Genomic DNA, 143,163 nt, shown 5'->3' on the forward strand with positions numbered 1-143,163 from the left:
AACACTTCCACAGTATTCATTATCTGGATAATTTACATAGAAATAACCCTATCTGATGTGCCATAACAGTACTAAAGATGGTATAGTGTAGTAAAGATAGTACAGAGAGATTAAGGCTTAAGTATAAGACATTGCTTTGTTATGGAGGATAGTGCATTAGATTGATCTTAGACGCTCTGTGAAGCTTCTAATGATTTACTTATGTAAAATGCAGAGCTCTGCAAAAAAAGGGGGGAGGGGGGAGTAAAGAAGGCATCAAACCATGTTATCTACATTTATAACAAAAGAGAAGAAGAAGTTTTGTAAGTGCTGAAAAAGTAAGAGAAAAAAAACAGGTTGTCAAATCCTATTCAGTAATACAGAACACATGGGAAAAGGAGAACAAATAGGTACATCTCACGCTGAACATATATATTAACCTTTTCATTTTAAAGTTTAGATTTTGATAACACGATTCCCCTGCATATACCAGAAAAGAAATGCTGCAGTTCTGTGAGGAGTACGGTGATGGAAACCCAGATTGTGTGAGTTTCAAGTGGGTAGGCCAAAAACTTTCTTACACCAACCTTCCAAAAAGGATAGTAAATTACTTTCAAGTACAGGAAAAGTAAATTTTATTAACATTTAACATAGAAGAGTTAACATCATAAACAGAAAAATAAATAAATAAGTAAAAAGGGTTCATGATTCTTTCCATGCCCACTGTGCCCTTGCAGAAGGGATCCTAGTTTCCCGTTCAGGGTTTATTTCATCCAATTGAGTAACATTTTGAGTAGCAAAGAGTTGCCCTCTGGTACTTTCTAACACCCCTGGCAGCCAGCTCAGTATCTGCTCTCTGTTCCTTCCAGCAAACTCTCCTTAAAGAACCAACTCTTGTTTCTTTGCTATGACCTTGTGCCTGGCCTAGGCAGCTAATAGGAACACAGATTTGTCATGCTGAGAACCTTCTGTTGGTTAATTGTGTATTCCGGCACTTGTACGATCCAGTAGTCATTCACCAAACTCAGATTCCTTTCACTGATTGAAGTTGGATTTTGATTAATAATATAGAGAACACCATGTAAGCAAATGAAGTAAGGGCCTTTGTACATATGTATTTCTGAATCAGGCATCCCCGTTTAAAATAGGTAAGATGCCACATGGGATAGAAATGTCTAGTCATCAGAGTCTTTCCTTCCACTCTTCCATGGAAAGAAATAATATACCTAAATATACTGAACTCCAGAAGGTTGATCCATGTACAAAACACATACTTGGAAATGAATCCTAACACTACTAAAATGGGATCAAACCATCAATAAAGACCAGGAATCTTCATTGTGATGAAATTCAAGGGCTCAGAACCTACAGTAAAAGAAAACATACATATTCACACACACACTGGAGATTAAACCCATGCAGCATACAGGTGATCACCAGGTTCTCAATTCTTTATTTTTGAAAACCCTAATCTTAGACATTAGTCTACACTAATAGTAGCAGAAGGATCAAGCACAGTATTCCATACTACTGAATAAAACAATCCACCTTAGTGAGAGCAGTTTCCTTTTAACTATCCGCTTTTCAAAATCCTGAAGTCATCTAAGTTTTTAACTATTTTGATTTTCAAATCCTAAGCCAAAGCATAACCAAAGATTAATTAAAGCTAGAGGAGAAAGCCACACCTTCTAAAGAAACATGAGGTTTACAATACTGTAGACACCAGCTCAATCAAAATCTCTTTGAGGCCTACAGTACACTGAAGTCAATTCAGTTTCAGAGTTATATGCTATATATATATATATATATATATATATATTAATGCAAGAGGTTTATAAGCTGTGACTCTAAAACCAGTGATTATAAAAGGACAAGTGACCACAATAAAAGGGGAATAATGACTTAGTCCCTGTAGACACCTATGCTTTTCCTTCTTCTTTATGACTTGAAGAATTTTTAAGTCATTCAGAGTATTGAAGTCCAGCATTAATCATTCTAGACTAAATTAAAATTGAGCTACCAATCCATGAACACTAAGCAAGTTCATGGCTTATGCAACAATCAGCCTTATTCCTCACATTTATTAGTACCACAGGCACTGAGGCTCTCTGTTTTTCTCTATGTTTCTTCAAATCCTAATTCTAGTTTTAGGACCAGTTTTAGAACCAGAAGGACCAGTATTGCACTATAAAACAGAACATTGTACTTTGACATGTGCTGTTTTCAGCTGGGATAGAGTTTATTTTCTTCCTAGTAGCTGGTATGTTGCTGTGTTATGGATTTAGGATAAGAATAATGCTGGTAACACACAAACGTTTTAGTTGTTGCAGAGTGGTGCTTGTACAGAGCCAAGGACTTTCCAGCTCCTCTTGCTGCCCTGCCAGCAAGGGGGCTGGGGGTGCACCAGGGGCTGGGAGGGAACACAGCCAGGACAGCTGGCTCAGACTGGTCAAAGGAATGTCCCACAACATGTGGCTTCATGCTCAGCAATAAAACTGGGGGAGTTGACCAGGGGACTGCTGCTGCTTGGGGTCTGCTTGGGCATCAGTGGCTGGTGGTAAGAAATTGCATCGCACATCATTTGTTTTGTTTATTCTTTTTGTGTTATTGTTTGTTGTTGTTGTTGTTGTTGTTCTTTTCCCCTTTCTTATTGAACTGTCCTTATCTCAACCCAAGAGTTCTTGTACTTTTCAATTTTCTCCCCCTTCCCACTGCGGGGGCTGAGGAGTGCGCAAATAGCTGTGTGGTGCTTAGCTATCTGCCAGGTTAAACCACAACAAACAACAGCTCTTCTTTTACTTCAGTCAGCCCTGTGTAATACTGAAGCTCTTAATATTTTAATTTTCTGAACTTCCCCCAGCTCTGGAACAGAGCATAGAGGAATAATTCAGACTGCTCAAAACAGAGAAAGCTAAGTTCTCTATTTATAACAGTATTTTAGCACTATGATATACTAACATCAACTAGACTCCAACATTTTCAGTTTCAAAATCCCTAAGCTTCAACTTGCTTAATTTATGGCTCAGGAAGACCCAGCTCAAGGAAACAGAAGGTTTAAGACCCAGTGGAGAGCAGATTTTTTGTCCTGCAGAGAGACTCCCCATTGCTCTTATTTCTTTGGCCACTGAAAATTCAGCTCAGCTGGGCTCTAACTTCTTTCATTTTTCCCAGACCAGCCTTCTTCCTGTGCTTTTCCCTCCTAAAAAGTATGGACATGTCACATGGGCACTTGACCCTTTTATCTACTAGGCTCATTCCTAGTCTTGACTAGATTTGAAGTATCAGTGTCTAAAATATAGAAATGTACAGTGCTTTAGCTGAGCTTGAAGCCACCTCAATAACTTGCACTTCTGGGAACACCGAAGGTAAGTGGGATGCTGCAATTTGGTTTTGCATACACTAGCACAAACCATTATCCTAATATCTGTCCAGACCTTGAATAAAAATACCAGGGCTGTTCATAACTTTGTAGCTTGTTTCATTCCAGTTTACCAGTAAGACACAGAGAAGGATAAATGCCATGAAAGCAGACTTCACTTATGTGGTGGGTTTTGGTTAAACCAATCTATTTGGCTAGCTCTTAGCCTAAGACAGGTTGGTGAAAAAAAGTGCAATGTGGAAACTTGTCTCATTTCTGAAGTGAAGCAAAAATGCTTCTCAAAAGTTGAGATACACAGAGGCAATCTGTAGGATCAAAAATTTGTAAATATGAAGCTGCCTAGCCTACTTTTGGTTAGATAGCATATTTCTCATTCCTGTTATTTTTAATAACAACAACAACAGCAATAATAATAATAATAATAATAATAATAATAATAATAATAATAATATAAAATCATTCCTTTACAGATCCGATTGTTTGAAGGCTCAAATATTTGGGTGTCCTGCCCGGAGTCCCCACCAAAGAACTAGTTGTACCAAGAAACTGTAAATAACCTTTTAAGTGTTCTTTCCATTTTTTTTTTCCTATCTGGAATTGCTCCAGGCTTTCTTTACTATTGCATATGTGTGTATTTAATGAATATCCACAAATAGCTGTAGCTCACAGGTCCAATGATTGAGTTGCCTCAGTAAACTGCTCCTTAGGTTCACAGGGCATACGAGGGATTGTCAAGTAGCTGAGATTGTCTAGCATTTCATTATACTGACACTGATATATGACTATTATTTTGACAGTGCTGCTTTGAAAGTCTTGAAAAGCACAATGAAAGGGTACCTAATCAAATAGCCAATGTTATTTTACACTGTGAGAACTCTCTAGGGTAACAGAAAGTCAATAAAAATAATTAAACTATGAAAAGGCGAATATTCTTGCTCAAATTTAGCCAGGTACAGAAGTACAATCAAAAGCAATCCTAAAGATTTTAAGGAAGTTTGAAAAAGTTTTGGTAGAAAAAGCACAACATTGTCTCAGTTGTGTACCTTATACAAACTGCCCTTTTTTCCCCTTTAAAAAGGTGGGGGGGGGGGAAGTTGACCAGTCTGGTTCAGCTCAAGTTTGCAGAGAGTAGGAGAAAGAACAGCCAGAAAGAACAGGCTGAATTGGTTTTTATTCCCCATGTCTGCATTTACAAGAAAAAAAATAAAAATGTATATATCTATATATAGGATAGTAAAGGAATATACATCCTTTGCTGTAGCACAATGAAAGGATGATTACAAAGTTGTTTTTTTTATTATTTGATTTGATTTTTTTTTTCCTAAATACAGCAACTAATTGAAATGCTTGGAAGTTCTTCCCAGAGTTCTGTTATAAAAGACTGGGGCTAGATGAAGAAAAGAATGGCTGGAGCAGAGCTTCTACTAATCAGACTTCTCCCCTCTGTGTAAATAAGATTTAGATAGGGTACAGGTTTTAGCTAGCTTCTTGTACAGTAGAGAATTTTATTTTTACATTAAAACCATTGTCAGACCGGTTCCTATTTAACTGACTGAGAACTTGCTTGAAACTGCGCCTGACCCTATTACTAAGAAGATGTATTTGCCCTCTGCCACAGAGGCTCAATGTTTATTGGCCTTTGATTGCTCCTGAGTCACAGACTGCTATTGTGTTCAGAAGCAGTTTGGTTTGTTGGTTGCTTTTTTTTTTTTTTTTAGCTGCACTTGGTGTAGCAATTGCAACTGTTTCTGCCCCATAGAGACTGAGCCATATCCTTACCTTTGCCATCAGTTTGAGCCGGTACAATTCAAAGTACTGATATCAATCTTTAATGCTTTATGTAGCTTAAAGTCCCTACACATTGAGATTAACTTCTCTTCTCCAAAATGGGAGCTGGGAGATCAGTCCAAAGTACTCGAGATAGCATTCCCTGTGTGCATATGTGGGGCTGGAGGACACTTGACTTCAGTATTTACTTCCTAATTATTGACTTGCCCAGTTCATATATCAGCTCCTTTTTGTTAAATACATAGCAAATAAGAGCTGAGATCTACAATGTTAGGCTTTGAGGTGGATTAGTGAGAGTGTTAGTGCTACAATGTCTTACAGGGAGAGGATAATTAAGAGGGAATGCCATTTCTGATTTTCTTTTATGACAAAGGTTCTCTAACACAACTGTTCACTGGCAGTCTGATACCAGATTTCTATTCCAGTTCTTGGGAACTAAGTCTGAATTTGAAGTATCTATATGTCTCTTAAAATAAAACTATCTAATCCGAATAACTGTATTTATTTATTTTCCATTTACAAAATGAGCCAAAAATTGCTTCATCTTAGACAGTATCATAAGAACAAGGGTATGTTAATAGATCATAGCTAACACCAAGTCTAGAACATATTTTGCCACAATGGTTGTAAGACTGGAAGCTTTTTACAGCAGCGTATTGAGCCCTACGCACTGAAGTGTGATTTCAAGTATTCCCTTTTATAACAGCCCTATAGATTAGCACAATGCATACATTAGAATATACTAATATACCACAGAATATATTAATTTATTTAGCACATTATATTAAAAAAATACTATGGGAGGATTCATCCTTAAAAGCATAACAATGATTGTACTATCTTTATTAACACTATTTCTGAGGGGAAAAAAAAAAAAAAAAAAAAAAAAAAAAAAAAAAAAGAGAGAGAGAGAGCAGAGAAAACAGGAAAAGAAAATGGAATATCAAGCAACTATGTTATCAGAATGGCTTTGTCAATATTATTCACGATATTAGAAACCTGTTTCAGAAGTTAAAATTATATATATCGAGATGACTTATGTATGCACTTGCTTGGACATCTTGGCTCCAATGTTTATCTGAAGTGCTAAGCCACTGCCCACTGATAGAGAATGACAGCATATCCTTTTATTCTTCATCTTTATCTTTATCTGTCAGCACAGCATGAATATACCAGAAAATCCAAATCAAAAGCCCCTATATTTTGTCTAAATTTACCAGATACTTTTGAAAGATGCTTCTGCCCCACTTATAGGAGGTTATTTTAATTAACCACTAACCTTCATTACTCATCTCAGAAATCAGCTATAACATGGCTATAAATCTGAACAATAGCTAATTTTATACCCTGAAAATATGAAGTATTTGCAACTTTACTGAGTAGTTGTTTCTAGCCCTCAACTATGAAGTCTTTAAAATGTTCCCTTGTCTATCTCTTTTCAGGAATGTTATTTTCAGTGCAGTTTACTTTACGAAGATCCCTTTGAAGGAGTCCTCACAGAAGGAAAGATCATTTGGCCCAGTAGCACTTGGATAAGGACTTAGTATAATTCCATTTAGGATCTTCAGAAAGTACCTCTGAGATGCTCACTAAATCAATCAGCTGTGTCTGTTGTGGAAATCTACAAGGCCAGAGAATTTTGACATTAAACTTTCCAGACAGGTTCATTCAAAGTGATCGTTCCCAGGGTGAATTGGCTTGCGTGCACTATTTGGAAATGTACTTAGTATTTATGCACTGCAGTATGTATCTGCTCTTCCTAATACAGAATGTACTGCATGCTCATTTGGCTGGTAGATTTCACTGGTGTATCTTATAGGAAACAATGACCCAATGACTTCAGAAGTCAGTTTGAGTTTTGGAGGAAAGTCCAAACTTCTAGGTCCTTAGGGATAAACGGTGTCACAAAATAAGATTTTACTTTCTGAGAATCTCAGAGTGCTTTACAAATTTAACGTTACTCTCTCTCTCAGGTGAGCTGCTTTTAAAGCCATTTCTGTAGTTTTTCCAAAATCTGATAAACCCCACCATTCAGTATTGACTCAGCCCCTGCTTGCAGCTCACTTTGACTTCACAGTGCCACCTCTGCAGGTCTGTATCAAGAGTGACTGATCGGTGGTCACTCAAAATGAGGGGGCAGCATAATGTAAATATGATAACCATGCCTTGCTTGGTTGTGCTTTAGTGTTTTTTTTTTTTTTTTTTTTTTTTTTTTTTGAGAAGGAACTGCCTTTTTTAAATTGTTGTTCAAGGTGGGAGGTAGACAGGAAGCCGTTTGTGGAGAGGAGAGCTCAGTCAGAAGGGACCCACGAAAGACGGAGAGGGAGAAGGAGAGAGAGAGGGAGAGGGACAGGAGAGCTCCAGCCCTGGCGTGCCTCCGGGAGGCGATCCCCGTGCTCGGCCCCCCCGGCAGCCAGGCGTCCCTTCCAGCGGCAGTGCCCCGCCGTGGACCCGCTGTGCAGGAGGGGTCGCGCTGTCCGGCCGGCGCGGCGACGGCGGCGGGGTCGCCCCCGCGGCACGGTCCTGCGGGGGCAGGGGGACAGCGGAGGGGGCCGCCTCGCCCCGCCTCACCTGCGGCCGGCCGCGGCCCAGGTGCGCGGCAGCGGCCCCGCGCGGAGCCCTGTCGGAGCGGCCGACGGGAGCCCGGCGGGGTGCGCGCCGCCGCCGCGGTGAGGGGAAGGAGGGGGTGGCGCCGCCGGCAGCAGGGTCCGGGGGGCGGACGGAGCTCCAGAGAAGGGGGAGAGGGAGGGAAGGAGGCGGGGGAAGGAGGGAGGGAGGGAACCAGCGATCCGTCTCAGCTTCCCCACTCACTCTCCGCCGCTGCAACTCCGCAACTCTCCCGTTCTTTGCCTGGACATGTCTTGAGAAAGTTGGATCTCTCCTTTTCGCCTGCTTTTCTTCTTTTTTATTTTTATTTTTTTCCTTCTCCTTTTAATCTTTTCCCTCCCTCCCCATCTCTTCTCCCCCCTTCCCACCGCCGTTCGAGTAGCAGGCAGCCGATGGGGGGGAGCCGACATGCCGCGCTGTGGCGATGGGGACGGGCGCCGCGCTCGCTGAGCGCCGGGGCCGCGGCCGGCTGCCCGCTGTAGAGGTGCGCGGCCGCCCGGGCTGCTCCCGTTCCTTCGCCGAAGGCCAGGAAAAAATAAGAAAGAAAAAGAGGAAAAAAAGAAAAAGAAAAAGGAGGGGAGGGAAAAGGACGCGCGCGGAGATGAACTGAGCTGTGGAGCAGACTTTGAGAGGGGAGCGCCGAGTCCAGCTGGCCTGGTGAGTTCTTTGTTTGAGGAGTTTATTCGCAGCGGGGCGCCCGCAGAGGTGCTTCACGTGGGGCTCGCCGCGCTGCTCAGCGGCAGCGCTCGGGGGGCTTGCGCCTCAACCCCGGCTGCTGCAGTTTAAAGCTGCCGTGTGCGTATATCTTTGTATATATGCACTCACGTATATACGGGTACATATATATATAGGCACGGAGACTTGACCTAGACGCACCCGAGGCACCACTGCCGCCTTCCCGGACCGACCCGGGAGCCGGGCTGTGCTCCGCGGGGCTCCGCGCCGGGCTGGGGGCTGGCGGCCGGCAGCGTGCCCGGCCTGCGGTGCGCTGTGGCGCGGCGCCCCCTGGCCGGCCGCTGCGGAACTGCGGCGCCGCCGGCGGCTGCGAGGGGGCTCCGGGGGGCTGCCCCGAGAGGGGGCGAGGGCGGCCGAGGGGAGCGGAGCGGCGCCCCCCGAGGGAAGGAGGCGTCCCCCGAGGGAAGGAGCCGACCCCCGAGGGAAGGGACGGCTCCGGGAAGGGGCCGCTGTCTGAAGGCGCCGCTCTCTTCTGATCTCCAGCCCCGGGGCGCGCAGGGCTCCACTGAGGGAGGGTCCCCCCCCCTCACAGCTGGCTTTATTTATATACGGGGCTAATAAAGCGCCCCACTCGCGCCCCCGCCGGCTCCTCCCGCCCGCAGCCGAGCCGGGAGGGATTCCCCGGCGAACGTTTGATCGCTGCCGAGCGCGATCGCTTCTGAAGGAGCGGGGAGCGCTCCTGCGGGGCGTTCATCTGCAAAGCCGGGCCCCTTCAGCGAGCCCCGCGGGCGCCGGTCGCTGGAAGCAGAGGGCAGCAGCAGTTAAATGCCCGCTGCGCTGAGCGCCCTGAGCGGGGACTGCGCGTCCCAGCGGCGTCCCTCGAGCTCCCCTTCCCTCTGCAGGCGCCGCTGCCCGGGCGAACTTTCCCAGCCGCCTCCCCCAACCCCCCCCCTCCCCGTTCCGCACTTCACCGCCCGGGGGAGCGGCCGCCGGCCCCGCTCCCGCCTACCCCGCGCCTGGCCCGGCCCCGGGCGGGGCGGAGGGGCCGGGGTGCGGGGGCTGCTCCCGCGGAACGCCGGCACAAACGAGATCCGGAGCGGCCGGCGCGGCGGAGGAATACGGAGCTTGGGGTGGTGGAGACGGGGGGGGGGACACGGCCCGGCGCCGAGGGGCAGCGAGCGGCGGGACGGGCGGCTGGCGGCGGAGGAAGGCGAGCGGAGTGCGCTGTGCAGCCGCCCGGTGCGGGGTCGCCATGCGGGGCTGGTCCCCGCCCCGCGGGCACTGAGGTGGGGGCGGCTGGGAGAGTCGGGGGAAGTTTTGGGGGGTCTGCCGGCCGAGAGGGGAGGGGAGGGAGGGAGGCGAGGCGGCAGGTTGCTCCGAAGTTATGTCGAGGAAAAAAAAAAAAAAAAAAAAAAAGGGTGGTGATCGTATTTTCCCCCTGGAGGCAAGGTGTCTGCCGTGGGATGTGTGTAATGGGCCATTGTGAACTTAATTCCCGGGTAAGCCGCGGGGAGAGGCTGGCAGCGAAGAAGTGTCTCGGGGTGATTTTCTCCCTTTGTTCCCGCTGGAGCGCGGCGCCTCCCGGTGCTCCCCTCGCCGGATTCCTCGGCGAGATGAAGGCGAGGAGGCGGCTCTCGGGGACCCCGGCAGCTCGCCTCGCTCCGCCTGGCTTCTCTGGCAGCGCAGACAAAACCAAGCTTTGTTGGGAAGGTGTGCTTAGTTTCCTGGGGTCAGCAAGTGGCAGTGGAGCTTCCCATAGCCAATGCTTATGAACTTTTTTTTTGGGGGGGGGATGCATTAAGAATTTTTTTTAAAAAAAACCAACACTGGCTTCTAACAGCAGTTTTTCCTGCGGTTTGAGGTACTTACAAGTTGTTCCCAGGCGGCCGCATGGGAAATACTGCTCCTACTGTCTTGCTGTGAAAGAAAGGAATAGTGTGTAATGGCTGTGTCTCCTGCTCGCTGCATACTGCCTTTTTACCTGTCTAAGCATGTGGTTATATTATCCAGCTATTTAGTGTGTAAAATTCCCTGTTTTATCGCTGAATAAGACTATTTCAAAGCTTTTTGTTCTCTGTGAGATCCTGAAATCTCGCATTTAGGATACTGGAAGGTGAGCTTTAGTAGTTGCAGCAATACGATAGGCTACTGCTTTTATAACTTAGCACGAGAAAGAACCTTATATGGCCAAGTTATAACTGGTTTCAGTGAAAGCAAGGAAGCAAAAGAAAAAGCAAAGCTCTAAAACAGTGAAGATTTATATCTGTTATTTATTTTAGTTTAAAGCTGAGTGCAAGCTCAGTAAAACTATTTTTGGTCCTCGAAAAGTTGTCATCATATTGAATTTCAACCAAACTTCTTAATTCCCAAAGATTTGCTTTTCTGTGTACAATGGATGAGTTCAGTATTAGACACACGGCAGTTACTGGTATATGTAAATACCTAAAATTGCCGGTGTGAAACTTTGTTTTGCTCAAGCTTGAGAATCTTTCCATGCTGTTTGAATACAGCAGCTGCATTTCCTTTAACAGCAGAGATCTTGACTGCACAAATCAAAGTATCTCATGAGATTAAATCCTACCGTGGGGAATATAAACATAAACCTTGCTGGAGTTTAGTCACAAGATGGAACTGCTAAGTTAATCTCTACGGCAACGTACATTTTTTGAATAACTTACTAGCTTTACTTAAGTAACTTTACTGTATGCTTTCATCATGTGTTAATTTTCTGTCTACCAACACACAGATGCCTCCCACTGTTGTCCCTGTCCCTTCCCCCTATTCCCAAAATCAATGAAAGCCTCTTTCAGTGTTTATTTCAAAAGAAAATCAGATATTTATTAAGTTTTTGGTTGGAGTTCTGAGGATGTTGAAACGGTTAAACCTGATTGGTCTACATAAATGATTGCTTTTAAAAAAATGAAAGAGAAGGTGTAGCTGTACAGTTAGTACAGCCCACAAAGCCACATGATCTCCCTTAGACTTCTACAATAGGAACCCTGTCATGACAGTTTAGTTACTGCGGTAATAACTTTTCACAGTGAGTTTGTGTCAAATGGCATCATTTGTACGTGCTGATCAAAACTGACCTTTAAAGTAAATTGGCGATGTTTTGATCAGTAGAGACATTTTAGTGTTAATAATGTAAAGTTGCTATTCAGGGAAGTTGGTGTGCATGTGCCAAAAAAACATAGAGAACAAAGCAAAGTGCTACCTCATTTGTTACAAATTAGTAAAAGTTTTCAGAAGACAATCATTGCACAAACAGCACTAAAGGACTTATTTTAGTCCCCAAAATGCTCCCTGGTGTTTCCCAAGTGCAGTGTTCACAGGCTGTGTTCTGAGTCTGGTTTGGCTAACACAAGCAATGTAGCGTAGTGTTGCAGGAAGTCCTTCTGGGCTTAACTGGCAGATCTTGTGTGTAGAAAGGGGATAACAATGGCACTGAGGCTCGTAGTAACAGCCTGTCTGGCCCAGTTAAGGGGCTTTTTCTGCCCGTGATTTTTCTGTGATTGGTTGGGGAGTAACTCCCACAATGTTTGTTCACTCTTGATACATTTTGTGGAAGACAAAGCTTGTTTTGCCTGTTTGGCATTGAGGTTGCTACATACTGTGTTTGATGCTTAAAACAGTTAAACTTGCAAGTTTCAAACTACATGTATACAGGTTGAAGTCCATGTACTGCAAGCATTCCGCAAAGAGAAACTTGCATCTTAGCCAAATTATCAGCATTTGAAAGTTTTTAGTAAAAGGTCACCCAGCCCACCTGATTCTCTGATTCTGTTGCCTTTACTGTGAAGTTAGTTCATATTTTTAAGTTGTGTTAGTATTTTTTTCCCCATATGTGAGTGACACTGAGTTAAATCATTTTGTTAATGCAGTATCTAAGTAGTAAAACTGTCATTGGTATGAATATGCACATAATAATAACCATCCTTCCAAATAGGAAATCAGAGTTTGTTTGAGATCAGCCTTCCAGAATAAATATGATGTACTTCTTGTAAACCTAGGGCTATGATGTTTTATTAAGCAAACAGTTGTGTTATGTCTTGGAAATGGATGCAGAAAATCCTAAAGTGGTGATACTCCAAAGATTTATTAAAAAAAAAAAAAAAATAGTTCAAAGCGTAGCCCTTGGCTAAAATGTTTGTGAAATTTAGTCATTCTGGCTCCCTGTAATGAGCCATCTGAGCTTGCATCTAACACGCTATCATTTTATCTTAATGCTTTCATGCTTTCTCTTAGTCGATAACTTTTTACATTGTTTAATACTTTAGATATTTATCAAGATTATATTATATGTGGATAATAGTCTTGGTTCAACAATTTTTAATTTCTGGTAGCTCTCCAAATTATGGCACAAGATGGGGAAAATATAATGTAACAGAAATATCTAACTTCTTTTTATTTAGCGCAGTTAACTGTCCGGTTGAGGGATGCTCTTCAGTTGTAGGTTGTGACTCAGCAGACATTAGAGGTTGCTGCTACAGAATGGACTCTTACTGGTAGTTGCATAACTGTGTTCAGTAGCCTGCCTGTTGCCAGTTCTGAGCAGTTATTACAGAAAATAAGCAAAGAGTACTTAAGGTATTATGACACAGAAAAATATTTATGTAATAGTAAAACCTACACATATGTTCAACTTAGAATTTTAATGAGGAGCTTGGATATCTTAGTGTAGTCTAATGCATCATAGTCTAATGTGCCTGAGATATGAGGAACAAATGATAAAAGATGCAGACAGATAGTGTTTTACATAATAAACACACCAGTTCTGACAGCTTATTGCCAACTGCTAGTACGTAAGGGCTGTGAGTTACAGGATGCTATAGCTTCAGAAGACAAATGGGGTTTTGGATTTCAGCATAAATAAAAACAAACAAAAAATCCTGTTGCAACTGACGGAGGAAAAGAGGGAAACTATGCAGTATAAGACCTGATCAATAAGTAGCTTTGGGTAGTGAAGAGCTGCTAAAATTCCAACAAATGGAGTAAAAGAACTAATAGCAGCCCCATAAATACAGACTCAGAGTTGATGCTCTTTGCTACTGAATTTTAATAGATTATAGGCCTAAAATGTGTCCAGTTTTGACAAGAGTGCAAAATGACTGGTGAAAGCTTAAGGAATTGTATTGAAGTGACTTGTGAGGAGCTACCTTGGCTCTGAGAAGAATGCAAGAGGGTCACAGAGAAATGTTCTGATAGGTAGGAAAGACTAGACAGTAACTTCTGTTTCCCTGAGTGTATGGTTTTGGAAGTACCACAGTTTTTGGAAGGCTCTTGTGGAACAAGTCAGGTGGTGAGCATTTTCTCTTTAACAATTTAATTTATTTGATAAAGCAGAGCTCCTTTCACCTGTCAGAGTTGAAGGTCCCAAGACTTCCACAGGGAGAGTTGTTTCTGTTGATTACTTCAAAGGATGTAATCACTTTTGATGTGTGTCTTAGTGCAGTATAATGACTTCTTAAATTGCTTGAAATTTTAGAGGTATTGATATAGGTTATTTATTGCAGTAATTTTTGTGATGAAAATATTCATTTATTTAGTGGCATATTAAGAAAATGAAGCCCTGGAGTCCCAAGTGTCTGCTTATTCTAAGGATAAACCATAGCCTAGGGAAAACAGTAGAAAAGAGAGAAATGATATTGTTAACCCATTGAAATCGTGATTGTTGCAACCTCGTTCATTTGCCCTCCCAACCTTTCATTCTTCCAGCTTTAAGACCTTTTAAGTAGTGGTTCTAGCTAGTGACTTACCTTTTAATTTCTGCTATGGTTATAGCCTTAATCAAGTAAGTTAATTGCTAGATTTGGAAGACAGACCACAGATTTTTGCTTTTTTTCTTCCCCAGATGGATTTTTCTTATTCCTCTCTAATATTTCCTTTATCTTTGTGAATCTGAGTCCTAAGTCCTTAGAAGTCCTTAGGACTTAGGACTTCTCAAAAGCGCTGATTTAATAATGGCTGTGACAGAATCAGCTGCTTCTGAGGCTTTGGAGTGAACTGTTAACACAGGCAGGTTAATTTGCTCTAATATCTCCTAGTGAGCAGAGATGATCCGTGGAATTTCAGCCAATATCATATTTCAGGTATCTAATCAAGCAGGTAGGAATTAAGGGAGAGACAAACAGCAGTAAGAGAAAATGTGAGTGGTGGAAGACGACAACAGAATGAGATGCACTTGAAGCTGAGGTGAGCAGAACCAGTGTGAGGGTAGGCACAGAGGAAAGTCTGGCAGGCAGAGGTAGAGAGTGGGAGAATAGGGATAAAATGGGGAGAGAATAGGGATAACATGGGGGAGAAAAGGTTGGGAAGAATGAAAGGAGAGTATGGTTGGGAATTAGTATGCAAGTTGTATGAAAAAGACCAGCCAGGGAAGGAAAGACTAAAGAAGAGGCAAGGGAAAAATACTGAAGATAAATAGGGGAAGGTAAAAGAGAAGAATGTATGGTACTTAATCAAGTTAAAGATAAATGGCTTTCTACTTGCTGCAAATAAATCCACCCCCCCACGCTTTTTTTTTTGTTGTTGTTGTTGTTTTGAAAGCTTGGGTTTGTTGAGGAAGAATTTTAAAGCTTTGATTTATCATCCTGTGAGACATCCGGGAGTAACAACTCTTGCTGTAAACCCAGATGAAGAGGGTGGTCTTGAAGGGTCTTGTTCCTGAGGTTTCTACCTTTTGTTATGCTGCAGTCTTGCCTGGATTTAGACATTGGAAATTATATACTGACTTCTTCCTCAAAAGGTACAGCTGATGAGGCATGTCTCCATGTCTGTCTTGCTGTTTCAGACGTTTTCCCTGTCATTTCTGGAGTGTGTTTAAAAGAAACGCATCTCCATAGATCTTCCAGTTATTTTTGTAGATTCATGTTCCTGTAGCTCTTGATCCTCGTTTTTCAGATCTGTTCAGAGAGGGGAATAAAGGAATATGCCTCATTCTTTATTGATGGTCGTACAGCTTAGTGATGAGCTTGGCTTTAAAAAAAGAAAAAAAAAAAAAAAAGGCAATGCTATCAACTGTTCTTATCAGGGTACTGAGACAGGACAGAATAAAACAGGTATGGAATAATTCCCTGTTTATAATTGTTTTTTTTTGTTTGTTTGTTTTTGTTTTTTTACTTCTGCATCATTAGATATTAGTCATTTTACAATCTAAGTGAAATGAGTGAGAATAATTTACTATCAGAAAACTAGAACTAGAGGACTGGAGAGAGTACTCCAAATTCATGCAGATCAAGTTTGCTCACTTGCTTACTTCAGTACTGGCATATTTCTCCTAACAGTGTTGCTTTATGAAGTGTTTCAGATGAAGTTAACTGAATGCATTCTCCTTGTGTCTAATTCTTAGAATTTGGTCTTAAGGATTCTTGAGAATTTGGGGGGATTTTAATTTACCTGCTTTTTTGTTACTGGAAATCACACTGAAACTTTCAGCAAAAATGGTTATAACGTAGATGTATAACTAATAGTGTTTTTGCAAGTGTGTGTTCTAAACTAAGCATCAAGGTCATCTGAGTAGTATTTGAACAGTCATAGGTCTTAATTCTTCTTTCTCTTGTTTCAGGTTTTTTTTTGTAATTGCTGCCATGGGAAGATACTTGACTATGCTGTCGCTGCTGATGCTGCTGGTGCAGCATTTTGGAAACTGTGAAGGAAATCAAATCCCACATCATGCTCCACCAATGCAATTTACACAAGCACAGTATAATGCCACTGTGTATGAGAATTCTGCAGCAAAGACTTATGTTGGGCATCCAGTGAAAATGGGCATTTACATCACAAATCCGTTATGGGACATAAGATACAAAATTATTTCTGGAGACAATGAGAATTTGTTTAAAGCTGAGGAATATGTTCTTGGAAATTTCTGTTTTTTGAGAATACGGACCAAGGGAGGAAACACAGCTATCCTTAACAGAGAGGTAAAAGACCATTATATGCTGACTGTTAAAGCAGTTGAAAAAAATACAAATGCTGAAACACGCACGAAGGTCAGGGTACAGGTACTGGATACAAATGACTTGCGGCCTTTGTTTTCTCCAACATCTTACAGTGTTTCTTTGCCTGAAAACACAGCAATAAGGACAAGCATTGCCAGAGTCAGTGCAACAGATGCAGATATAGGAACCAATGGAGAGTTCTACTATAGCTTTAAAGAAAGAACAGATGTGTTTGCTATTCATCCAACTAGTGGTGTGATAGTGCTAACTGGTAGACTCGACTACTCGGACACTAAGCGTTATGAAATGGAAATTCTTGCAGTGGATCGTGGACTGAAGCTGTATGGTAGCAGTGGCATCAGCAGTATGGCAAAACTAACTGTGCATGTAGAGCAAGCAAATGAATATGCGCCCATTATTACAGCTGTTACACTGACTCCCTCAGAATCAGATAAGGATCCAACTTATGCAGTTGTAACTGTAGAGGACAATGATCAAGGTCCAAATGGAGAAATAGCATCATTAAATATTGTTGCAGGTGATCCACTTCAGCAGTTCAGAACAGTGAGGTCTGTTCCAGGAGGTAAAGAATACAGAATCAAAGCCATTGGTCCCATCGACTGGGAGAGCCACCCCTTTGGATACAACCTTACCCTTCAAGCTAAAGATAAAGGAAATCCTCCACAGTTTTCATCTGTAAAAGTTGTTCATGTGACATCACCACTGTTTAAGTCTGGTCCTGTCAGATTTGAAAAAGAGATATATAGAGCTGAAATAAGTGAATTTGCTCCTCCAAACACACCTGTGATAATGGTAAAAGCTCTGCCTAGTTACCCCCATTTAAAATATATATTTAAAAACACACCTGGCAAAGTAAAATTCAATTTAAACACTCACACTGGTCTCATTACCACTTCAGAACCCATAAAAGCACAATACTCATCCCATTTTGAACTTGAAGTTGTGACAAGTGACAGAAGAGCTTCTGCAAAAGTATTAATTAAGGTACTAGGCATGAACAGCAATCCTCCTGAATTTACTCAGACATCCTATAAAGCTTCTTTTGATGAGAATGTGCCAATAGGTACTAGTGTCATGAGAGTAAGTGCAAAAGATCCTGATGAAGGGGAAAATGGTTACGTGACTTACAGCATCGCAAACCTAAATCCTTTGCCCTTTGTGATAAACCATTTCAGTGGGGTTATTAGTACCTCAGAAGACTTAGATTATGAATTGATGCCAAGGCTTTACAATTTAAGGATTCGAGCTTCTGATTGGGGTATACCATATCGTCGAGAAGTTGAAGTTCCTGTTACTATTATTTTAAATAACCTGAATGACAATGTACCTCTGTTTGAGAAAATAAATTGTGAGGGAACAATCCCCAGGGATCTTGGTGTTGGAGAACAAATAACAACGGTATCTGCCATTGATGCTGATGAGCTTCAGTTGGTGAGATACCAAATTGAATCTGGAAATGAACTGGATTTATTCAGCCTAAATCCAAATTCTGGAGTACTTTCTCTCAAGCAGCCGCTAACAGATGGCCTAGGTGCTAAAATTTCTTTTCACAGTTTGAAAATTACAGCTACAGATGGAGAAAACTTTGCAAAACCATTGTATATCAACATAACTGTAGCTACTAGTCGCAAACCGGTCAACTTGCAATGTGAAGAAACTGGCGTTGCCAAAATGCTCGCAGAGAAGCTCTTGCAAGCAAATAAATTGCACAGCCGTGGAGAAGTTGAGGATGTTTTCTTTGACACTCACTCAGTGAATCTGCATGCACCTCAATTTAGAAGTACGCTCCCCAGTAGCATTGAGGTAAGAGAAGACCAACCTGTGGGCTCCAGCATAATAATTATGAATGCTACTGATCTTGATACTGGCTTCAATGGAAAGTTAGTGTATGTTATCTCTGGAGGTAATGAAGATAGTAGTTTCATTGTTGACATGGAAAGTGGAATGCTGAAAATCTTGTCTCCCCTTGACCGGGAAGTAAAAGATAAATATACACTGAACATTACTGTCTACGATCTTGGAATACCACAGAAGTCTGCCTGGCACCTTCTAGATGTAAGAATTTTGGATGCTAATGACAACCCACCAGTGTTCCTACAAGACAGCTATTTTGTCGAAGTGAGTGAAAACAAAGAGCTGAACAGTGAAATTATTCAAATTGAAGCTACAGATAAAGATTTGGGGGCTAATAGAGAAGTAAAATACTCTCTTCTTACAGATACAGACAAGTTTACTATTAACGCTGTGACAGGAGTTGTGAAAGTTGTGGGGGTTCTGGATCGTGAAGAACAGCATGTCTATTTCTTGAAAATAGAGGCTAGGGACCAACCTACTGAAGAACCTCAATTATTTTCAACGGTTATTTTGAAAGTATCTATAGAAGATGTTAACGATAATCCTCCTAAATTTATTCCTTCAAATTATCATGTGAAAATTCGAGAAGATCTTCCTGAGGGAACAATTATTACATGGCTAGAAGCCTATGATCCTGATTTAGGCCAGTCAGGTCAAGTACGGTACAGTCTTTTGGACAGTGGAGATGGCACGTTTGATGTTGATAAACTAAGCGGAGCACTACGTATTGTACAAAGACTGGATTATGAAAAGAAACAACTTTATAACCTGACTGTGCGGGCCAAGGACAAAGGAAAACCCATTTCATTGTCCTCTACGTGTTATGTTGAAGTGGAGGTAGTTGATGTGAATGAAAACTTGCACCCGCCACGGTTCTCTATATTTGCTGATAAAGGCTTTATAAAAGAAGATGCTCCTGTTGGCTCCTCAGTAATGACAGTATCTGCTTATGACGAAGACACAGGACGAGATGGGGAGATTCGATATTCTATCAGAGATGGGTCTGGTATAGGAGTCTTCCGCATAGATGAAGAAAAAGGTAAGGCATTTTTATGTTATCTTTATGCTCTAAGTAAAATGATATGCTGGCAAAGAGGTGATAAAAGCTGCATTGTCACTGTTGAGAGAGGTGTTTTTGTTAGGACCAAAAAATAAAAAGTCACCAATAATAAGTACAGTTCCATCTGCCACTAGTGAAATTGTAAGTGTATATTTGATAAGTACTTTTCCTCTGTCCTCATTTTCATCCAGCATACCTAAATGCATGGTAGATCTTAAAATATCTACCATGTGGCAAAAAGAAGAATGCTGTTGATATAAAATGAAGGTCTGTTTCAAGTAAACAGTTGTCCTGAGGACTGTGGGGCGTGTGAAATAGAGGGATTGAATTGATTTCTGTCCAAGGACTGAATTCTGACATTTTTATGCTTTGCATTCTTAAACTACAGCTCTGGTGCTTCATTTACTAGAAGTATTTATCAGTACCGGTATTTATACTGCCATACTTGCTGTTTTTGTATCTACCTTTTATGGTTATAGGTGCTCATGTTTATGTTAGTAATCAGTACTTTCTTCATGGAAAGGCTCTTGTAAAGAAAACATTGATGCAGCCTTTAAAAAGCTTGTATAAATCAAGCAGACTGAACTGTTGGCTTACCTCATTAGTGATGCATAAATTGAGGAGCAACTTTGAGTTATTCAAATGCCATGTATTCAGAAAAAAGCAGAAGGATGGTTTCTGAAGAAATCTAGTGCTGACTTCTAGTAGTGCGTCTCTGTAACTACCTGTTCTTTTACATATCTGATAAAGGTAGAGAACACTGATATTGTGTTACTCTTCGGTGGGTGTATGAAGAGGGGTTGCTTTTTTTTTTTTTTTTTTTAATCTTAGGGAACAAATTCCCTCTTAAACACTAGAGTGGGGAAGAATTCGTTTGCATTTGGTGGATGTGTTTGTCTTCAAACTTCGATCTAAACCAAGAACCTGGTGAAAGAATGTAGAGCATTTTAAAGCTTGACAATGTAGCTTAAAATGTCTTTTTTTTTTTTTTTTTTTTTTCTAAGAAATCACCAGCATTGTTACAGAAGGCACTCTTTGTGCTTAACTATCTGCATATTTTTCATTCTTTTCAAAATGAACTGTCCTTGATATAAGGTACAGACTGATAATTAGTCAAGAAAGCATATTAAAGAATTTGTGGAAAGATGAGATGTAGGAAGCAACTTGGTGACTTTTTCAGCTTGGTAAAAGGCTCTTCTGACTTCACCTTTTAAGTTTCCTGCTGTCTGAGAGAATTGTACTGCACTTCCAGTTCAAAATTTGATAAACTGGATTTTGGAAGTCTACTATTTTCAGTGGTTGAAAATTGTTTTATCCCCTGCTTCTAGGAATTGAGGACAACAGTCACATTTTCAGGAAAAAAAAATAGATTACTGATGGTGTTAGAAGCATCAATTAGAAACATCAAGTTCTAGACGTGGAGTTGTTGCTGGCTTTCAAGCTATTGTTTCTATGTTAGTAGTTTTTATTCTGTACTTCAGAAGGTATGAAATTGTATTAGTGTTTGGTATTTTGACCCTTAATTCTGAAATGTTCTGGCATTTTTCCAAAGATAACTTAATATAACTTTGCCACTTTTTTTTTTTTAAGACTTACCATTGACTTAGGCCAGCTGGTTTTCATAGGTTGTCTGTCTGCAGTTCTGTCCAAACCCTTAGAAGTGAATATCTTAATGGGGGCCCTAATGCGCCCATACTGCTAAACTCAGGAGTTGCTTTGATTACTTTGTTGTCTAATTGCTTCAATCTGTGATGCTTTTCAAGAAGACACAGAAAAAGTGCATTAGGAATGAATTGGTAGGTGGTCATATTATAGCTTTCAAATAAATATTTCTTAGCTCATAAATATGACAACAGTAGGGAAAGGTAGAGAGCAAGTTGATAGCCTATAAAATTGCAATAGTTTCTGTAGCACCTTCGCCATCTCACTTTCTATGTACTACAATGTAAGAAATGGTTGCATACAGTTAACATGCAGCCAACCTAAAAGGAAGTATTTTTCACATGCGGTGTAATAAAGTCAAGAAGCTCATTTCCCCAGGAAGTTATAGAGACCAAAAGTATGACTAAAGTAAATAAAAGATACTAATGAGTTTATTTTGAGGTTCAGCCTTATGTTATCTCCAGCTTATAAATTGTTAATTGGAAGCCAAGTGGGTGAGGAAGGAGATCATAATTTGCTACTTGACCTGTTCTTTTATCCTTGTACTAAGTATCAGTGGGTTGTTACTTCTAGGGAGGGCACTGAGCCAAAGGTAATGTTACAGAAGTTCTTAGGTGGTCATAAGGATGTCTGAAACACAGAGTGTTTCCTGTTTTCACTGCCACTTCAGAGATGAGGAAGATGGAAAATCCTTTCTGTTTTTGCTGTACACATCATCTTAGGGTGCTTTATGAGTCACTCGTACAGAGTGCATGCTGAGATAATTAAAGTGAAACTGTTGGTTATCACTGTAGTCGATGAGGGGTTTAGCAAACTCCATCTCCAGAGACCACTTAAAGTGGGAGGTCATACAGGGAGAGCATGTCAGGGAGGGTTGCTGACATTCACTCACAATGCTAGAAGTGAAAGCAAGTGTAGGATTTGAGAGATTGAGTCAGACAATTCAGTTTTACAACTAATGAGTGAATCTAACAAACGAGAGAAGAAATGCCTGGAGGAGAACCTAAAGCAGAAGTTATATGGTACTAAGGCAACATTGAGTCCTTTTTCTTTCTCCTCCCAGATACCATACCAGCAGGCAATAAGGTAAAATGTCTTCCTATTTGTTGTTGTTGTTACATATAAAGATGAGTGTTTTCATTAAGTATTTGCACTTCTCAAAGGTGAAATAAAAGATGGAAGCTCTAGTACATGAAAAAAGGTGTTGGAAAGAACTGCTAGTATTTCTTCCAGTTGTATAGGTTAGGTGAAGAAGGCCATTCAGTGTTACCACCGGGGTGTATGTGACACTACTGTAGGATCAGCAGCATCTGGTGAACTAGTTTCCACACAGATTTTCAGTTGTTAAATGAGAGGAACCATTACTAGTTTTGCGCAGTATCTGCTTGTCCTTCTCCAAGGAATTTGTGCCAAGCAGGCTGTTCTCTTCCTGAAGATAGCAGGACTTCTGGGTTATTACTGTGAGCTAGTTTTTATCTCGTATCAGAGCTTTCTTCTTTTGGTTTTGGTTTTCTTTCTAGTTCTCAAAATCTAGACAGCTGAGGGAATCAGCAGGCTCAGGAAGTATAGATGCCCTAGGACATTGCAGTGTTTGTGGAAAACAGGAGCCCATCTTGAAAGCTGTTCAGAAACGAAGGAAGTTTCAAACTGAATTCCTTTGTGTCCAGTTGTGTCTAACCTGATGTGTACTGGAGTGGCTGGACTCTGAGCACTTGTGCTTCCAGTAAAATTTCCCTAGTGATGATTTATTTGAACTATTTTAATAAACCATGGATAATTTTACAAACATCTTTATCAGAAAATTCCCATGTAGGTCAACTGGCAAGGCTACCACCAGCAGGTGTTTTCTCAGTTTCTGCAGTTCTGGATATTTCCCAGAAGGTAGCCTAGTTCCAGAAAGGTGTCAAGGGTGATGTGGCAGTCTGAAGTTTGTGCCTGATAACCTTTGTACTGCTCTTGAATCACGTAATTTAGTTACCTGTTACTAGGAATCTTAGATTTTTTTCGGTAACCTGTGTTTAAGTTGCTGTGTGTGAGGCTTACAGAATAATAATTCAATTCTAACAGTAACAAAAATTTCAGATGATAAAACTAATTTGCTGCTTGGAAAAGACACAAGTAATACTGTGTTTAATTAGAACAAGGGTCTGTTTAACCTGCTATACCATCTCTAGCAGTTTAAGTAAGAACTAGAACAGAGCAGACAGGTGGTACTTCTTTCTAATAGTTTCCCAAACTGGTTGCTTTCTCTTACGGAGTTCTTGAATTAAGTGGGGCTTGCAAATATTCAGTGGCCGTTAGTGGATTCTTTCCTGTGTTGTGCTCCCTTGGAGTCATGTAATTTTTGGGTGTAACCTTACTACCTTAATAAGGAAAGATTATTTGTTTTGGTAAAGAATGTTAAGGGAGCAAGTAAAAAAATATTAAGGGGGCGGGGGAATGTAGAGGAAAACTCATTTTACTGCACTATCTCTGTGCATAAAATACCATCAATAAAGCTTAATGGCTATGAGACACTTTTTAATATTACCAGAACTATTTCCAGCAGGGAAGACAGTAATTCATTAAGGAGAATGAATAGGATTTTAACTACATGGAGCAAAGTACTGAATTATGTTCTTAAAAGGTACAGAGTATTGCTAACACATAATAAGCATGTTAACATTTCTTTGTAGTGCTCTCAAAATTGCATTAATTAAAAGGCAGGGTATGGTTTACATTTGCACCTAAGGGACAACTTCAAATTCTGTATCTTCAGCACTCATTGGCTTTTGAGCTTTTTTTAATCATCCTACCGCTCGCTGGTTTTGAGTTTTAATGATGAAGACAGGCATTAGCAAATATTAGATACGTATCATCAGTGGAGCAGAACACGTAAGTACCTTTTGGATATCTACTAAACCAGCGGTGTTTTCTGGAACAGAAGCCAAATGGGCTGTGTCTGACCTAACAGCTATGGTACCTTCCAAACAGGGTGGCTGCACCCAGACTGTTGGGTATGGTCGCTGCTGCTCGTCGGTTCCTAGCTCCGTCCTGGCACTGTCTGGGAGAGCAGTGCCTGGCACAGGCCAAAAGCCGTTTAGCAATACAGAGAAGCAAGTTCCAATGCCTGGGAACATTTTCTAGGCTTGTTTTACTAATACAGTCTTAAACCACGTGAAGGTGGAAGTGGTGTTTTTAATAAAAGCTGAGAATGGTATGATTTTGGTTAAGTCGATTGTAGTTCAGCAACCTCATACTTGGAGTTCAGCAGCCTTACAAATATGGGCCTTTCTTTTCACTTTCAGTGACTGCCTCATGTGGAAGTTTTCCCTTCTGTTTACCTCTGTTTGTTACCTTGTTTATGTAAGTCATAAACACCAGTATATGTAACAACTTAATTTCATTCAGGTTAAATTTAAAACAAACAAAAACCCCAGGGGTTCCTAACAATCTCCGAATTTCTACTATGCATATTCCAGCCATGCTGCTGTCAAAGCTATGTGGTGACTATATGCTCTGTTTATTTGTAATTGTTACATTCTGTAATTCTGTGATCTATCAGATTAATAGTTTTCAGTGACCTATGACCTGAGAAAGTGTTGAACAAATCATGTTTTATAAGAAACAGTTAAACAAGAGATTTAAAAACTGCAATTGATGAAGTTGGTGTTGATAGCCAGGAAAGAATATTCCTGGTGGGTTTGATATGGCAGACTATGAGGATGTGTTTTAAAATTTCCTGATTGCTTCCATTTGTCAGTGACATTTCTAGCTTAGCTTCTGTCCACGAATAGTCTCATCAACACATAGGTTTTGACATTAAAACTTCTCATGTGAATATTTTGACTAGGTAAAAATGAGAAGTAAATGGGGAAAAAGACCTTCTCTGAGGGGATTCTCAGTGTTTTCAACTTGCAAAGTTCAATGCTTCTTTCCACTTTTTTTGAAGAGAGAGCTGGATTAGGAGGTGCTCTGTTTCTGAAGAATACTAAATGGTTGCAGCTTTTTGCACAGGAAATTCTTGCTCTAGCTAGTTCAGGTACTGAAGTCAATAAAACTCAGAGCACAGACTAATCTCCCAAGTATCTAATTAGCTTTGCAGAAGTTTTTTCAGCCTCCCACTGAATTCTGTACTGCCACATTACTTTGCTAGTGGTACTTATGGTAAATGATCTGCCCATGTAGCTATTGCAGCTAACCTCCTTCAGTGACTGAGGTCTAAATGTACCAGATTCAAAATTTTTAAGGTTATTCTGAAGCATTTTGTTCAAAACAAAGTCTTGTGGAACAATGCCTTGGTTCTACAAACTCTAATTTAAAATTAAATTCTTAGGACTATGGATGTTGATTTGGAAGGTTAATCTTTTCAGTAAGGGGCTGTGTCAGCACTACAGTTAAAATCTGAGAGCTGAAACCTGACTGTTGTGTGTACACTGGAGATTTCAGTGAAATTCAAATTTCACTCAGATGAGAGTATGAGGAGTTTCTTTTAATCACAGGATTTATGGAGGTTGTTCTTAGATTCTGGGATTGATCGGTCAGCTGCCTATGCTAGCATCTGAAACAGAATTTCAGGTCAAAACGTGGAACTCAAGAGCAACTTATTAAACTCATTCTTTGGAAAATTATACAAGAACTGACATCTTTTATTTGTTTGAAAAGGTTATGATTAAAGCTATTAAAGCTCTGAAATTCAAAGGACATTTTCTGAGTTTGTGATAGATGTCTTCTATGCCTTTTTAGAAGTGTCAGAGTTATTATTAAAAACAAACATAGGCAACTGTCCATGCTCTGGAAACAGGAGGCATTCAAAGAGAAAGACATTCTCTTTGTAAACTCTACTTTTATGGAAAGCTTAACAAAATTGTGTGTGTGTGTGTATATATATATATAGAGAGAGAGAGAGAATATTTCAAAAAGGTGAAGAGGGGCAAGCAAAGACAGATTTTGTAGCTGCCTGCTCTTGAAAGATGTTTTCATGCTGATGCATTCGGTGTTTTTTCCAGTGGCATGTTTATTTTATGCTGTAGCTGGGCATTCCCTAGCTTTGATATTGAATTGGGAAAGAACAACAGGATAAGATCAAGTTGAATTAATGTAACAGAAAGACAAGCTTTGCCCATTTCAACTCCTTCATTGGTAGTCTTTTGAGTCCGTACCAAACTTCTCCAGAGCCCAGCAGAAGAAAAGGGTGGTCGTGGCAATACCTATTGAAGGCAGTTAGCAAATTATAGCCACTCAAAGTCAATAATTTGTCTTCTAAAGCATTTATCGTGTATTTTAATGACTTATTTTCCATACCAGAATCTTCAATGATAGTCAAACATGCAATAAGTAGAGCAGAACTGAAAACCTAGTTTAGTCTGCATGACGAAAGAGACGATTGTGTCTGTTGTGTGCAGGACATTTAATTTGTGGAGGCATATTATAGTGGTTGATTACAGCTATCATAAAATCTCGTTGTGTAGGCTATTTTTAGAATGGGATATCTTCTGCTTTCTAGGTAATGATATGTGTTGGATTTGAGTGTGCTCAGCATCATCTCTGTATAATCTTCACTCTTATTTTCAAGGAAGATCTGCATGCCTTCACTCTTCTTACAGAATTTTTCTTCAGTGGCATTGAGCCAAACTGGGGCCATTCTGCAAGGCAAAAGTAGTTACGTTTAAAAAGAAAAAAACAAAAACACCCCACACATTTGTATACTTTGTGCCTAGATTGAGTAATAATTTGCATTCAAAAACATTTGTTTAAAATTTCATGCAACTAAAATATATTTTCCACCAATTTGTTATGGTTTTAAAAATGAAGCGTTTGGCACATAGATTTAATTTTACTAGACAGAACAAATAGCTGTAACAGAAGCTTACTAAGAGTAACTTTTATCTTTAAATCCTTTTTAGTATTGTGAGAAATTTCAAAACTTTTTTTGAAGATATATAAAACCACTTCAGCACAATTTGTGTCTGTTCAAAGAAGTAAAGGTTAGAGCCAGAGACCTGCTGTCAGCTAGACTGCAGACAACTCCTAAATTCACTGCTATCCAGAAAGCAATCCAGAAAGCTTTTCTTTAGGAAATAACTAACTTTGTGTGAGTGTTGTGTTGCATTATTGCTGGTACCTACAGCCTGGCTGGGTGCTCACGTTTAGTTGTGCTTGTAAATACTTGCGTTCGGAAGGAATTACCTCGTTAATTTTTCAGTCCAGTCGCAACTCCAGCCTGCAGTTATTTAAAGCCTAATTATGTTCATTCAGGCTAAGATCTGGCAGTGAAGGTGCAGCTGGGTTAATTTGGGGATAATTCTGTTATGTTTAGGTTACTGTTCAGATGGGTAGATGGTGCTAGGGTAGAGCATGGCATTTGGAGCTAATTTGGAGCTAAGTTTGTTTGGCAGTGATTAAGGAGCCCTGGATTATGCCCAGGTTTGCACAAGGGTAACCGAGGTCCTATCTGTCCTGGAGCTAGCTGATTACCTTGCCTTCCTAGGCTTGAAGGAAATCGTATGATTTGCATTTGTGATGGTGGTAAATCAGAGTGCTATTAGGTTGTTAATGTGGCTTTGACAAGGTGGCTTTGGAAGAAGCTAAATTAGTTTTAGACAAACATATTTATCTTGTGTTTTACTGTTGGCAGGGGTATCTTCCAAAGTAGTTTGAGAGTTGTTTTAGGTATCCTGCTGAGCAAAACATCACCTCAACTGCCAAATAGAGATTCTATACAAAAGCTTGGGTTCCCATCCTCTTCTGCTTCTGCTGAAAGTGAGGGATTGTTTTGTTGTGCAAGGTGTTGATTGGGCTGCAACTTGGTCTGATGAAAACAGAGCAGCCTAGGGGCTGCCTCTCTGTAGGAGATGAGCTGAAGCTGAGCCACATGTGGTTGCAAAGATTACCTTATAAGCAGCAATCAATTCAGCCAGTGGAGTACATATTAAGGGCCTATTAACTTGTTTAGGCCTCTCTTTGACTTGAAAAGCACTTGTGAGCAAAGGAATAATAAAAGGGAAGGCTTGCCAAAAGCTATGGAAGGTGCATCTTGCCATATTGCTGTTGGTACATCTGTTGAGTTGGGGGATTTATTTCCTACTAAGCATCTGCTTAGCTTTTGAAGTACATATTAAGGTCAAAAGAGAGGAGCTTGAAAATGGTTACGTAATGTTTATTCTTTTCTTTGAAGATTTTAAACTTTAATCATACAGCATTTGGACATATTTAACAAAGGACAAACCTACATGAGTACTTGGCAAACTTCCACAGTTCATAACACGCGGTATTGCAGCTTTAGATCTTGGACCTAAAAATACTTTTGGCCTTGCTGAAACTACAGTTTGCAGGTCCATTTTACAATCTCCATGTAATTCGTGTTTCATCTGTGATTTTATTGCACTAGTCATCCGAAAGTGACCAAGAATAAAGATCCAACCCAGCAGTCTCTGTGTGGCCCAACAAAAATAAAAAATCTCTAGCATTCCAGTGTCATCAAAAAGGAATTTGGGGAAAACCAAAAGTGGCCAAAGAATCTAGCCACAGGACTGTAACAGATAATTTCCTTACTCAGAAAGGAGGTTTCCCTGCTTTGTTTTATCCATGCTTCTACTAGCTGCTTCTGTTTAATTTTAAATTTTGTGAACAAGGATAAATGATACATTTGCAGGTTTTGTAAAGAGTTGCCTAATTTTAATAGACGTTAGGGCTAAAGAGCAAACTGCTGAGCTAGTGGGTATAAATTGTCTTGAGCTACCAGTAGAGATGAGCATTTGAGTTCTTTCTGCTTAGAGCTGTGTCCATGCAGACTTGTAGTTGTGGCATCACTGATGCCAGAAAAGAATCTCGCCTGCCTGACAGGCGACATTACACACAGAACATTTTGTAGTTGCATTGTTCTAAGGCCCAGTGTACTTTTTAGAGTAATCTTTGCTGGCATGGATTGGCTCCAAAATCTGCATGTTTCCTAAATCAAGCTTTAGCTTATTTATACAAAAGGCTATTTTTATTTTGCTGATGTAAAAAGCCTGAATCCACCTCTACGTGGTAAACTAAGAACAAACAACAACAAAAATATTCCTGGAATTAAATATATGTATAGAAATTATTATACAAAATTCATATTTTGTACAGGATTTAAGGATTAGGAGATTATGATATTAAAAGTTCTCAGAAGGCTATTCTGTTACCTATATGTTTTACACTGACTGTTGTGTTAATGTGTATGAGCACTACAGAACTGCTACAGTTGTGTGGGTAAAGAAATGAAGAATTTGGTAACCTAGTGTGCTAAAAATGAACACAATTCTCATGTGTCGCCTGTAGTCCCAGCTGTATTTATGCACAGAGGGAGTTCTTGGTAGTTCAGCTTGAAAGAGTTGCATTATAAAGAAGCTATGATGGAATGTATGAATGGAGCTATGTATGGGATCTTATATTTTTATACCTTGTCCCCTCTATTTCCCCAAAGTTGTGAGAGTGAGGTGCATAGCTTTTTCAGTGAGAATACATTTCCATTCTATAGATTTATTCCCCTGTCGTCCTGTCCTGTCCCCCCTCCCCTCCCTCCGATCCTTTGCCTGTAGATTTGCCATGACAGGGTATATCCTGTCTCTATGAAAATTAGAGATTGCTGTCTAATGATAAGGGTTTAATCTGCAACGAATCAGACATGTGGAAACTTCTGTCTATGGAATTTTCTGTTTGATCTGAGAGGAATGCCCTTGCTGTGCCCTTCCTGTAATGAAAGCAAGGTAGAGTGAATCAAAGTGATTCTAGATAAGGTTGGAATGTGTTCATTGGTTATGCCTCTATTATATTTGGTGTTAAAATTTTGGTTATATGTATTATTTTACTTCCCAAGAACATCATAGTTCATCTTTTTAAATATACCTTTTTTCTGTTTTACTTCAAGTGCTATTTTTATTGATTAAATTCCTGAGCTAATTACTCAGCTTTGAACCTTGGAAGTGTCAAAAAGACAGATATTCTTGTCAAACATTGAGCATGCTCTGATAATACAACAGATTTGTTGTTACTGTAAATAATTTTACACTATTAATTAAATTTTCTGTCTTAAAGATTTCTCTTTGTGTAATGTTGTGAAGAACAGCTAACAGTTTCTTTCCCTGTGCTTTTTTTTTTTTTTTTTTTTTTTACACAAACAGTTAATGATTAACAAATGTCCAGCTGCCTGTGCAAGGAATGTTAATTACTTCAGGTGGGGGAAAAAGATGACATGCCTTTGCATAAGGATGTTTGGTATCATAGTTCACTTTAAAGGTACTTTGAATAGTACAGAACCAATTTCAGCAAATTAATCAGAAATGGAAGAAAATGAAGTATGTCTCTCTTTAATGGCTGTTTGGATATGTACTTCCATACCTGTGCTACTAGCTAGGACAGGAATATTTCTGTGTTGCCTGGGTTTGTGTAGAACATTTTAAAGCAAAAAAGTGTGTAAGAAGAAATAACAGCTTGCTAAGAAGTCCTCAGAATTGTTTTGTGTATGCATTTAGGGAAAACATGGGAGGAGAGGAGGGGAAATAATAAAGACCTAACCAGTTCTTAGTCCCTACTACTTAATACCATTTCTGACTAGTTTTCCAAAGTTGGACTTGTGTGTCAAGTAAGGACGGAAGCCCAGAGATCAAGAACTGTGCTTGCAAATGCTAAAAAAATATCTTGGACCCTGCACTTTTCAATTTAGTTTCTTGCTTACATTAAAAAATATTCATGCTGAATGGTGACGTTTTGGACTGACTTAAATCTTCCAAAGGGTGGTAGCAAAAAGAAGTAATTAAAAGATCTGACATGGAAGAATGCCTTTGTTAAAATTAGTGTTAAAAATAAATACAGGTGCTACAGTATTAGGGGAAAAAAAGATGAGTTGTCAAGCTGACAAGTCAATTTTGAGGTGCACTGTTTCTTAATAAGAGAATGATGATTACAGTGAGAACAAAATTACTGCAGATTATGTGGATTAAATTTGAAGTGAATATTGACCTAGCATGTGATGATAGGAGCAAATGGAGTTAGCAATGTATGCCATGTAATGTCTGTAATTCCAGAGGTGATTAAAAATCCTTTTGAAACTGAGTAGCTCAGTCTAGTCAAACACGAGAATGGCCAGCATTTTTGAGAACAGTTGTGCACAAATAAAAAGACTTGAGGAGGTCACCTGATGCAATTCCATCTCTAGTTTCTGCATATTATTTGAATTACTTAAAACAAGAAAAAACCTTCAGTGGTCCAGGAGCAAAATACATTTTGTGCCTAAATAGTCTGCCAGTTACCTACAATATCATAGTACCCTTTCACTTGCATTAAGTGTTCTACTGTAGAAGGAGTTGATCAAGGTTTTATCATGATTTTATGACAGTTAAACTTAAACTTCTTGTTTGACCAAGAGTTTTTCAGTCACATAACTCATTCTCTTTGATGTTTTCACTAAAGGTGCAGAATCATCTTCATTGAAAAATGTTTCTGTGGAGAGTAATTAGTGGAGGTTTCCAGCAGAAATTCTAACAGAGATGCTCTGTGTTTATGCAAATGCTTGCAAGTTCTATTATTAAGCAATAAATATGGGACAAATGAAATCTATAGATTAAATAATTTTTAAACTGTTAACTTGCATTAGCTTCTACTACCTTTAGTTATTCTTTTTTTTTCCTTCCAGAAAAGTTCTAATAAAACTCTGCAGGCAGTTATACATTATTTATGTGAAGGAAAACAAGCAGAAAAAAATCACACCAGGAAACTTGCAATTAAGCAAGCTTGAGATCTAATAAGTCATTTATAGTTTTCTAGGTGTAACTGTACTTTTTACTTGTTAAGTATTGATTCTTCGGTGTATGTGTAATAATTTGTTTATATGTGGAGGATTTCTCATTTTCTTGTTATGATCATTGTAACCAAAGAAAATTAACTTTTTTCAAATCTCAAAGTTCTTTGTCTTCATGAATGATCTGTTCTCTCCTGTAGTCAGTGTTCACTCAGAAGCAAGTTCAGAAACACTTCTTTGACTGCATTTTGTTTATTTTGAATCATACACAAAGGCAAATAACATAAAATTAGTATGGCAATTACTGATTGGTACTAGATCCCCTCTAGATACACGAATAGAAATAAAGCCTGAATAAATAAATGGATACTTTGAAGGTTAATAAAACTGTGTCAGAACGAGGATGAATGTCTTTTGATGTCACTGGATCCCAGATGCTTTAATCTCATGACTTCATTGATTTGCTTTGTTCTCTAACACTCCCATACCCACAGATACACCAGCTCTTCTTTGTACACACTAAGCTGTTTAGGAACAGTGTTTCTTTTGGCAGTCATAAGGTGCTGTTGTGCATACAGCTACCTGGAGTAATAACATGAACAGCAATAGCAGCCTGGGTTGCAGTATTTCCACAGCATGCTTTTCTTGTCTTTTCATGTGTATCAGTATGCTTTCTAGCACAGACTTGCTCTGGCAACTGTCACTGTTCCCAATTAGTTTCTGCACCTGAAAATAGGCTGGAGACTGAAAGCTTGAACCACAATTGCAGTAGTTCAATACACAAATTAGTATAGCTACCACGCACGTGCTAAACTTCTGTTCCTGCATGTAATAAGTCATGAGCCAGTGGTGCTGTGAAACGTGGCTGTAATTGCTTCTTACTGCACAATGGGACTGCTCTGCATAACTTGTTAGGCTTTCAAATTATTTATATGGAGGTAGTATGAGGTAGACTGCAGTTGTTGAAATTGCAACCAAAAAGGGAATGTGAGAGAAATGTGCTGTATGCTGGAGAAAGATTTTTGGGTTGCTTAGGACAATTTTCCTTATTTAGGACAGTTGTTGAATTTTGAGATTTACAGACAAAAAGCAAATATACTTGTAGAACTGTCCAGGTATTTTAATAGTTTGCAGAGGCCTAAACAACTGCATCCTTCTGGATCAACAAAATCACTTTCTGTACAATTAAATATGTTTTTCCTGTGTGTAATTGGCTTCCCCGTGTGTCTCATTATTTTCCTTGTAGCCTCTTCTTCTGCCTAAGGGGGGACCTAGGTTAATCTGTCAACTCCAGTTAGTTTTGAAATTCCTGAGGCTGTTTGCAGAGGAATTTCCCCTTCAGAGGCTCCCCATTTCCCAGTTAAATTTATTGGAGTGGTAACACAACTATTCACATTGTCAACAATTCTTTAGTACTGGGAAGGCTGACAGCAAAGTTAAGATTCTTACTGGGTGAAGCTGCAGTTCTTAAGGATACCTGCTTATTTATATGTGAGTATACATACACATTCTTACAAACTTGCTGATACACAAGCAAGTACATACACACACACACGAAAAATTTGATGAAATAACATTTCGTTCTTGGGTAAACAAAGCCTAGGCCCATACAACCCTTTGTTTCTAAACTTCAGACAGCTTCAGTCAAACTTCTACAATTGCATGACCCGTGCAAGAGATCAGGATTTAAAGGTAACTGAATAGTGTAGCCAACATTATCCCAAAGTATTTTTGTTTAAATATATTGAATTATTCCAATTTTTATGATAATTGTGTAATTATATTTCTTGGGACACAGAAACCTGTTGTGTCTAACTGAAGACAAGCGTTCACCCTGAGTAAAGGGGTGGACAACTGGGACTATGATGTGCGTCACATTTCTGCAGTTTGCTCGTGCTAGAGGGTAAGATGAACTGCTTTTGTGGATACTGAGAACAGCGTTCGGCCCACAATCTGCTGGCCATTTCTGTGTTTGCTAATATTTCACAAACCTGCAGTAATGCTGGTTTCCAAAAGCTTCCATGGTGGAGTCATGTTTTGCAGCATGTTTTCTCTCAAGTAACATATGACTGATCCCATCAGAAACAAAGCTTGTTTTACATGCTCTCTTCAAAGAAATATAGTTTGTATGTAGTAGCATTACAATAATTTTTCTTAGTGTCATAGGAGTTGATGCTTTGTTTCCCTAATGTCATCGGGGGAGGTTGTCCCTCTACACTGAGCTTCGGCAATATGGAACTGTTCCTCCCCATATTAGAGTGCCTGTCTGAAAGCCTGATGTGCAAGTAGCCTAGCTGACAGAAATAAGCTGGAGCTATTAAAATAACCGTAAATGAAGCTGACAATAGGAGCTGTCTGCCATTGTCCCAAAAGATTTTTTGAACTGGAAGTAATCAGCCGAGTTCTAAGGCAACCCTGTCAGGGATCTTCTAATTGCAAAAATTCCCCCTCGCCACCCCCTGACTTCCTGAAAGCAAGTTCACAATCTTTGGGGGCCTTAGCACATTTATTACTTTTAGCCCAGACTACATTAGTATGGAGTCATAATTTCTGGGCATAATCTTTTATGTAGACAGTTTAAAGAACATATTTTTAGAACTTCTCTAGAACAGACTAAACACTGTTTTCAGTTCATTTGACTTGTTTTTGTACAAATGTGCTGAAAGCAATGTGGCAAGAACTGGAAGCCAAAACCTTGCTGGGTCTAATTATTTATAAATCTTTTTCTTGGACCCTAATGTGTTCTGCTTTGCCTCCTTAACTAAGATGTGCAAAATCTGTTTTCTTAATGTTTTAAAATAGAGTCCTGTGTTTGTTGCAGAGTTCTAACTGTGCGCATCTTTTCTCCTAGGTCTTCATACTACCTCTAGGTATTTGATTAAGTAATAGCTGCTCTCTAAGCTATTGAATGTTTTGTATTTCTTCTTAAAATATCTGTATCTATCTCATGTATAAGCTGCACATAGGGGAGATCAATAGTGACCCTTTCTCTCCAACACAATTCAAACTGCTGCCATCTGTTCGTAGTTCAGAAGCGATGCATAAACTGTTCTGTGTTTTAAGCTTTATGTCAAGGTCTGGGTTTGACCATATGCTGAGGCTCTCTGGATGCCAAGTTTTTGTCCCAAAATACTGTTTTATTATGAATGCATTGGGAATTTCTATGCATTTATGAAGGTGAGTCTGCCAGGTTTGACTGGACACTGCTAATTTTTGGCTGTTCCAACTAGTCTCACTGTCGTTACATTAGTGTCATAGACAGAAATTATTTCATTTTTCATACAGTAGATTATTTTATGTAATTTGGGAGTTTTTAAAACTTATATCAAATTTACTTAAAGTAATGGTAGAAAACTGGATTTGTCTGTATCCTTTGTTATATTTCACCTTTTCAGTGGTGAAACTTAATGTTCATAATTTCATGATAAAAATCATAATCATAAAACTGATTATGCTTGAGCCTTTAGTTCATTATTATTTTTTTTCTGTTAAAATCTCAGATCTGTTCTAATGGTGATAATACTACTTTTTACATGGTATTAAAAGTTGTGTGTGCTCTAGGGACCATGTATGCCCTACAGTGTTATTTTTCCCCTTTCACCTTTCTGAACTTGCAATAACTGGACCCTGGAAAGAGCACAAGCATTGGTGGACATGACATGTTTGAAGTTCCTGCAGCTCCACAGTGAAATGTCATCTACCGGTTAAAGAACTGGTGTGAATTCATTACAGTTACATCAGCTTGCTAATACTGCTAGTGAGAAGTTATTTGAAACTTTCTAAGCAGTGATTTATGCTAGAAAATGAGCCATTTGTCCTTGAAACCGTAACTAGAGTTGCTTTCCATTTAACAGTACTGTCTGAGCATGATTTTTCAGATGGTAGTACACAAGATGACACGAAACTTATCCAGCTTTCTCTGTCAAAGAGCTATACATGCAGAAGTTTCATTCAAATTTCTGGGTATCTGCTTTTATAAAGGGTGACAAAAGACTTGTGATTCCAGTATATTGATTTCAGCTTATTTTTAGTGTTTTTTTCCCTAGGTAGTCCTGAGAGAGATTTTTTGAGTTTGCTGAAGCAGAAATTATAAAATCTGATATTTTATTACTTATCTTCAATAACATATGCAAGAAATATGTTTTTTAAAAGAAAAAAAATAGGATACAACCACTGTATAGAAACATATTGAGTGTCTAAATAAATAATTACATAAAATCTAAACATGTGACAAGCTGTAAATGTTAAAAGAAATATTGATGACACGATAGATGACATTTAAAGCCTTTTGGGCTGCAAGTAATAATCCTAACTATAGCCTGTGAACATAACCTGCTGCAGAATTTCTCAAAGGTAGTTGTTTTTCTGGAGGGTTAAGGTTTTGTTTTTAATATTATTTTTGGAAAGCAGTTATCCAGGATACACACAAAAGGTAAAGGCACAAAGTTACTGAAAAAAGAAATCAGAATGTGTTAACTTAAGGTTCAACTATACTCAGGCAAAATCAAAGAATCACTGAATTGTTAAAAAGAAACAATGCAACTGTTTCAAACTAAATTGAATTCTTAGTGATGCATATTCATATTCCTTGGATGTTTGCAAACAAGTAATTTGAATTCTTCATGAGTTATGCAAAATGCAATATTGATGGCTTGTTGCTAGGCTGCAGTCTTCCTGCGTGTGCCTAATGAGATGCTCCTGGAGAAGAGGAGAGAGAAAAGTAGCGAACACCTCCCATTTATGTGTGATTCAAAGGCAAGCAATAGCTGCTGCAACTTCTTCCTCTCCTTCAGGGCTGTAACCAAGGATTATTTATATTCTGAAACAATACAGTTTAGTCTGTTGTGTGAATCAGACTTCTTGCATCTGATATGTGTGTAGCTTGCATTGTCAGTGATAAGTTTTTAAATTACTACAAGTTCAAACCATATTTCTCTGGGTGGCTCTTGCACTTTTTTCCATAGAAGCATAAACAGGTGATGCTTCCTGTTACAAGTGCACATGTGATACAGGTAAGCAAGGCTAGCACTTTTCCAGTTCAGTTTATTTATCAAAATACTACCACTCTTATAAGAGAGAGGTTGTATATCATTTGTAAAAGTTTGTGCTGCCAGCCGCAGGTCTTTAGTATTTCACAAGTTAGAGTGCAGAGCCTTTTTTGGCATACTGCCCTGTTTATACAGGGGACAAGCTGACATTTCACTTCTGCAAAAAGAATCTCATTCCATTCCTTCTTCAGCAGGAGATTGTTTCAAGTTCACAGGATGCAGATTTTGGTCTTTTCAACTGACATTTTAAGTGCTGAGTAGTTCCTTGTCTCTGTGACAGGACATACTCAAAATCTTCAGTACTTAAGGACAGTTGGTTTGTGTAGTATAAAGACCAATGTTTTATTGTGCTGCCTTGTTTGTTTTGGTTTTGTTAAGTGGTTATTATTTGGCTGATCAAATAATATTAAATTTTGTTGTCATTGGATGCTATTGTAAAGGAACTGTAGGCTTAAGGCTCAGTTGTTCCTCACAGGATGCTCTGTAGAGACCTAAGTTACAGTAGCACAGCAGCCACAGGGAAAGTAAGGTTTTCTTTTTCTTTTTTTATTTTTCCCCCTTGGAAATTCAGTATGTTCCATATGTCAAAGCTTTCTCTTTTCAGTGCACTCTATGGCACATAGGACTACTTGGCTGTACATATGGCCATACTTAGCTACTTCATGGCATTTTCAGTGTTGGACTGTAGTGGCGGTCAGAGGTTGTCTGGCCCATCAGAAATACAGATAAATTGGCTAGAGGATTTTTTTAAATTGTATTAAAAGTGCAAAGGATCTGAGATATTTCACTGGTGATAATTAGTTCTAGAATCACAATTTGTACCAGGTACTACAGACAGGTATAGTACTTGTAAGTAGTGTGCCCTGGTCTGCTGTAGTTTCTTTTATCTTGTGCACCATAACTGTTACTAAATTTTCATTCCCCCCACACCCCTTTGCTTCCCCCAAAACTACTTTGCATAAAGTGGAGGAAAAAACAACAACATACATAATACACAGGGTTGCATTTGCCTACTGTCCTGGTTTGACTGTGCCTCTAGAAATTACTTAAGGGGAAAAGGAGAACGAAAGAGTATGGATGTTATTTGACTCCTCTGGGGACTGCAGAGAAGCAGATAAGTACCATGTCTTCTATCCTGGATGCTTGGATGCTCTTTATTTTTATTTATTTTTTTTCCTCATCCTATCAGATCTGTTACAGCCTCTGTATTTATACAGCTCAGGGAAAAGATGGTATAAATTTCTTATCGTTAGAAGACAAAGCATGATAATGTTGTAATATTTAGTAAGATTTTACTTTAAAAAGAAATAAAAAAAAAAACAACAACCACACCAAACCACTAATCAAGGACTCTGATGTGATTATTTCGTTGTTCTAAATGCCTAAGTGAAGTTCCACAAAACTTAAAGCAGCAATTTGACCAGAAAAAAATGCAGACTTTTGAGATGGGGTTCTTTTGACCCGTGTCCACGTAAAAACTAATTTTATAAATATTGGTAACTTTATAGAAAACTATATGCAGCCTATGTAGTGGTAAGAGAGATTCAGGTAGTAAATGGCAGTGTGTACTAAGCTGAATACCACCCCTAATTCTAGTTTTAATTGAAAAGATTGTGTAGACTTTAGTGATGGCTTACAAGAGTAAGTGACTTACTCTTTGGTCAGAACTCGAGCCAAAGTTACAGTCTGTGTTGGTGTAAATGCAGCCTTGTGCCGCTGAGGGACAGCATGCCGTTGGTAATAACGTGCTTAATCTGCTCTTTTTTTTTTTTAAGTCTTTAATTGGGATTGGCTGTTCATTGACGGTCATATTTGATCAAAACCTGTGTTCCTGCAGTTCTTAAAATATTGCCTTTTCCCCTCAGAGATGGCATTTAGGCAGCTGAAGAAGCTTTTTGATTTGTCCAGCTTATTAGAATTTAGATTAATTAAGTTTGTAATCAGATTTCAAGAATCGTGTTCCAGGCCAGGGATTTCTCTTAGTGTGGTTCAAACGTTGCTCCCAGGGCAAGTTCTACTAAACTGTGTTTTCATGCTTTGCTGAGAAATGATTGCAGGTTTTGATTTCCATTACAGAATCATTAATATTGTTAATGAGAGTTCTCATGGATAAGTACACTTAAGGAGGATCATCCCTGGGAATTGGAGGTATTATAGTTTAGGCATTTGTTAATCAGATAGAATTGGCAAAGGTAAGACTGTGAGATTTGAGATGGATTTATATGTTTATTTTTGTTTTAAGAGTGACTGGTTTTAGTGATTTGGGTTATGGGATTAAAGTTGGAAGTGATGTTGGTTCTTGGCCTGAGTGGGGTTAATGTTCTAATTTTTCCCCATTTGCTGTATTCTTAAACCAGCATGTTCCTCCATACTGAATGCTGTCTTATTTCCGTAGTATAGTATTCACTTAGGACTTTTTCCTTCTTATAATAAAATCAACAGAAAAGTCCAGTTGCATCAAACAGTAGCAATATCTAGTCTAAAATTTCAGAGTCACGGAGATTATAAAACTCCACTGTCGTCTTGCAAATGACTGAGAAACATTTCATCAGAGCTCTTTTGTATTCCCCATTGGCAGTTAGCAACTGATGAATATTAATTTATTTTTATCCTAACCACCTGAAAAGCTTAAAGATTGCATGTCCAGCGAAGTGAAAATGTTTTTGGAATACTCATTTCAACATATTTTATGAAAAATAATATTTACAGGTCTTTGGGATTATCGTGCATGCTAAAGATTCTCTGGTGGAGCTCTGTGGAAGATTTATCTACTCGTCTTGCTACATAGAAAGCAAATGGCTTGTAAAAGTCAAATTTACTGATTTGCTCTCAGCATAGAGAATAGGAAATTTGCTGACTAAAAAAAATTTTTTTGGATGTGAGAAGAGTTGGAGATAGAGCCTTTAATACATTGAAAATATAATAGAAGCACTTAAACTGTACTCCCTAAATGCGATTTGCACCACTGGAAGAAAAAAGCAAAAGTACTTCTAAGAAGACGAAACTTACTGCTCAAATTGATGATACTGATTAACATCTTGCTGATACTTAATGGATCTAGCTGATTGTAAAATTAAAACAAATTAACTCTTACTTGGATTGGTTTATCACTTTTTTGACGTTTGATTTCTCATCATTATCTGCTGTAATGACTGGTGTGAGGTTAGATTGTGCAGTAATGTTAGAGGGGAAAAAAATCCAAGTTCTCTTGATTGTGTTTTCTGACACCAGAAGAATTCAGGTGTTGGTAGTCAGTGCTTCCCCCCCACCCCTCCCAATCTCCGCCCAGGCTTGTGTACCGGATCAGTATCTGCTCCATTTTATTGTTGGGTGGCAGCAAAGTGCAGAAAGTTGAGTCACGTTAATAGACCAGTCATGCCTTCTCTATCTGCTCGCCGAGCTCTGAGTAATGAAGAAGAACAAGGTGTGGTGAGCTCCCCCACCCCCTCAACATGCAAGCAATGAAAGGAAACTTTTGCTCTTATATCCTCTGGTCTTCTTTTACATGTTTTTTATACCGGAGGTATGTTATTTTGGGTCTTCATTTTAATATTGTCAAAGTAATCCACTTGTCATGCGTGATGTCCATCTAATACATTTTCCAACTTCCATACATGCCTGTCTATTCCATCTATTTTAAATTCTTTAAGTGGGAGGGGTGGAGTATTTTTTTTTTTTTTTATGTTTTTTAAGTAACCTTTGCCTCTAGGAAGTGTTTGATTAGGAATTAATCTGTTAATAACAGTAAAATGTAAACAGTTACGTAGGCTTTTTCGCATATCTGAATGCTCGTAATATGTTATTTCTAGCTACTTTATACTTCCATTTGTGGTTATAAACAGCAGAGCATAGAGAGAAAATGTTCATCCAGTGTCTGTTGGGTAAGAAACATGAGAAAAATGGAAGAGTAATTTTTAGTGAATAACATTTTGTGTTACTTTTGCTAATGCACACAGCCTATCGGTGACCCTGTAGAAAAATTGAGATATTCTGAAAACCAGAGCTACCCTGTTGGACAAAAATCTGTGTTATATGACTTGTTGAGTAGTCAGGTACTCAGACAGATTGCAGCCCTTTTCATTGGGCATTTCTGCAAAAGTCAGTGTCAAATACGCAGCAGTAATGCCAGATAGGCAGAACTAACTTGAAATGAAAAATGAACTGAAAATAAAGTTGTCCATTTTCTCTATTGTAAAATTAGTCACTATTCCTGTATCCCAGTAATGCTTCTACATATTTCTTTCTGAAATACTTACTGTTGTTGGTTTGGTGTGGTACTTTTTTCTTCCCTTTCCCCCTTTAGAATACGTGATATAAGAGAACAGAGACATGAGAAATGGCAGTTCACGAAAGCATAATTGGTTCAGTCTTCCTTTCCTTGAGGGAGGCTTTGATAATTAAGGTGGTAGAATCTGTTAATGCCAGGTGAGCAGATTGCGGGAGAGCTCCACTACTGTGAGAGTCTCTTTCTCTGTTTCTTTAATATCAGGCAAGGCTATCTTAAAATTAATCTGCCACTTCTGATGTAGTTACTGTTAGGAATGCAGGGCAGGTGTAAAATGATAATGGTTGCTCAGTTCAGCACGTAAGCATCACCACTGTGCTTTGCACAGACTGCAAGCAACAGAGCAGCATTGCTGGAGGCCCTGCAAAGAGGGAATTACAACAGGCTAGGCTTGTGTTTGGGAGGACATGAATGTTTTACAAAATTTTCTGAGGCATGCACGGAATCTACCCAGACTGAAGATGAAGTGCTTGCATGCCACATCCAGCATTTAGGTTTAGAAATGAGGCCACAAGAATTAACACATTTATTTACTCCCGGGCAAGTCTCCTGGCTGAAGCAGAGAAATGCAAAAGGTGTAACATAAGCAAGTTACAAAAACAGAATCCAGGTAACTGTGCTCAAGACTAGGTCTCCTTTTTTGAGAGAGCAAGTTCATGGTATCCTATTTAAAATCACTCTTTATATTAAATTGAGAAATTGTGCTATTAGCCACAGCACAAAGCAGCGTCTTTATAGGATTTTTTTTTATAACAAACTGAAATTAAACAATGCAAATAAATACTGAGCTAAAGAGATGAATTGTAAAATGTCAGCGTCCTTAAAGTGAACACCTTGACTTGGTTTCTGACGGTGTTCCTCTTCAAAGAAGGAATTTATAAAGCCACCAGTTAGCTTTCAAGAAAACTTGTATCTAATGCATATAGATTTTTTTTTTTTTTTTCAAAGTGCAGTGTGTTACTTGCCACTTTTCATCCCAGTGGTCTGAGACTGTATACAACCAATTTCCATACTGACACCTGGTGGTAGTTCTGGGATACTGTGTTGCTTAAAATGCTATATATGGGCATTTTGCAGGTTTAGGTATTAGACGCTGTTTCTTCCAGTCTTCCTAAGATCTTACTGACATCTTAAAATATAAGATGGTCACCATCAACCCTTCATACATTCTCGCAAAAAGCAAAGAAAGTAATGAGTAAATCAGTAATTCCTCAATATTTATCTAATTTTGTTTAGCCTGAATATTTAAAAAATAAAAATGTCTGGGATACGTGAAGGAAATCATATCTATAGTTAGTCATTTTTTGTAGGATTTATTGTGAAAGGATAGTGGCATAGTTCATCAGAGTGTTACTTAACTGACAGTATGCATGTTTTGTGAGTGGCTGGGCTGAGGACAAGGGCCACACCATATATTAGAGTATATAATAACATTTTTTCTTATCAGTATAAGAAAAAATAAGAGCCATGTCAGAGCCTTTCGAGATTGCCACAGGAGTGGCTGCAAGGTGTTGGTCTCTTCCTTCCTCTGGAATGTATTTAGCTTCATTTTAAGTTCTATATAGAAAATGATTGATTAAGACAGCCAGTAAGAGCAACTCGATTAAGAAAATAAAAGTGCAGTTTTATGGTGCAGTAACTCTGTGAATCTGTGTAATGTTCATCCCTTGACAAATAAGTTATGCCATGTCACAATTTTTTGATATACAACATATGCATTTTATGACTGTAGATTGTAGACTAAGGTGCTTGTAAAAAACAGGGCTGTATTTCCTTCACAGTGGATAAAAATTTGAGCCCCTCATTATTTATTTAGTTCTGGTTCAGACAAACTGCTGTATGAGGTTTGTCTAGGTGTTCCGTAAATGGTAATTCATTTTATGGGTGCTAAAATGAGCTAGGTGTTGCTTTCTATTATCAAAGTAATGGCAACCAGTGGTTGGTCATAATGCTACAAAGGTTGCCTTCAGGTCTAACTTTGTTTTCCTTTTCTGTGAGATTTCTGTGTGAGTCTAAATACTTATGCACATTAAGAAAATTCAGTTAAATAATTTATTTGGGCATGTAGATAAGAATGTTTTATATTTAAGTATATTAATATGCGTAACAGTAAACAGATCAAGAGTCTGGTATCCAAATCAGATAGTTTGGTATACTATAATATTCAGTATATTAATAAGAGAGTCATTCAAGCCCCCCAAAATTGTGTATTACCCATTATATTTAATCCTTCCAGCAAAATAGTTTTGTGGTTTTTTTTTTTTTCAATAGTGTTAATTGATCTGATAAATCTCAAAAGACAATGGAAAGGAAGTTAAGTAATATATTGCTTTAATATCTGGAACACGTAATCGTTGAAAACTGTTTTATTGATTTTGGTTTTGGTGTTTTCAGGTTAGCTTTAATGCTTGTGTGTGTATATTAACGCAGCTTGTAGAATCAATGTCAGCTATCCTGAACTTGTTGATTTTTTTCTCATTTTCTAAGCTTGTTGCTTGCTCTGTTTCTGCAAACTTCTGTATATTTATTGATCGTTCTCTGTTTATCTTTTGTCCTGTTAAACAGGTATTATTGAGACAGCTGATCGCCTGGATCGTGAGACTACTTCACATTACTGGTTGACTGTTTATGCAACAGACCAAGGTGTTGTGCCTTTATCATCTTTCATTGAAATCTACATAGAAGTTGGTGATGTTAACGACAATGCTCCTCAGACAACAGAACCAGTTTATTACCCAGAGGTCATGGAAAATTCACCTAAAGATGTATCTGTCATTCAGATTGAGGCATTTGATCCAGATTCTAGCTCAAGTGATAAGTTAACCTACAAGATTACAAGTGGAAATCCACAAGGATTCTTTTCGATAAACCCCAAAACTGGTAAGTACAACATAATGTTTTATTTTAAATATGAGTGAATCAATTTATTTGCATAAATACATAAAATGGACAAAATCAACATCTCTAATATTGTAACCATGCTTCACAGTAGTTATAAATGGGTATCTTGGTCTCTGTCAATACCAGTAATGTTTACAAACCTGTAGAAGACTATCTGAGAGTGAAACTGTTCAAAGTACTTGAAATCCGCACCCTGCACATTTAGGGAAGGCTTACTTCAGAGTAGGTTAGCTTTAGACTAGTCAGTGTCCATTTCCATTTGCAGTGCTGTAATTGTGTTCTTAGAATGCTTTAGCTTGGCTACATCCAAACTGTTTTTAGTGATCTCTCTCTTCAAATTTTCATTCATAGTTTATTAGCCCATGCCCGTCCACCAGCTAGTGTTAGCCAAGACAGTGCAACGGGATGTATGCATAACTGTTGCCGCTGTACAAGATACAAAATCTGGAAGGTAATCTCTATGTGTGGTTGATGTGTAGTGAAAAGGAAGTGTGAATTCAGTGCTTGATTGGAAAACTTCAGAAAAACTTACTGAGGGTTTAACAGGAAAGTACAAATACAAGAAACAGCTCACCTTTTAGTATCTGTGAATTACAAATACTGAAATCTATGTAGGGCAGAGAGACAGCAAACAAATAATCCATTTGAACTGAAGCTGCAGAGTGAGTTTAAAAACAACATAAATGTTGCTCTCCATCCCTTGTGAATGAATACTGAGAAAATAGGTATTCCAGATGTTTTTTACGCAAATCTTTCCTGATATTAAAAAAAGAGGTAGCTGGGTAGAGCATGGTTCAGCTTTTCATATGTTATGTTTAGGTGCCTTTCTATAGTACAAATTACAGGAGACTTTTCTGATTCACTCAAATTTCTCAGAATCCAGAGATTTTTATACTAGAGATGCTATAGGAATATAGATGGTGATTTTAATCTGTAACAAGACTAGTAAGTAGAAAGGCATGACAAAAACCTTGTTATTCATTTAGCTCTTTGTTCACTGATGGATGGAATTTCAAGGGGATTTAGAGGAGAGAGAGGAAAATAACCAACAAACTATGAGTGAAAAGTGTTTTGTAGGTTGTGTTAACACTATAGCCTTCATTCTGTTTCAGAGTTGTTTCAGCTTAGGGTATGAAAGACTTATATGCTGCATCAGCTGCAATTGCTGTGTCAGCAAAGCTCTGACTGCAAACAGAGGTATGTTATTTGGGTTATTTCTGACAAAAATTTCTTAGTGTGTAAGTCTACTTGTGAGACGCTGCCAACAGGCACATATGAAATAGCTATAGCAAGAGAATGTCTTTAGTATTGTTAAGGCCTATATTGACTATGTTTACAGAAATGCTGGTTTGCAACAAAGGCAGCCTACGAAATAAAACAAGAAATATTCAAAACCAGTCATCTAAACTGGGTGCAGTAACTGTGTTTCTTTTTCTTTCTCTGCTCACACACAATTCAAAAGGAAAACTTTTGTGGTCATTCTTTATACTGTTACTCCTCCCTTCTTTCTGTTTTTGGAATTTATCATTTGCCTGCTACTTTGATATTTATTTTTGTCTCAACCAGTGATACTGATTTAAAAAAAAAAAAAAAAAAAGGCAGAAAAAAGTACCTGTGAGTTACCTGGAAAGAATTTGACTGGCTTTGGTGCTCAAACTGCAAGTGAACATGAATTCTACCTACATTTACTCTTTACTGTATATAATTGGCTGATCTGCTTTTGTGTGCTATGTCCTTATATCTTCTATACTGCATTTTCTCTTCTTCTTTGTTCCGGTCCTTTCCAAGTCCTCTCTGCCTTCCCTTGTGTAGCATTTTCCAGACTTTGTGTAAAGGACAATTGCATGCCTGCCTCACATAAGTTTGGAGGTGAAGAAACATCTTTATTCTTATTTTACGGGTAGAAAAATCAGTGTAGGAAGGGACTGTGACTTATCTTCAGACAGAGTTTGTAGTTTTCCACATCAGTAGCTTACTGGTGATCTCATTTATGCTAGAAAGAGAGCTTGAAGGAGCCCACACACAAGATGTTGAGGTGATAAAGAACACTTAATAGAAAGCTAATAAAGATTTTCTGTCAAGAGAGTTTCTTACCTGCCTTTATTGTGGCATACATACTGTAGAAGTAAGTATTGCAGTCTGGAGTACTGCTCAGCTCTGCATTAAAGGGGAAAAACAAATGGAAATAATTAAGTCAATAGATTGTACAATACAAGCACTGCAAAGAAAAAATCTCCCTCTGATTTACATTCAGCAGAGGAGGAAATATTGCCTTTGAGGGTGGTTAGAATAGCAGAGATGGGTAAATTCCTTGGTGTCTACTACTGCTACAGTTAGACAAAGTTAATAAACGCAAGAGGAGGGAAAGAGAAGAGGTGGGCAGAGGAAAAAGCTCTCTTGCTGATTTCTGTTGTGTTCCCAGAGTTACATTCAAGTAAGTTCAATGAAAATTAAATAGTTAGACTTCATACAATGTCTCCCATGCTATACAGGACACTAGATTTCATGTCATCTAGTGGATGGTATTCTTGCTTTCTTCTACATGTTCAGTTTGAAACTAAATCTGCAGTAGATAGTAACATAGTGATCAAGGTGAGTTTTGAGGTTATCATATTTGTTACTTCTAAAGTCTTCTGTCTACTAACAATCAGATCTGTTTAACCTGGATAAGTCTTACTAGGGGTGAAAGCTCTTTCAATAGGACTGCAATGTTAAGGACCTTAAAGATCACTTTAAAAGATTTCAGTTATTGTTGTAACTGATAAAATACACAGTGTATTTTATCCCCCTCAGTTAATTAAAACAGGACTCAGCTGAAGAGTACATTTGACCACAATTAGTGAGATCAAATCCTGTTATGTTTGCTTCTGCAAATGTGTTACCCTTGTTGGACCTTGTCAGGCTGTCACACTGACTGTATTTGTCCAAGCAAGAGAAACCTTTGCAGGGCCCCAGGTTTCCCGTCCAGCTGAAAGGGAGATAGGTCTGGAATATGAATCAAGCTTTTAACTGTATGCCATTGTAACATTGAATGTGACAGAGTGAAAGTTAAGCATCTGTTACGTTTGTTACTTTGGTTGGCTCTGCAGCCAAGGACTGTGATGGCATTCAGTCCAAGTAAAGCAAAGACAAGTGTTTGGGTTCTTAAAATATGTGGTGAGTGCTAAAAATACATTTCAGCTGATACTATGTTATTGTCTCCTCTCTAGGTCAAGGATCCATCTTTTTCTGTCTTTTTATAGATTTAAACACTATTGTATCATGGTCTGTGGCTACAACTCCCACACATTATAGTAATATAGGTTATAAATAGCAATAACCTACATGCAAATTATGTCAAGTAAAGTACTGCTATCTGTTCTCATGCATGTAGCTAGTTTATTTCTAGAATTTATAGCCTCTAAAATAGGATGCATGTGTGTATTTGTGCAGTAAGCATGATTTTTTAGGTGGAGAAACTGACATGGACCTTTGTAGGGGATAGTGCTTCTGTCACAGAAAGAAGATTATTTTTATTACAAGAAGTATCGATTTAACTGATCTGCTGGAAAGAAAGCGCTACTAGCTGAAGTGCTATCTGCATGCTTCTTAAAGTGATCAGTTTCTGAGTTTCCAGTAGATCTTCATTGACACTTCAAAATATTTTTATTATTTTAAGTTATGAAATAACTTCCTTGAAAAGAAGCATTGCTAAGTTTCTCTTTGCATGCAGAAATGCTATTTCACTCTTTGGAACAGGATATACGATGCAGTATATTGCATGATATTTGTAATCTTTTCAGATACACTTAGCCTTTGGTTAAAGTAAATGAAATACATTTGTCTTTAGTTTGGGAGTTCCCATATTATGGAGGGAGAAAAAAAAAAAAAAGGAAAAGAAAAGCTGCTTTACATTTAAGCTAGCTAAGTGTAATAAAAATAGTTGCCGTAATATTATTTCCAGGAAAGAATTAGAGCAAAAACTAATTGCACAATTTTCATAGTCAACCTGAACAGAACTGTAGATGAATATGTCTACAAGAGCATAGATTTAGACTGGATATAAGGAGGAATTTTTTTCATGGTGAGGCACTGGAACAAATTGTGCAGAGAAGTTGTGGATGTCCCATCATTGGAAGTGTTCCAAGTCAGTTTGGATGGGGCTTTGAGAAACCTGTCCCTGCTCTTGTTGGGGAGTTGGGAGTAGACTTGATCTCAGAGTCACTTCCAACCCAGACTATTCTATGAAACTATATAAAGTCAGAGTAAGTACTTTATATCTAGTTAACTTCTTGCAAAATAGCTTATAATTAAATATGAAAGGTATTGTGAAGGAGTTGGAATTGGCAGAAATTGATAGCTATTCAGAACACATCCTGGGGACTACTGTGCTTTATCTTACCACTTAAAACTGGAGCTATTGTGCTCCAGGAAAGGTTTGTGCTTTTAACAACGTTCATGTGATTTTCTAAAGCAAAGGATTATGTTAAAGTAAACATTTTCTGTTTTTTGTGCTCCAAAACTCAGTCTGTGTTGTTTTTTTTTCTGGTATGTCTAATAGAAAACAGTGATTTTTTTACTTACTGTGGGTGTGGCTCACGTGCTTGTAGGGTTTTTTTCTTTTTCTTCCTCTTTTTCTTTTTCTTTTTACATTTTGTTATTGCCTTCTAAGAAGGTCAAAGATTTTGAAAATTAATTATTGAAATACTCTTTAGTTGCTAACTTTCATTTTTAGAGGTGATGGAGAGTTCTATAATAATATTGTTCTGCTTATATGGCAGTAAATATCTTATAAGGAACATAAGCTGCCAGAGTGCTCATCAGAAAACGTCTTTTTCCTAGGTGTTTTATTCACAATCTGCTGCTATAGGTAAATTACAGGTACTACACCATTTAAATGCCTTTTAAGAGTTCTTAGGCTTCTTGTGTACAGGTAGAGTTTGACAACTATCCATCCTAGCTACCTACAAGTACAGGTGGTATCTATTGGATACAATTGTGTACATTTTGTCTGAGAAAGCAACAAATTGGGCAAAAAATCTATGTGTTAGAATAAAGTATTTTACATCTCGGTGAAATCTGCCTCTCCTTTAACAAGATCTCTTACTTTAATAAACATGTCTGTTCATCTTCTACTTTTTTGAAGAACTGTACTCACCTACCTAAAGTAAGCAGAGGAAAATGTGTAGCATCCTTAATTTGAGTCTGTCAGCTCAGCGGGTGTTTTATTATCAATTTATTCATTAATATATGCAAATTCTGTCAGGGGTAGTATATTGACTTCAGACTCAGACTAAATGGAATGCTTATGTAGTATTTGTTTTACATCTGCATATATTTTTTTTAGATGTGGATGTTAAAAACTTGTTATTGGAAACTCTTTTCTTCAAAAAACTACTTAAAAATCTGTATTGGTTCCTTTGGGAAACCTTATTTCGTTTGTTTTGTAGACAAGTCTCTTACTGGTCTGGAAAACAGAGATCATACTTTATAGCATTCCAGCTATACACAGTGAATCACATCCATGGTTGTTTTTGTAAAATATTCAATGCAAACATTTAATATTTTTATTTTGACATGAGCACAATTGCACTGGACAAATTTATGCTTTTGTTCCATCTTTTATTCCTTCATATTATAATATCTTGATTTTCTTTATTGCTTTTGATGAGGAATGTTTGAAGCATGATGGTTAACATGCAGTAGTTCTTAGAAAGCAGAACAGGTATTTAGTATGGCATCTACAAATAATAGCTGATAATATTGTATACAAGTGTATATTTATAAGCTGTTTATGAATTATGTAGTTGCTAGTCTATATTGGATTAATCATTCAGAAATTGATCTGTTAGTGCCAATTCAAGAGAGTTATTGTATTCATTTTACTAAGAGCTTTCAATCGAAACATGTAATTTCATTTCTATCTGAGAAATGAGAGGAGCATGAATTAGATGATTTTTGCTGTTGTACCTGGCAGGAATTGTAAAGGTAGTAGCCAAGCCAGCTCCTCATTGTAACTGCAAAGAGGAACTTAGAGTTCCTCAGTGCGCCATTGTAGTGGACTGGAATGGAATTCTTGTTCTGTCCTTGCTTCTTGTGTTTTGTAGTTTTATTTTATTTTTATTCTTTCATGCGGGGCAATCCCAAGCACAAATACAGTCTGGGTGAAGAATGGATTGAGAGCAGCCCAGATGAGAAGTACCAGGGATATTGGTTGATGGGAAGCTCAACTTGAGCCAGCAATGTGTGCTTGCAGCCACAAAAGCCAACTGTATCCTGGGCTGCATCAAAAGCAGCGTGGCCAGCAGGGCAAGGGAGGGGATTCTGCCCCTCTGCTCTGCACCTATGAGACCAATATAAGAAGGACATAGACATATTTGAATGAGTCTAGAGGAGGGCAACAAGGATGGTAAAGGGGCTGGAGTGCCTCTTCTATGAAAACAGACTAGGAGAGAAGAGTCTGGTGAGACCTTATAGCAGCTTTCCAATACCTAAAAGGTGCTTACAGGAAAGCTGGGGAGGGACACTTTGTCTGGGAGAGTAGTGATGGACATGGGGCAATAGCTTTAAACTAAAAGAGGGGAGATTTAGATTAGATATTGGGAAGAAATTTGTAGGATTCTGTGATTGCAAACTTGAAGAAAGGTATTCAGCTTTAACTGACGAACAATAATGGTTCAACAAAGTCAAAGCATGGATATGTAAGAGCTAAGAACATCCTTAATTGCTGTAGAGCTAGAACCATTAAACTCAACTCTGCAAACAAAGACAACTAACTGAACTGTAGGCCTTACTCTGTGTCATTTTCACACAGATAGTATTGTTTTGCCATGTCATTATTTTAAAAGATAGCTACTCCTCAATGATACAGGCTTCATCTAAATAGTATGTCAAAGATTGCTGAGATGACGTATCTGAAAGAAGCCTGTACTGCTTTCTTTTAAGTGGCAGGATATACAATGGAATGGCAAAGACTCCATTTGCAAAGCTAAAAGAGTTCCAGCTCTCCTTAGTATTACTGAACAAAAGATTGGATCCTAATCAGATATATATAGGATAAACGAAGACCCTTTCACACTCTTTTTGATTACCTTGTCCATGTATTCAGCCCAGAAATAATTTCTTATCCTGTGAAATAAGGTTTGGATGTGTTTTTTCTTTTGTTGTTTTTTTGTTTTGCCAAATTGATTTGCTTACTTCCACTCCCCTGGGACTTCTGCTACATTTATTGTACTGACTAGATTTGGCTTGGGGAAAGAATTGGGTAGTAAATAACATTTTCTCCAGAAGCCATCCCTCAGTTCAGAAATTGAAAACAATAATAGCAAATGAGGCAGGGAGCTACCTGATGTTGCTTCATATAAGAATTTTGAGTCAGACATGCAGAAATGCTGAGTGCAAAAGCATAGCTTCACGCCTTGATATGAGAGTTGGTGCATAAATTCAAAAACTGGAGTGGTATTCATAACCTGGGTAGGAAATTAACAACATTATTTTTGAGTGCTCGCTACCCAGTACTTCAGTTTTGCAGGTATAAAATAGGAATAATTGCACTACCTAATTGCATTGGAGTGTTGTGAACGTGTTCATATTTATGAAGCACTTCAAGTAGTATTATGAGAATTCCACGGTCATTCCTTTGAAATTAGTAATCTGCTGGTGTAGGAGTTAGACCATTTAGATAAGGCCTCCCTTATCCAGAGAATTCCAACAGAAACACTGAGTAATTACCCATTTTGGAACACACTGTGTCCTGTGATCTGAACGAGGCCTGAGTCTGTGTATCTTAACACACACTTACCAGAAAGTCAACTTCAGATGACTTTGCAGCCTTGACTCTGGAATTTCCAAGCTGAGTGACTAAATCTCAAGATTAGTGTTTTGTATATGATTTAATATTATTTGATTCAACTTCTGATCATCATATTTTCTTTTTTTCTATGTTCTTTTTTAGTATCCAAAGTTTTGAAAGTACTTACACTAAAGTGATCCTGCAGTGGTTTAGGATTGTGGCAGTTTGTCTTCTAAATAATACATTCACCTCAAATATACATTATGAAGTTCACAACAACCTTCGAGCTGAGATAAAACTTTTCTGCATATACAATCCTACCATATAAAGTTTTTGTTTTTTTTTTTTTTATATAAAAAGTTTGTTCTATCAAATGGGGATAAAAGTTTTGATAGCACTTAGTCTATGGATCTTGCTCTCTGCTTATTAGTTAGTGTCTAGCAAACATTAGAGCTTTGAATGTATAAAATTATAGTAGCTCATGTTTGTACCTTTAAAGCAGTATCTCGTGTGTGTGTTTGATTTGGAGACTGAGTGAAGTGAAATAGGAAATGGGTACAGCTGCAAACAACTTCCATGGGTTTCCGATAATGCTGGAGAATTACTCAGTGAGGAAATGAAGGGGCAGTGACCACACAATAGTATACACTTCATTTTGACAAAGGAAATCTTTGTTGCTTAACTACGTGTGGTTTTTAATCCCAATTGAGCTAATAGTTTAGAACTCAAATAAAACAGGCACTACTACATTACACGCAAATGTGATTTACAGTTAAATAAAAACCCCAAACACTGAAATTATTTTTCTTGCTACTTTAGCTGACAACAAATGACATGCTCCATTATTGTTCATTCATGTCCCACAGCTCAAAGTGTATGTAACGAGTATGTGCCCAACTATTTGTCACGTGCAGAGAAAATAAAGCATTTCATTATATTGACTGTAGAAGAATTTTTTTTCCTTCACCTTTATTGAATATGTGAACAGAAGTAACCCAAAAGTTTGTTAAACTTCTTCTGCAACTAGAGAGGATTACATGAGTAGACAAAAGTTTGTATAGACTTTTTTTCTTGAGCCTGGGAAAACAAGTTTATATCTGTAAAATTATTAATAACATCTTCACAGTCACCGTACAATTTTTAAAGATTTAACATTTAAAAAGATGGAAAATATGCTGTGTTATAGATAGTTTTTTATTACTATTTGCAAGCACTTATGTAGAGATCACTTCTTTTAAATTTTTAGATGATGCTGTTAGAGCTTTTTAAATTAATATTCTGTTATATCTTTAGAAAACTGAGCTGGGAAGAGCAAAAGGGGGAACAAAGTAGCAGTGCAGCAGTCCTTTCCCCCTCCCTCTTTCTGTCCTGGAACCACATAAAACCTTCAGGTCATACTCTATGATTTATGTAATGAAGTGGGAATTTAAAAGAAATTAAGATTTTCTTTCCATTATTCACCCTTACCATACCGTGTCACAGAAATGGTGATGGAGACATAGTCACTGTATAACTAATTTTTATAGTAAGAGCTAAGAACTCCATTTTGAGATTGAATATATAATGTGGGAAATTACAATTCTGGCCAGGGAAGAGTTGTTGGTGAGATAGAATTATGAGCCTCTTGCATAATACCACTACGTATACCACAGTATAATGTCTTGCAGAGGTGTGAGCCTTTCAATGATAGGCTGTCTGAGTAGCATAACTGTAATGAAGTTTGTATATCTAAAAACACTACTACATTAGTATCGATTTCCTATTAAGAGATGTTTATTCAGTCAGAAGTAGTGCCCATATTAACAAACTTGGCTTGATTTTTTGAATGATGAAAATAAAAGATCAAAACCTGAGTGATTATAATTTGTTTTAGCTAAAAAATTCACAGGAGTCAGTCAAAATCTAAACGAGCTAAAGAATTTCTCTCCAAATCTTGAACCAAGACATTTGACAGGAGTTTGTAATCATCTCTGTCATGAGTGTTGCACGGAGGACTTTACATATGGTCTGGTTGCAAAATCAGTTTCTTCTAAATCTGTAGATCAAAGGCATTTCAGGCTTGTTATAGTTGTATTCTGTCTTGTAAATATAGAAAATAACACGCAATTAAAAGAAAAAGAAGAAAGAAAGAGCAACAGCATTGTGTAAATCAAACACTCACTCAGATATGTTGGGAGTTGGTTGTATAGACAAGTACTGCCCTCAAACAATTACCTGTAATGGTGTAATAACAGTAGTGTTCTTAGTGACATTTGAACAATTTCCTGAGTAATTTTGTAAATTCGTATATTATCCTTAACCCCTTCTTAACGTCAATGAGGAGGATAATGAGGAGGATTACATTGCACAGCATTGTTGCCTGAACTTTGCTTTCATTTGAAAGATTGAAATGAGTAGCCAAAGAAAATTCCAATAAGGTTATTTGTAGGCTGTCTAAAACCCTGAAATATCTCAACATGATAATTTGTGCCTCATTTATCCACATACTCACACTATTTGAATTGGAAGAAGGCACCTCAAAAAAAAATAAATAATAATTTTGACTGATTGATTATTGATAGTGTTAGAATATACGATGTTACTACCAGCATGCTACTCATAGTTCTTGCCTTGGTTCCTTCAGAGTATAAGCTTTTGCTTCCAGTGTTATTTCTGTGATAAATGATTGAAAAGCCTCTGCCAAATCTCATTTTCAAATCTTCCTTTGCATGTTGTCCAAAAGCTATCTTTATTTTACCAATAGAAAGATAGTTCTGTTTGTTCCTTTCTTAAGGAGACACATTCTTGAACTCGCCTACGTTTAAAAATGTAGAAGACTGTAATTTTAAAATTGGATTGCCGCTTCCACAGTTGACAAAGCAAGACCAGCCATCTTTTGCAGCTGAAGAGCTTTCTTAAGGAAATCCTTGTGATTTAATATAGCGAAAAACAAAAAATGAAACAAATAAGCCACATAGATAAAAATAATAAGTATCCATGGATGGGGGTTCAGAAGGTGAATTTTGCTCTTCCGTAACCTGTATTTTCAAAACTGTAAAGGACTGGATTTTGTCAATAACAGTCAGTTAGTTAGTGTTATATCCTTTCTGTGCAAATCATTTAAGTAAATATTATTTTTTCTTGTTTCTATGTTTTAAAATGTAAAATTAGTTGCATAAAACATTGTGACCTTCACAGATCAGTTTATATTTTATTAATTAATATTTTCATTTAATTACAGTTAACAAACTGTATTATGTGTGTCTTCTTACTCCCCTGTGTTTGTTGTTGTTGTTTGTGATGGTGTCAATTACCCACATGGTTTTGTCATGGAAATCTAAGCTACATCTAATCATCAAGAAGTTCTTGTTTGCACTGGCAATATTTTATGGTCTGTGCACATTCAGGTCCACTGGGTGGTCTCATTTGTATAAAAATAGTCTTAGATGCACTACAATAATTGAGATCAAAACCCACCCTTTAATGTTTTGTTTCCATGGTTGTTATAGTAAGAGAGACCACATAGGAAACTAGTACTTCTGTTCCATTTTCTGGCATCCCATAGGGTTATTTGGAAACTACTTTCCTGAAAGGCACTTCCTCATAGAATAAATGCTTTTAACTACAGATTTTAATTTCCTGTTTAATATGGAACATGCTGGTATAATTTTTCAGAAAATTTTAAACCACAGTACTCATGGTTTAAAACAAATCTAGCAGTACTAAACTTTACTCTTCCTTCTACTAATATACTTTACTGTTTGGAGAATTTATTAAATATCAAAAAGAGTTCAATAGTTTCAAGAGTTCAAATGTTACCTAGTTGTTCTTAACCAAAGCTGTCATGATGTACATGCTATAATTGCACCAAAACAGACGCTGGTATCTATCTTAGTAAAAATGGTTGAATTACACAAGAGCAAGTTTGACGTCAAGGCGATAGCCAGCACAGAAATCTGCTCCAGTATTTTCTTTGAGGTCATGTATTCTTAATTAGCTGTAATAACTTCTAAAATCTCTCCATTAAATTTTAGGTTTGTGTAGCAAGATGTAGTTGAAATGCATGAAGGCTCTGATTTTATGGTTGTTGATATGCACCTGTAACTCCAAATCTGTTTGTTGATTAATATGTTCAATTAACTCAATGCAAAAACGTCATGATTAAACTTTGTTTAATTTCAGAGACAGCATTTACCAACTGTTAATAGCAGTTAACAACAGACTGAAGTCCAAAGAGTATTTTTTTTTCTTTTTTTTTCTTTTTTTTTTTTTTTTATGAATTTGCTACTTCCTGGCAACATACATAATCCATATATATATGTTTCAGTGGTATTATGGGAGATTAATTATGGAATTGTAAAACTGTGACAGAGAAAGTGGCCACAAAACTCATCTTACTCCTTTAATAATTGTTTTCAAATATTTCTCTCAAATAATTATGACTTTTTAAAGCATAACTCAGCGATAGCCACAGTGAGATAAAAACTTCATTTCCTTGCTCAGGGGAAAAAAAAAAAAAAAAAAGCCAAGTTTGGAAAGGAGCATAGGGTTTCTTTATTCAAACACTACAAATGCAGCAAGATTATGTTAGGTTGGAAAAGGTTGTTCAAGGTGTTGTGAGATTTTATAGCAATAATCCTGCACTTTTTTATTGAAGATAGTAAGTCTCAAAATGAGGGAATAAAGGAGAGTGATGAAGATAAGGTTAGTAAGAGAGTTAATTACTCTAGGAATTTGGGCTTTGAATGGGTGTGACATCACTGTACCAGATAGGGCTGATGGCAAGAGTATTTTTGCAAGGTCAGCAAAGAGATAACAAACTTACAGTTTTCTGTTGATAATAAGATCAAAGTTAATTCTATGGGAAATTTGTCATCACTGTTACTAGCTTCCTTTTAATAATTAAATTTAGGTTTAAGGTTCTTTTTTCACACAAATTTATTTTAAACAATTTTTATAATTTATTAAGTTGGTTTGTGTGTGTGTGTTTGTGTATGTGTTTGTGTGATTTTACCTTATACTGCTTATGACTTCCAATTTTTTTTTTAATCTTCTCAAGTACAAGAGAAACAACCTAAAAAAAGTATATGATTGCCAGTAAAAGCAGCTACTTACTAAATGCTCTCAAGTATTCATCTTTCGAGGTCCCTTCCAACCCCTTCAATTCTGTGATTCCATGATTCAGAATGATGAATATTAGACTTAGGTTAGTTTTTCCAGTGTAGCTATTGTGCATGGGGAAGGGTGTATGGGGGAGGAGGAAGTGGTGTGATTATTTATATAATTATATTATTCTCCAAACAGTTTTACTAGTTAAAAATAAAAAATAAAAAAATGCAGTGGTAGTTATACCATTATCTTAATAAATAAAGGCTGAACATAAAGTACTCCATGACTGTAAAGCTACACAGTTAATGTTATAGGATACGTTTTGAACAGTTTCCTATAATTATATGGTTACTAAACACAGATTTTATACTTCAGCTGAAGTATAGCTCAAATTCCACAATATTTATTGGATTAAATGACTTGGTTATTTACGTAAATCGTTTTTTCCTCTGTATACCATATGTTAATAATCTTTGGTGGGTTGTTTGTCTTTGCTCTCTGCTTGCAGTCACTAAAATGATTAATGAGCACTCTGATCAGCAAATTCCAGGTCTTTGTATCTGGATGCTGTTAAAATAGTTGAGGGAAGTGATTCTTAATAAGTGCAAGGTGCACATAGGAAGTTATACTTTGTAGTTGTACCTTTGAGTACTTTGAGTAATTAAATTGCCTGGCTACTGATTAACTTGAAATGTTGCCAGAGATCTAAGTAACTTACTTTTTGACCCTATATACAAAGCTTGCAGTCCCTCCTAGTAACATGTAACAAACTTATAAACACTGATGTAGTTGTACCTCAATAAATGGCTAATGTGCTGACACAAGCAAGCCCCTATGGTCTAGGCTTGTTATCCCTTATTTAATGCAGTCTTGGGCTGGGTGGAACCAAGATCTCAGTTATTCATTATGTTTCTTTCATAGAGTACTGTTCAAAGGGCAAGACGTTTATTCAACTGGGATAAGTGTGACAAAAATGATTTTTGTGTATGAAATCTAGAGTATATGCATCAGCATCTGAAATAGGAAAGAAGTAACTGCCTAAATAAAAGAAGGTGATCTGCAAAGCCAATGATGTCTGGACTCCTGTGAAGCATTTTAGCCCTTTAAGTCTCAACTTGACCTTGCTGCATGTGCACTGGGAATGGCTGCTGGCTTTTGCCTCATCAGCTGCAGGTGGGAAATGAAGACAGAAAAGCAGCTAAATGCTGAAAGACTGTGCTGGTTGAGTGCAATCATGCTATACTTAACAGAAAAGGAAAACTGATTTCAGCACAGTATACTACAGTAGCATCTCTGTTTTAATTTTTCTAAAGCTAGCTCTTTATAAGTGGTGAAACCCTTTTCTGTAAAATAATCAAATCATGCATGAATCAGGTTCATACATGAAGTGGAAAACTATTCCTTAAGCCCCCAAAGTAGATTTAAACTGCCTAGAAAAGTCTACTAAGCACCAGAGTAGAAGGAGAAACCTGGGCTTTCAGTCTCAAATTTGTCTCATTTTTATACTTACCAGTCTTTTGTTAAAATAATAGAAATGATTACTTTTAAATGCTTCACTTGAGCAGAAAAGGTATTTCCAACCATTTAGCACTTTTAAGTGGTATAGCTAGTTTCTTTTGGGACTGTATGCTTATAATCATATTTTCAGCATTTGAAAATTATTGGTGATGGTTTTGTCAGTGGTTTTATTGAGAGCTGTTAAGGCACTTAGGTCAAGGAAGAGTTTGAAAAGCAAGTCAAATTGCTAAGGAACAATCTTCAGGGCCATGTAATAAAAGAAAAAAGTACCATTTCTTCATGGTATGCTCTCTCTAGTATGATAGTTGATTAAGTTGTTCATTTTTTTTTTTTTTTTTTTTCTGCTCAGCAGCCTGCATTCATAGTGATATGTTACAAAGTCTCACTGTCTAGCTTGAAATCATCTATATATGACTGGTGGGACATGGACTTTAAATTTTAGCAGCTGCAAAGCTGAAATCTGATCTAAAATCCCTCTTCTATTGCTTTCCATTGACTTATTTTTATTAACCTGTTTATTTACTTCACTTGTGAAGAAATGTCTGGCTTACGTAGAAGACAAGGTTTGACTGTAGTCTTGCCAAAAGTATATCTGAACATAGTATCAATAAAGAATTTATTTAGAAAGGAAGTCTGAACCTTTTTTGATGGTCACTGTAAAGTAAATTAAGTGCAAATCATAATTAATTTGAAATTGGTTGAAAGAAAGAAGACTGGGGGAGGGAGGGGGAAACACACTTGTTTTTCCATGGCCATGATGAAACAGTCATGGATTATTAATCATTTTATCCATTCTTTCAGAAAATGTTGAAATACCAAAAGCAGTTCCAAACATCCTAAGAGGTCTTCCTGACAGTGGGACTTGAAGTTCAGTGTATTCATTTATCAGAGAAGTCTAGGATGTGACTTGATCACATTGAGTACTTTAATGAGGAGGAAACTACTGATCCCATACCTAAGGGCACAACAGCCTTTTTTTTTCTTGAAGAGATGTAATTGGTTATCACTGTACAGAGAATGTATCCTGTAATTGACCCGGTATGTTAGGGTTGTGTTATGCAGTAGTCAAAACTAGGTTATCATTAGAGCCACATGTAAATTTAAAATCCATACTTAAATTCTTACACTGATCGATATTTTTAGACATTGTAAAGAAAATTCCAAGATAATAGTTTTTAATATTCATTAGTAATTCACCATTTTGGAACTCAAACTGGGGGAATGGAAGTGTAAATAATTAAACTGATCTAGAGCTTTAAATTGAGTTGTACTAAAACAGTCTAGAAAAAAAAAACATTTCTGCAGACTGGTTATGGTTTGCATTCAGCAGGGAAGACAAAAATCTCGTCAACAAAATGTAACTGTAAAATTATGACTACCCCTTATCAGATTTAATTCCAGTGTCTTGTGTCTGTTGTTGATAAAAATGTTATATCTGCTTTCCATTTCCTTAAACCTTCAGTGCCAATGCATTCAAAGATCAAAAAAGCTGTATTTATTTTTGTATACTACAGTTCAAATACCGTTACACTGCATTCAAACCAAACCAATCAGCTCCAACTCACTGGAAGCAACTAGCAGACTTGGCACCTGGTTTAGTCTTTTGGATTGTGGGGTTTAGGGTTTTGGCTATTAGCCAAACTCCCACCCAGCTGCTCACTCCAGTGGGATGCAGGAGAAACTAGGAAAACCGGAAACAAAGAAGGCTCATTCATCGTGATAAAGACAGGAGGATTGCTTACTGACTGCCATCGCTCCCAGGCTGACTCAACCTGAGGGAAATTAACTTCATTCATTCTCAATCAAAATAGATTCCAATAGAACCACTGAGATGATCCATGTGGCTAATAGAGTGGCGTTACTATTTTTATCATGGTGCCTACCTACTGTCCTAGAATTTTTTAAAAGAGTTTGCCATTTCAGTATTGATTGGAGTTGTTGTTGAGGTGTTATTTTTTCAGATATGGGACTGAGATGCAGAGGTAATGGGATGTAACTAGGCACTGAGATGAAAACATGTGGGATAGAATAAATCCCTACTAATGTCAGCTCCCTTGTGCTATTTTCTTGTAGCAGTTTTCTTAATATTTATGCAATTCAATGCTGTACTTGCATTTTTGTCTGCTTAATATTGTTTGAAGTGAACAACTGAAATAAATTGTATTTGGATACAGTTGTAACTGTTTTGATTTTGCAGTAGACCTCATAGTAGATATCCCCCGAATGTAAACTCTAAGGAGGAAGGAAGGAGGAACAATACAATTGTTTGTTACCTTGTGTGGGGTTTTTTGTTGTTGTTTTTCTCAAGGATGTTTACAATTAGTTTCAATTCATTACAGTACTTTTCCATCTAGTGAGGCATAACTGCTGTGGTTTTATCCAAAGACTCTAAATTATACAGCTGCTGTTATGAAAATGTTACTGGTGAGGTGAGTTTTAAAACATTACTGAATGCAAAGATTGAACTAATTTTCTAAAGGCACCATTTTCTCATCATTAGCTTAGAAATGTTTGTTATAAACTTGTGTTTTCCCAAGGATGGCTGACCTATCTTGACTTACTGTGCACTGATTCCCAGGTGGAATAACAGTGATGGAAATTACTGGAGCTGATAGTTCCTGTTGTGTTCTGGGGAGGACAAGAGGGGAGAAGTGTGCAATAAGAGGGCACAGAAGGAAAACAGGAAAATATGACTGCAAAACAATGCTCTGTGAGTCAGTTTTGCTTCAAAAAGGAATGCGTTGTCACAGTGCTCTTTCAAACACACTCTGTCATTTCTCTCATTCAGCAGTGAACAGATTCTCCACACCATGTAGTAAGGATCTCCAAAGTGATTATGTTACACACTTCTTCAGAAATTAATTAAAAATCATCTTTCATTGTCACTTCTGTGCTTTGCAGCATTGGTAGCTAGGTAGCCAGGGCTCATCACAACCCCAGACTAGCAGCAGAAGAGTAAAACATTTGCTCTAACACAATACACTGCTGTGAGTTTAAGGACAGTGGTTTGGCTTTCCTGTAATGGTGCCTTCTTTTATGTATTTAAGATGAATATCTAAAAATATTTTATTAGAACTGAGAAGCATCACCATGGATGGAAGATGCAGGAGTTGGCTTAGCTAGAGGTTTGCAGCAGTTTTGGCAATAGAGGCAGTTGATCAGACAATGATGAATATAGTCTAGTGAAAGTGAGGTGCAAGTTTCACAGGACTAGCATGATGGGGACAAGGATCACTTTGCTGAATGTTTGTTGGGCAGGAGAATAGGAACAGAGTTAGGCTGGAATTGAGGGCCATTTAATGGTCAGGTGGGGATTTAGTGTATGCAGAAGTGTGGATATTCATTTATGTGTGTAAAGGTAGGGCAATGAGATCTCCAAACTGTTACAGGAAAGAGGGGGAACTCGATCTAAAAACTTTGAGAATGTTAACTCAGTAGAAAGAGCAGACTGTTGGCTCCTGTCATGGGGAGCTGATTTACAGTAAGTCCAAAGATTCTCTCCAACCATCTTAATGAGCAGTCAGAAAAGCCATAGTGCTTGGATTAGGAATGCTGGACTTTACCATCCTGGCTGTAATTCTGAAATGCTCTAACAACAAATTAAATCTATCAGTGCAGCACTGGGTGTTTAGAATGTACAAAAGCTTGAGGGGAAAAAAAGAAAAAAAAAAAAGGGAAAATCTCAGTGTTTGCTATAATCAAACCCTTTATAATGTTAAACTGTTTTGAAACAAACCTCACTCAAGCTAATGTTTCACTTAGGAAAGTGGCTAGCAGTAAAGGGTTAAATGCAAAGAATGTCATGCATGTGTATGTGATTCTAAATCCAGAAGTGTTACATTTCCTTTGTTGGCACTAGTTTCTGCTGAATTTACAGGATATATATGGTGAAGACTAAGCCCTTCTGTTAATGGTCTGAAGTGTTTTAACAGCAGTGTGGCATGCTTGGTTGAAAAGGTTGGAAGATTTAACAGATCAAAGCATTATACATTTTGTTCATACTGTATACTTATCTATCTGCTTACCTTTTTGAGTTCTACTGAGCAGCTTCATTAAGAAAAAATATATATGGAACTAGCTTTTCTTTAACAAACTACTGTATGTAGAATAGCGGAACAAGATGGAATTCTTTTTTGGAGTGCTTGCAGCAAAGGGTTTGTGTTTGTTGTTTTTTTTTTCCCCCCCCCAAAGTATTAGCTGGCATTTATTAGCAGTGGTTCCAGTCTTCCAGTCCTTATGGCTCCACTGGGGAAAAAGTGGGTAGGAAACTGCTGAAAGATGCTGTCTTTCTACTCTCATGTGCGCAGTTCTCTACTTGCTGCTGCCATGAGAGATGGAATCTAATATTGTGCAGAGGGTGCAGAATGAATATGGGAAGTGTATTCAGAAAAACACAAGCATAATGAGTTGTTTCTACTGGAATTTCTTTATTCTTGGTCTTTTAGAGACACCCCCCCCCCCCCAACCCAGCTATTCAATAGCTAACTCATTGAGTGGCTGTGCTGAAACTTACCATTCTCCCTTGCAACTCCAATGAGCCTCAGGGGATTAATGCTTCATGGGAGGGCTTGTGATGGCTTTCTCCAGAGGTATTTGGTGGAAGGGAGTGGTTAGGAGAGCCTGTGTTTCTTCAAGTCTCCTACAAGTCCCTTTGCTCAATGGAAGTAGATGAGGCATCTGCTTGGCCATTTGTTCATTTCCAATTAACGGTTCTGTGCAGCTCCTCATAGAGCCTGTGAAAAAGAAGTGGTGTGGTTTGGCCAGCCTCACCAGGAAATAAGAAGAAAGCTTTGTTTAGAGTATGTGACAGTAAATATTTCCAGTTGTCATTGTTCACAGCTCTGTAATCTCTGTGGGAAGATGTTACCTCAAGGACATTAATACTTTGACACATACTTTCCTCCCTCCCTCCTAAATTCATAGTACTACCACAACAGTTCCCCCCCCCCCCCCCCCTTTTTTTTTCATTCACACTTTTCTTGGAATTAAGGGCAATTATTTCATAAAACTGAAAATAGATACCACAAGGATAGCATACAAATCTTCTGTGTTGCAAAAGTATAAAAAGGTGAAGTAGAAGATGATAGAAATTTGGTCAGAATACTAGGTGTATGATAGATTTGATAAAATGGCAAGTCAAATTGCTTGAAAAACAGGGGGCAGATATGGCCATAATTGAATGGTTGTTCTTTGAACTATTTTTTGAAGAACAGTTGAACCTTTGACAGCTGTAATATTGTGTTATATGTTTTGTTCATATTATTTAGTACAGGCTGTCTGTTTTGTTGGAATATGTAGACTACAATTCTGTTTTGACATAAGCATTGGATAGCTATGCACAGATGGTGTAAAATTCTGTTTCTGTTGGCCTTTCTCTTTTAAGTGAAATTGAAATATTTATTGATGTTGCTGTTCTTAATTATATGCTCAGTTTTTATCAGCTGTGAGACAACTGCTTGAGTCAGGCAGAACTAGTGCTGCACCTGAGCTAATGAGCATGTTTTTTCTGGGAACTGAACCCAAATACTGTTGTTAGCTCGGTTTCTTTGCCACACAAAAGCCATTAAACTGTTTGCAGGTACAAGTTGGCCCTACAAACTGCCATCAGTGTGTTCACTTGGCACTTAGCCTGAGCTAGTAAATCCCAGCTTGGCTTTACACAGAGTTCTGTCTTGTATATTTGAATGCCTGGCACATTTAACCCCCACCATGGGCAAGCCATTCAGCTATAACTGAAAGTTGACTGAGTTTACTTTTCATGAAACTCAGTAGCTAAAATTTTGAGCCTGCTATTAGGGAGCATTGTATAGCTTAGTTCCTTTTGTGTTTAGATCTTATTCATTTTTCACCCTGAATTCTTTGACTTTCCTCATTTAAAGCAAATATCATACCTTCCTAATATTGCATCAAATTTGTATCAAACTCTTGCAACAATATCTAACGTCTTGCACCAAAAACTCATCCTTCTTCTGTGTTACTGCCAGCAGCACTACTGTTTGAGTCTTCATCTCTGCTAAATCAAGCCATCAGGTGTGTCCACATGCACACATACTCAAATTGCTGTTTCACACTATTAGTGCATCTCTTCAGGTCATCCTTACTCTGTTATTGTTGGTAAAAATAAATACAAGCAGATGTTTCCACTGAAGTGATTATTCAAATTATTTATGTAGTATGTGTAATCATTCTTTGAATAAGGTATATGAACACCCTTTGAAAAAAGACTTATTGTGAGAGAAATACATAAATTCCTGCTGTCAGAAACAAGACATGGATGGGTCAGAAAGTAGAACTGCATCTGTTGTCTTAAGGACTACTACAGCTTAGCTTTCAAATAACAAAGAATATTTTCACAGACCTTAAGGACTGGAAACCCCTCAACCATTCCTTTAATGAAAGCTAAGTGCTGCAAAAATGGAAGGGACCACCAAAGAAGAAATTGAGATTGGATATATTGGTGACTACAGGTTTAACATAACCCCCATCCAGATTATTTTCTTAGAGGATCTGATGAATTATTCTTTTATGTTACAGGTCTAATTACAACCACATCTAGAAAACTAGATCGAGAGCAGCAGGGAGAACACATATTGGAGGTAAATAATTTCTTTCATTCTCTGAAAAACAGTGACTACAAGTTAATTATTCTTTTACGGAAAGTTAAGTATGCCATACTTGATTACCATATGAAGAACTTAGATAATTGGATTTCAGAAGTAATTTGTGTCTGTGTTATATTGCAATGCACAAAGCTATGCATTAAAACAGTGTGTTGGGACTTTTTATTAAGAATTAAGATACAAATAAAGGGTATTTTTTTGTTTTTATATCAGTAAGCCAAGATCTTATTTCAAACAGTACAAAGACATGATTGTTAGAAAGAGCACTGTGATTCTTTTTTCTCCTCTATTGAAACAGTCAGTGTTACCCTACTGAATATAGACCTCTGAAAGATACACAGATTTGTTTTCTTTTTTTTTCAACATTGAGAATACAAACAGATTAAGTAGACTTTATTTTTTTTATAACTTATTCATCAGTCACTTAAATAGATCTGTTGACAATGTGCATGACAGATTCTAAGAAGATGACATTTGTGACACAATTCTTTTATTTAGTTACTTTTGATTGATCATCTGGAATTTATGCAATAGATACTCTCCTTCTCTGTCAAAGAACTTGGAAGAAAATGTAGACAACTGTGAGTTTGCCAGTTTCCTGTTACTGTCATGTAATGTGATGGCATTGCCCTTCACCAGCAACTTAATATTCACAGTGATTTTAACATTGTACCTAAGATCTGGAACCATTATTACACACTCCATCTGGATGATAGGTAAAGGACTGCAATATGAGTCACCAAAACAAGCTTTAAAACTTATCTGGTTTTTCTCCAGAATTGTCGGAGCAAATCTGGACTTACTCAGTACTTGTATACCTGTAGGAAGGTTTTCTGATAGAAATATAAGCATAAAAACTGCATAGATTTGTTGGAGAATGTAAACCTCGTTAACATGAACTATTCTTTTGCAAAACTCTGGAGTACAGAGAGTCCTCTTGGGTCTTTTCAATCCCTTAGGCACATTGGAAGCTGGATTAATATGATTTCTTAACATGATTTTAACTTCTATACCAGAATTGGAATGAATTCTTTTCACTTAAGTAGCAATAGGGTGGGATTTCCTCTAAAGTGTGTAGTAGTAATAGAAGCTAAGTGAATTAACTGGCTAAGCTAGAAGTAATAGAAAAGTGAATTAACTGGCAAGTGCTGTTTAGTACTAGACATGTTATTCTTGTAAATTGTAAAACCACTATATTATTCTCTTTTAAATTGCCTCCTGAAATCTGCTTGTGTAAGTTTCCAAAAGCAATTCCTGTCACTTATATCTTATTTCTGTGACCCATTGCTATGTATATTGATTTTAAAATTGGTATCTAATGACTTTTGCTCCTATGCATATTGTATTGGCTTTTCTGTTGGACTTACACATTAAATAAAATGAGCTGTGAATCATTCTCTGACCCCAAAGCCACGTGGCACAGTATGGCTTTGAATGCATATAACTTATCCCTAGAATAGGCTGGCTATCTCCAAGTTGCCTGTTGAGAGTGGTGCCTGAATTCGGTGAATTCCTGACTGTACCTAGGCAATGTTTGCGAGAGTGCTATTTGATCTGGACAAAAGCTTGTCAGAGGTCGTACTAGCAGTGTAAAGGTATGGACAGTTGTCCACTAACATTCATGCTTGAATTTTGGATCCTGCTTGGTGTCATGCTGTGAACACAATAAGATCAAAGCCCTGCCTTTTGATATTGCAATACAAAAAATAATAAATAAATAGATAAATGAACTGAGCTAATTATTCCAAGATGACATGTACAGAACTCAGGCTGTTCTAAGGTTACAGTATCCCACAGTGGTACATAAATACTCATGCTTTCACCATTCTCTATAAAGATAGCAGATTAAGCTGCTTGTGCTCTAGTTTGGAATGTTGGTTATTGCCTGATGGTATTGTTTATAATTCTTCATTCTTTCTTCAGTTTGAATCCCAGCTGGTTAATAAAGTTGTAAATAAAAGTCTGCAAAATATCCAGTGCAAAAGTCCTGAACTATGGTGTGATAGTGACAGGCACTATGGCCCAAAGTAGCAGTTTTCCCATTTGTTAGTTTTATGTTGACACCTTTGAAAATAGATTGGAAAGAAACCCAGAAATGCACAGAATGGTGGGCAATGTTGTCAGCCACTCAAGCCAAGTGCTGTGCATCTGGCTAATTAATTGAGCATTGAAATGTTGACCAGATGGGTTGGTGAGTTTATTCCTTGTTTGCTATTAAAATTGATCTTGGATTGCACTCCTGCTTATATAGTAGTAATTACTATGCCCCATTCTTTTATTCCCAATTTGTAACTATTTTCTGAGTTCCAATTTGATGGATTATTTTTCATGCTATTATTTTAGATCAGCTTCATGCCATTCTCTCATATCTTAGCATTCTTTTTGTTTTATCGGTAATGTCTTCAAAACTCAGGTTGCCATTAAATCAAACTTCATTTTCTTTAAATTTGCCATTTTTCTTCTTGGCTCAAAATTAAGCAATAATGGAGCAATATTAATTTTATGTTAACAGACAAGTTATTCTGTACCCCATGATGCACATATTTAACTCCTTATTAGCCAATAATTATAGCAATTAATTATTAGCAATTATATTATTGGACAATAATATATTACTCAATAAGGGGTTAAATAGTAAAAGGTAAAGTAATAAGGTAAGATTGCTATATATGATATGTTTTCATATCAGTTTGGTCCATTTCCATCTTTTTCTATGTTTTCTGATTTCAAATTAACAGAATTCTTAATTTTGCTGTATTTTTGTTCAATATGCATATATCAATAACATCATATCAGTGCTTGCAGAAGATTCCTTATTCATTTCCTGGCATTTTTATTAGAAAATTTGACTATTGCTCGAAGAACAGATTTCATTTCATTTCCCAATTCAGTTAGGCTACAGTAATAGATTGTTATGTGTATTGCTTTAAAAGGCTATTTTTTAAGCTTCTTTCAAACAAGATAGTGATTTTATGTCTTAAAATATAGTTTTTTAATGCATAGGCCTGTCAAATTCTGAAAATTATAGTATTATAAATTGCATCTTGGAGATGTAAAATCAAATGATTAAATTGAAATGTTGTAAGGAAACACTAGGCTGAAATTACGTTAACATATTATTATTACAGTGAAACTGTTATTAAAGATACTATACTTGTGTGCTGTTCCTGAACTCAAAAATTTAATATTTCCTCCACAGTGCTGCAAAACAGTAGAATAGATTTAATATATATCTATGCTGCAAAATAGCAGAATGTATTTAATATATATCAACTCCTTCATGCCGTACATAAAGCATGATAATGTTAAGATAGTAGCTGAGTAACTCTTTGTAGTTCTTTTTCTAAGTATTTACCATTACAGCTTTATTCAACAGTCTTTATGTAACTGAAGTTAGAGAATTACTTTGCAGTCATAGGAAAATCTGATTTTAAAAGAGCGTTGTCAGAAAGACCATAGTTGAATTGAACACTAACTGTATCTTTTTTTAATAAAAAACAGGTAACAGTAACAGATAATGGTATTCCTGCAAAATCAACAGTTGCACGAGTGATTGTGAAGGTTTTAGATGAGAATGACAATAAGCCTCAATTTTTGCAAAAGTTCTACAAAATCAGGCTTCCAGAGCGCGGTAAGCCAGAACGAGAAAGAACTGCTAGGAGAGAGCCAATCTATCGAGTTATTGCTGCAGATAAAGATGAAGGCCCCAATGCGGAGATCTCTTACAGCATTGAAGATGGTGATGAACATGGCAAATTCTTCATTGAGCCTAAAACTGGAGTGGTTTCATCCAAAAAGTTTTCTGCAGCGAGGGAATATGATATCCTTTCCGTGAGTCAAAATCTCATATATCATGAATATGTGAAATATTCTTTTATCTGTATTCTCATCACATTTTATTCAGTAGCTGGCAGATGAGTTACTGCAGTATCTGGAGGAAGGAAAGCATCAACAAATCGAGAAGTATTGCTTTGTGGGTTGGTACTGTTTTTTAAAGGATGCTTTCAGATGCTTGTATTGAGCAAGTGAATCAAGAAGCTACAGTTCTTTTCCAGAACTTGACAGATAATGAACAGAATAAGGGAGCATAAACAATCACATTGACTCTCTTTCAGGAAGAAAGTGAAATAAAAGTGAATTTATGGTAACAGTTTATGCTACTGTCAGGTGCTACATTTTTTTTCTCCATTTGCTCCCCAACTAATGAGGGGCAAGTAGCACTCTGAGAGACACTTAGCCATTCTGGATAAATCTCACACAAACAAACATGCCTGGAGCTTATTATTACTTTTCCATTTATGTGACATAATGATTTATATGACTCTGTAGCTTAAAAGTTGTGTCTGTTTCACAGATTAAAGCTGTAGATAATGGTCGTCCACAAAAATCATCAACTACACGGCTTCACATAGAATGGATTCCAAAGCCTGTCCCACCCACAGAGCCCATTTATTTTGAGGAAGCATTTTTTTCTTTTACGGTGATGGAAAGCGACCCAGTTGCTCACATGATTGGCGTAATAGCTGTTGAACCTCTTGGAACACCACTTTGGTTTGACATAACGGGTAAGGATGCCTTAAGGGCTTTTATTATTAGAAACGAATGCATGGAGTCTGAGATACTGGAGGGCTCATTGCAGCTTGGTTTCTTAACCACTCTTCTAAGTAATGCAGTTTTGGCATTCTTCAGCAGTAGATATTTTTTCCTGTAGGATTTATTTTGTTGTAAATCAAAACGACTGTTTTTATCAATGCCACTATATATCAAAAAATAAAATTGCATTGCAAAATATTTGCTGTGTTGCAGTTTTGTAAATGACTTATGAATATTGTGTCAGTAAAATTAAAACAAATCAAATCAATCTTAAAAGTTATATGATAGGGAAAGAAATAAAATGCCACTTTTCTGCAAATAGGGATAGTACACCCAAAGAGAGATTACACTGTTCACACTGATTTCTTTTCCTCTGGGCTGCCCCTCAATCTGCTGCTGTCCTCTGATTCAGTACTAAAAGGAAAGCTCGTGTGCTACTAACCCCAGCAAACTTTTTCTTTACATATTCTTCCTGTTATAACATGCTTTAATCTCTGCCATTGGAAGTGGAATTCTAGTCAGTAATATGACTATACATAGATGCTCTGGTGACAAAATTAATAGTACTTTTTTAATTTTAGACTAACTCATTAAACCACTGAGTACCAGGAATACAGAGAGTGTTCACTGTATAACTGATACTAAAAACAAGTTCTGACCTGTGTTACATTTCAGGATCAAGTTGAACATCAGAGCCTTGTTTCAGGAGAGGTATCTGTAGTAAACTGTTTCTGGTCTTAAGATAGCCCTGTAAGATTCAGATTTTCCACCACATTCACGAGAGAGATAAGGGACCTTAGTTACAACTAAACATGTTATCCATGGTTATGGAGTGAAGTTGTCCTTAGCTGTTGGGGCGAACTTTTTAAAAAATCACTTCTTACAAATCTAATCAATTTAAAGATCTTTTCTATTGGTACTTTTGTTTTAGGGGATTCTGAGAACGGCAGCAGTTAAAGACAACGTTTGTAAAACTGATAAGTGTAGCATGAATATAGAAATGCCAAATATTTGAAGGTGTTCTCAGAAAACATTCAAGCACTCACTAGTACAGAGAACTATTTCCTGAATGCATGCTACATATGTGAACAGCATGTGACAGTACTGATAAAATTGCCAATGTATTAAATAGTTCCACAGAGTTTTTGTTCGATTCCTTTGAATCTATTCCAGGGGAAAAGAATAGTTTTTGTCCGAACAGATCAGAGTCAAATAAAAAGAGTTTGCTTTTAGACAAGTAGTGGGGAAAGAGATCTGTAAAACTTGGTAAAGGAAATAAAGGGTTCAAAGATGCCTCCTTGTATTCTTGTAGGGGCAAAGCTATTTTCATTAGAGGTATTTTGAAACTGAGACAGTTCTTTTACTGTTCTCCCAGACATGCATCCACATAGACATAGGAACAGAAAATCAGAAAATATAAAAACAGCTTAAGTGAGCCAAGATGGAATATGAGGAGAAGGCTCCAATTCAGACAGGGTCATCCAGTCAACAAACAAGAACATCTGTAGACCAGATAGAGACCATTAAAGGAAAGGTGAAGAAAGGGATGTTGTCAGAAAGAGGTGAGTGGTTCACAGAGATGAAGGACAGTAAACAGAAGAGGACTCAGATATCCTTTATCCCAGTCTTTAGAGTTTCTACCGAGTAAACCAATAGCATTTTCTGGGTTCTAATTAGCAGAATTTGTTAACTAGACTAGAGATGCATTTTTCTAATCTTTTTAGTTTGTTTCAACTGTTGTGCACTCTGAGTAGTGTGTACAAATGAATAGAATTCTGATGATAGTGTTATTTTGAATTGTTGCTTCAAAGCATGTAGCATAGTTTTAATATTTACAGCATTTTTATTTTGTGCTTAACAGAGTAAACAGATGGTATTTTTAAAAAGACAAATGCAGAAAACTCCAAAGGGGAAAGAACAGGACTTGTCCACAAACTGTAGAAAATGAAATTTTTCTGATTGTTTTCTTAGTGAAAGTGTTTTTGGAAAGTTTGATATATGACCATGTTGATGAGTTATCAGCTACTTTTGTAGACTATCACTTTACTGCCCTCTTTTACTGTTTCTAATAGCATGAATTAATTTGATTGACAGCTTTCCTTTGTGTTCTGTGCTTGCTTTCCATGCTTTCTTTCTTTTTGGCTGAGCCAGGAGACAAGCTTGCTAGTGAAGTATTTTACATCTTTCAGATGGCTTGTGACCTGAACTGTACAGCAGAAGGTATCTGCTGAGATCACATAATTTATTACCAGATTATGAGATCTGAAATGAAAGCGTACATTTATAAAATATTTATTTTATTAACCCTTCGGAAATCAAAGTGCTCACAGTTGCATTTGTGACAGGTTCGTTTTTGTTTTGTTTTGTCATCATTACATTTATACTGCATCAATTCATAGCTTCCAGTTTTGGTTTTAACCAAAACTGTTGCTGTTACACTTTCAGTGTACCAGATGCAGAAGTTTGGGTTGAGTTCTGCTTCAGCGGATTACTACTACCACCACTACTGTAAAAAATTAGGGAATGTCTTTGTGATTCCCTTGAAAAGGGAAGAAAATAAAGTTGGTTAGAAGAGCTTGTCCTTGTATCAGGGAAACTAAATGAAAAGGTTAATTCACCCTGTTCTTCCCTTATAATGGAGATTACTCCATTGAGATACTGAATTCTACTTTCCTAGCCATCTGAGAAATTGGTATCACATACCAGCTATAAAAAGTTAGACTCATTTTCTGAAGTTAACATCTTGCACAAAGCCAAAGTATTTTTTTTTTCATGTAAACCTGCTCAAAACAAAGATGCTATGTTTCATGCTATTCAGTTGATATCTGTTCATGTCAATCAGAGCCACTAAGAGAAACTGGCTTTCAGTGAAACTAAAAAAAAAAAAAAGTCATTATGTTTGTCATTAATTGTTACCAACTATCTTAAATCCAGTGAAGCAGAATCCAGTCCATCTTTCCCAACCCGATATGTCTGTCATGCAGTGGAACCTTCTAAAGGTGAAATCCTTTTACATGTGAATGGGGGCCCATTTCAGTATTTACTGTTCTTTCTTAGATTAAGTATGAATTTGCAACCTTGGGAACTTTACCCACTCGCTTCTAGCCTTGGTTTTTCTTAAAAGACATTCCATGATTTACAAAACATAGCATGTAAAAACTATTTAAAAAATAATAAATAAACAGAGTATGCAGAACTTATCTGAATCCTATCTTTGTAAAATGCAATTAGAAAAACAAATGTACATAATCAGGAGAAATTGGTTTGCCATATCTAGCACTGGCGTGACCAAAATAAAAATTGGCTCGTCCATTTTAGGCAGTTTATTGAGAGGCCTAAAGCAATTGAAGGTAAATGGCAATATTTATCATTGTTAAAAATATTTGGACATCATGGACATTGTATTCTCACAATGGTCTGCTCAGAATGGCTTGATGATGATGATCAATTAAATGTTTAAATGACTAAGTGTAGCTATTGATCCGCATGGTTATTTAACTATATTTCAAAGGGAAATTTGAAAGTTAGGCAAAGGAAGATAATTTGCTTCAGAAAAACAGCGTGGGCATTGGTCATTTAAACATTTAGCACTCATCTGAAATCCTACTTCAGTAAGGAGGGGTTAGGTAATGAGTTCTTCAGATACTCTGCATTGACCTGAGTATCCTTTGGAGGTATTGGAGCTTTTTCAACCTTATCTATATTCATGTATGAGTATAGTAATTTATACTCTGATTCAAGAGATATAAATTTGACAGTATTTCTGATTTGGGGTTTTCATTTATTTCAATACAAAGTATGTTTTTCACTATTTATCCTGAATGTCTGCTCATAAAATAAACTATCACAATTCACCTGGTAATTCTTAGTTTCCCACTATTTGGAATCCTAAAATTCTGATTAAAAAATAGAGAATCCTGTCTAAAAATCTATCCTACTAAAATAGACATATGTCATAGACAGTAGAATAGACAAATCAGTTTTGTCCAAAATTAGTCAGTTTCAAATATTTTAAGTAGCACCATACTGCATTACCAGGAAAAAGAAAAGAAAAAAAAAAAAAAAAAAAGGATTTAAAATAAATGTGTATATAAGTACATGTGTATATAGTTCCACCTTCATTAAGCATCTGAAGAAAGAACATGACCATAACATGAAACAATGATGCTGTGTTTTATGAACTTCTCTCTCTCCTCATTTCCTGAACAAGGTGGCAACTATGACAGTCGATTTGATGTGGACAAGGGCACTGGAACTATCATTGTTGCTAGACCTCTTGATGCAGAACAGAAATCAAATTACAACTTGACGGTGGAGGCAACAGATGGAACCAGATCTATCAGCACTCAGGTAATGGACTTAATGAAGAAGTGTTTGTAGAAGGAGGAATATGGAGCTGCGTGGGGAGAGAGAGTTTCCTTTTCTATGTAATTTTTTTTTTCATTCTGAACAATTAATATGCTTTATAATAAATTAGGTATTTTGTCTAAAACAGAAGTGGATTATGATATTCATAGAGCTGTGGCATTTGGCAGTCCAGGAAGGTGTATTTTAGTATGCTGTAGTTTGAGTTGGCAGCTTTTAACTTATATCATGTTTCTACATTAGCTAAGAAAATGAAAGTAGAAACAAAGCCTTTCAATGCATGATTTACTCAAAAGAAAAGGGTTAATACTTCTTATTTGAGTTATCCCCTCTTTATCCTACTCCTCCCAAAGCACCACATTATATGATTACTTACAATGGTCTTTAAAATCCAGGGTAAGTTTTTATATTTTTTTTCCAAGGTCTGTGGCTGGCAAATGGTACAGTAACCAATGACTGTTTTTTGAAACTGAGTTTCTCCTTCTGCATGGTGTGTGTTATAGAAATGAGGTTTAGGTGATAGCATCATTGTATATCCTCCTGAGTAGTATTGTTTACCTTCAGTAGAGGTAGAGATAGCTGCTTTCTGGACAGTGTTTGGCAATATATGACAAGTCACATTTCTTTAATTTCTTTGCTAAGACTCCATGGCAGTAGCAAGTGTTTGCAGTCAGGTTAATAGAAAGTTATCTGTAAGGCAGAAGTATTTTGTGACACTAGTGGAAACAGCTCATAGTAAAGGGAGCTGTGATGTATTATCCCTCCTGTTTCTCCCATCTAGCTTCTTCCCCCAGCACACAACCTGATTATAGTTGGAAATAAGGTTTACCTGAGGTTGGTGTGAATGGAGCTGTAAGCATGGAGGAGCTCTCCTTTTCTTCCAGATGGAGAAGAAAGGTTTTAGTTACTGCATTAAAACTGTTGGATAAAGATGGTGATATATTTGTGTTATCTGTAATTGGGTTACCTCTCAGTTACAGAGCTCAAAGAGCAATAAACATGTTGGTACTCTTATGTACATAGAAATCTGTGTTATGAACGTAATTTCTTGTTCAACTTTTGTATGATATGTATGTTCTTCTGTTGTTTTACCCTGTGTCTTATATGTCATCTTCCCCCTTCCAGCCAGAGCAAAAAATAGCTTGTCAACATTTAGGATTTGAAACAGGGTCTTTATTGAGATGACTGCATTTGATAGGTCAAATATACTAAATTCTGTAGTTGAAGAGTACAAGAATAGCAGTTTTGTTCGAGAGCTTGCTTTTACTTTAATGGTGACGATTATGAGTGATATGGTAATCCACAAATCTCCAAATATGACAACAGGTCCCTCAGTAGAGCTTGAATTAGTAAAGGATGAATTTATGGTCTCAATGACAGCAGATATTCTATCCACGCTGTTGCTTATATGTAGCTGAATACATAGCAAGCATCCTGAGCTGTCACATTTGAACCATAATCTTTTTTTGTCTCCTGAAACAACCAAGAATTGGAAGGTCACAGAAATACTTTAATCCTCACCCTTTCTCTTCTCTGGGTTATGTGATTCATTTAGTTTTTCTCAGAAGTGCACCCTGTAGCTTTTGTCCAATTTCTTTAAATGAAACTGTTGTTTTAGCATTTTGTAAAGCTGGTTGAACGTTATAACCATTTGCCACAACAACCTTCTGCAGAAGAGTTAGAATACTAGTCTTGAATTTGAAGTCCTTTTATTTCTGATAGCTTTTAGTATGACTTTCATTTGTGTCTCTACTTTCCTCTCTCCGCTACAGTTGGCAAGAAGAGAGGTTGTGGTTTCTGTTGCAAGAGCACAGAAACTTCCTTGTCATTATCATCCTTTTTCCTCTGCCTGTGGGAAAAGGACAAGTTACACTGTTGCTGTTTGAGTCTCATGATACTGTGGTATACAGATTGAGAAGCATGGATTAGTGCAAACTCTGTTGGTGCATGTACAGACTCCTGATTTCAACAGATTCCCTTATCTCTCCCCATAACTCCTGATTTTCTTATCTCTTCCGTAACTCAGCCCACCCAAATGGACTGATCTGTTAACATAGCCCTCAGCATTGTAGTTTAGAAGATGCATTTCAGGAATGAGGCTTAACTTCAGAGAAATAAAAAATGTTAATGTGAAATCAAAGTTGAAGGTGTTATTTATGGCTACCAGCATGTACAATCCATTACTTGCTGCTGAAATAATCCTGGTTAAATTTTGAATATTGATGTTGTTTTGGATCCTTGTAAGAGCTGATAAACAGTTAATAAGGAGTGACAGACACAAAAACTGAATACTGAGTGCATACATTAGTAACAGCAATAAGCTGTGTGCAGCTTTTAGCTTACAAAGTAAACATTTGAAATACAGTAAACAATTTAACAGGCCTTGATTAACAGCATACTAAGTAATTTTATAATTCAACTTGAAAAAGCTAACGACATTTTCAAGATATTGGGAAGGAGGACGAGACACACGAAACATCGATCTCATTGTGTACAAGTAGTGTATTGAATCTGACTTTAAACTAGAAGGCTTTTGCTGGCCTTGGGCCCTTAACATCTGTAGAGCATTTGACTCTTTCAGGACTTCAGTTAAATAGCTTTTTTGAAAAATACAGCAGCCGTAGGCGTGGAGGCTATTAGAATTTTGTGCACATCTAAATGCCAAATGCATGATGCAAAATAAGGACAAGCAAATTCCAGGCCTACAGTAGTGGTGTTTGACAAATGATATTAGAGATGACTAGGAAGGATTATAATTTGAAAAGCAAATCAGTGTACTAAGGTTTTCAGATTATTATGTTTTGGTCTTAAACAGAAAAGGTTATTCACAAGATACGAGAAGCAATATACGAACTATTGAAAACAAATAAATAAAAGTCCTGTTTTGAGCTATGCTACTTCCAGTCCTTGCTATGACTATCAATTCTTTTCATGAGAAGTAACACTTGAAATGGTGTAAAGCTAATTGCGGCATTTTACCTATTGCTGTACTTTGCAGAATATTTAATGTTGCTTTGTGCAAAATTTATATGGACATTATGCTTTGGGGTTGACTTAGGAATGAAGGATAGAATGTTCTTCATTGATTAAATGTGCATTTTTGCTTGTGATCACCACTCTGCTCCACAGAAGCATAAAGGAAACAGAATGCATTTTTATTATCTCTGGATAATAAAACTTTTTGTTTATGAACATGAATATAAACATGTCAAAGTAACTATAATATTATTATGAATGAAGAGAGGAGATTTAAAACTCAACAAGAATTCAGCAAATGAAAAATTAGTTTAAAACAATCCAAAAGAACATCATTTTTAAACATTACACAATGTGTTTTGCCAGTGACACATATCCACTCTATAACATACTAAAAATCAATGCATTCCTATGCAAATTTCAGTTTCACCTGCTATTTAAGTAATTCATTTCAAGTCCTTCCCCTAAGTAATCCTGGTTTGCTTTGTTCTCTTTCTGTATCATCAGACTGTATTGTTCTCTGAGAGATCTGTGAGGAGAGAAAAATTGTGCAATCCAGTCCTTACATAGCCCTGCAGAGTCAGTCAAGTCTCTTCAGTTCCACACTGCTTCATTTCAGAGATCACATTATGGTCTATTAATGTCAAACTTTTCTATTGTGTGCCTCTTCACAAAGAAACTTCTTTCTTAGGTGATAATACTCATATAATTAATTTGAATCTTTAAATAATTTCATTGAAAATTTGCAGAATTGTCTTTTACTATACATTTTACTTTAGAGTAGCACAAACTCTTCATGTAGTTACTTTGTTCTCAAGCACACAAACCCATCTCATAGTGTGTGGGTCTTTAATAACTGAGAGTGCAATTTTACTTTTGTCTTCTGTTGCCTCATATTTAATGTGAAGGCCTTAACAGTTTACATGACAATTTGGTCTTTTCACGTTTGAGAGGAAATTGCACATCTAGCATCTGTCACTTAGCATCGTCAAGAATATCTGTCTTGAAAGCAGGGTTTCCTTAGTCTATTAGTTCTTAGACCAAGACTTTAGATTGGAGGGAAGTCCTGGAGCTCATCTAGTTAAGCCTAGTGGCTCAAAGCAGAGCAAGCTGTAAAGTTGGATCAAGTTGTTCAAGGACTTGTCCAGCTCTGAGCACCTGAGATGACAGGACTTCCACCTCTTTATAGAATTATTCCTGTTGGAAAAGACCTCTAAGATCATCTAGTCCAACCTTTAGCCTAATACTGACAAGTCCACCACTAAACCATGTTTCTAATTTCTATATCTGCACATTTCTTGAAGACCTCCAGGGATGGTGACTCAACCACTTCCCTTGGCAGCCTGTTCTAATGCCACATAACCCTTGCAGTAAAGAAATTTATCTTAATATCCAAACTAAAGCTTATCTTCTTTGGACATGTTTTTATGTCAGTGTTAGGCAACCCTTCTTGAAAATAAATTTTTATTTTTATCTTATGTCTACTTGTAATTTCCCTTATTGAAGCTTGTCAGTGTTGCTTCTTGTTCTTTCACTGTGCACCTCTGAGAAGTCTGAATTTTAACAGCATTTAACTGTTTTCTTTTCAGTTTGTCAAGATCCGTTTTGCTCAGCAGGGCTCAAAACTATAGTGGATCTACAGTCCCACAAGCAAGTGCTAAGTAGAGGGGAGTAATTCCTTTCCCCCTGCCAGCTGATCCCCTTATTCAAGCAGCCCAGCATGTGGTTAGCCTTCCTTACTGCAAGAGTGCACTTGGATTCACGTTACGCTTGTCCATCAGATAGGCATAAAGTAACAAATCAGTGAGTGAGAAATGAATCCTAAAGTGTGTAGATAAAAGACCTTTCCAGCCGAGTCAAATATGAACTCTGAATTTTAGGTGCATTTAAAATGATTACACTTATAGATCAGATTGTTTTTGCAGTTGTGTTTACCAGTATTCAGAAAAGCTGCGTGCCTGAGCAAGTAATTTGACAAGTAATTTGAATACCTGAGCAAGCCACTTATGACGACTGAGTCATTGTGTTAATTCCTTAGCAATATGTCTGTTAATAATACAATTAGTTGGCATCACAGTCACTACATTTCAGGTATTTCATTTAGTACTTTGCAAAATTTTTTGGGTGCCGTGTTCTAGAAATTCTGTTTTCCTGCACTGGTTTTGTGTAGTTCCAGCAGCACGAATGGCCACGTCTTCCACTCTGCAGATTGATCTAACACAGTTGCTCTGGAGTTGCATTCCCCCTCACCACCAAGTTTTACCATAGTTTCCATGTTTTCTTATCTGGAGAGGAATACACATGAACTTAAATAATGATTTTGATTTAGATTCATCAAAATTTACACTTTATCTTATCACTCACTGTTTTTCTGAGTCTGAACTTAATAATCTGCTAGAAGGTGGGAATTGAATAAAAAGTTGTTGAGGTGTACTGATTTTGAAAGCACATTATCTGTGTACGAATTGTGTTGTATATGGTCTCCTAAGCTTTTATTTATACAATGTGTACTAGTCTAGTTTGATTTATATTGAGGTTGGGGTTTTCTGCTTTTTCATTTGTTAGTCATCTTCATTTGGTTTCATTTTTTATTTTCTTGAGTGTGAGTATTCAATGTGCAGGTATATATTTTACTAAACTACTATGGAAGTGACTGTACTGGACCATTCAGAATTTGATATCAGTTCTTCTTCCAGGATGCATTAAAGTGTATTAATTTATACAGAATTAAAAAAAAAAAAAAAAAAAAAAAGAGAGAGAGAGAGAACTTTTTTTTTTTTGTGTTGCTCTAATAATGATAATCTAAAAAATTGCATACGTAAGGTCATATTCTCTTCATGCTTGCTGTTCATTTTCCAATTGAATTTGTTAATGAATATAACTTTGACCTAAAAGACCTCCTGGATAACCTACCATTAATTTTCTCTCTACTGGAAATCAGTATTTTTTCTTTTTATTTTCTACCTGTAAGTAGTTTCTAATCAATGAGAAAAGAAGCCAAACTCCTTAGTTTCCATAGCAACCTCTTGCGAGGGATTTTATTGATGTGCCAAAGAATTGGTTATTTTCTATTTCTTCTGTTTTCTGAGAATTCTAGTAGGTTGTGGGAGGCAGCATTTTCCTATAAAAAGTGGTGATAGTTTGTATTTGTCACAGGAGGCAAACACTGAAGGATGTGCCATATAATGGATTATGTCTCACTGATCTGGAACGCCTATGAGTAAAATATTTAGGGGGCTGTGCTTGTGGCTGCAGATACCAGTGTGCACACACGTGTACATGCGCATGCCCCTGCTGCCTGGCAGTGGAGCTCAGTATTATTAGCAGTGCATGTTACATTAGGAGCATTGCCATCTATTTGTTGTTCCTCTGCAATTCAGCAGAATCTGTGTGTGGTTCTCATCTTGTCTTGCTGAATTTTTTATTTCATTTAGCAGCTTATTCCAGCCCCACTGCTTTACCAGTATCACATTTTTATTTTGTTTTGTGTAGGGTCATGCTCCCTGTTCTTCTTAGTAAATGGGACTGAAGCAGAATTGTAATTTAGCACAGGCTTCCTTTGTTTTAATTGCTTTTTTATATTTCCTGGTGACCTTGTTTACCCGCAGGTTGTTTTGTGGTTTCAAATAAACTTACAACTTCTTTTTTTTATTCCTTGTGTAGCATTTTATTCTATATCTAACTCTTAAGACTGCACACTTGCCCTCTTCAACTCTCTTATATTACATTTTATGTGCTTGTCTATCCTTTTTTTATTTGAGGGCAATTATTGAAAATAGTCTTTCTGGTAACAATTATTTCAGCTAGCAGAGTGGGTGACATCCCAGTTTTTGGGAAGACCATTGTATTTTATAATACAGAGTTACCCAAAAATTACACACCCACTTCTGTCTTTGTATTCCCAGATTGTCAATTCAATTCATGAGGCTATACTGTGGTGCCTGCAGGGTTTGGTTCAAGACTTTGGTAGTTATATGCAGCTATCTTTTTGCTGTTACTTAGAATAAAATCCTTCAAATCTTCTTAGAAACTCTTTTTGACTTTAAGGAAGGTGAGGCAGATTTGGATTTAGTGAGTCCCTTTTTTCCTCTACCTCTTCCCTATACCTGTCTCTCCTTCTGAAAAGAGAAGAAAAAAATAATAATAATAATAAATGCTTCCATTGGAATTGTATTAGCATTATGATCTAATTTTCATCTTTGCTTCCCAAATATGATTAATGTTTTTCGCTCCCTATTGTATCATTTCAGGTATACATCAAAGTTATAGATACAAATAACCACAGGCCTCAGTTTTCTGCATCAAAATATGAAATTGTTATACCTGAGGACACTGTACCAGAGACAGAAATTTTGCAAGTCAGTGCCACGGACAGAGATGAGAAGAATAAACTCATTTATACTATGCAGGGCAGCACAGATCCCATCAGTCTTAAAAAATTCCGTCTGGACCCTGGAACTGGATCTCTTTATACTTCAGAGAAACTGGATCATGAGACCATGAACCAGCATATTCTCACAGTAATGGTAAATAAGCACAATATTTGTTCTGTATCCTATAAAAGTTTTTTTCATTAATGTCTTTTTAATTTGTCCCCATAATACAAACATTCATTGATTTTGTGTGTTTAATTTGTATGCAGGCTTTGTCTCTGGTACAGATTGAACGTTGAATTATTAGTAATGTTTGATGAACTTCAGAGTTATTAGTGATAATTACTAGTGTTATGCTAATTGTTTCAGGTTCGAGATCAAGATGTTCCTGTAAAGCGCAACTATGCTAGGATCGTCATTAATGTTAGTGACACGAATGACCATGCTCCATGGTTCACCAGCTCTTCTTATGAAGGACGGGTATATGAGTCAGCAGCTATTGGATCAGCAGTGCTCCAGGTTACAGCATTAGATAAGGACAAAGGGAAAAATGCTGAAATTGTGTATTCTATTGAATCAGGTATGTTGACATTCTTACATCTTAGTTCTTGCATCTTTCTAAAATATTATTTGATGATACTTATGATATCCATATAGTTCTGCAGAAATAACCGCTGAATTGTCCCAGTTTAAGTTAAACTTTCTGATACAAGTAGCAGGGAAGGGCTTGCTTTGCAGGGTTCCCTCTAGCCAATTTTAAATCAGGATTGCTATTCTCGTTCAATAAAATATTTAAGAATTCCTTTAATAGCCAGTCAATTTACCATAGAGAGTCCTTCAGATCATAGACCAGAGAAGAATGTTAAGTGCAGCTACTTATTTTTCACTTCATAGTGTCTTCCTGAATATGCCTATAACAATGATGTTCTAATGACAGTGATTTCGAATGGTGTGAATATGGGATGGCACAGATTGAGTTCACTTAGCATGCAGAAGTGAGTTTTGGTTTGGCCCATGAAATCTAGGTACAAGCCTACTATAACTAAGGTCCTGAACCTCCCTATGCCAGAAAAAAAAAGTCATTTACATTTCATTAACTATGTGCTGTACGACCTTCAATCTAGAAAGTGATTTAAAACAAAAGTCCCAGTCACAAGCATAAGAAATTGCATTTTAAACAGAACAGTAGGTAAAATTTGTTCAGTTACGGTTGCATGCAAGGTGTTATACACAAGTGTTTATTCTTGTTTGACATAAGTTATTTTGTAAAGGTATGTAAATTGTATTTTGTAAGCATTATTCGTTTCTTCCTCCAAAATGTTATTTTGTTTCGAAAACACATTTAAACACTATTAAAATGAAGCTGCAATTATAATTGTTTGAACAAGAATAATATATTTGATAAAATTCTAAAAATATGTTTTTTTTTCTGTTATTTGTAAAAAATACTACTTTTTTGCTAGGCAGGACACTAATGTTCATGAAATTTTCCCCTTTGCTAGTTTAGTAGTTCTTGTTTTATCAATGCCAAAACATTGTAAGAAAAATATGTGTATGCATGCTGTCTAAAATTAAGTTAAACCCTGTTCTCTTGATTTCTTCTAGCTTTTTATAGGAGTAAATGTAAGACTTAGGTTAAGTTTATTTTATAGGACCGGGAGGTTAAAGCATTATAATTGATATTCTAAGCTTATGGAAGGAACATTCCTTAAATGTTTGTAATTACTGTTTAGATTTGTAATGGGATATTCTAAGAATGCCACTGTGTTTAGAGCCTCCACGTAAAAAAAAAAAAAAAAAAAAAAAAAAAGACCAACAATCTTTTGCCTACTTGTATGCATAACTCAGAAGTTCTTAAAATTTTTTTCCATGCTGAGAACATGGCTTTAGTAACATAAATTTTAAGGAAGTAAAATGTTAAAACTCACTATATTTAGTACATGAGCTGAATATTGTGTGCCGTGTGTTCTTTATATTTGGAAGTATAAAGAAAACAAATGTTTATCAAGTGGCAGCTGGCAATAATTAGCAGGTAGTATTATTTTTTTCCCTAATACTTCATCACAAGGAATAACTTGCCTATGTATTAATATGAAATTAGAAATGCAACTTTTGATACAGTTCAGAAAGATTAATTTTGAAGCAGTGCTTTAATGCTTAAACAATTAACATGATGACAATTAACACATCATTAAAACATTTCAATTTTTCAGAACAGTCTAGTTATTTTAGATCATGAAATTTAACTTGTGTTCCACTGATGTTAATTTATGAACATAATTTTTTCAACTTCAGTAGATACTTAAGTGGGCTTATGCACAAACTCAGTTACAAAGATAATTTAAAGAAAATAAATAATTTATAATGTTGAAATTTGCAGAGTACTTGCCATCTTTTGAGGGTTTTTTTTTGTTTTTTGTTTTTTTTTTTTTTTTTAAATGAAAAATGAGTCAAATATTTTGCATTTATTTTCAAGTCTTGGATAGCTCTACTAACTTTTTATGGTTCCACAAATAAACTTAGAATTAGTGCGAGCTCTTCATGACAGAAAACTTTGAGAGGCTACAAATGATTGTTAAACAAAATTGTCTTTATTTTCTCTGTCTGTTTTAGTACATGGCCAAATAAACTTTTGTTTTGTTTTTTTTTAATTTGTATATACCTTTATCTTAATTACTTTTCTTTTTTTCTCATAGGCAATATTGGAAATTCCTTCTTTATAGATCCCATCTTGGGTATGATTAAAATTGCAAAGGAATTAGATCGTAGTAACCAGGAAGAATACAACTTGATAGTAAAAGCTACAGACAAAGGAGATCCTCCAATGAGTGAAGTGACCTCTGTGCGCATATTTGTTACAGTTTCTGACAACGCCTCACCAAAATTCACAGCCAAAGAATATTCTACAGAAATTAGTGAAAGTGCCAGCATTGGCAGTTTTGTTGGAATGGTTACAGCATACAGTCAGTCTTCAGTCATTTATGAAATAAAGGATGGTAATATAGGTGATGCCTTTGCTATCAACCCCAACTCAGGCGTCATTGTTTCTCAGAAGATTCTTGATTTTGAAACTTTGCCCATTTACACATTGACTGTGCAGGGAACAAACATGGCTGGCTTGTCCACTAATGCAACTGTTTTGGTCCATCTTCGCGATGAGAATGACAATACACCAATTTTTATGCAGGCTGAATATACAGGACTCATCAGTGAATCAGCTTCAATTAACAGTGTGGTTCTAACTGACAAGAATGTCCCATTAGTAATTCGAGCTACAGATGCTGATAAAGAATCAAATGCTTTGCTTGTTTATCAAATTGTTGAACCATCTGTCCGCAAGTATTTTGCCATTGATTCTAGCACTGGTGCCGTTCGAACAGTAATGAGTCTGGACTACGAGGAGACAAACATTTTCCACTTTTCAGTTCAAGTACATGATATGGGGATACCACGTTTATATGCAGAATATGCAGCTAATGTTACTATTTATGTAATTGACATCAATGATTGTCCTCCTGTGTTTTCAAGAGAGTTGTATGAGACATCCATTTTGGTTCCAACCTATAAAGGCGTGAAAGTCATCAGCGTAAATGCCACAGATGCTGATTCAGGCGTTTTTTCACAATTAATTTATTCCATTATCGACGGCAACATTGGAGAAAAATTTGCAATAAACCCTAAGACTGGAGATATAACAGTACAAAATACAACTCAGTTACGAAGCAGATATGAATTAACAATGAGAGCATCTGATGGCAGATTTGCAAGCACTGCATCTGTAAAAATTAATGTGAAAGAAAGCAAGACAAGCCAGCTGAAATTCACACAGAGTTCTTACTCTGCAACAGTGCAGGAGAATTCCACCGAGGCAAAAACAATAGCTGTGGTTACTGCTATAGGGAATCAAATAAATGAGCCTTTGTTTTACCATATTCTAAATCCAGACAGCAGATTTAAAATAAGCCCAACTTCAGGAGTCCTTTCAACAACAGGAATACCATTTGATCGTGAACAGCAAGAATCTTTTGATGTGGTCATAGAAGTGACAGAGGAACATAAACCATCAGTTGTTGCACATATTGTAGTTAAAGTGACAGTGGAAGATGTAAATGATAACGCTCCGTTTTTTGTTAATCTTCCGTATTATGCTGTTGTTAAAGTAGACGCTGAAGTAGGCCATGTTGTTCGACGTGTCACTGCTGTAGACAAAGATACAGGCAGAAATGGAGAGGTACATTACTATCTTAAAGAACATCATGAACATTTCCAAATTGATCCAACTGGCGAAATCTCACTGAAGAAAAAGTTTGAACCAGACACACTAAATAAGGAGTACCTGATCACAGTAGTGGCAAAAGATGGAGGAGAACCTGCTTTTTCTGCTGAAGTTATAGTCCCAATTACAGTTATGAATAAAGCTATGCCAGTTTTTGAAAAGCCTTTCTACAGCGCAGAGATACCAGAAAACATTCAGCTCCATAGTCCTGTTGTACATGTACAAGCAATCAGCCCAGAAGGACTTAAAGTGTTTTACAGCATCACAGATGGAGATCCTTTCAATCAGTTCACTATCAACTTCAACACTGGAGTTATAAATGTTGTTGCCCCTCTTGACTTCGAATCTCATCCAGCCTACAAGCTGAGTATTCGGGCAACAGACTCCCTAACTGGGGCACATGCTGATGTGTTTGTAGACATAATAGTGGAAGACATCAATGATAATCCTCCTGTGTTTACAGAGCAGTCTTACACTGCAACCCTTTCTGAGGCATCTGTCATTGGAACATCTGTTGTACAAGTGAGCGCTACAGATGCTGATTCTGGAACAAACAGGGGGATTTCCTATTATTTGGTTGAGGATAACAGTGAAAGTCATGACTACTTCCACATAGACAGCAGCACTGGACTCATTCTCACAGCAAGAACTTTGGACTACGAAAAAATTCAGCAACACAAGTTACTAATAAGGGCAATAGATGGTGGCATGCTGCCCTTGAGCAGTGACACTATTGTAACTGTTGATATAACTGATCTCAATGACAATCCCCCTCTTTTTAACCAATTGCTTTATGAAGCTAAAATTAGTGAACTGGCTCCCCGTGGACATTTTGTGACATGTGTGCAAGCCTCAGATGCAGATAGTTCAGATGTTGACAAGCTGGAGTACTCCATTCTGACAGGCAATGACCAAAAGAATTTTGTAATTAACAGTAAAACTGGCATTATCACTGTCTCAAACCTACGCAGACAGATGCTAAAGTCACATTACAATCTTAATGTGTCTGTTTCTGATGGGGTTTTCAGAAGTTCAGCCCAAGTTCATATAACTGTAACCAGTGCCAATATGCACAGCCCTGTTTTCAGCCAGAATGAGTATGAGGTTGAACTAGCTGAAAATGCTCCATTGCATACTTTGGTGACTGAAGTTAAAGCAACAGATGAAGATTCTGGTACTTATGGCCACATCACTTACCACATTGTAAATGACTTTGCCAAAGATAGGTTTTATACAAATGAGAGAGGGCAAATATTTACCTCTGAAAAGCTTGACCGTGAAACACAAGCAGAAAAAGTTATTGCCATTAGTTTAATGGCCAAAGATTCGGGAGGAAAAGTCGCTTTCTGTACAGTCAATGTAATACTTACAGATGACAATGATAATGCTCCTCAATTCCGAGCAACAGAGTATGAAGTAAATATTGGATCTGATGTTCCACGGGGTACTTCTGTCATTAAAATCTGGGCTTCTGATGCTGATGAGGGTACAAATGCAGATATCACATATGCTATTGAAGCAGAGTCTGAAAATGTTAAAGAGAATTTAGAAATTGATTCATTGTCTGGTATCATTACTACAAAAGAAAGCTTAATTGGATTAGAAAATGAGTTTCTAACCTTCTTTGTTAGAGCTGTCGATGGTGGATCCCCCCAGAAAGAGTCAGTTGTTCCTGTCTATGTTAGAATACTACCACCAGAAGTGCCTCTTCCAAAATTTTCAGAACCGTTTTATTCTTACACGGTTTCCGAGGACATTCCAATTGGAACTGAGATAGATGTTATCAAAGCGGAGCATAATCAGACTTTGGTATATAGTCTGATTAAAGGAAACACTCCTGAAAGCAATAGAGATGATTTTTTTGTGATTGACCGACAGACTGGAAAGCTGAAACTTGAGAAGAATCTTGATCATGAAACAACTAAGTGGTACCAATTCTCAGTGCTAGCACAGTATACAAATGAAGATTATAATGTTGTTTCCACTGTAGAGGTAAGCATTCAGGTAAAAGATGCAAATGATAACAAACCAGTTTTGGAGTCTAATCCATATGAAGCATTCATCGTAGAAAACATGCCAGCTGGAACAAGAGTCATCCAAGTTAAAGGCACTGACTCAGATTCAGGACTCAACGGGCAGGTCACTTACAGCTTAGATCCTTCTCAAGAACTGGACATTATAGAGTCTTTTACCATAAACATGGAAACTGGCTGGATTACGACTCTCAAAGAACTTGACCATGAGAAGCGAGACAAATACAAAATAACAGTGGTCGCATCTGATCGGGGTGAAAAAATTCAACTGTCTTCTATGGCTGTGGTTGAAGTTACTGTTACAGATGTGAATGACAATCCTCCACGCTTTACTGCAGAGATATATAAAGGAACAGTCAGTGAGGATGACCCTCCTGGTGGAGTAATTGCCATCTTAAGTACAACCGATGCTGATACAGAAGAAGCCAATAGACAGGTCTCTTACTACATTACAGGTAACTCTTTTTGAGTAATGTCATAATAATCATTTGAGTAGTCCTGGAATGAAGTGCGGTATAACTTAATCCTTCAAATTATTGAAGAACACTGGAAATCATGTAGCTGCAGAGAAAGAATGTGTGTGCCTTAAAATGAAATAAGGACTTTGGGGGGGGGGGGAAGGGAAGAAGAGTTTTAGAAAACAGGTCTTTGACTTTCTCTTTGACATGTGCTTTGCTTAACATGCTTTCCTAATTTTTTGTTTGCTTCCTATATATCGCATTTTATTAAGAAATATAGATTTACACTAAAATCAATGATGCATTTAAACAAGGAATCCAAGAAATATTGTAAAATAAGTATTGCTTTCCAGTGGAGTATTCTAATGTTATTCTTTCTGTGTAAGTGTCTTATGATGTTATCTATAATGCTACATGAATCTCTATATTGATTTTTATAGATCCTATTGGCAGCAGTTAGGTTTGTTGTATGAGCCATCTACTGACTATATCTACCTGAAAAATGAAGCTCTTTCCATATAAAGCCACAGAAAGTGCTTGATTGCATTTGGATTTTTTCTTTCAAAAACTATGTTGACAGAGCAACATTCTCCCTCGTCTTTAATTAAATGCTTCTTTTCGTATTTTAGGAGGTGATCCCTTGGGACAGTTTGCTGTTGAAAATATACAGAATGAATGGAAAGTCTATGTGAAAAAGCCCCTGGACAGGGAAGAAAAGGACAATTATCTTCTAAATATTACAGCAACTGATGGGACATTTGCAACTAGAGCTGTGGTGGAGGTTAAAGTCCTTGATGCCAATGATAATAGTCCTGTTTGTGAAAAGGTAGGCACAGTCTTCTATCTTCCGCGTCCAGCTGCTTCTGTAGGTAAAATGTAAGCACACTTTAGCTGAAACTGCTTCTCAGGAGTTCTCAGGATACAAATAGGTATTCGTTTTATGCTGGTAACAGAGCTTTGGACTACTAAGATACTGGACTAGTACTGCTGTCAAAGAAAGCAATGGACAAGTTTCTGTTAATAAAAAAAAAAAAAAAAGCAAACAACAACAATTCATTGATACAATTTTAACACTTTATGGGTGTTAAAAGAGTACGAGGAGTATTTTAGTTCATTTCTCCTGTGTTAGTGCATGCTTTCCCAAATATGAATTGTTCTAAGCTACTGCCATTATAGTTTATATGCTCTTTTTTCTGAAGGAAGCAAAGCCAAAGAAAGCCACATACCATCACTTAGTTGATGTATTTGTGATAAGAGTAGATGAGTTGAAAAGACTGGAATGTTTTCCTGCAGATGCACTCAGCAACATCAAAAATCTGTAATCCATAAACGTTTTCTTTTTACTAAACTATCTACTTTACCACATTTGATAGTCTGCAAAAACAGATATGAAAGGTAGAGAATGGGAAAATGAGGGGGGGAAAAAAAAAAAAAAAAAAAAAAAAACAAACAAGAAGGGGGAAGTATGGCTACATTATAAGAAACCCCTAGATTTTCATAGCCTTTTTTTTTCTTTTTTTTTTTTAATTAATTTTAGCATGATTGGATTCTTCATAGCTGTCTTGTTGAGCACAGATTTGATGTTACTGGGTAGAAAGACAAAATCTTTTCTTGTCCTAGGAAGGATCAAGTATACAGTGACTGATTCTTTTTAATAGTCAGTGATCACTTGCATACAAATTATTGTAGTTAAATACAAACTGGAAAGTCAGTGTTTTTAGCTTTATTCTTTTGATAATATTGGTGTTATAAGTCTCAGTCCTAATTGAAATCACATCCCTCATTTAAATGAACTGTTAGAGTGCTCAGAGACTTTTAAACTGGAAGCTTGTATTTCATGCACTGTTACATAAAATATCGACGTCAGTTTCTTCTAGATTGAGTCAGACCTAGACAAGTTGATTTACTGAAAGAGGAAAAAATTGCCAAAAATTCAGAACTCCTACCTTGGGAATGTACTTAATTAGCAGTTAATCAGTGACAAGTGGTTAGAGTTCTTAACTATGCATTGACACCCAAGAGTCCCTGTGGTTTCAGTAATAATTAGCTTTATGTGTAATTTAATAAATGTGAGGTAATTAATTGGAAAATCATAAGCCCTTATCATTTTCAGGTATTTCATTCTCCAGTTCACTTCATGTTTTTCCAAACATTGAAACAGAATATTATCTCATCTGTCGTTCTTTCCATCCCCTTTCCAAGCCCTACTTACTCTACGTGTTATGTCCTTCAATGAAATTTTAAAATCTTTCAGGCTTTATACACTGACACTGTTCCAGAGGATGCCCTTCCTGGCAAACTCATAATGCAGGTATCTGCTACAGATGCAGATATTCGTTCCAATGCAGAAATTACTTACACATTGCATGGCACAGGAGCAGAGAAGTTCGGACTCACTCCAGACACAGGTAATAATGCTTTGCACACAAAATTGTAATTATCATGTAATTTTATAAAATGTTATATGATTACATTAAGACATGCATAAAGGTCAGTATTTTAAGCTTTGCATTATGGTTGAGTTTGTTATGTAACTGTTATTTAAATTGTGAGTTTCTAGTACAAATACTAATAATATATTGATTAGAAGTCAGGGAAAAGGCAAGTGTTTAAAACACAAGGAACTAAAGAGTAAATAAGGTAACTTCCCAGAAGCCAGAAACTTCATGCAGAAGGGACTGGAGTAAAAGTACACCATGAATGTTGTGCTTTTTATATTTTGTTAGTAGCGATCATAGTTTGTAAACTGAGAATATCTTAATTCAGATTCTCTCTTTGCCATCATTTGGTTTGGTATGTTAAATAGGCTGAGGTTAGAATGAGCAACACATTTCCTTTCTGTAGTAAATACCAAAATTGCCTCCAATTTCACTGGAATCATTTTAAAAGCAAGATAAACTTTTAAATTCCCTGGCTTTGTTTGGTTTTCATTGCATTCATATCTTCTGGGTTATAAGGTAGGTCAATGCAATGTTCACTTTTTATTTCATAGGGGTAGACTTTGTCACCTGTGTGCTATGCTTGCATGTTGTTACATAAATTCAGAATTGTTGGGGCTAGAATACTTGCAAACAACATTTCAGAATACTTTTTTTAATCAGTCAAAAGAAGACAATGACTATACTTTATGCCTGTCATCATGTTTTCTGTCACTTGGGTAAGAAAGGCTTCTAGAATTTTTTCTGTAGCAGCATGTTATATTTGATGGTGTGAATAGCTCTGTTTATTCATTAAATGTTAGAGGAGAGGGCCAAGTCAATACCTGTGGAAGAAACACAACAAAATAGCCCAGGACTTCACCTTGCATTTTATTAAAACCTGTGTTCTCATATTTTAATTTTCTTTACATAGTAACTTATTAATTCATGATTGTACATACATTATCTCTGGACTATTGGGTATTCTTACTCTAGCTAAATTCTTTTTTCAGAAGAATTTGGGGAAAAAAAAAAAAAAAAAAGCCAAGGGTTTTAGTATTTAATCTCTTCAAGCACAAAAGGCAGGCCAATAACACGCTTTGTCCAAAGTGGAACTTATTAGTGCAGTACAGCTGCTGACTTAGCCACTGATTAAATTATCCTAAAAAAGAAAATTGTTGTTTTGTTTTTCTGAGTACAAAGATTTTAGAAGAGAGCATATTAAAGTTACTTGATTCTTGCAACTTGTATTAACTTATATTTGTTATTCTGTTTATAGGTGAATTGAAAACATTAATGCCACTTGATCGTGAGCAGCAAGCAGTTTATTACCTTCTAGTGAAAGCCACAGATGGAGGAGGAAGATTCTGCCAGGCTAATATTATTCTTACTCTGGAAGATGTGAATGATAATGCCCCAGAGTTTACAGCTGATCCGTACTCCATTACAGTATTTGAAAACACAGAGCCTAAAACCCTTTTGACAAGAGTGCAGGCAACAGATGCAGATGCGGGTATGCATTCTTTGACCAATACTTTTGTCATGGTCTCAAAGTTACAGTAATGTTTATTTAGGCTTACCCTGAAAGGTGTTAAGTCTTTCAGTGGAACTGACAGATTTTCAATACATCTCAAGATCAGACTCCTGAAAGATATATTTAGGTCTACTAAAGCATGTAACACCTGACATCCATATGTGAGTGGCTTGGAAAACATCCCTTTTGTCTCTCTCTGTTAAAAAGAAGAGGGAAGAAGGAGACAGAATTTAGGTTATTTTTTGTGTGCTAAATTGTTACGGTCAGTTACATCCTTTTACTCCTGATGTAAGTGAAAGAAGACCAAATATACTTGTGTAAATATTTATTCATAGATTTTGAATGTGCATTCCTCAGGAATGGCATTAATGATCACACCATAAAGATAACCGGTCAATTAAAATTTTATGTAGGGAGTAGATGATCTTAAGAAGATTTTAAGAAGGCCACTTCCAACTGCACTACTCTATTCTATTCTAAAAGCATATGCTGCCCATTAAGATTTTTGCTATCTCTTTCATCACTGTTTAGTTATAATTATTTAAGTGAACGTGAACTGAAAATGACTTTAGATACATGTAGAATTCGTTCTTAGGCTTTGTTTTTGGAAGGAAGAACAAAACAGCATAAAGTATTTAAAAGTGTATGATTTCCATATATCAGCATAATTAATAGTTGCCTTAGTCTCTTGAAACAACTAACCTGCTTTGTGCTATGATATAGCTAGGTTGCTGAATTGAAAGGCAGCAGACAGATGTTTTCACACTTCACTACTCTTTGAGACTCTGGAGCAAAGTACTTGGTCCAAAACCCTGTAGGCTTTTTGTTTGCTCTACTTTACAGCAGTGTTTGCCAGAAATGACATTCCTGTTAATTTTGGGTTATAGTTCTTAAATAAACTTACTGGAATGATGTCTAGTTATTTGATACAGCCAAACTCTTCCATATCCTCCTGTGTTATTTTTTAAGCCTGCTAAGCAGATGCTGTTGTTCTAAAGTTATAATTAGATTTGTATTACTAATCGTTTCATATTAGCTAGTACTGTGACTGAAGCAGAACCATGCTTCATATTTTTTTGTCTTGCAGAAAATTGGTGCAATGAAGTGTTAGCTTAATTTTTTTTAATTAATTACATCTTTTTGTAAATCATTCTGGCCTTGACAGGAGCCTTTAACTCCTGTTGAAATTTACTTTAGCGTGAATGATAGTATTTAACATGCATATTATATTTCTATAGCTATCAGACCTGTTATTACGTTGGTGTATTTTGACTGCTGATTCAAACTCTGCCAATGTTTTCAAAATGCAGGGATGAACCGTAAAATCCATTATTCACTGGTGAACTCTGCAGAGGGCCAGTTCTCTATTGATGAATTCTCAGGAATCATCCAGTTGGAGAAGCCTTTGGATCGGGAGTTACAAGCTGTGTACACTCTGATTTTGAAAGCTACAGATGAAGGTTTACCTAGAAGACTTTCTTCCACAAGTAGCCTCATAGTTTCCGTTTTGGATATAAATGATAACCCACCTGTATTTGAGCATAGGGAATATAGTGCAAGTGTATCAGAAGACACTTTGGTTGGAACTGAAGTTCTGCAGATCTACGCTGCAAGCAGGGACATTGAAGCCAATGCTGAAATCACATACTCAATAGCCAGTGGGAACGAACATGGAAAATTCAGTATTGACTCAACAACAGGTAACAGATTGCAACTGGTCTTACTGCAATGTTTATCCTGAAAGGATATGTTAGTCTCACCAAGAATAGTGCTTATACTATGTTCTGCAGTAATTCATCCAAATATATAATGCATAATCTATGTGCATCATCCATACCACCATCCTGGCTGTGAAGCCAGCGCTACTGTCTATTTACCTGTTTTGATGGGATGCCTACTAAATGAGTGCAACAGAAGGTAGAATAGTAACTTCATTTATTGCTATTATTATTATTCGAGTTAGATTCATAGACACAGATCCATATAACCTGACTGATCTATATAACACCTGTCTGGCAGTGCTGGGCCTGATTCACCCCAGGAAAGGGAAGGGATTGTCCTGCTCTGCTCTGGGCTGGTGCGGCCTCACCTCAAGCACTGTGTGTAGTTATGGTGTTCCAATGTAAGAAGGACATAAAACTGTTAGAGAGTGTCCAAAGAAGGGCTGTGAAGATGGTGAAGGGTCTAGAGGGCAAGACATATGAGGAGTGGCTGAGGTCCCTAGGTTTGTCCAGCCCAGAGCAGAGCAGGCTGAGGGGAGGCCTCATGGCGGCCTGCAGCTCCTTCAGGAGGGGAGCAGAGGGGCAGGCGCTGAGCTCTGCTCTCTGGGGACAGTGACAGGACCCGAGGGAACGGCATGGAGCTGGGACAGGGGAGGCTCAGGCTGGGGGTTAGGGAAAGGTTCTGCATCCAGAGGGTGGTCAAGCACTAGGACAGGCTGCCCAGGGCAGTGGTCTTGGCACCAAGCCTATCAGAGTTAAAGAAGCATTCAGACAAAGCTCTCAGATGCATGGTCTGATTATTGGGTTGTTTTATGTGGAGCCAGGAACTGGACTCGATGATCCTTGTGGGTCCCTTCCAACTCAGGATATTGTATGATTCTAAGATATAGCTGGCAAAAGTAAAGGTTTCCTAGCTGGAATGTTCCCCATCCAGGGAGAAAGACATGGTTTTGTAATGATAGAAGCATAATAGTCTTTTCACAAAACCCATGTAATCAGAATGAGTGGCCAGACTCAGTAAAAGAAAGGTCAGAAATTAAATTGGCAGGGAAAAATACTCATTGGCCTACAAAGACAGTAATTCTAGAGGAGTTTGATGCAGCATTAAAGAGAGATTGGAATATTCTATTCAAGTGTATATCCAGCATGACAGTGGAGATTTTAGGCTTGCGTGTTAATCAGATTTAGTCTCTGGAAGCACTTAGGTTCTTAGGAAAAATTTACCCTACTAATGACAATACTTTTGGGTAGAAATCATGACTTTTTTTAACAGTTAACAGCAGTTGTTTATACCAATGCAACAGAAATTGTAATTCTTCCTAATGCTTTTTCCAGTGTGCACACTGGTGTTATAGTATAGAAATACTTTGCTAGTTTAACTTCTTCACATATTTGAAAGACGATTCCAGGAAAACACTCTTCCAGCTGTAAATTATTGTGTATATTAGCAACTGAACTATTTTAACTATTTGGTTAAGAGCTCGCACTTTAACTCAGGTATCTCTATCAATCAAAATCATGATCAGGCACTTCTGTTACTGGAGTATCCTTTGTATTCTCAATACCTGAAATTAATGTTGGTCACAAGGAAAGTCAAGCTAAAGGTGTTTTTGTATTTTGGGTTAATTGTAATTGAAAATATTGAAAAGGACATTTTCTAAACTTCTTCATTATTTTATTCTTTTTTAATTATATAATGTGAGCCAGGTAGTTTTAAATTATAAGAATCTTTTGTGGTAATGGCAGGAATTTCTGATTTTTTTTTTTTATGTGTAAAGCCTGATTATCTCACTGTGTAGCTCCAGCTTTACAGGGACAAGTTGAGCCCTGAAAAAGCTGAGTATTCATCAGAACAAAATCAGAAGTTGCAATATATAATACTACAGTAACAGTGGAATTTCTATGGTTTTGTCTTATTTTCTCCAATAGGAGCCATTTTTATAATTGAAAGCTTGGATTATGAAAGTTCTCATGAGTATTACTTGACAGTGGAAGCCACAGATGGAGGCACACCTTCATTAAGTGATGTTGTAACAGTGAATATTAATGTAACGGATATCAATGACAATACTCCAGTGTTCAGCCAAGACACCTACACTGCAGTAATCAGTGAAGATGCTGTGCTTGAACAGTCAGTCATTACAGTATGTATTGTCATTTTTTCCCCTTGAAATATGCTGTCATAACAATCATACTTTCAGTCTTGAAGGAATAAATATTGATTTGAGAATGGGGATAAATGAATAGATAAGTTTGCCACTGAGTAACTGAAAAATATTCTGAAGAATTTTCAGAACCAGCAACATGAAATGCTGTGGGGAAGTATTATATTATTTTGTGTTGTTTTTTTTTTTTTCTCCTCATCAGAACAGGACTTAAAATAATTTTCTGAATTCATTCTGAAAATTAAGTGATAATAATATGTTCAGAATACTATGATGTTTCTCCTGAGAACTACGTAATATGTTAGACCAAACCAGCTATGATCATCTTCAGGCTGAGTTTGTTTGAAAAATTATAGAATATACTTAGATTATTTTAAATGATCCTATAATATTCCTTAGGTTATGGCAGATGATGCTGATGGACCTTCCAACAACTATATTCACTACGCCATTATAGATGGCAATCAGGGAAATCCTTTTACAATTGACCCTACCAGGGGTGAAATAAAAGTCACTAAACTTCTAGACCGAGAAAAGGTAAGTTTTCTATACTTATTGAGCAGTGGGGATTTAATTAGGTATTTGCTTTTGATAACCACCATTTTTTGATATATTTGTAAATTAATATTTCAAACATTCTAAAATTATTACAGCCATAACAGAAGTGAAAGCACCTATTTATGTCAATGCCTTCTGGGGTTGGGAGGTAGGGGACATCTGCAAGGGGAGAGAAAGGATTAAATATATAAAGGCAAGCTTTATTGGAGGATTGCACTAAAATATTTCTTAAAATAAAAGCTGAGTTTGTTATTCTTTCTTTATTCTTCATTGAATATGTGATTTTTATTATTATTATTATTATTTATTAGATTTCAGGATATACTTTGACAGTACAAGCTTCAGATAATGGAAACCCACCTAGACATAACACAACCACTGTTAACATTGATGTTTCTGATGTAAATGACAATCCTCCAGTATTCTCAAAAGGAAACTATAGCGTTATCATCCAGGTAAACACATGCAGTAAAGTTTTAGTAATTAAAAAATAGTATTATTTGAGTGTTAATTTGTGACTTTAAATATTCTGCAAGATAAGGTAAATTTAATACTTCCATTTTGTTTTACTGTGTTTTTAATTAATGTTGTCAGTGAGACTGCCTGCTTGAACAAGTATTAAGGGTTACAAAATCCATGTTATGCAGTCTATGTAGAAACTTATTTTGCAAGTAGAGTGTGTCCTTTTTATGTACTTCACGTGTGTACATGTGTATCTATGATACATTGAATTCATATGTACAATGTCCTTAAAATCATACATAATTTTCTATTTATTTTTGATCTTCAAGTTACTGCTTGGGAAAAGATGCTTTAGGTATGTGTTACTGTGAAGCAGATACTCTGCATTGTGACACATAGCTCAGGAGTTAATTCATATTGTTCTCTTCTGGGATCAGAGGCATTACAAAACAGGAGTAGTATTTTGTATGGCTACATACCAATCTTTTGACTAATTTTGCACCTTAGGATGTTAGTAGTGGGCTAGATTCTCAAATGGCTGTCAAGTATTGGCCTGATTCAGAGAACTCTCTACTAAAGCAAAGATAGCAGAGACAGCTTCTGTACTTTTCTTCCTGAACCCAGTAGAGAATGAATGGAAAGGAACAAAAGAATCACATTAAGAACTCTATACTGGTAATGTAAGTCAGTTCAATTCCTTGGGTCCTTTTGCTGTCACTCGTGTCTGGCCTGGCCTTGTATGACAGATAAATAAGGATCAGGCAGTGCTATCTGGTACACTGTGCCATCCAAATGTACTACTTCTGTTCAAGACCATGTACATGATTTGTAAAGGTACTTTTCCAAAAGAGGACAAGAGGATTCATTTCTACCCAACATTTAGAGTATGCAAGTAAGGTGTCATGATTTTTTTTTTAAAGCGAGAACTGTATTTTTGTGTGTTGTTGAAGGTATTTTGCTTTCCCCAAATACAGTCTTAAGCCAATGTTAGTAATGTTTCCTTTACTCAACTAAAAAAAGAAGACATTTTATTTTTCATTCATATTAGCCCATCCCAGTATAAGGGACATGGAGAAGAAGCTGAAGGAGTTGCCCAAGAATGCTGGTCTGCATTTCCTGTTACATTGGAAATGTACAAATTTGGTCACAGTTGAAAATATGCTTAGCTATTATGAAAACCAAATTAACTTAGTTGTCAAAATGTAAATATTTGTATTTTTAAATTGTGATCCTTGTCTGCTTTGCTTAAAAGGAAGAAAAAAAGAAAAAAGGCCAGGCTGCAGTATCTGATAAAATTAACTTGACAGAATGTCACCTACTTAATCTCTCAAGAACAGAGAGTATGCTTGTTAGGTTTTGCAAGCACGAAAGAGTAGCATTTTGTTATTGTTGTACTTTGGAATAACACTTTTTTGCATTTAAAATATGTATATATAAAAATCTGGTAAATACAGCATAACATAAATATTCTAGGAGAGGTATTATGATTGTTAGATAAGGTTGTATGTGTGTATCAGATGCACGATAAACCTAAGTGTGTGAGGTGTCTGAAACCTGGGGCATTCACATGATGCAAAATTGACATTTTATGGTACAAACTTTTAAACCAGGATTTCATATTTTAACCAGACCATAGCTGTAGTCGGAACAATAATAAGGCACACAGTGGGTTAGACAGAATAGCGTGCTTTTGTAGTCCTCCCAAAAAAAGCATTAGATTATTCTTAACAGGTGTTTTAGCTAAATTTGAAATCTTTGACAACTAAGTAATTAATCTACTATAATTTTAATTCAAACCAAAAGTAGAAATAGATGTACAAGGCTGAGCTACTTTTAACAATCTCAAAGTAAAAAAAATAAAGTTTAAGAGTGTGCTGCCTTTTATTGTTTTTGTCATTATAAACAGAGGGTGGTGTTTTTTCATAATGTTGTCATTCTGATTTCACTGATACTGATTGACTGGATTGACAGTGATTTTTTTTTTCTGTTGTGAAAAATCAATCTCACTGTATATCCTCATTTACAACAAAACCAATGTGGTTGCATTATACATTTATAGGAAAATAAGCCTATTGGATTTAGTGTGCTGCAGCTGGTGGTAACAGACAAAGATTCTTCACACAATGGTCCTCCTTTCCTCTTCACCATCCTGAGTGGAAATGAAGAAAATACTTTCCAGATTAACCAGCAAGGAATACTGACAACAACTGCTGCACTGAACCGAAAAGTGAGGGATCACTATTTACTTCACGTTAAGGTAGGATACACTGTGTCTAGCTGTTTTGTGTTATTAGTATAAATACTCAACTTTTTCCACTCATGCTAAATCCACCACCTTTTCCTGTTACTTGGAGGATAGCCACTTGTCTTTCTCAGAAGATCTTGACATGCTAAGTAGTTATTTGAGGCATGTCCCTTGTGGGAGAATGTTCAGAGAGTCTTGATTTAAATGGAAATCTACACAGGTGTAATAGTAACCTTAATTAAACTCACTGCAAGTGAACCTTGTCTTTCACATGGGATGCATTTTTCAGCCTATGCATTTTGTTTTACTCTGGCATCTATCTAGAGAAGCCAGCAGAAGATGAGTCTCTTGAGCCACCTACTATTTGTTGCAAACTTCCTCTGACAACCATCACTGTGATGCTTGGAGCCGTGAGCTGGACTGCAGTGATAACAATGGAAACAGGGATTTTAAAAGTTTCACGTCATAGCAGTACTGGCATGTTTTTCTGTAGTGCTACATTGTTCTGTCAAGGGCAGTTGAAAACAAATGAGTGGATGGTATCAGATAGCATTCAGCCTTGCTGTCTGATTCTCATAAACAGCACTTTACTTGTAGGTCTCAGAATTTTGCAGTGGCAAAGAATTCAAAAGTGACCCTGAAAGGCAACTATCTGTAAATAGTTGCTGCAGTTGTGCCAAAAGACCAGGCCATGTTCAAAAATCAGAGTTACATTAACACAGAGTATATAGCAAAGTTCTCTAAATACTTTATGTAACCTAACATAAAGTTTAAGCCATTTTTTTAAAAATCAAATCTAGCCCTTTATAATTCAGTAATAAATTAAGAAACTGTGACCAGGGAACTTGAAATTGGTAGGCTAAAAATAGTTGGCCTTAATTCTTACACTTCATTTCCAGATACATGTTTTTAGAAAACTTCTCACCTTTATTTTTACATGGCCTACAGGAATTTCTTTAAATCTCCATGTTATTCTCCTGTGTAATATTGCACATAATTTATGAGCAAATGTGCAGAGTGCTAGACCAGTACTATTTGCTCCAGGGCATAGTGAATTCTGTCCACACTGGGGTAATAATCGTGGTGTATTTGCACATCTCTCTCTTTTCTTTGAGCAAGGAAAAAAAAATCTCACAGGTACTGTGATTTCCTGCTTGAGTCACTGAAATGTGGTATAAGGAGACATCAGTATGAGAATCAGCATAGATAAAGGCTCCATTTCAGTTCTAGATAAGGAATATGAATATTCCTTATATAATATTAAAATATATATATATATATATTTTTCCATATACATGGATGAAAAAGGGGGTAAGGATATAAATCGTCCCCCTGTCAGCTATTTTCTTCTCAGTAATGACCTTATGGGACAGGTTAGCCTTGAAGTGATGGCTCTGTTGGCCTTCCTAGGCTGCATGAGTCCAAAAGAGCAGTAGAGGTGGGCTTTGTTACTCTTTTGTAATGGGCTTTCCAAATTTTTGTCACCTTTTTGCTAAGGGAAGAATGTCAAGTAGTATTTTTCCTGTATGTGCTCTTAGTATCATACAAGATTTGTATGTTTTGTATCTTTTTTCTGAGCAGTAACTGATTTCTATGTATTTTGCTTCTAAAGCATATTCCTATGAATGCATGCAGCTGTAATTATGACTGTTCTGTGGAGCCTTACACTGCCTTTGTCCCTTTTCATGACTTACCTGAACATTTGGTCCTTCCTAACGTGTCTGCCTGTATGAGGAACCTATCTAACACCTTTCTCTAGGTGGATTTATTTTCATTTCCAAGTCATCTAGGCCGTAGGATGCCTGTAAACAGCCTGTCAGTACTCTATCTGTCTTATCTTTAGCATAGCACTTGAAGAGTGTCTTTTTTTTTAAGACTTTTTCTTCTTTGTTTCTAATGAATAAAAGGGATATTTTAATGGTACACAGTAATTAAACAAGCATCTTAAAACAAATATACTAATTTAGAACATAGACTTTTCAAAGATCATACATCCTAAAGCAGACTATACTAATGTCATTTTTTTTAATGCTGTTATCACGCAATCTCAATATTTGTACCTGTCTTATCCTTTGATTTAAACGTTCCCTGTCTGGATTCTGGAAGTATGTCACCGTCTTTCAATTGCCATTTATCATCATTTATTATGATAGCTTTTTAAATTGACACAGTGCTATAATTTGCTATTATCTTTTCTTTAGCGAGTCAGCATACACAAGTATGAAGGCATCCAAGACTAAAACTAGGCATTTCCATATCACAAGCCTTCAGTTTCAATGACACACAAAAAAAAACAAATAAATGACCTTCTGGGAAAAATACTCTTTCCACTTAAAAGAATGACTTTTTTTTTTTTTTTTTAACCCCAAAGGCATCTTCTCAAGTTTACCAGGTTTTTAATTTTTGTTTTGTTCTTGCAGCTCTTAAGTTGATGGCTGTGCATAATCCGTTGATGCTTGGTTTTGTTTTTTTAACTGACCTTCATTGCCCCTGCTTTTCAGTACTCACAGCTTTCACCTTCATTACTTTCTGAGTGGATTGCTGAGGCAGAGGTCTTATTTTACAGGTTTACTCTAACTGAGAAAACCCTTCCCCCCTACAATACTTACACACACAAACCAGTACCACTAAGAATCTTTTACACGATCCTTTTATTTAACTTAAATGTTTTTAAGAAAAATAAGGATTTTTTCCAACAGCCACCTACATGTTCATGCCACTCACATTTGCTTTCCAAAGGAAATAGATTATCCATTAACAAATGTCTCACAGCATTACTGTGTGAAATCTTCAGCTATGAGTCATACAGTCTTTTGTGCCACAGTCTGAAGTCTTTAGTTTAAAACCACAGCAGATTTTTAAATAACTGAACTATTGAAAAATATTTTCTCCTGGGGCTCTTCTTTCCTTCTTGCTGTCCATTTGTTGTAATTTTGCTTGCCTGTTTAAGTATTTTCTTGTTTTCCCTTGGGCATTTGTCCTGTAGCTAAACTGCCTTCCTTGTCTTGTTTCCAGGCAGAAATCTAGGCAAAACAAAACTTTGCCAGCAAAAGCTCTCTTTCTTTCTCTCCTTATTTATGTTTGGGTAACTACAGGTCAAGCTTCTAGCCATGCCTGGCTTTTGGAGTTACTGATAAAAATATGTAGTTCTGTGACACATAAGTTACCTTCTTAAAATTCTACAATTATGTATATATTTGCAGTAATCTTGTGCCAGAGTTTTTCTTTTTGCTTAAATTTAAATGAACAATCAAAAGCAGCTTCTCTGCGTAGATCTGCAATGTGTACCACCTACCTGTAGTCATCATAAAATTACTGTAAAATCTTTTGAACAGTGCAGTATATTTTCCCTCTGTTCTTTCACATCTGATCTACTTCTTCTTTGCCTGTTTCTGTAATCTCACTTTCAGTAACTGGGAAACAGCTCTGGGAAAAAGCTAGAAGCGAAATAAGAAATGAGAAACAGCAAGAGAGAAAGAAAACCCAGGGGAATGCTGTTTTCTCACTCTTCTCATTTTTTTTTTTTTTGTTCTCTCTTCATCCATCAGCAATGTATGTTTTTGTCAGAAAAAGAGTGGAGGGCAGGAGACATGATGTTTAAAAAGGCTTTAAAATTGAATTAGGCTGATTTTTATTGATTACTTTACTTGTCTGAAGCAAATACCATTACAGGCTGCTTTCTTCCTCTCCATGATTGCTAATCATCAAAGAGAGCATAATTAATTATAACTTTCTATATACATTGTTTTAATTTTGCAGTACTGTTTGGTATACTACATTTAGATTGTCTTCAAGACCATCTCCTAATAACTCTGGTGAAGCATGTTGTAAATGCATAGTCCATGAGTCATTTAGAGTTGGTAATTTTTTTCCATGCTTGAAATAAAAAAGCTTCAAGCACCATCTGCTGTCTGAAATCAGCTATAATCCTCTGTATTTGCCATAAGTGCTAGTAGGCTTCCTTGCATTTCCAGGTATTAATAGTACTGTATCCTTTTAGTCTTAGAAATGAAAACATGTTTGTGTGTGTGCACTTTATGAGTTTTCTGAATTTTCAAAATTAACTTTTCATAAATGTGCATTTATGAATTTTTGTAAAGCATTTTCCTTTAGGAACATTTTAATTTTCTTTTGTATAGAAAAATACAACACTACTGCATAGAGCACAGTATCTACAGTAGAATTTGATGAAATAAAGCAAAAATTGAATTCTGTCCTCATCTTCCACTAGGTCACAGATAATGGAAAGCCACCGTTGTCATCTCTGACTTACATTGATATTAGAGTTATTGAGGAAAGCATTTATTCTCCAGCAATTCTGCCTCTGGAAATCTTTATTACAGCCTTTGGGGAAGAATACTCAGGTGGTGTCATTGGAAAAATTCATGCAACTGATCAAGATGTTTATGATACTTTGACATATAGCCTGGACCCCAAAATGGAATCCTTGTTCTCTGTTTCCAGTACCGGGGGCAAACTAATAGCACATAAGAAGTTAGATGTAGGACAATACCTCCTAAATGTCACAGTTACAGATGGAAAATTTACAACTGCAGCTGATATTACTGTGCACATCAGACAAATCACACAAGATTTACTAAATCACAGCATTGCAATACGCTTTGCAAACCTTGCTCCTGAAGAATTCATTGGTGATTACTGGCGCAATTTCCAGAGAGCTTTAAGAAACATCTTGGGTGTGAGGAGAAACGACATCCAGATTGTTAGTTTGCAGCCTTCTGATCCTCCTTCAAACCTTGATGTCCTCCTGAATATTGAAAAATCTGGCAGCTCTCAGCACCCAATGAGAATTTTGCTCCACAAGATAAACTCTTCTGTGCCTGACCTAGAGGAGATTTTAGGTGTTCGGATAATTGATGTTTTCCATAAGCTATGTGCAGGCCTAGACTGTCCTTTGAAATTCTGTGAAGAAAAAGTAACGGTGGATGAGAACATCATGTCAACCCACAGCACAGCCAGGCTGAGTTTTGTCACTCCCCGTCATCACAGAACAGCGGTTTGTCTTTGTAAAGGTAAGAAAAGCAGAAAAGATAACAGTATCCTTCAAACGATTTGTCTGGTTTTGAACGGTCATAATCCACTGGGGAAAATGAATATTACAGGACAAAGAGTAAGAATGTCCTGTAACCCTCACTGCAACATTTGCCTAATTTTATTCAGAGTAAGGAGTAATTCTTCTCTTAAAATGAGGCAGCAAGATTTTATCTAATGTAAGTTGATGGGAAAGGATTTTTATAGGTACCCCATCATTTTCCAATTTATGAAAGAAGTTCTTTCGGTTGTTGCCTCTTCTAAATTGTCTGAAATAATGGCTATTCGGTCTTGCATGCACAAAAGTTCTTGCAAAGTACCTAAATATTTCCTAGTTTCTGCATAGACAAGTATCTCACAGACCTTCCTAACTTGGCTCTGAATGACAGCTTGAACTGGGAAATGAATATGCATCAAAATACATACAGGTTTATAACAAATAATGAACTTGTCTTTCGCTCTTAGGAAATCAACATAGCTTTTAAAAATCATTAACTAACATTGTCGGCTGAAATCACACCTGAAGTAAATATTTAAAACCCATTCATTTTCTATCTCAAACGCACAACTCTTCTCCTCTCCCTAAATGAATGTATTCCCTAAATTGAGTGTATTTCATTTTACAGAAGGGAAATGCCCCATAGTAAATAGTGTGTGTGAAGGAAACCCATGCCCTGAAGGTACCGAATGTTTAGGAGATCCAAAGGAAGGAAAATACACCTGTGTTTGCCATGACAGCAAAGCTGGACAGTGTCCTGGTGAGAAATTTTCTTAAAAAAGATCTCTGCCTAAAGCCATATTATTACTTTCCAATGGTAAATTTGATTCCAGTCCAGTGTTAACACATTTCATGCTTTTCTGTATCCCTCAGAATCAGTTGGCTCTGCTGTGACATTTAGTGGGAGCAGCTATGTGAAATACCGTCTCATGGAAAACGAGAACAAAGAGGAAATGAAGCTGACAATGAGACTTCGAACCTACTCTGCTCATGCAGTTGTTATGTATGCTCGAGGAACAGACTACAGTATCTTAGAGGTACACATCTTAACCTCTTTTATTTTTACCATAATCTTTGTGGAGTTGTTACAGTTGAGAACTGCCTTCAAAGTAGAGTTTCTTGTGGATCCTGGTTGCAAACTTGTACAGAATGTTTTTAATGTGTACAAAGAATCTGTTTTCTTCAGTGTTTAAAGTTAATACTTAAAAAAAAAAATATGAAGGATCTATTTTAATTTATTTGTGCATGGTACTCTATAAGTCCACACAGAAAAAGTTTTTAAACTATGTGGGAGATTAGTCACATAAAACACGAGATTAAAGGCACATCTTCAAGTGCTGCAATCTTTTGATGATGATCTGTGAGTTCTTTACTGGAGAAAAAAATGTACTAACTATGCATTTTAATTGAAAGAATCATATAAAATGAATCATAGTCACTGTGACTGTTTGGAATATAATGTCAGTAAACTGCTCTTCATGAACACCATCATAACCTTGTCTCTCCAGCAAACAAAAACTTTTATAGGTGTTGATATTTTGAAGTTCTACTTTTTGCAGGGATTCTCTGTGTGGTCCACTTGTTGAGTATGTGTCTTTCCTCCATAGATTCACCATGGACGGCTGCAATATAAATTTGATTGTGGCAGTGGACCTGGGATTGTCTCTGTTCAGAGCATTCAGATTAATGATGGCCAGTGGCATTCAGTATCTCTTGAAGTGGATGGAAATTACGCACGACTCGTTCTGGACAGGGTGCATACTGCATCTGGTACCGCTCCTGGTACACTTAGGACACTAAACCTAGATAATCATGTGTATTTTGGCGGTCATATTCGGCAGCAAGGTACAAGACACGGTAGGAGTCCTCAGGTTAGCAATGGTTTCAGAGGCTGCATGGACTCTATTGTACTTAATGGACAAGAGCTTCCCCTGAACAGCAAACCACGAAATTATGCACACCTGGAAGAATCTGTGGATGTGACTCCTGGGTGCTTACTCACCACAACAGAAGGTTGTTCAAGCAACCCCTGTCAGAATGGAGGCATCTGCAATGCATTGTCAAATGGAGGTAAGCTGTGCTGGATTGTTCTGCTGCTAGTTTTCAAAACTTCTTTTCCCACTTACCTGCCTTGGAAAGCCAGAACAGTTTTGTAAATAATTTTTGCTTTTCCAGTGAGTTGAAGAAGGGTGGTTGTTAGCCAGGTAGAAAGGCTGTGTCTGCCTGTGGTCTAGGCTCAGTTCCTTGGGATAGGAAGTAGGCAAAGCTCATGAAGCAAAGTTGGGATTTACTCATCTGTGGCAACACCTGAGGTCTGTTCTCTGACTGCCTGCTTTAGAGCTTAAAAATTTCTGAAAACATTGTGACAAGCTTCAGTTCTGTGAGACACGTGGAAGTTAACCTTGAGTCATACCCAAGAAAAACTAGACTGTTAGACTTTCATTCATCTTTTGATAAAATATTTCTATGCCTATTCTCTCTCTCTTTCAACTAGTAGGCGGGCAGGGAGGATTTTGTCTTGAATCCAGTAAAGCCACATGTGTCTTTCAAAAAGACTGTATTTGATTTCAGGTTACTACTGCAAGTGTGCTCCTCTGTTCATGGGAACTCACTGCGATGTAAGCGTCAACCCATGTGCTTCCAACCCCTGCCTTTATGGTGGTACTTGCATCTCAGTCAGTGATGATTTCATCTGCCAATGCCGAGGACAATACACAGGCCAAAGGTATGTTTGTATGGCGGGGCTTTTTTGTACAAATGAACCCATTAGATCAAAAAAGAAATCGGGGAAATCTAAAACAAAACAAAAAACTGTTACATTTATAGCCTATTCTCTATTTTCTACTTAAAGCCCAGACTTTGAAACCGACTGGAGTTGGTTAATGCCAACCCCTATGTTGCAGCCTTGAATCCCATACTACATACTGAACTTATAGTTAGTAGCTCTTTTCATTATTGTTGTTTTTTCTCTTCTTCAGGTGCCAGCTGGGTCCATATTGTAAAGACAATCCTTGTAAAAATAGCGGCAGGTGTATTGACAGTTTGGATGGACCTGTTTGTGAGTGCGAAGCGGGCTTCCGTGGAGAAAGGTGAGTATAGTATCATACTAATTCCATTTAAGAATTATACAAATTTTCCTTAAATTCTAGGGGTAGGAAGCAGAGGGAACACAGTGAAACAAACCGTGGGCTAAGATGCACACAGACACATGTGCACATTTATCCAACCACATCTAGTGGACCATGGAAGTTATTCCTCAGGTGTATGAATTAAACCATTCTAAGACTTTGCGGATGGAAGCACACAGAAGATACAGAAAGATATGACACTGAAAAATGGCAAGGTGGCACATTCTGAAAGAGCCAGGAAAGAGGCAGACCCAATGCAAAGTCTCCTCGGTCTAAAGGAAACATTCTAGTTAGAAGTCCCCTTCAAGAGAAATTCCTCAGCACTTTACAAGGAAACAAACTTACGTCATTGTTCTGAAAAGCCACATAATGCTCTGAGACTGGAGGCCATGTGATAATGGCAGTGGGGCCACAGATAAGTAACATGGATAAAAATTTCGCTAACAGTTTGAGTTGATTGAAGTCTGCAGTCTTGATAACATAGCAAATTACCTGGTACTGTACGGTACTACATATTAAATATATCTAGAACTGTTGAGAGCAAGGAGACAACAACAGTGACTACTGCTGTAAATTAACCATTATTTCTTTACTCTGTGTCTGGTAGGTGCCTGACTGATGTTGATGAATGCACAGAAAACCCCTGTCTTAATGGTGCCCATTGTGAGAATACTTACGGTTCATATCACTGCAATTGTAGCCATGGCTTTGGAGGGAAACACTGCACAGACATTGTTCTTAACAACTATGTTTCAACACCTTGGAACATTGGCTTAGCCGAAGTAATCGGAATTATTGTTTTCATCGTGGGAATATTCTTGTTAGTTGGGATTTTTGTTGTTTGCCGCAAAGTGATCAGTAGAAAGAAGAAACACCAGCCAGAACCTGAAGACAAGCAACTGGGAGCTACAACAGCTTTCTTGCAAAGACCTTATTTTGATGCAAAAGTGAACAAGAACATCTATTCAGACATCCCACCACAGGTTCCTGTTCGTCCCATTTCATACACTCCAAGCATTCCAAGCGACTCCAGGAATAATCTGGACAGGAATTCTTTTGAGGGGTCTGCTATCCCTGAGCACCCAGAGTTTAGTACTTTTAACCCAGATTCTGTACATGGGCACCGGAAGGCTGTAGCTGTTTGCAGTGTAGCACCAAACCTACCACCTCCACCGCCCTCCAACTCTCCTTCAGACAGCGATTCAATACAGAAGCCCAGCTGGGATTTTGACTATGACAGTAAGAAGTGTTCTTATTTTTTATCTTTCAGTTCAAGATAGTGATAAAGTTTCTGAGTAAGGACTATGGTACAGTTTTACTATGAACTCAAAGTCCATCTGTGTTATGGTAGAAAAGACACTATGAGTTTACAAGTTTGTGAGTCTGATTAGGCTTCATACTACTAAATTTTGTTAAAATGCATAGATCTTAGAGACCCTTGATTTTTATTGATTCTTTTAATCTTAATTTTTAGGGTCTGTTAATTGTCTCACTTTTTTTTTTTCTTTCAGCTAAAGTAGTAGATCTTGACCCCTGCCTTTCAAAAAAGCCTCTGGATGAAAAGAGCTCCCATCCATACAGTGCTAGAGAAAGCATGTCTGAGGTCCAGTCTCTCAGCTCCTTCCAATCTGAATCATGTGATGACAATGGTACGTAAACTATAATCATGCCGTGCTACCACTTACAGTCATTTGTTCTGTCTTTGCATCTAAATCTCTCAGTATCAATAGGAGTTACACATATCTAATATATATTAAATAATAACCTATTTAATATATATTAGTATTTATTTTAAAAACTAACAGATTTGAGTATTATAGGGTTTTGCCTATCTTACACCTCATGTTAGTTACTTTACCTTAAAATATATATTTTTTTTATTCTGTTAGAATTTTAAGTGTGAACATGCAGCACAAGGTGTTTGGAGCCTTGTCTTAAACAGCGTTAAAAATGCATTCTCAGATTTGAGAAACTCTTCTAGGTAATCATTAGTTATCAATTTATGCAAGAATACAGTGAATTTAAAAAAATAGCCTCTGCACAAATATATCTTTAGCTTTTGACGTTCAGCTTTCAGTAAAGCTTTCTGGTGTTACAGTTTCATTTGTCTCCTTCTCTTTTTCTTGCTGCGACCTCAGCTCCCATATGGATCAGATCAGTTCTGAGTGAGAGCAGAGTTTAAGGGATTGCTTGTAAGTTTGATTACTTTAGTAATGAAGGAAGCTGCACAAAAAGGAATTTTATTACAGTAGAGCAGTATACTTGGCTTTCACCATGATTAAACTGAATTCATTAAAAAAAAAAAAATCATGCATTGAAAAAAAGCCTTATGAAAATACAAATATTTTAATCACAACTCCAGTCCAAAATCAGCGTACTTATTTGTGGATTGTGTTGTTGTTGTTATTAATTGGAAGTGCTTTATTTTTCCATTGTGATGACAGATGCTTTTACAGTTGATACGAATGCATCTGTGTATTCGGAAATATTTCAGACTGATTGGACAAAACCACAGCAGTCTCAAAACACCTTATCTTAGTGAATTAAGCTATGACTCTTCATTCCAATTCATGCTTTTGTCTCTGTATGGGAAAAAGAATTTGAAATTCCTTTAGCTTAGGAAATAAAGAACATTCTGCTTCTCAACAAAGGTAGAGTGGTTTGTTCTTTAAAAGCATGGAAAGAAACATCTTTTAATGATTGGTGAAAGTAAAACGGTATGCTTATAGTACTCATCATTTTATCAGTAGAATTGATATCAACTTTCTTCCTGTGGTATTAAGTGTTGTGCAGTACATGTTGTTCTCCCCTCCCCTTCATCCCATATATTTCATACATGCCTACTGGTATTTCTTGTATTACTAAATTATCAATATATGGCATCGTTCTAAGATAAATAGCTGTAGCATCATAGAGATTATTCCTTCCTCCCTTCTAGGTAGATTCTGAATTTATTAGTTTGAAATTTTAATCCCTCAGCCTTGCAAAAAAATTGCATGTGCCTACCTCATCCTACTCCTTTAAAAGTAAATCCTTCTCCCTTCCAGAAGTATATTGTGATTAATTAATCTTTTAAATATTTTCATTCTTATTTAAAAACAATCAAAATTGTCACAATCTGAATTTCGCATTCTTACTATGATACCACTGTTCAAACACAAGTAGGTCAGCACAGGTGTTTTCATATATATTTTCCATATTCCAGCACTGTAGTTCATTTTAGTGAAAAATTCTACCCCTCCGTTGAGGGGAAAAAATAGCAGTTGGCTGCCTAAAAGGGGAAGCCTAATGTGTTATTCTTTAATTCACCCTACTCAAGCAATAAACTAGACCCTTCTAAATGCTATCTAGATGAAGTATTATACAAACACTCTACTAAGGCAATATTCCAGAAATTCTGATGCAGTTAAAGCACTTCTGTGCTTGTGCAGAATTTGTTTCAAGAGTAATTGTAACAAGTACTTTACCATGTTTATAAAGAATAAAAGTCAGGTTCAGAGATGTGTTTTAGATGTTGTATGCAATTGCTTTCTAGATAGAGAGTATCTCTATAATCTTGCTTTAAAAATAGTAATAAACTGCAATTTTACAGTATTTTTTGTATACCTGTATGCTGTTTAAAGTGATGCTAACTATAGGTTTGTTTTTAATTTGCTCCTTTTATACCTTTTACAAGCTTCCGTAGTGACTGTAATACACCTTGTCAATGCTGTTGTTGACTCGGTGGAAAAAGAAGGTATATACATGTTTTCATATTTATTTACTGCTTTGGCAGAATAATGCATGTTTGTCTCTAGTAACGTAGTCCTAGCAGGTTGGAGTTATAAACTTTACTTAGACTTCCTGATAAGTTTTAGTAAATAATATACTGTATGTGTATTATATTTTCATGTGAATGCTGTGGCTACCCTGTGGACAGGTTCAGAATGTGATTTCTTGGAAAACATATTGGTGTACAAAGGTCTTCGTTCTTACTGTTGTCTGACACTATTCACAATAAAGCTTCCAGCAAAATTGAGACAGCATCAAAGGCAGATATGTACACTGAAGTAGATGAAAAAACAGTGCTCCCTGTTCCTTTTCTTTTCCCACCTGCACCAAGTGTCAGTGGCTGGGCAGAACATAAGTAGTCCAATACCCACTTCCTTGGTCTTTAGGTCAGTCTGTCTCTTTAGCAGAAAATGCTGATTTCTAGTATGAAGTTGATTATTCATATTATATCTATCTATCTATATATATATAATGATATATATAATATTTATTATATTTTTATATTATTATATATATATTATAAATATATGTATAAATATGTTTTTATATATTTTATATTATTATATATTATTCATATTCATTATATATAATGTATATAGGCATACACATCCCTAACAATTTAAGTAGTTGCTTGCTACTTATTCTTACTGGAATATCTAAAACCTATGTTTATGTGTATGTATGTTCCAAATACATACACACATACACAAACGTATTTATGTGAAGTTAGATAGAGGTAAAGTAGAAATTTTCACTGGATTTTTTTTTTTTCTTGCTAACATTTAAGAAGAGGTCACTCTAGAAACTACAAACTTTACAAAATTATAGTAGTAATAGAGGTGCCAGTGAGCCCATACAAACACTAACATGTCAATGGACTTGCATATCACTGGAACTTTCAGGGTATCTAAGTAGTTTTCTCCTTTATATCCCCACACACACCACTACAAGTCTGCAGAGGTTACTTCTGAAATTACATCCACAGTGTATGTTTTTTATTTCTTAATAAAAAAGGTCTACTAGTCTGTTTTAACTCCTACTGGAAACGAAGCCCTTTTAAGAACATAGAAATGCTTACAGTAGCTACAGATTGGTTTATTATTTGAAGTACAACCTCTTTTTGTATGTCTACACATTATAAAGTAGACAGATGCAAAAACTTCTAATCACATGAGAGCATCATTAATGTTTACATATAGAGTGTAGTTCTCAGTGCTGGAAAATTGTAATGTGCAATAACCTATGAAAGGGTGAGTTACAAGACTAGAAGCAGCAAAACATGAGCAATAACAACTTAGATTTTCTCTGAGATTTTAATGGATAGAAACTAAAATTGATGGAATTAGTCCTCAAGATACTCAGAAGTACTATTCATTGGTTTAGTATCACTAAGATAAAAATGACTTTTATGCATTGCAGGCTATTCAGAAAGGATGGAAAGGTTAATATGTCCTGCTCAGCTGTTTCTCTTTCTGATTTCTAGTCTTAACAAGCATTCCTTCTTTCAAAGTATCATAGCTAAAGAATTATGCTTTGGAACACCCTAAGAATGCTGCCAGTTTGAGCAGCAGAGATCCTTGCTGAAGCTTTCAGAAGGATCAAGCTCTGGGACAAATGGTCTTTTCCTTTAGGCCCCGCAAGTGGCTCTGTCCAATAAGTATCCTGGAAGCACGAGTTAGAGCTAGACACAATTATAGGACAGTTGTAGGCCTGCATTCCCTGCAGTGCTCCTCAGGGAAGGTTATAGCTCTCTGCACATCAACGGTGCAGAGTACAAGAGGAAATACAGTGCCAGTTCACAATGTGTCACCTAGAAATATGACTACATCAGGTTCTATCTTATTTCTGTATTTTATGCTAAATGGTCTCAGAAGCAGAGTACAGGACCCAAATCTCCTCCTTTCTTGGTTAAAAGTGCTCTAAATTATAAGGCTACAGTCTGTAAGTTGACTTCAGCTTTGCACCATTTCGCTAGAAAACCAAAGAATGCTGTCTTCTAAGTAGACCAATAGTTAGAACATTATCCTGGTAATGAGTCCAGAGATCTTAGACCATTCTGAGAATAGATAAAAGGATCAATTCTTAGAAGATTCTGGGATTAGGATAGGCAGTCAACCCTCTTTTCAGACCTGTACCAGGAATATAAATTCCTGAAAATGTACAGGTTTAAGATGTCAGACAGTACAGAACATTTCTGTGCTAAACATAAATTGTTGGGATTGCTGTACAGCAGCAGGCAGGTCTCCCTGTGCACAGCCTTTGGAAGCTAGAAAATAAGATAAGTTCCTTTCTTTGGGTTAGACACAGTGCTACATCTATTAAGATTTATACCTTTTAGTATTGAAAACCAATGGGAAATGGGAAAAGAATAAAACCTGATCAAATCTCATTACCCAACTTTAAGAGAAGTCTTAAGTTATTGGAATGAAATGAGGATTTCAGCAAACTATGGATTCCAGATTATTCCACTACAAAACAATGTCCCAGGTAGGCTATGCTTTGACTCGGTAGCCATTCTACAAATCTAATAAAGGAGGAGCCTTGGAGAAAAATGCCAAGTTTAGTACTGCTAAATAAATAGGCATATTTGTCTACAGTACATTAAAAACAGACAAAAGCAGCATCATAGGATAGTCATTACGTTTGTCTTTACAGTGGTTTTAGTATTTTATTCCTAACGACAGATGTTTTCTCCTTTTTCTTCTCATTCTGCCAACTAAAGAATCTTTTGCTGTTCCTGACCTCAGCAATTCAAGAGGTGACTTCTGCATGCAGTTCATTGATAATACTTGGCTTTAACACAGACTCACCACCAGCTGCTTGCTGTGCATTTGTCTGCAGTGATTATTCTTTACTAGATTCGCACTTTATTCCAATTCTGTATTATTTTCCTTTGGGGTGTTTAGGTTAAAAATATATACATGTATGTTTTTAATGAGATTAGGTTTACATCTAGTTTCCAGCAGAACAATAAAAACTTATTCAAGGGAAGGATGCAAAAAGAGGATCAAGTTGTCATTCATGCATGATTAAGCTTGATTTTGCTATTTTGTTCTTGTATTCGAATGCGGAATGTCTTCACTAATAGTCCAAGATAAAGGGATTTTATCAGAGGGGTGGAAGCACTGAGAGAAACCGTTTTTTGAGTTACTGTGGAGCTAACAGCATTTTGTGAAATTAAAATTAAAATTCAGCCAAGTGGTAAAGTCATTTAAAATGGTCTAGATACTTTACCAGTTAGCAATTATTTCTTTCATGTTGGAAAAGCAAGACTTATGCATGCTAGATACATTAATAAGAAAAACAGGCAGCTGTTAGCAACCTAGCTGTAATTACTCAACAGTTGACTAAGAGTCTAGATGCACCAAGGAGGCTGTTGGTTATTTGCTCTCCAGTGAACAATTTGTTCTATACCATTATTATATTGTGACAGCATATTCCATAGGTGACCTACAGCTCTTCCTGTGTTAGGTGAGATGTCTGAAAAAATTTACCAGTTTAAATGTGAATGATGCAATACCTAATGCATGGCATAATGTAAAGTTGTGTTGTGTTGAATGTCTTCTGTGGAACTGGGCAAACTGTTCTCCAATTAACAAGCAGTATCCTAATCACAGTGATTGCATTGTCTTAATACACGTTTTGACTTCTCAGTTCAGACTGACTTGAAGACAAGATACTAATATCGCTTTTTTAAAAAAATGTTCACTTTTCAGGTTATCACTGGGATACATCAGACTGGATGCCAAGTGTTCAGCTGCCAGGTATCCAGGAGTATCCGAATTATGAAGTGGTCGAGGAGTCAGCTCCCCTCTATACGGATCCAAATGCCATCGATACAGACTATTACCCTGGCGGTTATGACATAGAAAGTGATTTTCCACCTCCACCTGATGACTTCCCTGCACCTGATGAGCTTCCACCATTACCACCAGAATACAGCGACCAGTTTGAGTCAATACAGCCACCCAGAGACATGCCAGCCGTAGGTAGCTTGGGTTCTTCTACAAGAAGCAGGCAGAGGTTTAACCTTAACCAGTACCTTCCCCATCATTACCCTGCAGACATGTCAGAACCTCAGACCACAACCAGTGGTGTCAATGGCAGTTACAGAGAACCCTATGCTCCTTACACGCTAGGGTACGATAGAGACTTTGAAGCACCCACTGTAGACAACATGTCCATGTCTGTGTATGCTTCCACAGCTTCATGCTCTGATGTGTCAGCATGCTGTGAAATGGAGTCTGAAGTCATGATGAGTGACTATGAGAGTGGAGATGACGGTCATTTTGAAGATGTGAAAATTCCTCCACTTGATTCCCAGCAACATACAGAAGTTTGACACTCACACTCAACAAAAAGTGCCTGGACTATTAAACTATCAATGCTAGATCAACCTCCACAATCTTTTATTTTCCCTCCCCCCTCCTTTTTCCCAGCCACAGTGAATGCTTCTATTTCAGTGAGCTAAACTGGCATGGTAACATTGGATCATGCAGTTCATTTCACTAAATCAGCCTGTTTCCATTTCCTGACCTACTATAATTGGATTGTTCCAAGATTTCCATTGACTGTGCCATTTCTGAATGTGCTTTTTGTACTTGCATTGTCTATGTTAAAAAAAAAAAAATCACATACCACTTCTCCATGTTAGCATGATGCATATTTATATAGTTCTAATAAAAATTAATTTTCTCCTACTTTTTGTAAATGTTATGTACAGTTTTGATTTTAATAGTTTTAACTAGATTTTGTAGATATTTTGTGAATTTGTTTTCCACTGAAAGTAGTGGTGTTTGTGTGCCATTAAAAACTAGCACCCTGACTTACTATAATCAGGGTATCACTGTATGTATTCCCCCAAAAAAAACTAAGGTTTGACATTTCATTATAAAATCTCAGCATATTCACACAATTCCAATTGTATATAGGTTAGGTCTGATATTTTTCTGGGTCAGCTACATGGAAATGTCTTAAATGGGTTGCTGTATTTTAGAACTGTAAACATTTTTTCCCTTCTTGGAAAGTGTGTTGAGGACCCTCTACATACCAGTTTAGAACCAAAACCACCATGACACAGTTTTTATAGTGTCTGTATATTTGTGATCCAATGGTCTTGTAAAGGTTTTTACTGGAAATTACCATTAGCTGGTCTTTCTTACAATAAATTATTAATAAAATACTTTAGCTTTGCTCTGTGTATCTCTATTATATAATATACAATTGACAAAGCATTCAGTGCAGCATTTTTAAAGTCTGTGTATGTTTTGTACTGTATTAAGTTAATTGCTCCAAGCAACACCTTTTTCTCTCCTCAGAAACCAAACTGCAGTTATGTCAGAGATGCTCACTAGATGGCAGCGTGTGTCTACTTAACGGTGTTTTAAAAAGTAATTGGGCCAGTATGAATAAAGATTGATGGGTATCAAACTTGTTAGCCTTCTCGGTAGTTTGCATTTTTCTTTAAACATATAATATCAGCTGTTATGTAAATTACTGAGTATTTTTTCTGAAGTCCCAAATACATAGCTAAAGAGAAGAACCCAAACTTTAAAATAGCTTCCTCCTTTCCAAATTACCTTAGTGATTTTCATTACTATTTGTCTTTTGATTGTGCACTTCCATGCTGGAACTTGTGCTAATTTTTGAGTTTGCAATAAACATAGTGGGGGGCAGTTAAGCAGTTTATTATTTCATTTGCAGTTTCATGCCTTATGTTAACACTGAACATTTACTTTTAAATCAAGACAACATACAGTTTGCCTGTATATTGCCCAGCTATTTTTTCCAGAGAAGAACAAAAGCCTCTAACAAATTTCTCCAGTGTAAATTTGTCCTGATGATGAGCTAAAGGAGTAAGAAAACTTCGATCTACCACATGCATGAGGGACACTAATATCAGGGCAGACTCCATAGCACATCAGTTTTGGGGTTTTTTTGTTTGTTTGTTTGTTTTAATCATATCTGTCAATCTTTTCAGCTCTAACTCTATTTCTTCTTACTATCAGAAAATTGTGCAGCCTGGAAAGGTTCAATATCAGATTCTCTCAGGCATGAGAGAGTTAAGCTTAAGCCTTCCACCACCTGGAAGAACAGGGTACAGGATTTGTATTTCTACATAAAACAAGTCAGCCTGGCAAGCTGCATAATGGAAACAAGTGGATTACAGGACAGACCCAAGCACTGCACAGCCATTCCTTAGTGTTAACTCACCCATATGCAGGTAAGAAGCTCTTGACATATGTAAAAAGGGAGCTTAAAACAACATACTGGCTTTATGCTATAGCATACACCCTGATAACAAAGAGCTTTTTGTACAGCAGGCCCACTGTTGGTTAAAACATTTTCTTATTTAGAAGCTTAGAAAGAGCTGAATAAAGGGTAAAATGTTCTATATTGGTTTAGATCACTGCATAACTTCTGGAGCTATAAAGGTTAAGTTTTGTGGGAGTTCTGCTCAACATTTCTTAGTATCTGGTTCTCAGTAGAAATGGGACCTGTAAAATCAGTAAGAGGAAGGCAATACATAGACTCACATCATTTCCTGCTTAGTATAACTTCCAGGCAAGATGAAAACCTATCCTACAAATACATTTTCCTAAAGTTCCTAGTTTACAGAAGAAAGGTTAGGAAAAGAGACTTTTAAAACAGAGATGAGAAGGACAAGCCTCAAACTTGAGCATGCTTTATTAGTACTGTGAACAGAGGAAACTTTACTTTGCAAAGACAACTCCAATTTTCCTTACAATAAAAACCTTATGTGAACAACTAGAATTCCCTTTTTTCTCTCCACAAGACCTATGTTAGGCAATATGCAACACACAAGTTTATACTTCACTGCAGGAGACAAGGCCACATCATAGCAGCCACTTAAAGAAATAACAGGTAGTTCCAACTCCACAACAGCCTAGCAGCTGGTGACAAAAGCCACATTAAACAAATGCTCCCATTGTAGAAGTACCAGGAGCTATTATCACCCAATTCAAGTCCAGCTAGTACAATTAAAAGCGTTTTCCCACATATACAACATGCAATAAATATTACTGAACTCCTTATAATGAGGAGTCTAAGCTATAGTAAAACAATTCCACAAGTTAGCATCAGTGGTGTTACAGAACGATACCACTGCATATGTAGGAGATTCAGCAGTCCCTCCTTGTTTCCTTCACCAAAGTGCACTTATGGCCATTGGTCTGCTTGTGTGGTGGCTAGCTCAGCACCGTTAGCCAGACCACCAGACCTAAGAAAGGTTCCCTCATCTTTCAGTCAACTCCCATCAAGATGGTACAAGTTGCTGCAGTAAATAAGTGGAAGGCAAGGAAGGATGCTGGATTTCTCTTTTAGTTGCTGCTAACTGCCTATTTTAAAAGGCATCCTAGCTTAGTTCTCTTGTTGGGAAGGGAACTTGTTGCCAAATGCAGAATATTCCCTTTCCATAAGCTGATTTACACGGAAGGGGAAATCTTCCCATATATTTTCTAAGGCTCTCCATTGACTTGGATGCCTTTAAATAGTTCTGATGTCTGCGTTCAATAACCTGAGTCCTTCCAGCTTCTGGAGAAGGCTTACAGTAGGATCTGGGAATTTAAACTTCTATATTTGGGGCACCAGGCTTTACATCAGGTAGCATTTCTTTAAGGCAGTCAGTACCATAAAACAAAAGAAGCAAACAAACCTCTGAACTATTTTAAGCACAGTCGCTTGCCATGTTTCTAGCAAGGATTAAGACCCAGGACTACTGAGCAAAAGCAGCTAATCATACAGCACTTTCAGGTCACACAGCAAAGACAAACTTTGTTCTGCAAGACACACCACACATTCGGAGCAATGGAGTAAGATGCAGTTTAGAAGGCTTTTATGACTGTGTGTTGGAAATCAGCACTGCTGCAAGATAAACTCTTACACAATATGTTAACGATTGCACAAATGCCAGATACAGATAAATAGGAACCTAATTATTAAATGAAAGCTTATCTTTCACCACTTACAAATCTGTAACAGGAATTATTAAGAATTGTTTTTCCCTACAGGATCCTTGTATTCCCTGCATACCAGCTGGCACAAGGTGTGCTGGTAAGGCCGGTATAAGGCATTCAAATAAGCAGTCTAAGACACACATGCTGTGCCCATGATGAGTACTGACACAGTAAACCTACACCCTAGAAATAGAAACAACCTCTTCCAGCATGTTCAGCATTACATTAAGGTTCACACTGGCTCTTCAGAAGTTATTAGACAAAAGTTTCAGTAAATTCATAAGCTGTTTTGTTCACAAACAAAACAGACTAGGTACATGTAGGGGGTTGGACTAGATAATCTCTAGAGGTCATCTCCAGCCTCTGCTGTTCTGTGATTATTCAACAGTTATATCTTGTAGCAGTGTAAGACAAGATTTTTAGAGATTTTTTTCAAGTGGTTAAAGATAAATAGGAACTTCATCTCTCAGCTTTTGAGTAGTTGGCACATCCATATTTAAGGGTCTTAAAGCAATATCCTTGGTCACAGAACAGGTGAGGTTGGCAGGCACCACTTGTGTATCTTGTGTATCACACCACAATGAGACTCCAAGATCTCTCTGGGCAACCTATTCCAGTATTCAAACACTGCCCCTGCCCCCCCTCCAGCAAGAGTTTTATATTCAGGTGGGGTCTCCTGTAGCTCAGTTGTGCTGACTGCATCTTACCCTGTCATGGTGCACCACTGGGAAGAGTACGGCTCCATCTTCTCCATATCCTCCCATTTCTAAGCATTGGTAAGTTCACTGTTTCCATGCTGAAGAGTACCAGCTCACTCAGCCTCTCCTCATGAGAGAGAGTCCCCAGTCCCTTGATGACCTTATTGGCCCTTTGCTGGACTCTCACCAGTTAAGTCCTCATCTTTCTTGCACAAGAGAACATGGAAGTGATTTTTTTTTATTTGTTATAAAAATAGTTACGAGCTTGTAGAATTTAATCCTTCATTGAGAAGACTTAGGTCAAACTCATTGCCCTTCTGTCCTATGTATGCTTTATTTGGACTGTATGAAGCACTCATTTTGCCTTGGAGCAGAGAACAAATTCTACCTGACTGAGAGCACGAGATAGAAACAATAACAGACAGAACTGTAAAACTTTCTCCAGTCAATATTCTCACCTTGTCTGAGAACTCTAGGGTGGGGGCATGCATTAACATACAGGAACATGACTAGGGAGTAGCAAGATTTGCCCTTCCCCCCTCCCCAGAATATTTATTCAGTTGTATTTTAGGCTGAAGTACCTAACACTCAGACTGTTTGTCCTCCAGTCTCTTGCTCTACTCATTGCCTCCATGCAGCACAGGCTGTCCCAAGCACCCACATCTAAGGGGAGTTCCTGCACTGCAGCAAGATATACAAATCTGAATTGACTAAAGACCTCAAGACAAAGAAGGTATTATATCAGTCTCTTAACTGCAAAACACAAATATTCCAGCTTTAGGGGGAGCACCAGGGAGGAAGAATGCATGATCTCCACCTTGAACCCACATACAGCCTTTGAAAACAGTTGCAGGGATTAGTCCATGCTCTGCTGGGCACGGCTGATACCTGCCTGCAGCCCGAGACACAAGCTGACCAGGTGTGAGTCACTAAAATCCCTAGGATAGCTCAGAACATGGCTTTCACTGGCTCTGCCCAGATGCCAGCCCTGCACACCAAGCAGCAGCCGCTGATCACCACACTGAGGTACCCACGTCTCCGCACAAGCAGACCACACATGCTGCATAGCAAAGCTCTACACTCCATGCACAAGGGTCAGGCAGGTGAGAATTAGGTGCTTCAATTACCTTTCATAGTTCTTGCCAATTTTTAGGATTAAGTAGCCTCTAAACCACCACAATCCTTCATAAAAACATTAATCAGATGAAGAAGTACCCATTAATCCAAGCAGGCTGAAATAGCCATCATTTTTGGCAGCATTATTCCTTTCACAGCCAGGATAGAAGAGAAAAACCTGGGAAGACACGAGACCGTACTACAAAGCAAAGCAGGAAAATGGACTCCTTGCTTTGGTCTTACAGAGACCCAAATCTATAAGAAAGGGATAAAATAATTCTAATGAGCTTATGCAAGGTAAGCACATTTCTGAACTTGCTGATAATAAAAAATTACTGGTTACCAATGTCCAATTGCTAAATCTGATCCATGAAAGCATCATAATCATAACACAAATTTAATAAACCTCCACACAAAAATCTGGTCTTTGCAGCAGTCACACAGGAGTCAAGACTATCAGTAAAAATGTGGGATTATGACCATTATAGCAAGAGCAAATGGCTTTGTTATCAAAGCTGAGCCATATTTCAGAAAGGACTTTTTAAGCTTTTTGCTGCAGATCATTTCTCAGTTTCTTCATATTTCCTTATATATTTGGAGAAAAAACTTTCACAGTCTGAGGAAGAGCACTGACAGGCCCAATTAATGATCGCATGACTCACTCACATAATCCCCAGGGTACCAATTTGAAAATATATTAAGCTGTCTGAATTGCTTTCAGAGTTTGCATTTAACTTTGAAGAAATACAAAAGGAAAGATTGTGCTGCATCAAAAAGTCTGTTTTCTAGTTTATCTTTTTCTAGAGAACTCCAAGCACAGAGAGTCACTGCTATTGTAAGAGTTCAAATGTGTCTCATTTAAACAACGAGCACCTTCCAATGGCCACATAGACAACAGGGCCTTCTGCTGTGAGCTTCACTTGGGGAAAAAAAAAAAAAAAAAAAAAAAAACACCTCAGCTCACAGAGAAAAAGCCTAAAAATATAATTAGCCTAATAACTGGAATGGGGCTGTATGTTTTAATTTTTTGTTTAAAATCAAATGCTATTCACCCATCTCTCCTCCACAAACCCAGTGTAGCTGTTTAGAAACATCTAGCAAGTGGAAGAAGTTTACTTTGCCCAAATTAGATTAGAGTCTTAAAATGTTTAAAGCCACAGCTTTCACTGGTCACCCACCCCGAGAGCTCAGGCTGAGGGAGCCAGAAAGCTGTTCATCTGGGGCAACAGGAAAAGCCAAAGACAAGAGATGCACTTTGCATCCCGAACTAACAAGAGCAAAAGAAAAAGAGCAAGGGGAAAAAAATAGTTCAGAGCCAGCCAAGCACAGAAGCAAAACATGAGAAATTTTGGAAGTAGAGGAAGGTAGTCACAGAAACTAGAGGGCAACTAACACAGAAGTCCTTCAAGTCCAAGGAAGTATATTCCAACAGTTTCAAAATCTTTTAACTGTAAATAATTATATTAATATTAAGTATTTATACTTAGATTTAAGTATTAATTTATACCTAAATGTTAAGTATAAATACTTAAATAAAGTATTAGACACTTTTTTTTAAACCTTGAGGCTTCCTCTGCTTCAGTGAGGACTAATTCTTGCTCAGCACACAAGCTTTTCTGAGAGCTAGATGTGGCACTGCTGTCCCCAAGTGGAAGTCTTGTCTTACTTTAGCAGTAGTAAAGCTTTTTGGGGTGTCCTTGATAGCCTTCCTTGTAAGGAAAATCTCCTCCTCCTAATGATGGGGCTATTAGGATAAATACATATCACTGTATTACTGCCATGATTTTCCTGTTGGCCATCCTAAAACTCCCACTCTCGGGATTTCAATATCATGAGGAAGTGAGGCGGACTGATGTTTAAGCCCACTCGGTCTCTCATTGGGACTGTGATTCATTTCCCCTCTGCTTCCTCCATTCTAGCTGAAGCCAATAAATCCTGTTCACGAAGCCCTGCTTATCTGCCCACAGCCCCCTGGCAGACTAGCAGCAGTCCCTCCCTTCTTAACCCCACAGCACCAGTGCACAGGGGTGAGGGCTGACCTGTGCCCAGAACCCATCAGTGTTCACACATACTGTTAAACAAGTGCAGAAGGGGTCCTGCAGGAGGGGCTGACACTCAGTTCAGATGGTGCATGGATTCAGATCCTACCAAGTCACCACTCCAGCAGGGAAAAAGCATCAGCTATGCAGTACCTTAAATGCCAGGGATTATTTCCCCATATCTAGGGTGAAGCATGCTATTTCAGGCAGCTTCAAGGTTTTGTCTCCCTTTGGCTATGACTAATCAAATTCCTCAGAAAAATGCAGAAATATCTTCCCCTATTTTCATATTTTAATTGCTGTGCCAGAAACATGGCAATCAATCCATTTTAAGACCCTATATAGAAAAGGAAGGTCTTCAGCTAAAACAAACAAATAAACAAAACAATTATCCAACTTGGCTGATCTCTCACAACAACTTTAGAGTCCTCAGGAAAGCTCATAACACACAAGCTTTATCTGACCCTGTAGAGCTGTTGAGAAAGGACGTGATCTGTACGGAAAGTATTTTGAACAGTTCAGCCCTGGTCTGGGGACTACTGTAAAGGGACAAAACCACCTCACTTCTATGACATGCTTAATTAGTCTTTGCCATTAAGAATAACTAGGCACACCAAACAACCATTAACAGCCAAACACCTACAGATTCTCAAAGAAGACAACTTTAAGCCCTTGTCATTAAGAATGGAGACAGCTGACATAATCTTTGTCTCTGTCAGCCTGGATCACAAACAACCATGCTCCACTCTTTCAGGAGCAGTGCTGTTAAGCTTGCTTCCCATTAAACCAGAAAGAAAAAGCCTTCTGCTTTTCTGAATCAAATCAGGTCTTTTTGTGTACAAACAGAGGCAAAATGAGATTCATGGTAATAATGAGATTTCTGGAGTCATGAAGAAAAACAGAACTTGTGGATAAAATCTGGCCCTAATCAATCCAGAAGTGATCCTGTGGTGAACTGAGCATTTCAGAGTACTTCCCAATTATTTTATTCATTACTCTATCCTTCCAACATGTCATTCTTTACCACAAGGTTAACTCTACAACACTTTACCTCAGGAAACACGTTTCCTCTTCCTAATCCCCACATGCTGGCATTCCACACACATCCTCACAATGTGCAACATCTTTCAAACTGGCCTTGTCAATGACTCTTTCACTGCATAAACATTCCACAAACCTCTAAGAGCTAAGGCAGCTCCTGAATTTGTCCTCTGTGGTACACAGTACCCAATGAGTAATGATACTGTTGAAGATGCAGTCTTTAACGACAGAAACTTGAATTAAAAAAAAAAAAAAAAAAAGAAAAATCATAGGAGCATCATAAGCTAAAATTTCCTACCACTGTGATCAAAAGCACCCAAAATCACATAAAAGTGAGGAAGCTTTTTAAAGAGAGCTAGAACAGGCAGCTATAAAAGGCAATTCTTTGCATGGAGCACAATTTTATACAGAGATGTCATATTAGCAAGCTCGTATCATTTATCCTAACAAGATTTAAAAGATAAAAAGGAGACTGGCATAATAAAGCAGTAGAGCAAGGAAAACTTGCTGTACTTGAAGAGCTAGAAGGAATCCTTCAGGAAGCTGAAGTCATAAAGAGTGAGGAAAGTAAGAAATAACAAACCCTGGCAAATACAATGCAGAGCAAGATGAGCCAAGAACGTTTGAGGAACAGTTTGCAGATGTCAAAAAACTAAAGTTTATTTTTAAAACACATTAAAAGCAAAAAAATAACTCTGCTAGAGAGTCTATAAATATAAAACTAGTGGGTGATCAAGGCATAAAAGGAACCTCAGAGAATTAAAGACTAACATCTTCCCCACTGCAGCTATGTCTACTGTGGAAGAGGGTGAGCTCTCTGATTAACCTGAAGTATCACACAATCTTAAAGGAGATTAACAAATGAAAATAAGCAGTATCAAAGACAATATGGCACTGACTTCTAAAGCACTGACATATCTGTTGCCCATGTTACCTGGGGCAGAGCCAACTAAAACTGCCTCAGGAACATGTGAATGGCTACAGGAATGGTATTGAGTCAGATGAATCAAACACCAGGTCTCCATGGATGTAGCATTTAAGAAAAAATGTAAATACTAACACCAGAAGCACCAATGAACTGGTAAATTGAGATGGTTGCACCAGGCAGTCTGATCTGCTGCTTGTACCAGGACAGCTGAATCAAATCACACAGTGACAGCGTGGGTGTTTATACATTCCCTGCATAATCCTTTCATGCTTGTATTGTTCTTACATGTAAGAGACAAAGGAGCACCTGCCAATGTGCCCATTATCAAAATGGGATCCAAACCACTCAGTTTTATCTGTTATAAAAGCAGATCTCACATTGGCACTGTGACAGTAGAACTGTAGTCAGCACCGAGGGACAAAAGCTGCACATTGCTGCTATTGTTCAGGTAGTTGTAGAACAGGGACAGAAATACAGGTTCAGCAAAAATATTAGATTAAAATTACTACCCAAAGATAAACCTGTTTTCAGAAAATGCTCATCTGGTTATGATACAGCCAGCTCAGGCTTTGAAAGTGAAAAATAAAGGATTTTTTTTTTTCTCCTCACAACAGTTTTCACCGAGGTCTCCCACATAAGGGCAACTGTTTTAGCAGCTTAGGGTACTGAATAAAGGTATAGGAGGAGTTGTGCTAATGACTTCTGTCTGTTTTTGTGAATTATTTCAATTTTGTTCCCTCACTATTTTGTTAAATAAAAGAAACAAAGTGCTTTTCTTTGAAACAGATCTAAAGGTTCAGTTGATTAAAGTATTTTATTATTACTAAATGCTCATACAGCAAGATGAAGTAACTTTCATACTGCTGTACTGAATGAAGTTTTCAGTTTGGTGTCTGGATCAGGAAGAAGTTTTTTTACTGCCCTGTTCCTGAATTTGCTTTTTACCGCCGTTATTACGTGGTGATAATGTTAGTTATGTCCTACAATGAAGCTCCTTCTACAATTTTCTAAAGCATCACAACACTGAAGTAATTACTTTCTACACTGGAAACAAAGCTTTGAAGAAGTCACTGACAATTGAAAACTCTAGCATAGTTTTGACGATATTTTAGTTTGCTGCTTCAAATCTCAGAGGCCTGGTTTCTGGGATTCTCTCTTCTTTCCTCCCTTCTGAAATTCACTAACTAATGCTGCTCACTTAACACAGCTGTCGACCTTACAGGTAGCAAGCAGAGCCACCTTCCAGTACTCATACTTCTGTTCAGCCATAGCTGAATATAACCAGAGATGCTTATATGGAAACCTTGAATGCCAAAAGCTTTTCTTGATATGAAAAGGGGACACTGTTAACTGTTAGGACAAGATAAGTGGATTTGTGAAGTACTGCATGCATTAACATCAAGCAAAATCCATGAGATCAGAACAATGAAATGGAGTGGCAAGAAGTGCTGAACTGTAACACATATAGGCTTCTTCCACGTAAAAGGTACTTTTTTTTTTTTTTTTTTTTTTTGGTTTTGTGCTTAATGCTACAGGGAACAAGAATCAGTGTACCACTACTACTATGCTGCTTATTAAGAAACCACAGAATAAGTACCACTTGGACTGACCCTTAGACAGTGCAGATGGCATGCCAGCCCAAATTAGTGAAACTGGGTGTTACACAGTAATACTGTCATGGTTGCCTGGTACGCAAATTAGCGAGGAAAACTCTTCCCTGGGGAAAACAAACACATGAAGACTCAGAACAAAAGCAATGTGCGTGAGAACTGCAGTCACAGCCAAAACACCGGCCGTGACATTGAACAGCACTGGACAGACAAAAGACACCCAAGGGACCACTGGGTTTCAGCTCCCAGGGTGACATCAGACACCATGACTGAGAGCTCATCGCCCATCACTGCATATATCTGCTCCGACACACCCACAGCAATACTGCTTTTAGGATTGTTTATACCACCAAAGCAGCATGACACTAAAGGAATTGCACTCTGAACCTGGTTCTGAAATGTTCTCTGAAGCATCTAAAAAGTATTTATTCCTAGTTATAATTAAGGTATGAATGCATTTTAAACTGACTGAATTTTCTCCTGCAGCTTCCAATCACAGCAGCCAACTGGTTCCTTGTGCTTGAGGTATCAATTCAAAGATGTTTCTGCTATTCTGTTGTGTTTTTTTTTTTTTTTTTTTTTTTTTTTTTTTTTTTTTTTTGCTACCAGTATAGGAGGAGCTGGCCCAGCTGAGCTGCCAGCCATTCAGCATGGAAACTGAAGGAGCTGCACCTGGCCTTTCCACCTACACCTTTGATTGTGCTCAGCATTGCTTGGGTGGGAGAAATAGGTTCCATTTAAGGACACACTACTCATGAGGGCTAGAATTGTCTGAGGTTCAGCATGAGTTGTTGTTCATATACCAACAAAGGTTAGCCCAGGTGCAGAGAGGAGGCCCTCCTCCCATTTTAAAGAGCCAAGAGAACCAGGCACCAAAAGGCACAAAACAGCAACCACCCTGTTCCTCTAGAGTAACAAAGACCTTAACAAGAAAGCAAGTTAAAGCCTTATCGTAAACTTGCCACACGCAGTGTTGACAGCAGTACAAACTGACTGAATTTGGACATCAGGAGGAACAACAGTCCACATCTCCTGCTTCATTAAACAATCCATAAGTACAGTTGTCACAGGTGAAATTATATACTTCACTTGTAAGAGAGAAGCAGCAATACATTTATTGATATAATGTAGTGAACTAGCAAAACTTAGTTGTAAAAATGACAGCAACTTAAGATTAGAGACAGCAAGGTACACTTGATTATTTACTGAATAGAGAACATGCAAGTCAGGCATGTCAGGAAGACCCTCCCATTGCATCATGAGGTTCAGAGTGGACCCCCTTGCTTTCCAAACCCCTTGAACCAAGAAGGTAAGGAGCTTAGGTGCGGCTGAATCCACTCCTAGTCCCAGACTTAGTCAACTATTCACATCTAAGGGTTTGAGGGGACTTTCCTGTTGAGTCATGAGGTTCAGAGTGGACCCCCTTGCTTTCCAAACCCCTTGAACCAAGAAGGTAAGGAGCTTAGGTGCGGCTGAATCCACTCCTAGTCCCAGACTCAATCAACAGCATCCCAACAGGAACAAGTCACACTGAGACCAGTACTGTTATCCATTCCTTAACCATGCTTATACATAACTGGTGTTCTACCTCCCTGTCAGGATAATAAAACTAATCAAAAATAAATAAATAAAAAATTAGAAGATACAGAGATTTACCTCTTGGTGAGTCCATCGTTGCGTTCCACCGTATAACTGCTGGCTCACTTCACTTCTTCAAGTCAAGCCCCAAAGCCATTTATCTCTTTGCAGCACTCCCAAGTCACACACAACTGCAGCAAGACACAAAAAAAAAAAAAAAACAACAACAACAACAACAAAAAAACTTCTGCAGCAGGACCTACCCCCAGCAGACCTTTTCTTCTGCTCTACCTGTTTTTAAGCCAGGGCCTCCAACCCTCCCCACAGCTGTGCCTCATATCCTTAACCCAGCCCTCAGGTGCAGCCCAGGGCACCAAGGATGCCAACTCTTATTAACCCTTACATACCAGCAAGCAGCATTTAGCACACACCTTTGTGGAAGAAAAAAATATTTCACCATGGATCTGAAGAAACATGGATGAGGAAGAGAAAAAAAAAAATAAAAACAAGCAAAAAAAAAAACAACAACAACAAAAGAAACACCACACTTGAGGGTTTTGTGTGTTCAGTTGAAAAAGGTTTAAAAAGGTTTTTTTTCTTTCGCACCAAATACATTGTACCATTCCACATGAAACCAAATGCAGAAGAGTTTTCCTGAAATAGCAATCTAGTAGTTATAAAAAGGCAGTATTTGGATAGTATGTTCTCTGAGGTGGCTGTTTCATTTATAAAACATAAAATATTATGTAACATATTTCTGTTGTTTTTACTTCCCCAAAAGTGTATATTTCTTGCTTATGATGCCATTTCACTGGTCTGTAATAGCTTTTTTGTTCATTTCATTTTTAAATATGTTCTGTTGCTCAGTGAGAGGCATCTCAGGACGTGTTTTGCTCTTTGCTTTAATTGCTAATGTGCTGTATCATCATGAAGTATATCCATTTTCTGTATTGCAATAGCACCCTTATGGGTGCACAGAGAAAATGTATGTAAAGGCAGAACATTACCTTGAAAAGCAAATACAAAGATAGAGCTGGAGGAAAGGCTATGCTGAAGAGAGGGTCCACTTACAGGAATCCCAGCATGATACAGATACACAGAATGGTTTGAGCTGGGGAGGGATCTTAAAGATCATCTAGTTCCAGCCCCCCTACCAAGTAACTAACAAAAAAACAAAGCACAAGTACAGCTCTGGACGTGCCATCAAAAACATGTGGGTCGCCGTGCCACCAAATGTACTTAGTGCACCACGCTAGAGCATCAGTCAGCCTCAGTCAGCATAAACTGTGTCTGGTGCCCTTCCCCGTACTTCTCAGTGCTAATTCCAACTCCTGACCTTTCCACTACCTTGTATTCATACAACCTTCAGCAACATGATGAACACCACAAGGGAGTTCACGTGAGACAGCAATTGAACTTACCAACAAAAAGTACTCAGTTACCATTGGGAAATTCCCGTTTTCCCTTATGATGAACATCATCTTTGTGGCACTTTCTAAAACACTGACACATTGCTATCCCATCTTGTAATCCACTGACATTTTGGAAATATTTTCCTACCTTTCTTATGTATCTGATCAGCAGAGATGCATTCTCTTCTCAACCCTACCTTATTCCAAGCACTTCTTCCTCCTCCAAACCTGTAACTAATGAGAGGCCTTTGTCACATCTACTGTGGAAGAAAAGATGTATTCTTCCACCTTGCACAGAACATCTGCAAAATATCAGTTGCTTCACCACAGTCAAATCTGAATTTACACACACTTTCTTTGCAAGATAATAGATCCTCATCCTGTGACATGAGGCCCATGACAGGAAAGATCAGTTTATAAAATATCGTACAGGGTGATCACCAGTTCCTCTTTTCATTTGATCCTCATACAGTCATTTGCTCCTAACTATAGCAAGACATTAGGGTGCTCTAGGCAAATAGCCTGAATGTCTCCTACAGGCTGTATTCTTTCCAGCACACAGCCATGTCCATCCATATTCTTTTCCTTACTCACGAGGCTCCTTCCACCACTACTACTGCCTGCTTAGCCCATCTTTTTATACATGCAGATATCCAACCTGCAGCAGGCAGAGTAACATGCAGATATCCAGCCTGGGCAGCAGGTATAGTAACAACATCGACCCCACAAGACTCAGGAGTGTATTTGTTGGCTTTGGCACTTCTCACAGACAAGCACCTGACCTGGACACACTTGCCTCCTAAGCCTCTACTACCCGGGCATTAGCACTTCCCATTGTGAATTCACATCGACTGATGTCTGCTTTGCAGACAGCTACATGTTCTGGAAGGTATCAGAAAGAACTGAGTGTTTCACAAGATAAATGAAACAGTACCATTTTTAATAAATATGTATAATGATTTTTTTCTGAGACTCAATTACTGTGTGACAATTGTATTCACTAGAAGACAAAACCTTATTTCCATTATAAGAGGATTGAAAAACTAAGAAGGCAATACAAGTTATTTGTCTTTATGGACTCTTATAACTACAAGCTGCCATTTATAAATGCTAAGACTGCATCTGTTCTGCAAGCAAACTGAAAAAAAAAAAAAAAGTGTATTGGTGTTGTCCAGTTAATAATATACCTATGACCTCAAAGTATTCATGTTAACAGTTACCTATAGCAACATACACCTTGGTATACAAAAAGCAATTTAAGAGAAGCATACAAACAAACTTGCTAACAGAAACAGTGTTTTTTCTAGGACATATCACAATAAGGTTAAGGCTCAGTTTAAAGATTCTTCTTAAGCATTATAGTGTTTATCAATCTAAGCATTTAGGTTCATCTGGTGTACATTTCCATTTCCCTGAGCCCTAGAGGAAAATGTAAGGTTAATAACATACAGGGTAATAAGCAATAGAAATGGTCTCTTATTGATTAAATATATATTTATACCAGATTCATCTCCCTGATTTTGCTGTTTGTGTGACTTTAGGCAGCTAAGTCACATAACTGATCCATTAGGTCCATTATCCACAGTTCCTTGATTCATCTATTTTCTTTCTTTCTTTCTTTTCAGGACCTCAGAAGTGTCTAACTACAATAACTGTCTGGGATTAAATGCCTAAATGTCTCTGGTATTTAAGCTTCCTAACAGCCAAAACGTGTTTTCAAATATCATTTACTATTCTCTATATGCTATACTCAGTATATTGTATTCATTTCTCACCTCTAATGTCACAGTCAAAGAAGATGTGCTTTTCTGTTGCTGGATCTCCAAAAGGACAATTCTGAATCTATGGTTGCCCTTTGAGGATTATACAGAAAAAAAAAAAAAAAAAAAAAAAGAAAAAAAAAATGAGTCAGCCTTGAAATAAGAAGAGCAGAAAAACAGGTTCAGAGGTCAGTGGTAGAAAATGAAAGATAACACACGTATGTTGTGATGAAATGTACTCTTAGACAGCAGAGCAAAAATATTTGCCACTCTTTGCTTTGAAGAACTAGTTCCCATACTCTTTAACTATCCCATTTCTAGTGCATGAAGTGAGGAGTTCAGCCTGAACAATCTCTCCTCTTCCCACCTTCTCTCTCACAACGCCTCTTACACCCAGGTCCCCAGCAAGTGCTAGGCCCTACACCCTGCTCTGCATAGCCCTGGGGTTTCCTTCTACTTACTAGCCATAAGTACACATCTGAAACTCGGTTGCACACTCTGAACATTTTTGCTTAAATTCTTTCACTTCAGGGTAGAATTTCAGGAAAACTAACATACAAAACAATAAAAATCTCTTCCTCCACCTAGTCTGCTGTATTACGTAGTGCAGACAGTAGGTTATGCATTCTTCCTCTCCTCCTCCTTTTTTTTTTTTTTTTTTTTTTTACTTTCTCCAGCAGACCGGAAATTCACATTAATCATCTTCATTATAAGTTTTGATTCCGCTACACTGAAGTTCACCTTGTGCTTCAATGACAACATGTTTTCTGGGCTGCTTCCTCCAACTTGTCTCTGAAATACATCACTGTGGAACTAAACCGCACACTGCATGCTCATTAAAGGCAGTGGCACATATACACCTGACACGATCATGCAAATGCAGGTTAATCTGAATGAAGTTAAACAGAGCAGAGATATTAAATATCTGGTGACTCAATGAGAAATACTTTTTCAAGTGTGCAACTTCACCAACAAGCATTAGAAGTTGCCTAACACCAATGGAAAAGGACGTTTATGATATCCCACAGTAGTCATCTAAATCTAGGTTGTCTTTCCTATGTAGAGAGCAAAAATAAGGCACAGTTAATCTCTGTACTCACCACTGCTGGGTAGGTGGACAAGGAAGATATACCAGTTTTGCCCAACTGTTTTCTGTTTGGCCTTTCTGCACTCCATGGTAGGAGTGGTCCTTACAGATAGCGATTGCTGCTACTGCAAAAGCCTCACAGGGAAGAAGGTAAAAAGTCTCTGCTCTCTTCTGTAGGTGCTACTCACATTTTAGTCCCAGTTCCACGATGTGGTGATCAATTCCATCAGACTTATTGGCATTTTGTGTACTCCACTAGTACACTACTTCACTAGGTTGGAAGAAGAGATTATACTTAACTTAGGCTTCTGGTTTCCAGGACATGAAAGAAGAGGAGAGGAGAGGAGAGGAGAGGAGAGGGGAGGGGAGGGGAGGGGAGGAGAAGAGAAAATGTGTTATTCCTTTTTCTCCATTACTTCATATAGACAGCTTTATCTATCTGCAAGTAAAAGGATGACAATGATTCTAATAATCACTGAATGGGTAACAGCAAAATTTGGAAAGGAATTGTCTTATGAGCAGATCACATTACTGATGATAAAAGCCACCAAAACAGTCATAAGCACTGTGATATTGATTGTGCTTAATTCTCCGCAACTCTCAAAATACCTGTAGTCATGGAAAAGGTATGCATCAACTAAATAACGGTATTCATAACAGTGCTGAGGTATCTTATGAGACAGTCATTCAGAACACTGCTCTACTTAAACTATTGCTGTGTTTCTCTCCTTAAAACTTTCTAAATATCACAAGTGTTCTGGCGGTCCCTACACTAAGGTAGTTCAGTGCTACCCAGTGAGCTTTCTTAGTGATTACTGGCATATCAGCAGTGCTGACAAAAAGATTACTAATGGTGCAGAAGGCAAATGCAGAGTGAACTAAGCCTGACACTTGTTTTATGTGAACCGTGCCACAGAAATATATCAAACTGAGGATTATGAACATTAGTAAATAATAGCAAAATCTTAGCCTCTAAATTAGTGAACATTTTTGTATCTTAGCAAAAACAGACATGGAAAAGATGTGTACTTTCAACTGGTAATAACTTATCTCGAGGAGCCAATCAGTAAGAGACAAAAAGTATCTTTTTACTAAGTATGGATCTTCCTAGCACTTTTCTCTGTACTGACATTACAAATAATTAAAACAGATTACACTGTTTTCTTTATTTTTCTTATCTGCGTTAGACAGCCAAACAAAACTCCTCATAAAGCATATTCTGGTCCCAAGTAATATCACTGACCTGAAAGCCTGAATGACCCCATGTGAAAAGAATCAAAGTGAGAGATTCAAACAAATAATTCATCTTGTATGATAGAAGAATGAGCTCTTCATAAGCACGGTCAGTGCACACCGACTGACGTATCTCTACATGGTGGGTCAGCCTGTTGATCCATTTTCTCACAGAGGAAAAAACATGCCATGCTTTGTTCCATTAACTAGAAGAAAAGCACTGATTTATTTCTTATAAAACATAGAATGGTGATTACTTATCAGTGGCTCAGATGGAATAAGCATAAGCAAAATGAGTCTTTTTAGGAGATGACATATTAATACAATGCCACAGCAACTGCAGTTTATAGCAAGCTCCAGGGTTTAATACCACTGAAGTGTTATTATGTATTTCCCCTTTTTCTTTGATACCGTATTACTAATAAATTCATAATGTAACTTCGGAAATCTCATTTTCTGCTGATGGCTCTATATAGTTTCTTCATCTCTAACAGAAACAATACAATCAGCCTCCAATCTTTAGTACTGACTTCTTGCACTGTAGTACTATAGACTGGCTCCCCATACATAAGTATGGGTATCATATGTGGTATCATAGCCACAGCATTTAGTCAATGTCTCAGACTACACAAAAAGTACTTGACAACTTTACACGATGGTTTCCTAACTCTAGATATGAAATTAAACCTAAAAGCAATACATCTCTCCATAAGCACAGTCAAAGGTATATGGGAATTGATATATGGGAAATGATTTCAGCTTTAGAGAACAATATCCCTTCAGTGGACCCGGTAGTACATAACCACTGAAATTAATCAGTCATGTCAACAAACTGTAGAAATAATAAACCTAATTGAAATGATGGTGATAAATGAGCACTGGATAGCATATAATTTAACCCAGCACAGATGATTTGTGAATAAAACCTCTTTGTTTTCATATTTTGGTTATTGCTGCAGATTTTTTCATAGCTGAAGACTCAGAAAGTCAAAACTCAGATATAATGAAACAGGTATTACAAAAATGACCAGATAATTCACCAAATTTATATTGCTTATACAAAATGTTAGAGCAGTCTTGAGCCTCTAAGCCACACCAGCTTCCTTGAAATAGATGATGAATACTTATAACAATAAGCCTTTGATTAGGTTGGTCACCAGAAAGGGAGCTACTATAACAGTACATACTCAGTGTAAAGATTTTAACACGCACTATAATTACTCAAAAAGGAACTGGGATACATTTGAGACCCTCATTTGGTGGCTATATAGAGTTTCAGAACCTGCCAACAGAAGCAGAACTCAGTTGTACCTGATGAACAAAGCAGGTGGACAACCTTAACGTCAACTAAAAGGCTGGCTGTAAATCTTCATAACAAAAACAAGGTACAAAGAAAAACAAGTTTTTGAAGGTGGGAAGCAGTAAAACAAATCAATTCATATGTCTTAGGGAATTTTGTTTTATTGAAATTTTCATTAATACCAACCAGTCCATGGTGTCCTATATAACATAGTTACTATAAGCTCTTGTTTGCAGCACTGATTTTATTATAGTGACTAGATCATGATTTTTTTTCTTTCAAGTGGATTTTTCTGACTTGACTTTACCAATGACTTTAGTGAGGTTGCTGCTGCTGTGCTTGAAGCAGATGGAGTGGCGTAGAAATTGCCACATGGCGGACAATGGGATTTGTCACGCATACATATTTTGGCCCCTCTAAATGTCATAGAAGAAGCTGAATTCAGAAGCTCCTTTGTGTCTATGTATGCTAAAGTACACGTTAAATAAATCAGCTGAGGCAAGAGGGGAAATAGAGGAAAAGTAATTAGAAATGGTGTTAGAATTAGGAAGAAGATATTTTCAGATCCTTGTTGCTACTTCAACTAGAGCTGCTAATGGTTGACTAAGTCTTACATCTGGAGCAAATGTTGCTAAGGCAGAAAACAGAGGATGTTATAGACTCAGCACCCAAAACAGGCTTGCCGAGAAGCTTGTTCTAGAAATTCAGCTTCAGTGGGACTGACTCATTTTTTGGGTAGGAGAAATCCAGACAAATTTGCTGACAAATATCTACTTACAGAGGATTAAAGTGCAGGACTTTCCCATTTAGAGGTCGTATCATGATTGCAACACATTTCATTCTTGCCATTGTCGTCTTAAATAATTTGAGTGTATTAATTATGTTTGCAAAAGAAAAACCCATGCTTTACTCACTTTCATCTAGGCCTAGTTTACAGAGGCCCACAGCACTTTTTCTACTTCAGATGTGACCGTGAACAACAACTGTTAACTGTAGGTCATTTAGTCACATTTGTGAGAACAGAATCAGGTCCATGTTCTGTAGTCACATAATAGTCATTATTGTGCCCACAGCCTCCTTGATACTGGAACATTCAAACACATACCAAACACCAATTTGAGATATGATGAATTCAATAGTTTGCCAAAATAACGTATTGATAGTCAATCATCACATTTGAGAAATAACAATTTATAGGGGTGGGGAGAAATAATTAAAAAAAAAAAAAAAGCCAAATGAGATATATAGGATTTACCTTGCATAGAGTAAAAGTAAACCATGAATGCAGCCAGCTACTGCTTTCATCATAAACTTGCACTCAACAAGGCCTGTAGCACCTGCTAACCAGCACAGTCTAGGTCCTCCAAAAGCTTGTGTTTTGTGCCTGCACACACTTGCTTCAATACATCTTTATGCTGCTGTAATGCTAATTGAAATGTACCTGCACATAGCTAATACTACACCTTCACTTGCTGATTAGCTATTCTCAGCTCAGTTTCAAAGCCTGTCTTTGACGTTTTACAGATGCTTCTCTTCTCTTATTTTGCCTTCCTTTGCTCAGAATTCGTTAGTAATCTGAAATTAAAATAGTTCATAAAATTTTACTGATAGGCAGGTGCACAGCATCTAAGTGTAATATTAAAAAAAAAGAAAAAAAAAGTGAAGAAATTATACAGATACTCTTGAGATGAAACAGACATTTCCTTAGAGATGGGGAGTAAAACACACAAGACAATTGAGTTTCCATTAGTGCAGCTGTGAGCACTTATGCTTGTTTTTGCTGTAAGCTGAAACCACTTATCATCAAAATAAGTAGTTTGTCTTTATTTTGGGTTGTTGTTAAGTTTTTTATTTGTCTGATTAGTATTTTTTTCATTTGAGCTTCATGTCCTCAAAGAAAGCATGGTCTTAATCCACAAGGAGTAAAATCAAATTAGAACTCAGTTAAGGGAAAAAGCCTCACGGTATAGATGTAACAATGAAGTTGTGATTATATTACTTTTCACAAAGTACAGGCAAAACTGACATTTTTACTAATCCTTACTAAAGCTAAATTTTTACTGAATTGAAGGTTTGCTATGTGTTTTGGATTTCGAATAAGATGAAGGAATAAATAAAAGCTCAACTAAATATCCTGGTTTGACCTTGTTTGTATCATAGTCAAATACAAAGATCTCAAAATGTAACAGAGAAAATGTATAATTATTTACATTTTACTACTGGAAAACTAAAGCATGCAGAGACTGAATGACTTGTCCTGCACCATGGAGTATCAGGCTAAAACAAGACCCGAGTGAAGGTTTTTTATATCCTTAGTATGACACTGTAGCCTCTTTGATGTTGGCATATTCAACCCATCCCAAGCACCAATTTGAGATATGCTGAATTCAGTAGTTTGCCAAAACAAAATATTAGCACTCATTATTAGCACATTTGAGAAACAATTCTTTATAGCAATACAAAGCAACTGGAATATGTAGGGCTGAAGTCGGGGGGGGGGGGGGGGGGGGGTGTGGAAGGACTTTTAGCTTCTTTCCTTAGGAAATAAGGCTTATGCAAAGATGTATTACATCTCTCCCTGACACTACCTCCTATACCAATTTCAAATATAATGGTACTTTCTATGGGTTTTAAGCAACGCAAAAGCTGGGAAGACAGCATACATAAAGGGAGATGATTAATATACTTGGTTTTCCCACAGTTTTATGTATGATTTCCAATTAGCCACAACTCTAGTGCTTCTTATCCATCTGGAGTGTCACAGGGCACAGAAGGAAGACGAGAACAGCTTACTGGAAGCTTATTGGACTTACAAGTCTGTGGGAAACCAAGCTCCATTAGTTTTGCTGCTCATGTAATAGCTTGATTTTTATTCAATACTATCTCTGAATAGTGTCCACATTTAAATTCACACAAAAGCGAAGAAGATTTAGTGTAGGATAATCTTCACAACAATACAGGTAATTGGGTATGGTATTCAATGCCATGTGAACACTACAAGGCATCCATCACTGTATGGAAGAGTAAGTTAGAAAGTAATGCAGGAATCAGGTTGACTCTGTCACAGGGTAGTGGAATACATCAGATAATTTCTTAGCAATTGTCCTAAACCTGTTCTCCTTGATAAAAATAAAATAAAATTCTGGTCAAAAATGGCGTGCTTCATGCACAGTTAGGTGCTGGGAAAAATAAACAAAGAAACAAACAAAACTCAGATGGAATTGTTTTGACTGAGTTGTTTTTACTGAAGCATCTATGATTTCACAGGCAATGACAAGGGACTACTTGTGGACTTCAGCTTCTGAAATAATATCCATTCTATAGATCTTTTCAACCGGATCCTTTGCATGGGCAAAATATTCTCCATTTATCCTATCCTTTTGCTTCAGTTACTTTTTTTTTTTTTTTTTTTTAATTCTAAGTGTATCAAGGCTCTTCTTATATTTAGATGCTTCTAAGTTTGTGTTTTTACCTTGAACTGATTATCTTTTTTCAGTCCTTCCCATAATAAAGAGGACTGCTTATTCTCCTCAGTGACATAATGAGGAGCTAGAATCTACTGTAATTCTGCAAAATTTACATGCTGGTCATGTGTTATCTGTATTACACTTGGTCTGTTGTCATTCTTTTAAATAATGGCCTCAGACCAGGATTCCCCTCCTCTTCAAGAAACTAAGTGTATTGTACTTGAGAACATTAATTAAAAAGTAAATACTATTCATTTGTAGTAATTGTTATTGGTAAAAAATGAGAATGATTACATATAATAGGATGCTAAATAAGCAAAAATTCAGAAAGCTTAATTTAAAAAAGTGCTACCACAGAAAATGGGCTTACTACAAGTTATCCAAATCAATCAAACTAAAATTAAATTGAATGCTCAGTCATGAAAGAATATTACATTTGAAGAAAAATACCAAGCATTAAAAAAATGCAGGCATTAATTGCTCAATTTGGGCTTAATTATACATAGAATTCCCATATTGCCATTCATAATGACTTTAACTTCCCAAAGTCACTATTTCCATCTCCCCAGATAATGAAACTGATGAGGACCTGAAATGTTTATGTTACATAGTGCAGATATGCTCTTGCTTGCTATTCACTATTTGTGGCACAATGTGCCCACTGTGTAGCATGTGGTAAACTGTCTGTTTTTGAGAAGTCAGTGGCTTCAACAGGAACACAATCAGCCTGGGACTGGAACTTCCGAGTTTAGAAGAAGGCCCCTGCTTGCTGTTTTGCTCATCATTCACTCTAACAAAGCCTAAAGGATCCACTAGGAATACTGAAGGCAAATCCATGCAAAACTTGATCCTTTGGGCACTAAAAGCCTTGAGAAAACAATGATTTCTGTTTCACTCATTTCAGTAAGTTGTCTTGGGGGTGCTTCCAGTGGAGTTTATCAGATCAGGGAGATCAGGGAGAAAGTCTTTCTGGATGTGTCATCTCCTTTTTTTAAGGATGACAATAACTTCCAAAAATGTTCATCTATCTCTTGCTATAGATCTAGGAAGAAAGACACTGAGAGTCAGAAGAGGTAGTTTTCCAAATTCAAGAAAATATGAAGTGAAAAGATACAAAAATGATTGATATTACAAAGAAAATGAAGATGACCGCCTTAAAAATTAACCAAATCAAATGGAACAGTTTGTATTTAAAGTGTTACAGAAAGAAAAATGTAATGATTCTGATAATGAGTACAGTGCAAACTTCAGAATTCCAGTTTCTGAGCCCAAACTTATTTATATATCCTGAACATTTGAGAGAGATAAATAAAATAAAAATAAAATAAAAATAAAATAAAAATAAAATAAGGGCTATAACGTAAATTGCCTAAGGATTATGTGATATTTTAATTTAAGTGTTTCTTCTTTTTCCCAATAGTATGCAGCAAAGAAAATGCATAAACAGAGTGCAACTCCTAAATCTGAGAAGCCCTCGCCTCTTGCTGAGATGTGAAAAAGGTTTAATATGTGCTGTGAAAGCCAAAGATAATTAAGAAAATATCCATTAAAAATTAGTTATGCTTATCCCATGAACAAGCAATTCCTTAAGTTTTTGCATAACTTAGTTTCAAAAGCTCTGAAATAATTCTACAGCTGTAAAAAACAAAACAAACAAACAAACAATAAAACATGCTAATGCATGCTCTGAAGAAGTGAAGAAGCAGAGGTCATTTGTAAGTAAATACCAATACCTCTGTTTTATCCCCCCAGGCTGAGGCTTCAAGGATGGAAGTGAAATGAAATAACTGAAGTGCAGAAATTATATTGTAGGGTCAGACTGATTCAAAAGTGAAGAGAGCTTCTCCATCAGAAAGCATGAGGATAGGAACAAAGTTGGGCAAACTGGATTCCTCAGAAAGAGAATAGAGACGTGTGGAAGGAGATAACATCAATTCTAAATAAAGCTGCAAGATGCTACCTGTTAGATAAGCACGCATGCATGCATACGTCTTGCCATGAAGATACTAAGCTGGTAGATCAAATGAATACAATTAACCCTGAAGAGGATGTGTGAGGAACCACAAGATGGAGTTCATATTATCTGAATTTTTGGAACAGGCCGGATCAAGTGTGACAGAATGATGTATTGGTGACCACTGACTTCAGTAAGGTTTTATGGTCCCCTATTGCCACTCCAGCTTTTCTCTAAACACCCATAGTAAATGAAACAATCTCTTCTTGCATGCCCAGAATAATATTAGCTACAAAATAGCTGTCATCACACTGGCTATCCTGATTTACAGTTTCAGAAAAGATGTGGAGCTCTTACTGTGAAGGCAGAATCGCCCTCTCGCACATTCAGTTAGACTAGTGGCAGAGACAGCATTCTTTTCACCTGGCTGTACTGCACCTTTCACAGGTATAGGAAACATTTCTCAGAGCTCTTACCTGAACTGAACACTGAATTTGCCTGAAAAATAAAAGTGATGTTTGATTACTGAGCAATCTGAAATGTGTTGAATCCCTTCTAAAGGATTTCTGATGTTGTTTGTTTAGTCATGTGATGAAACCACCACATTTGTGGACTTTGAGATCACCTATAAGGTTGAGCAATCTTTGCTGATCCTGTGGCTTACTGTGTGACTAGGTTTTATATTGATACGTGACTCTTAACTAACTGAGGAATTACTGATACTAATAAAGATGTAGTTTGGAGCATAAAATTGGGAGGGGATTAATAGGTTACAGCACGATATTTCATTTAGCTTATTAGTGAAAGAGTAGCAAATAGAAAAATTAAATAAAACGTGAAAGCAGCAAGAAAAAATAATATAAAGAGAAGATGAGCAAATGCTCAGCAGTAAGCAACTGCCAACTCAAGCAAAATTATGTGGATTCTCTAGCCTCCATTTCTTCTTACATGCATGTATTCTTTCTTCTAGGATTAAAATTTACGTATCACTCATGGTGGCATAGAACCAGTGCAACCCAATAAAAGTTTTGTCATTTTCACAGGCAGGGAGAGAAAACTAAATCAATGTCATGACCTTTATCCTCAACTACGAACTATGTCTGAGACTTCTCCAGTTTTATTGGAGGGAAAAACAAACAAATGAAAAACACTACCACACTACCTCCACACAAAATAAATTTTAAAAAATAATAATAATAAAACAAACACAAACAAAACCAAGAAGTTAGTTGTAGATTCAAGACTGAAAATGTTTTCAGAATCACTGCAGAGAAGGGAGATTGTTTAAAGACCTCTTGCTTGCTTGCTTTACTGATGACACTCTAATTCAAGAAAACAGCTCAGCCTGTATTTGCTGTATTTGCAACCATGATGATTCCTTTCTTGTGAAGTTCTGTATTATCAAGAACATTCAATACTTAGTACAGCCTCTGATGATTTCAAATCAAACTGTCTTAGCATTTTTCCATCAATCCTAATCACATGTGTTTCCACGTTTCTTCAAGGGCCTGTTGCCAAGCGCTCCACAGCATTGCATCACGGAATTGTTACCACTGTTTTATCAAGTTTTATTCCCCCAAGTTCAGTAGAGTATTAACAGCTTAACACTGCATATTGACTACACACATACAATCACATGTTTTTCCACTGTATTTTAATCTCCTCCTTTTCCCTGCGCTCAGCAGCCCGCCCAGCCAGCTCATTCTCATCTAGCTGCATTGCAGAGAATATCAGTCCCTTCTTTTCTTCCCATTCACTTTTAACGATTTCCTTGAGCTTGAACATATCTTCCTGCCTTTCTGCTGCTGGGTGGGAACTGCACTGGCTGGATTTTGATACATGAAGTTTTATTGCAGTCAATGCTTTTTGCAGTCCCTTTCCAGTTCAGTGAATTCAAGTCAGTTAATGTATCCTCTCTTCACCATACTTTAAACAAAGGAAAGCCAAAGAAACCATTGACTCAGGCTGAGAAGAGTCACAGAGACTGCAAGGAAATGGATGATAAAATTGCTGCTGAGAAGGAAAAACAACAAACACAACAGTAGAATATTCAAAGCTAAGTATAAAAATATGCAACTGGAAATATTTTTATTTCAATTTTAAACTATTTCGCATGATCCACTAAAAGGAATATGCTATCTCCCTCCCTGTCATAGGAAATATGACTTCTGTGTGGGAAAACAAAGCAAAACAAAACAAAACAACGTAAGTGTTTGTAGCTGGTCACAAACACTTTTTGGTCAGCACAGTGAGAACACTAGAGAAATGGGTGAACTGGAATCAGCATGAATTTTAGAGTTGGCTAAGTAATGAAGCATTGATACAAAATATATAAGCAGACAACAGCCTTGAAGTACAAGAGTATCACTTTACAATCTGTATGTACAGGTGTGCTCTGGCTTTTGGTAGAACTTTAACTGCATTACAGGAGTATTTCAACTTCTACAGTTAACACAAGAAAATGGTACGTACCAGAATGTGTCTGGAACTGTTCCCAGAAGGCAAGGCAAATGGAGTGACACGTTGTCATGACACTATAAAATGTTATGGAAATCCCTATTCTTAACATTTAAAATGAAGAACTACAGCAGGCAGAAGGCAGTCAGAAATGATAAAACAGCTCTGTTTCCTCAGCACTCAAGTGCACACAGATACAGACTGCTCTGTGCCTAGCAGCCTTGATTGTTACCCACTGGGCTGTTAACATTTTGGAACAATCTAAGTCGATCAATTCTCAAAAGCAGTTGTTAGGGATCAGATAGGATCAACAGGGGACAGGGCGAAATCAAGACTACAATGCAAGCCCAGGGTTGGTCAGGAAAAAAGGCCAGAGGCAGGGCTGGCAGCAGGCACACCTAACCCATAGTTCAGGCAGAGACCAAGGGCCTAGGCTGGA

At 37.3% G+C, this 143,163-nt stretch overlaps 1 protein-coding gene across 4 annotated transcripts; it reads left to right on the forward strand.

Moving 5' to 3' along the window:
• The first annotated feature begins 7,945 nt into the window (after window positions 1-7,945).
• On the forward strand, window positions 7,946-116,456 carry FAT1 (FAT atypical cadherin 1). 4 transcript variants are annotated; one of them, XM_082758972.1, is made up of 28 exons: window positions 7,946-8,410; window positions 15,993-19,282; window positions 43,611-43,925; window positions 64,858-64,919; window positions 68,445-68,774; window positions 69,298-69,508; window positions 73,747-73,886; window positions 81,128-81,403; window positions 81,620-81,830; window positions 83,947-88,014; window positions 88,647-88,843; window positions 90,272-90,425; window positions 91,714-91,947; window positions 93,279-93,668; window positions 95,619-95,833; window positions 96,254-96,391; window positions 96,724-96,867; window positions 98,934-99,131; window positions 103,351-104,152; window positions 104,798-104,929; window positions 105,043-105,206; window positions 105,777-106,239; window positions 106,741-106,894; window positions 107,148-107,258; window positions 107,905-108,536; window positions 108,809-108,946; window positions 113,791-113,826; window positions 114,785-116,456. In XM_082758972.1, exons 2-28 carry the CDS (start codon window positions 16,015-16,017, stop codon window positions 115,408-115,410), a joined length of 13,809 nt encoding a protein of 4,602 aa, XP_082615098.1. In that variant the 5' UTR covers window positions 7,946-8,410; window positions 15,993-16,014; the 3' UTR covers window positions 115,411-116,456. The 4 variants fall into 4 exon arrangements, with proteins under 4 accessions (XP_082615098.1, XP_082615100.1, XP_082615101.1 ...); XM_082758973.1 differs by lacking the exon at window positions 7,946-8,410 and adding an exon at window positions 9,598-9,714; XM_082758974.1 differs by lacking the exon at window positions 113,791-113,826.
• The last annotated feature ends 26,707 nt before the right edge of the window (window positions 116,457-143,163 follow it).

The sequence above is a fragment of the Aythya marila genome (assembly GCF_965140915.1).
Source record: "Aythya marila genome assembly, chromosome: 4".
NCBI classification, from domain to species: Eukaryota; Metazoa; Chordata; class Aves; order Anseriformes; family Anatidae; genus Aythya; species Aythya marila.

Coding starts and splice junctions, on each gene's coding strand:
- FAT1 (XM_082758972.1), top strand. CDS start 16,015: ATGGGAAGATACTTGACTATGCTGTCGCTGCTGATGCTGCTGGTGCAG. Junction 19,283..43,610: donor CCGCATAGATGAAGAAAAAG/GTAAGGCATTTT, acceptor CCTGTTAAACAG/GTATTATTGAGACAGCTGAT. Junction 106,240..106,740: donor CAATGCATTGTCAAATGGAG/GTAAGCTGTGCT, acceptor ATTTGATTTCAG/GTTACTACTGCAAGTGTGCT.